Consider the following 104444-nt stretch of genomic DNA (forward strand, 5'->3'; position numbering starts at 1 on the left):
AAGTGCCAGGAGCTAGGACTATGGAGAGCATCAAAAGATTGAGGCATGAAAGCTGGAGCAAGGAAACCAATAGGTACCTCCAACTCTGATCTCTCCTCCGGGATCTGCACCCTTGTATCTGCCTATTTGGAATCTGCATCTGGATATTTCATATTTCTCAAAATCAATGTGTGTAAAACCAATCTTGGCTCATAAAACTTAGTGCTTTCCCTATATTCCCCATTTCAGTGCATGGTACCACCTTCTGTCCAATTGGAAGTGAGAACCCGGAGTCATTCTTTTTTTTTTTTTTTTAAAGAGAGAGAGAGAGAGAGAGAGAGAGAATTTTATAATATTTATTTTTTAGGTTTTTTTTTGGGGGGACACAACATTTGTTTGTATGAGGTGCTGAGGGCTGAGGATCGAACCCGGGCCGCACGCATGCCAGGTGAGTGAGCCACATCCCCAGACCCCCAGAGTCATTCTTTTTTTTTTTTTGATTGTTCAAAACATTACAAAGCTCTTGACATATCATATTTCATACATTTGATTCAAGTGGGTTATGAACTCCCATTTTTACCCCATATACAGATTGCAGAATCACATCGGAGTCATTCTTAACAGTGCTCTCTTATTCAGTCCCTCACCAAATCTTATGAACTTTACCATTACTTACACACCAATGTTCACCATAATGCAGACGTGCCATGTTTTTTTTATTACATTTAATTTTTTTTTAATTTCATGTCTAGCAATACACATTCACAAATTAGACAGTTAAACATTTCTTAAAAAAAATGGAAGTCCCTATATCATTCTTCCAGCCCAAACTTGTCCATAGACAATTTCTGTTCATTATTCATGCTGCTGTTCCTTATATTTACATCCTATGGCTAAATAACATGCTTATATAACTATGTATAATTTTCAGCTTTAGTTATTGTGCTTTCACTCCGATGAAAGATGGGAACTCAGGTTTCTTACACACAGGCACATCATCTACCCTCATTCCCTGAAAAAAAAATGACAACACAGTATTTCCATATGTATGCTATTCCCTATGTATATATTATTCACAGCTGAGCCATGTAATATACTTTGGTTACTTTCCTTCTCTTGTACAAGTTTTTCTCTAGCATTCAATAACTGCATTTTTTACCTACTGTTTTTCTATATATTTATCACTAATTCATTCCAAGCGCTCCAAAAGAAGTATAAACCCCTCTCAGGCTGGGGTTGTGGCTCAGTTGCAGAGCACTTGCCTACCATGTGTGAGGCACTGGGTTTGATTCTCAGCACCAGTATCAATAAGTAAAATAAAGGTCCATTGACAACTAAAACAAACAAACAAACAAAAAGAAGAATAAATCCCTCTCAATGTGTGTGAGTCAATTGGTTTCTTGTTTTTCTAGGAGACAGCCTTCCTAGAATCCTTGGATTCCTGCTTCTACCTGTCTGAGTTGCTTTCTAACCCTGTTAATACATCCACATTTGGGAATTCTCTTCCCCTTTCTTTTATGTTGGATTCCTTCTCTCTTAGCAGCCTTCCTCTTGATTTAATCTCTTACTTCAGAGAAGCCCATCCTCTAGTAGCTTTCTAATTAAAGTGCAATGGTGATAAAAATGTTGAGACTTCTCATTCTAAAAAGCCCTCTATCTGCCCTCCCAATGGTGTCTTTAGGGACTTTTTCTCAAATGTGTAGTGGATATTCATGGTAGTTTATGATCAGGAATGATGCGCTTGTGTGTGGAAGGGATTCCCTACATTGTGGTCTTCACCGTCAAGAACAAAATAGAGCAGATGCCCAGTTTGGGGGGTGGAGGATTCCCAAACATCTGTCAGTCTCTTTCCTAGGATAGGGCAGTTTCCCCATAGGCAAAAGCTCCAGAGTCCTGTATAGAGGGGCATCTGTCATCCTTCTGGTAGCCAAATAGGGGAAGGGCACTGGGGTCCTCACTTAGTATGAAGGTCCTTAGTCCCTCCTTAGCTTCAGAACATCACCTCCCTCCAGCCCTCCACTGTGCCAGGGGTCAACTCCAAAGAGAAAAGCCTTCATTTTCTAGTGAGAATGGGAGGGGCATATTTCTGGTGGGAGAGGGGAGCTTTTACTCAGACTCAACCAGTGTTCCTGGAGGTTTGCAAGAGTAACTATGGAGTAACACCTAGTCAACGGTCCTACAAGGAGGTTTTTAAAATTCTTACTGTTTAAACTTGGACTTAATTTCTTTGAACTTCCATTTCTTCATCTGTAAAAGGAAAACTCCCCCAGAGCCTTGGTGTGAGGATTCTGTGGGATTAATGAATGTGAATATTGAATAATGAATAATTAATATTTATTTTTTAGTTGTAGGTGGTAGACACACTATCTATTTCATTTTTATGTGGTGCAGAGGATCGAACCCAGTGCCTCACACGTGTTAGGCAAGCACTCTACTACTCAGCTATAACTCCAGCCCAACTTGCACATTCTTAGAAGATCTAGTCCTGATTAACAGTCAAAATGTGGTTTCAGAGATCTTAGTCCATAGACAGCCAACTCCATTGCTCTGGGCCTGAGGTGACAGAAGATAATGGCGGAAGAGTGTAGTGGTGGAAAGCAGTTGGGGATACGGCCACCAAGAAGCAGAGCATGAGAATATACCATGTTCTATCATATCCCCAGTCCTCCACTTTGCTGGCCCTCATGCCTACAAATTCCTCTCCATCCTCATGAGTCTCTCTTCTTAGCAATATCCTAACTTATTCTTTAAAACTTAACCTAAAAACATACTACACCTAGTGTTCCACTATATCTATGCAGAAATAATCTGTTTCCTTAATGATATCAAATACTTTGTAGATACCTCATCTTCATCCCTATTACAGGTTGGTCATCTGGGAAGCTGACTTTGAGACAATCAGCCTGAAGACATGTATTGGGAAGTGGTCTTAGAACCAGAGGAAAGAGAAGGTCACAGGATTGGGCAGGTGGCAAACTGAGTCGAGATGCAGTACCAACCTTCCGCAGCCAAACCCATAAATTGTTCTGGGGTGGGGAACATCTTTGGAACTATTCCAAGCTGGGGCAAGGCTAGAACTTATACCCCATCCCCCAGGCTGAAGAGTCAGTGAATGCCAGGTCTCCCAGAAGGAAACATGACCTTGGATGAGGAATGTCCCCAAATGAATGACAGCTAAGAGATATCTTCTGGAAATACACCTGATGTTGGGGAATAAGGTCTTCATTCCTGAAGGGGAATGGAGGGGTGGATTACAACAATCACTACAACCTCCAAGCTCAAATCAATTGACTTAGCCATATTCCCTTGTATTAAGCAAGGGCTATATCTTCACTAAGTTTTCAGGGTTTTTTTTTTCTCCTTTTAGAAAGTGTTTATTTTGATTTTGAGACTTTTGAGGACAGAAACTGTATTTAAAGTAAAGCATTGAGATTTAATAAAATCTAGTGAAGTGCTAAGAGCCATAGCCAAGTAGTAATGATGCATGGCATTTTTGGTTGAAAGGTGACACCAGCAAGCCATTGAAATGATATGATTATGTTAAGATCTGCATTCAAATGGATATTAGACCCCTGAAGTCCACCTGGCCTGCTACGGGACTCCTGGAGAGTTCCCATTGGTTGGGGAAGTGCGGTAGGAGGGAATTCAGGAGGAGGGATTTCCTGTGTGTGTGTGTCCGGGAGAACTCCACGTGTGTTGGTCAGCATATTTCCCGGGAGCATACCGGGCATTGGCGGGAGTTTCAAAATAAAGTTTGTTCCTGTTTGAGTGGCTCGTGATTTTGTGCCCAGCCAGACTGTGGCATTATGATTTTAAGAGGTTAATTATGGAGTTAAGATTACCCAATACACTTTTTCTCACTATAAGATTATAGTAAATCAGTAACTGTACAGTCAAGGGAGATAGCATTACTTTGCCTAGATTCCACACAACTTACTGCATTTGTCTTTCTCTCTCTCTCTCTCTCTCTCTCTCTCTCTCTCTCTCTCTCTATATATATATATATATATATATATAAAATTTTTTTTGTTAGAGTCATATAAACACCTTTGTACCCATAACCTAGCTGGAGGGATAAAACACTGCAGAAACATCTGTAGCCCCCTGAATACTCCACACCAATCCCCCAATCCCATTTTTCTCCCTTCATCACTAGAAATTATTTGGTGTTATTTCTGCGTACGATTTTACATTTTCAATACATATATATAAACCTGTTTTATAAATTTTCAAAGCACGGTATCAAAATGTAAGCATTCTTTGGTATTGTTATTGCTGTATGGCATTCGCTGAATGAATATATCACACTTTTCCTTTCATCACTTGGATAGACTTTTTGCTTCCCATGGCCCCCACCGTGATGTTCCAGTGAGGTAGGATTGATAAATTCCAGTTTTTAGTTCCACACAAGTTCTAACCATATTGTCTGATCTCTTAGAAAACTCAGAAACATACATAAACTATCTGTTAGGATAATTTCCTTGTTTACTAATTATTATTTATTCTGAGGATGACCCTTTTCTCACATTACTTCCAAATTTTTGGTTCACTAAACTACAGATCCCTGCTTTGCTGTAAAATTATCCTCCTAGGTATTTAACTCTGTGACCCAGCAGTTTTTAATGGCAAGAATCTACATTTTGAAGATGCAAATCAACAATTTTCGTTCATCTGTCTTCAAACAAAGGCTGCTTGTGTGGAAGCTGGCTTCCCACACTGCTATGGTCTGAATGTTTCTATTTCCCACAAAATCTGTATGCTGAATCCCTAACCCCAATGTGATTCTATTTGGACAGAGAACTTTTATAGAAGTAATTAGGATTAAATGGGATTCTGATTTTATAAAATTGATATCCTTATGAGAAGAAATAAAGAAAGTTTACTTGCTGCCAGCCATGTTTGATATTGGACTTTCAGAACTGAGAGAAAATAAACTTTAGCTGTTTAAGCAACCTGGTCCATTTTGTTGTTGTTGTTGTTTTCCTTTGCAATACTGGGGACTGAACCCAGAGGACTCTGCCACTGAGCAACATCCCTGGCCCCTTCTTAAAATTTATTTTATTTTATTCAGTACTGAGAACTGAACCCAGAGGCCTTCTACCACTGAGCTATATCACCAGCCCTTTCTTTTGATACAGTCTTCGTAAATTGCCCAGGATGGCCTCAAACTTGGGATCCTCCTGCCTCAGCTGCCTGAAGTAGCTAGGATCACAGATATGTACCATAAAGCCTGGCTTATTCTGTGGTATTTTGTTATGATCGTTGTAGCAAACTAATACATGCACTAACTCCAAGACCTGACTGCATACTGAAAAAGAGGAGGAAAGCAATGGGAGGTCGGGACTCCAGTCTAAGCTCAGTCATTCTGATTCTAGGGTATGACACTAAAACTCCTTGTCAATAAAATGAGTGGCATTAAGTAGTACTTTTTTCAGGTCCCTTAAAACTGAACGTATTTAACACACATGTTGTAGGCTATGACTTAGGCATTGCAGTGCCAGGATTCTATCTTGAAGAAATAATGAACAATAGTCAAAGATTTAGTTACAGAATATCCATGACAGAATTACATTTGATGGCAAAACAAAATCTGTTAAAAAATACAAATAAACAAACAAAAACTTCCAACAGTAAAGTATGTTAAATTAGAGACAAACAATGAAGTATCTTCGCATTAAAATGATACTCTATTTATTGAGAAAACTGTTAAAAAAAAAACCTGCTTTGGCTATAATTAACATCAAGGTTATAGTGTTGAGAAATCATGTTTTTAAAATCATGTATCAGCAAAAATAATTTGTTTGAAATTCCATCAGCACCAAGTCATATGAATCACTTTAAAAAATTTTTTAACTGCTTTATAGAAATATAGTTAATATAAACTATAATACTTAAAAGTACACAACTGGGTAAGTTTTAAAATACATATACACCTGTAAAATTGATACCACCTGTTACTGGTGATGAGTCCTCCTTCCTCACATATTGAAGTATAACATTAGAGAAGCACTGAGAAGCAAGCATATAAAGCAGGGTTTATTTAAAAAGGGTTTATTTTAAAAAGGGCCACTTCTCCTGGGAGGGAAAAGGGGACCACAGCTGGTATCCCCAGAAGTGAGGGTGTTCTGCCTTTTTATCTGTCCTAGGTTTCCTTTGTTCTCCGGCTTTCTTCCCCCCTTCTCTGTCTCCTTCCTGCATATCTATATGACTAGGCCCAAAAGAGATACTTCAAGGGATGGCCAAAAGGTGGAGGGGTCAGGGAGGAGTGGTCTGGGCAGAAAGGGGGCCTAGGAAGAATTAATCAGCAGTTCCAACTCCAGTCAGCTCAGGAGTTGCTTCATTAACAATTCTTTAGGATGGGCAGTGTAGGCCAATCTCCCAAGGGCACAATTTCCAACCTTTGGACCCAAACCGGTTAGGTCTGTTTTCTACAATCTGGCCAGATTTATCAATCTAGGCTAACCACCTGTTTTTTAATTCTGGCTTCAAAATCACCACCACAATCAAGATAATGAACATATTAATCACCCCAAGTTTCCTGATACTCCTAGTACCTCCCCCTCCCATCTTTTTGTTCTCACCTAGCATCCCCAAGTAACTACTTATTGGCTTTCTGTCACCAAGGATTATTTTGCATGTTCTAATTTTACATAAATGGAAACAAACAATGTTCTTTGGAGGGGGAGGGGCAGTGAGGGAGAGAGCCTAGATTCTTTCATTCAGCATATTGGAGATTCATTCATGTTGTTCCATGGATTTATAGTTCATTCCTTTTTATAGCTGAGTGGTATTCCCTTTTATGGGCCACTTCCAGAAAAAGCAGTCCTTATTTCCAACCCAGGTTTGGTTTCAGACACATTTTACATTTATCTCAACTTTACCATTCAGAAGGGATTCCCAGTCTACTTAGACCAGAATTGGTATTAATTTAATATTACATACAACTCTGCTTTGCTTTCAGTCTTTCAAAACATGGTTTCTTTTAAAATTTTTACCTAAATTTTATCCCTCTGCAAATCAATAAACATAACTTTGTGTGACTGCAGCAGCAGAGTTCTTGGTAGGCTTTATCAGATGATTCTTATTAATTGACATGAATGCTCATGTCTATATTAAGTGGAAAAAGGTAAACAGCAGATGACCCCATTTTTCTTTTCAAAATATAAATACATGGAAAGATGAGGAGAAACTTAAAAATGAGTATATTTGTATTATCAAATATAGGAAACATTTGTTTCCTATTTTTAAGATTACAGTTACAAAAAAAAATATATGATTTAGGAGTGGTATACTTCACTACTATTATTGTAATAGTTTAATCTATAAATTCACAGGAGTTAAATCTAGACTGGCCAGCGCAACTTCTTAGGAAATCATGACCCTTCGTGTCTGGAACCATAACAAATATGTAAGATTGTAAATCTTATTTCAAAATATGAATGGAATTTGTTAACTTTTAGAGCTTAAGCAGATTCCAATGACACCTTCTAAGTTTCTGACTTCATAATTTACAGCATTTAATTATAAGTCTACATAAAGTTTAGCAGAAGTTTATTTTTATTATTACAAAACTCCCTTCCACCCACTAATCACAACATGCTACAACTGCTAAAAAGTAGGTCAAAATACTTGACATATTTTTGGCATTGGGTTCTTGTACTTAGTTCACTTGTTTACATACTAATGATCACTTAAGGCTAAAACATTAAGTTTTCTTACATAAAAAAATGAAATTTAAACACCCTAAGGCAGTCCCCAAACATCTTTGTAATTAAAATCTGAAAAGGCAATTCATTCCCTTCTAATGCTACATCTCACAGTTGGTCAATAGAGCAAACAAAAATAGAATTTTTAAAACTCCTTTTAACGCGTTGTAAAAAACCTTAAAATAAAACGCAACGAGGAAGCTACCTCTACATGTAAACACAATCTAATGAGCTTCCTCTCATTATTTCTTATAGAAAGTTACAAATTAGCAGCAAAATAATAGTACCGCCCACAGGCTTTCAGAATTTTGAATTCTGGATACTAAAAACAGCAGGACTGAATGAGCTCAACAACGCAAACACGCCCTAGAATGGCTGGCAAAGGGCAGACACTCAATATTAACAGTTGGCCCGAAGATAAATATCCACTTGGTGAATTAAACCCAGCTTCACTCTAGGAGGAGGGGTGGGTGCCTGGCTTCAGACTCCACTGAATGCACTCTGGAAGCATCTAGCTGACTGGTGACCTAAGGAAGAAAAAGGCGCTTTCATTTCAACATCACTCAAAAAAAAAAAAAAAAAAGAAAAGAAAAGAAAAGAAAAGAAAGAAAGAAAAATAAGAATGAAAAGCCCTACACCTCTACCCAGAGAGAATTTGACCCAGACGCCGTGCTCGGGTTCCTCGCTCTTCACCATTCTCCCCGAGCCCGCCCTCCACGAGCACCCTTCCATTGCACTCATTCAGAGCATCCCGTCTATCTCTGTGTTACCGACCCACCTGCGGGGCTTCCCCCAGTTAATCTTCCAGCCCCCAATCCCGGGTCACCAGTCCCTACGTTCCACTTCTCCGCCGGGCCGGTACCCGCCACCGCCACGCCTTCGCGCCACGGTTCTCTTCCCGCCCAGCCCCTCCCGCGCCCACGTGACACCCACGCCCCGCCCACCGCGCCCACGTGACCCGCGGCCATCCCCGCGCGCGGCGTGGATCGCGGCCGGAGCCGCCATTGTTCCGCCGAGGGAGGACAGCGGGGCCTGGCGCTAGCGCCGAGACGCCGCTTAGCGGTCGCCACTGGAGACACTCCCTCCCTTCGCCCCGCTCTCCTCCTGGCGGCGGCGGCGGAGTGAGGCTGAAAGGGGGAACCTGGGAGCCCCTCTGTCCTCCCCGCGGCGGCAGCGGCCGTTCGCCGGCTCCGGCGCGAGGAGCGGCCGCGATGCGCTCGGCCTGAGGTGGCCCGGCAATCGTCGCATCCTTTGACTCTTCCACGGCGTCTTTGCGCCCAGCGTCATCCTTCAAGTCCCCCTGACGGGAGGGAAGATGGCTGCACGAAGCTGGCAGGACGAGCTGGCCCAGCAGGCCGAGGAGGGCTCGGCCCGGCTGCGGGAAATGCTGTCGGTCGGCCTAGGCTTCCTGCGCACGGAGCTGGGCCTAGACCTGGGGCTGGAGCCGAAGCGGTACCCGGGCTGGGTGATCCTGGTAGGCACCGGCGCACTCGGGCTGCTGCTGCTCTTCCTACTGGGCTACGGCTGGGCCGCAGCTTGCGCCGGCGCCCGCAAGAAGCGGAGGAGCCCGCCCCGCAAGCGGGAGGAGGCGGCAGCCGCGCCAGCTTCAGCCCCTGACGACCTAACCTTGCTAAAGAATCTCCGAAGCGAGGAGCAAAAGAAGAAGAACCGGAAGAAGCTACCCGAGAAGCCCAAAGTGAGTAGGGGTGAGGGACAGGTACAGCGTGCCGGCGCCGCGACCTTCGAGCGAGGGGAGGGCCGAGCTCCAGCCGGGGAGCGAATAGAGTGTGGTTAGGCGACAGCCGAGCGCAGATCTGCCAAAGTGGAGGAATAAGTGATAGGTGGGCATGTTACTTTGGGGAGTAGGGGAAACTCAGGAGGTATAAGGGCGGGTAGAGAAGCCCAGTTTCCAGGAAGGAAGTTAGATGCTCTGAGTTAAGTATAAACAAGAGTACCCAGAGGTCAAACCACCTTCAGGAACCTTGACACTAGAATAACATACCTTACCTTAAGGCCTACCTTAAGGGTAGGCTGCACGTGGAGGGTAACGGGACCTTAAAGGCGGTGTTGGGAAGTTGTGCAAAGAGTACACCTGGAAGATCGCTCTCAAGTCATGCTAAGACCGTAGCCAGAAATTCGGTGACCTAGAAACTCGGGCTTACAGAGGATTAAGGGTGTCCAGGTCTAGACCCGCTTCCATTTTAGTTGGGACTTTAAAGGGAAATGGTTGCCCACTCTTGGTCTGGTGAGTTGGGCCAAGGGAGGCCAGAACAGAAACAAGGCAAGTGAGAGTCAGCTACCCAATATTCTTCAGGGGTATATGGCCACAAAGAGAAAGAACTCGGGCAAGTTAAGCGAAGTGGACTGTTGTGCACTCCATGACGTGGGAGGTTTTTGAAATAGGGTAAAAGGGGATGACGGGGCAGAATGGTGAAGGTTGAGGGTTTCAGGCACCAATTTACTGGACCACGTGTGGAAATGCAGAGGGCATCACATCCCTTTTGTCATGCCTTCATGTTTTACTTGTACATTCTTTATTGCCATTTTTCTGGTGGTTTTCCCCTTTATATCTTTCTTAGTTTCATATATTTTTAAAATGCTTTACAAGTTGAGCACATTGAGAATATGGAGGTCGTGCAGAGTTAGAAATATCTCTTAACCTATTTTTTTATCCACGTAATTAATTTTTGCCTTTCAGTATAATTCAGTAATCCTTACTATGAAAAGTGCACCCTTTTGTGTTTGGTTGGCAGTATGAGGTATGCACATAGGAGTTAAGAGTCAATCACAGGATACCAATTCATAAATAACTATAATATTGCATACTGTCAGGTGCTAACAGAGATGTGAACAGAGTATTAATGAGGTTTGGAGGGTGGGAGACTCATTCCATTGGATGATTTAGAGAAGTTATTGAGGGAAGTGGAGTGTAAATTCAAACTTATGAGAATATTGTTGGTAACAATACAAAAATAAGGCTGTATTAGAGATGTGACAGGTCACAATCAATTAGGCCTGGTTAAACATTGATGTTTTGCTTGCTGATTAGGAAGTGCAAGATATATGAAAGCTAGAAAGGGCACAACTTAGGAGAAGAAAGAAATAGAACTGACTTGGAACATAATAAAAATGCAGAGAGCACCAAGGATTGCCAGAAAGTGATGTTCTGATGGAATTAAAGAACCTGGCTCTAGGGTAAAGAAGATGATCTTTGGGGGGGGGGGCACACGTATTAATCCTAAACCCTGTGCAGATGTGGCAGGTTGTGAAAATTTCAAGACCCTATTTGGGACATCTAGAATTTCAGATGGACTTGAGGCGAGAGACAGGTGCTCCAAAGGGCCTATCTGAAGTGCATCATAACATTCAGATGACTCATCTGAAGAAGGAACAGATTGGTGAACACTTGACACTATGAAAAATGCACATTCGATTTAGGGCTTACTGCCTCTTTTGAGTTAAGAAAGGGGGAAATGAATAAGTAAATAAACTTAGAATTGGCTTTGAGAAGTGGAGAACAGGGACACTGACTGGATGGTGAAATGTTAATTAGGTGAGAAAGTAAATGTTCACTTATCAAAATGTTGAAGATGTTATCAAGGTACTACCTACAAATAAAAGGCAGTAAAAAGAGATACAGTATTCTAAATTGGATCACATTTGTTGGTTTCACATTTGATTGTGAGGCATGATCCACAGAAAAATACTGCTTTATGTGGCTAAGTATAATCCACCCTTTGTTTAGTACTCATTATGTACGTTGCAGTGTACTAAGGATTTACTTGAAGAAAAAGCAAGGTACTACCTACAAATAAAAGGCAGTAAAAAGAGATACAGTATTCTATGTCACTCTGAAGGGGATACAAAAGTAAAAGCTCTCTTTCTTCCCAGGGAGTTCTTTATTTCAGTTATAGAAGATACACAGTGGGTTCTGCATCCATGAATTCAACCAACTGGGGAGCAAAATATATATTTTTAAATTTATAAAATTATACGTGCGCTAAATACCTATATACTCTTCTTATAATTATTCACTAACCAATATAGTACAACACTACTTACTTAGCATTTACATTGTATTAAGCCTTACATGTAATCTAAGGGTGATTTAAAGAATGTGAGGATGTGTGTAGGTAATATGCAATACTACATTTTATGTAAGGAACTGCATCTGCAGATTTTGATATTGTTAGGGATCCCAACCAGTCCCTTGTGGATGCCAAGGGACTACTGTACTCAAAAAACTTAACAGTACAACCCTGTTATTCTAGGTAGGCACCAAATACCTAATCACAAAGTTGGCTTTTAAAGTGGGTAAGAGGTAGGGAGAGGCAGGCCTGAGATACCACAAAGGCCCAGGGTTGGAGGAAGACAATTTACCAGCCTGGCAGGAACGGGGAACTCTAAACTTGTAACGTGTTTAACCTTATCTTTTTAGCTTATCTTGTTTATAAATTGAAGATCTTAGTTGAGTTAAAACACTGCAGGAGTCCTCAAAGTGTCCTGGCTATTTGTAATAGAATAACTTAGAGTACTCATTTTATAGATAGGTAGATAGATATAGATATATAGATATATATCTCTGAGTCTTGCCACAGATTTTAAACATTCAAAATCACTGAGCCTGGGTCTAGGGAAATATGCTTTTGTTGTTGTTGTTGTTGCAATTTTGTGTTTTGTTCTTGTTTGTGTTTTGTGACTGGGTCTGGTTGTGTTGGCCAAACTGGTGTGATAGCACCCTGCAAATAGTTACTCATCCTAACTACTTTAGAGGATGCAGCAGGAGGATTGCAAGTTTAAGGCCAGCTGGGCTACTTAGTTAGGCTGGGGGGTGGGGCCGCTCTTGAAAAAAGGGACTGCAAGTATAGCTGAGTGGTAAGCACCCCTGGGTTCCTTGATCCCAGTACTATTTCCTCTATCCCAAAATTTACAAACTGGAATAGGGCTTTGGGATCCATAGTATAACATAAGATCTACTGTGATTTCTTTGAAAGGACATTTCATATTGCTTTAGGACATTTTGCTTAAATGTAGTTTAACTTTCATTTTTTTTTTTAAATTTCATTGTTTATTTATTTATTTGTGTGTGTGTGTGTGTGTGTGTGTGTGTGTTGCTGAGGACCAAACCCATTGCCTCATGCATGTGAAGCAAGGGCTCAACCACTGAGCCACAACCTCAGCCCTAATTTCATTATTTTTAGTTTCTTTTAAATCATTCCAAATTTTTGGATCCTCCTTTTCAAAATTTGTCTGTAATAGTTTGTCTTCATTTGTACAGTAGGTGGTATTTAGTTTCTTAAATCTATATTAATTTCAACCTATTCTTGAACATTTTTAAAAATTCTTTTATCAATTTGGTTTTTATCCCCTAATAATGTCTTGCCATAAGCCCTTTAGGGTATGAATTGCAGATGTTCCACTTTTTTTTTTTTTTTTTTTAATATTTACTTTTTAGTTATTGGCGAACACAACATCTTTGTTTGTATGTGGTGCTGAGGGTCGAACCCGGGCCGCACGCATGCCAGGCGAGCGCGCTACCACTTGAGCCACATCCCCAGCCCAAGATGTTCCACTTTTAAAGTGAGAAAGGGAAACACTTTTCACTGGTTTAGTTCTTGGTATATTTAGGAATAAGTTTTTCCATGTATTTTTTATAATACATAGTTTAATGTGTATTTTAAATAGACAGTAAATAAAGTAAAACGTGAATTTTTCACAAAATCAACTTAAGAAAATTTATTTTAGTGAACAAGTTGTTTACATATTAATGTAGGAAGATTTGCTGTAGTGTAATTGTCAGTATCTTGAAACTTAATAAACAGTAGTATTTTGTCTTGTTTGCTACTATATAACTGTGCATAGTACTTGGCACTAGTAAAATTATTATTATTTTTTTTTTTTAAAGAGAGAGAGAGAGAGAGAGAGAGAGAGAGCTGTTTTTTAAATATTTATTTTAGTTTTCGGCAGACACAATATCTTTGTTTGTATGTGGTGCTGAGGATTGAACCCAGGCCGCACGCATGCCAGGCGAGCGCGCTACCGCTTGAGCCACATCCCCAGCCCACTAGTAAAATTATTATTAAATGCATGATATAGTAAGATATCCAACCAGAGTATTTATACAACTTTTTTTTTAATAGTTGTTAATGGATCTTGTATTTTATTTATTTATTTGTATGCAGTGCAGAGGTTGAACACAGGACCTCACACGTGCCAGGCAAGCTCTCTACCACTGTGCTACAACCCCAGCCCTATACAACTTTTAATCATGCCAGATAAATAGTCATATGAGCCGCCTTTTTATTTTTACATTTGAGATGGTTGTTTGCCTAATCTGGCTATGATTTTGAAAGGTCCATCCTTCTACATCCAATAAATTATTCTAGTGGTATGCCATGTCTTTTAGTCATTAATTCTGTTTCAGTTTTAATGACAGTGCCCTACTTTAGGAATTTTATTGCTTTTTGCGTAGACCTGACTGGTTTTCCTGCTTCCTGTCTTTATTGCCAAACTTTTTCTACCTACTCATGCTAGTTGAATCTTTTAAAGTCCAGCCCTAATCATTTGACTTTCATGTTCACCTCTTTTCGGTAAGTTCCTCTGTCATATGTTGAATAAAATCCATAATATAAGATATGGCAGCAAGTCTCTTCATTATCTAACCCTATCTTAGGAGTAATTCCGCTTAGTTACACTTCAGTGTCTCCCTCTGTTCTTGTCTATGAAAAAGCCCTTCCTTTCTTTCTACCAATTTTTACTTTTCCTTCAAGACCCAGCTGCAGTGCCACCTCAACTTTAAAGTCTTCCTAGCTCTTCAGCTACAGTTATATGTTTCTGGAACATATAGCAAAATATCCTGTATTTAGCAGAAGCTGTTGCCATGTTGTTAAATCAAAATGGCCTGATACTCCCCTTTCACATGTATCTGTAATCATTCAGCAAGTATCTAAATATCTCCTCATTGTGCATTTTGGCAGCATAGAGCACATTGATAGTGGTTACACACATAGGAGGTACTTTATAAACAGCAATGGAACAGATCAATGTAGTTGAATCTTATTATTTACATAGTTATGTTCAATGAAGTCTCTGCAAACATTCAATTATGAGTACTGACTAGAACTCATAGAGAAAATGCAAGGTTAGGTTCCTGAAGCCTGTATAACAATATTTTCAACAACTAATTAACACAAAGTCTTGCTTTATGTATGCTTCTGTTTAAAGACACCTTATTTAATAAACTTGATTCATTAACATTGAACCCATGACCAGCAGTACCAGAACTCATGCATATTTTCTGTAAGGTACATTGCATCCTTCTTGTAAATCACTTCGGAACATTACACAGCACTATAATCGGGCCATTTTAAACAGAATTGCCAAAAAAAAAAAAAAAAAAAGCTTAAAAATGCAAAATATATGACTTTAGATAGACTTCAAAAAGGACATTGTTTGTGAGAACTGCTGGGGCTGGGCATATAGCTCAGTTGGTAGAGTGCTTGCCTAGCAAGGCCCTGGGTTCAGTCCCCAGCACCACTAAAAAATAAATATAAATATGAGAACTGAAATTTGAAGGTGGAATATTACCTTGACCTTAGCTAGGAATTGTCTGTAGGGCAATGCAAATTATTTGCAGCTCTGCATGTTCTCAAATGACAGCAAGTATTGGTTTTTATGGTTACAAATTTTAGTGAGTAGGCAAAAATCACCAATGCAGAATGTATGAATAGTGAGATCGACCTTTATTAGTCTCTATCTGTATTTGAACTATTCTTCTCATCTCCAGAACCTCATGTCTAATGTATACTTTTCTGTAGTTTGAATTTTGACATTTATATCAAACTTCAGCATCCTCATAAGAAATGTTTCCTGTCCCCCCCCAAGTCTTCCCCATTTCTGTAAGTGGTAAATTATACCCATATTCAAGCGTTTTGAATCATCCTTGATTTTTAACCTTTTTTTAACTTCGTGTCTAATCCATAAACAAAGTACCATCAGTTTTATCTTCATAATATATTCGATCTGACTTCTCTGTCTTGCTACTGTCACCTTAGTTCATCAGTTTCTGCAGTAACCATCCCTTGACTGCCTCCAGTTCGTAACATCTTACCAAAAATTCTTTTTTTTTTAATGCTGAGGATCTAATCTAGGATCTAACCAGATGTGAGGCAAGCTCTGTACTGCTGAGCCACACCTCCAAGCTCACTGAGTATTCTTTTTAAAAACAAATCACCTTCTTGCCTAAAACCATCACTTGAGTAGCCTTTGTACTCAAAATCAAAACCTCTTTTCTTGTCCAACATAGCTCAGCACCTGTTTCCCACCTCTCCATCAAGCTGATTGGGTTAGTTTCCTCTCATTTATGACCATGGTGATATTTTTTCAGTTCTTTGGACTCTTTGACAGTCGATTGCTTTTACATGAACTGATGTTTCTGGAACAGTCTTTTCCCCACTACTCTAACCAGCCTTTAGATCTCACCTTTAAATATAACCTTCCCAGCTGGCTTATTAATAAACTTGATTCATTAACATTGAACCCAAGACCAGCAATACCGGAACTCATGGTACTAATTATAATCCTAGTGACTCAAGAGGCTAAGGCAGGAGGATTGCAAATCCGAGGCCAGCCTTAGCTATTTAGAGAGACCCTGTCTCAAAATAAAAAATTGGAAAAAGTATTTAGGTATTTAGCTATGTGGTAGAGCATCCCTGGCTTCATTCTTTGGGAATGTCAAAAAATAAAAACTTACCAGAAAATCCTTTCCTGATAACCCTGTTTGAAATAGGTGTCCTCTTCTATTTTCTGTCCTAAGACTGTTATCTTTCCTTCATAATTATCAGTTTGTAACTTATTTACTTACTTATCCATTTCTTTTTTTGAGATCTTTTCCTAGACTATTCTTAGACAAGATTGTAAGCCAATGACAAATATTGCCTGACATATGAAGCCTTCGTTAATTATTTGTTGAACTAAATGCTGAATGAAGTGGCTGAAATGACAGCTCATGGTTTAATTGGGTGATCTGTTATTAACCTAAATAAATTTGCCTTTTATTATATTCCCAGTAGCATTCTTGGTTTTCTTTATTTTTAGACAGTGGTTTTTGCTGGCAATATTAAAGTAAGTTATATCACTTGCATAGTTTTTTTTTTTTTTTTAATTTTTAAATCACTATCCCTCTTTGTTTTAATTCTTAAAGAATAATCATTTGGTTAAGAATCTCCAAGTGATGAGTAAAGCAAATATTCCTTATTTCACAAAGAGAAATCTTGAGATTTAGAGAGATTTAGTGACTTACTCAAAGTATGTAGAGTAAAGGAGTTTCAAAGGCAAAACAGTATCCTAATTTCTACTCTAAGAACTTTGTGTTATTTCCACTATACCTCTATGGTTTTAATGCCATGTTCCAGGATATTAAATTGTACTCAGAGAACAAATCCAGTTTACCCAGTGAGTTATAACTTTATTGCTTTTAAATTTTACTTTTAGAGTAATCAGAAGTTTCCACTGACAATTATAATGACCTTTACAAAAGCTCCAGAATTTTAGCTCTATTGGCTTATATGACAGAACTTTTTCATCTTTTGTATTCCATCAGAGTCCTAACATAAAAGACCTTTTTAATAGTTTTATTCACCTTCAGCTACCAAAACCAGCAATAAACTCTCTGAACACTTGTTTTTATAATGCTTTGGCTTTGTTAATTAGTATACTACTACTCAAGGTAGAGCAGCCTTTAAAGTATTTTTAAATTATTTTATTTTTAAAGCAAAATCAAGGATCTGAGTGAGCAGTTAGTGTTTATTTGACCAGTTTAAAAACTTACTATTTTCTTTCCAACTCTCCTTGTAGTTTTCAAATTATTGCACTGAATGCTGGCCATCTAGAATATATCTGTCAGGATTTAAGAAAGAAGTGTCTCATTAATGTGTCTGCTCTGTCACCTGTAGACCTCATCTCAGTACCCATCAGAGTAAAACTGAAAAATCAGTGACTGGATTTCATTATTTAAAGATCATCCTTAACATAATTCAGTCACATGACAGATATTTTCATCTCCCCATCCCATAAAAGTAGCCCTGAACATTCCTGATACTGTTAATAAAAAGAATAGTGGGGAATCTCCAAAAAGATATGAACTTTTGGCCAGTTGTTTGGGAACACATTGATCTTTACTGCTACATGAAATATCTCAGGATATATAACACGATTTAGAAAAATTTTAGTTGTAGATACTATTTGTAAGATTGTTCTTTGAGTTCTAAGAAGTTTAAAATTGGGGTTGAATTTTAAAGTAGTAGGTAAATTACCGTGTGTGAAACTGTAGTTTATGTAGTTTATAATGTGCAAAACATTTGGCAGGAAGAAAAATACATAATTTGTATTTTCAAACAAAATGACAAATTACTTTATCTGGAATTTGTATCAAAACTCATTAGGCTGTATTATGGTCTAACTTGTCAGCCTTGTACTGATGCCTATTCTGAATTTTCATAATGACTTGCCTTTTCTTTTTTATGATGAACATTACATATGTATGCATTATATTATATATGTGTGTGTGTGTATTGAATATGTATATATTCAAAGCTTTACACACACAAACATACACACACTTTTGCCTCCTATATGCATAACTTTCAGTTAAGCAAATTGAGAATCTAATAAATTAGTAACTTATCCAGAGTGATACACATTTGGGATTTCAATCCTGATCTTGCAACTTGCCTATAAAACCCATACTCTTTAAAAAAAAAAAAAAAGTATGGGGCTTGGGATGTGGCTCAAGTGGTAGCGCGTTCGCCTGGCATTCGTGTGGCCCAGGTTCGATCCTCAGCACCACATATAAAACAAAGATGTTGTGTCCGCCGATAACTAAAAAATAAATATTAAAATTCTCTGTCTCTCTCTCTCTTAAAAAAAGTGTGTGTGTGTATATATATATATATATATATATGTATATACTTTTTTTAAAAATTAATTATTGATACACCTTTATTTTACTTATTTATATGTGGTGCTGAGAATAGAACCCAGTGCTCACACATACCAGGCAAATGTGCTACTGCAGAGCCGTAGCCACAGCCCCCAAACTCATACTCTTGAAGAGGGGGGGGGAGAGAATGTGCTTTTTGTCTTGTATTTTAGTATGTTTTATTGTATACTTGTCTTCCTTTGCTGGGTTCTAAGATTCTTGAGAGCAGAGATTATGGCTTTTCTTTTTTAAGGGTTCTACATGTTACTCTACTGCGTTGTTTGCTTATTGAATATTTGGTGAATATACACATGAGTGAATAGTCTGTGATTTTTTTGTTTTAAAAGACAATAGAACTATAAGCAGTGGTTTGTTGTTGTTGCTATTATTGTTGTTTTGGAGTACTGGGGGATTGAACCCTGTACTGGGTGATTTTACCACTGAAATACATCTATAACCCTATTTGTTTGTTTGTTTGTTTGTTTGTTTGTTTGAGGTGGGGTCTTACTAAGTTGTTTAAGGCCTTGCTAAGTTGCTGAGGCTGCCCTCAGACTTGTGACTCTCCTACTTCAGCGACCCAAGCCACTGGGATTATAGGTACGTGCCACTGCAACAGACTCTAAGCACTGTTTAAAAAGATTTAAAAGATAACAGTGCTGTCTATAGAACAAGCCTAAACTATTTTCAGCCTCTGAGAAGATACAGTTTCTTATCATTTGTAGTCTATTAACTTACCAAAAGAATTTGTTTCTGCAGCATTGGGCCTGACAGTTGCATATCTACGCCCTTTTGACCACCAGGACTTAACATTTATTTTGAACTTACTAGTATAAAAGTGACCTTAGTACTTGAACATGAGGTTAGAGGATGTGAACCATTATAGCTTTGCAGAATAAAATATATTAGAAGGAAAGAAACTATTTCTTGAGCAAGTATGCTTTCACATGGGCTCTTATTTGGTGAGAAATCTGTAAGTCAAGTATATCTCATATTTACTAAATGTTGAAATCAAGGATTAAGTCAAGGGAAATGCTTAAAATCACAGTGATTAACCATAGATGTTGGGCCTTGATCCCAGGTTTGTCCAATTCTAAAACCCCTGGTCTTTTCATATTTCTTTTTTTTTTTTTTTTTTTGGTGTTGGAGATAGTTGGTAGGCCACCCTTCTAATTTTTAAACCTAAGAAGTAATTTATAATCTTTACATTTTGTGACTAGAAATAAAATTTACTTAACTAAGTGACAATAGGGTCCCACATGATTTCATTTTAGAAGTCTAATATTAAACCTTTTAAATTCTTGCCTCCAATATAGATTTCTTTTGCAATTTAAAATCAGTTTTACAAGTAAAGTCTCAAATGAAGTAAAAGTCTATTATTAAACATACCTTGTCATCCTGAACCTTAAAACTCCTTCAGGGTAAATTCTTTTTATATGTTCCTGTTCCCACAGTCCCTAGCCCTTACTTAACTAAATATTTATGAAATTGTATGGAACTAATAAACTATCGATTGATTAACATGAACAATTTTATTTCCTTGAAAATGGGAACAATAAAATAAACAGTTCTCCTGCTTTGTGGCCCCCTTGTCCATTCCATTCTGGTTTTCAGCTAGGTATTCTTGTTTGATTTACTACCACCCCTGCTAGCACACACACACAATATGTTCTTCTGCGGATGCATTTGAAAAAAGAATCCAAGGAGGGAGTTGAGGGGTTATAACAATAAGTTATATTGTGATGCCTCTGAGGAGTTTATCCATATAAATGAAATGGTTTTATCATTTTACTGTTACGGTTGATTCTCACAATTTAAAAGACCTCTTTGATTTAAATATGCAGATTGTTTACTACGTATGAAATTAATTTTGACTCTGGAGGGGAACACCTTAAAGCTCCCCAGAGAATTTAAAACTAGGTCATAAAGATAGAGGCCCATTTGTAGAAATCCAGTAAATAAATATAAAGCTCCAGGATAAGAGAAAACAATATTTTCTTATAAAATGCATATTGACAGTCACAGGGGCAGACACATTAGGTAAGTGTTGGTTTGCAGTTATTTCCTTTTCCTGTGAGTAACTCTGATTTAGAGATCTGCTAATTTAAATTTGGTTAATTTCTCTGGAACAGCTAGTGGCAGAATAAAAGAACATATATTGGTGCTGCTATTTGGTAGGACAACCACTGTAATGTTTATTTGTTCCTGCTATCCAAGAATTCTATGGGCTTTCGTCTTAGGGTAGGAAGCTTATTGTTTAATGTATTTAATTTTAAAAATTAAAAAAATCAGATGTGTGGGAAGGTTGTTGATGGCTTTGGGAATCCCAGTAGTGGTGAGAACTATACAAATCCCCAGGGTTAGTGGAAAATAGAGGTCTGTAATAGACCAGTTTTTCTCTCTATTACAGACCAGTGTTAGACCCAAACTGGTCTAGCTGCAGACATAGGCATTACATAGGTTGATGTTACAAAGACCAGACAAAATTGAACTTAGCATACTGTAGGAGCATGTGAGCACCTCTGGTTTGGTGATCATTTCAGAGTCTATGAAATGGAAGCTGAATGTTCCCGATTGTAAGAGCACTGTTGATCACTGATTGAGGACTTCAGACTTGAATTTGTTTGAAAGGAAAGATTGCTTCATCTTGTATTTAGGATACTCCATCAACAATGTTTACAGCTGGTCTCAAATATATAAGTTTAAAAGACATCTTTGACCACTTGATTTTTTTTTATCTCTTAGCCTTTAATAAATAAATTTAAATGACTTACTAGTCATTTACATGAGTTAAATAGAGATGGTATATAACTGTCCATGACAGTTTCCTGAAGGGATTAATTAAACGAAATTTTGCAGATGTAACCATTGTGAGTTGTTAGTTGAAGAGATAAGAAGCTGTGGAATTGTAGCTGCAAGATCATTCAATTAGTTTAAGACTTACTTAGATGAGGCTAACCACAGGACATCAGAAAAGTTTGGCTAGAGAGGATAGTATAAACTAAGAATAGCCTGATAGCTGGGTGTGACAATGTACACATATAGTCCCAGCTGCTTAGGAGACTGAGGCATGAGGATTGTTTGAGGTCAGCCTAGGCAACACTGTAAGACCCTACCTCTACTGAATAGAAAAGAAAAGGAAAAAAAAAAAAAAAACAGCACATGAGACTAGACAAGTAATATGGTGATATTGGAAAGTAGAATTAAACAGCTTTAAATTCCTGATATAGATCCATCCATAAGTTCACCTTCCTTACTGAGGTTTCTTATCCCTTTTCTTCATGCACATTCTCTTTCTCTCCACTCTGTGGATAAACACAGATACAGAAAGATTAGAGGAGGCAACATTGAAGTGGCAAAGCAAAACAAAAGAAAGAAAACCAAATCAAGAGTGAGGAAATCTGATTGTGGTATTACCAGTCTGACTTAACAAGTTGCTTAAGACCCGGCAGATTAAATTTTGATTCATTAGGAATTTAATCACCTAAAAGACAGCTTTTGTTTTGGTTTTTATGCCACTAATCTTTGGAAAGCCTACAAATTGAGTTTCAAAATATAAATGGTCTCTTTTCTACAACCACATCCATGATTTTTTTTTTAACAAATCCAGATAAAAATCACATTATAGATACTTAGAACATTCATACTGTTTTCTTCAGTGTAGCTGTGTTATAATGATAGGCATTCTAGCAAATTCTATTCTGTGGGCTGGGTTTATGGCTCAGTGGTAGAGCTCTTGCCTAGCATGTATGAAACATTGGGTTCAATTCTCAGCACCACATTAAAAAAAAAATAAATGAAGATACTGTGTCCATCTACAATTAATTTTTTTTTTAAATTCAAGAACTGGAAGTAAAGCTTTTTAAAAAATATTTATTTTTTAATATAAACATTAGTTTATATAATAAACTTATTGTAGTTGGACACAATACCTTTATTTGTTTATTTTTATGTAGTGCTGAGGATTGAATCCAGGGTCTCACACATGCTTGGAGAGCCCTCTATTGCTGAGCCACAACCTCAGCCTGGAAGTAAAGCCTTTAAAACTAGTTTGTTGATTTACTATATTGTTGAATATGACGGGAATGTACAAGTGACAAGAAGTGACAGGATTCAGAAAGAAGGTTAAGAATACCTTGGCTCCATTCTTCAGACTTATCAATCTATATGCATTTCTGTTGATGGGGCTCAGAAATATTTATTTGAAAAGAAAAAAAAAGCTGGATTTGGGCATCACAGATATTATTCTACTCATGAATACCTCTAAGTGCTATTTATGATTTTAGGAATGTTAGGAAAGCTGAGGTAACCTTTGGCGATGAATTGGTAAATCTGCTTAATTCCAAAACAGTAGAGCCATTAAATTATATAATTAGAGGTAATATTAGAGGCTGTTTTTGTGCTACAGTGGAAGAGTTTTTGAACTCTGTTGAAGTGGAATCTGTATGGCCTACAAAGCCTAAAATATTTTCTCTGGTCTTTTAAAAAGCTTTGTGAGCTGAGCATGGTGACACATACCTGTAATCTCAGTGACTCAAGAGGCTGAGGCAGGAGGATTGCAAAGTTTGATGCCAGACTCAGCAACTTAGGCTCTAATAAACTTAGACCCTGTCGGGGGTGGAGGAGATACTTAGTTCAGTGGTAAAGTACCCTGGGGTTCAGTCCGCAGTACCAAGTGGGGGGGTTGGTGACTTTTTAGTAGCTTAAACGTGTCATTTTATAGAAATAGAAATAAGGCTCAGATGTTTTGATTACATGGCTTACTGGTGGTTATGGTACAAATGTAGTTTAGATTTTTTCAGTGCCTCTATTTTGTTGTTTGGAGGGGCTGATACCTGAGTGAGATCAAAACATTTTTGGTATATAATTTTGTTAATAAATTCATTATAGTTATATAAGACTGTTATTAGGGACAGTGGTCCATCAAGTCTTGGATATGTTGCTATATAAAGCAACCTTGTTAATTTAGGTAGGGGACCATATTTTGATTGTAGTATTCATTGATAACATTGTTTCCTAAGTCTTTGGTTTGATCTGCCAACCAGTTTGATACATGATGTTTTCTTGTTGCCTATGCAGCCAAATGGTCGAACTGTGGAAGTGGCTGAGGATGAAATTGTACGTACTCCTAGAAATGTAACAACAAAGCAGCAACCAGAGACAGACAAGAAAAATGAAAAGGTAAGTTTGGGAGCGTATGAAATTAGATGTAAGGTTTTAATAAAGACAGTTACATGAAAATGATGCTTTCCTGTTTCACAAGATTTTATGTGTATCTTCAATTTAAGGAAACTCTGTAAATCTGAATTAATCATAGTGGATGGATGGTGAAAGTTTGTTGGGTTATTTTATCGTTATTATTATTTTTTGTTTGTTTTTTTAAAGAGAAGATGTGTTACTAAATATTTTAAATATTGCCGGTATTAGTAAATATTCATTACATCAAACATAATTTATATAATTCGTGACTTGAACACCTTTTGTATGAGTAAGATCCATATTTATATATTATCCCTTATTCAAAAATAGAGTTGTATTTCCTTTGTTGATAGTGTACTTGTAAATACTTAGGAGACTTGTCCAGAGGTATTAAGTGTTAAAATAGATTTCTGTCATGGTGGAAACCTAATCATCTCCTTTATTAGACAGTTTGGTTTTATTTAACCAAGTGTTCATTGCTTAGGAAAATAAGTTATTAAAAGGTTTGGATGAACACATTGTTTTGGATGTGAAGTTTTCCAAAATAGAAATGTAATACCCCATAAATATTACCTGCCTGAAATCTTATTTTTCAGTTGCTGGTTTTAGAACTGGCCCAAATTTACTTGACTTATCTGGTTTGGAATTCGGCAGAATAAACAAGAAGCTCTTAACATTGTTTCTTCTGCTGTGAGGGAGACTTGTTGAATTTCTTTTTGTACATTGAATTGCCACTACTCCACCCACCCATCTTTTTTAACCATGCATTACCCATTTGGGGGAGTGGTGACAACTGCAGAGAGGTAAGTGGTTTTAAGAAGCTAGCATGCAGCAAGCAGCTCCAGCCCCATGGAATGGTAGTTCAAAATTGTTCCTATAGTTCCTTAATGCTTGCAGTTTCAGAATGTCTTTGAAGAATTGGTGAGATCAGTTCTCCCACTGTAACCCAGTGAAATTGGTATAGAGCCAAGATAGCTGTGAGTGGAATGGCTTGAAATAAATGGATGGTTATGGGAAATAATTAAATTTATGTCTGACTTTGCTTTGGGCAGAAAAATGAATAATAAATTACTTGCTTTAACAAATAAAAGTATAACAACAGATTGTGTGTTTACAGAGTAAATAGTTCATGTGCCTAGTATAGATGTACATCCCCCCCATTGTTTTCTTGTTCTTAGGCTTTCTATTAGTAAGTATTTCTATTTAATTCTGTTTCTCCTCCCTGATTTGTCCTGAAAATTTTATAATTGGAATAATTAATGAGCTATCATTAATCTCTGATTAATTATATACCAATTAGATGTAACAGGATGTAAAATTCGGTTCAAAGTTTATAACTATCATTCTGAAATTTATGTTAGGAAGTAATTATAATAGTGGACATTTATAAAGTGTAATAACAGCCAGAATTATGCAAGGTGAGATGTGTATATATGTATGAATATATTTACCTGTATATCTCGTGAGGACAATTTATTGAGCACTTAGTAGATGCACTTTATAGACATTTTTTAATGAATAAATTATATTCGTTATTTATTCTCACAACAACACAGAAGAGATGGATTCAAACCTATTTTACAAATGAGAAACCTGAGACTTAATTACCTAAACTATGAAAGGTGATCAGTTCTAACCTAGGCCCATCTAAGTTCAGTGTCTGTATTTCTACTGTCCTATCTAATCCTCACAAAAACTTCCAGACAGATAGTAACAGTGCTATTTACAGATAAGGACTTCAAAGCCTGATCACCTTTGTACTTTCATTTGTTTCATATAATTTTTGTACTAGGATTTGAACTCAGCTTGTTCTAATACCAAAACCCATGTTCTTTGTATCACCTAAAAGTACTGCCTTTTAGTTGCTGTTATTTAGGTTTATTACCATTCCTTATAAAGAAACATTTTAGGTTTACTTACACACTTTAATATATATATTACCGTGTCTTCATTTTCCTCTCAGAGCCACATCTTGGGTACTTTGAAAAGTAACGATATTTGCCCAGAGAGTAAAAGTGGCTTTTTTTTTTTTTTTTTTTTTTTTGGTACTGGGGATTGAACTCATGGTCACTCAACCACTGAGACACGTCCACAGCCCTGTTTTGTATTTTATGTAGAGACAGGTTTTCACTGAGTTGCTTAGCACCTCACTTTTGCTGAGGCTGGCTTTGAACACATGATCCTCCTGCCCCAGCCTCCTGAGCCGCTGGGATTACAGGCATGCGCCACCATGCCTGGCAAAATTTTCATGTTAAACTATGTTGTTTATTACAATCCTCTTGTCATTTTAGTAAGTCTAGATAAACTTTGTTCAGAAACTATAAATGACAAGAGGCAGAGAGCTTAAGTCTATAAAGCAGATTAAGCTATCATTGTTTTCAAAGTCTTTATTTGAATATGAAGGTAAGTGCCTCATTGATGCTAGTTTCTGATAAAGGTCACACAAATTCATTAGCCAGGCAGAATGCATTGTGCTGGTAGATGCTTAGAGGAATAAGGAGAAATATAAGATGCTCTTACCCTCAGGGACATTTCAGTTTGGTAAGGAAGGCAAACAAAAGGAAGATATCTGGTAACATACCACATTAAGTGCTAGATATTCAGAGAAGAAAGGTTATTCTCCTTGGATAGCCAGAAAAGATGGACTTATTTGGATTTTTATTAAGGATGGGATAGGATTTCAGTAAGTAGATGTGAGGAGGCCAATTTTAGAAGGAAAGAAACAAGGGGAGCTCAATTAGATTTTATTCAGATAAATCAATTGAGCATATTCAGACACACAGGAAAAGCTTGACAGGTCAGGGTGGGGTGAGGTTATAATAAAAACTTAGATATGTTTAGCTGGCAGCAATATTTATGATTAATGAGTTAGTGTTGCATGTGTGATTGATTATAAGAGTCTGAATTAAGGTAGAAGTATAAATATGGCTAGTAAGAAAAACAGCAGAAGCAAAATGTATAAAATTAGCTTTGTGCAGTGGCAGTATTGAAGCCAACGAAGTCCATCTGAGGCACAATTATTGCTAATTGAAAACTTTTCCAGTACCCCACCATGACAACTTTCAATATAGTTGGCATTGGCATAATTTAAAAAAAAAAAGGAAGAAAGAAAAATATATAAAATTTGGTTACTACAAGATTGTTTAACATGAGATCAGTATCCTCTGAAATCCTAATATCTTGCATTATTAATTGGATGCTACATTTTTATGATGCTATACAATGTACAAAATAGTTTTAACATCCCTTAATTCTGATGAACAACTCTGAAGGAAAATGACACATTTTTCCCCCATACAGCTCAATAAAAAGAGTTTAGCAAATTGCCCAAAATCAGCCAGGCATGGTGGTACATATCTGTAATCCCAGCTACTTGGAAGGCTGAGGCAGGAGGATAGAAGTTTGAAACCACCCGGGCACGGTGGTGCGTGCCTGTAATCCCAACAGCTTGAGAGTCTTGAGACTGGAGGATTGCAAATTCAAAGCCAGCCTCAGCAAAGGTGAGGCTCTAAGCAACTCAAGGAGACCCTGTCTCTAAGTAAAATACAAAAAATAGGGCTGGGGATGTGGCTCAGTGGTTAAGTGCCTCTAAGTTCAATCCCTGGTACCAAAAAAAAAAAAAAAAAAAAAGGAGAAGAAGAAGAACAAGTTTGAGACCAGCTTTGGCAACTTAGCAAAATCCTATCTCAAATTTTAAAAATACAAAGGCCTTAGTGGTAGAGTGCTCGTACCCCTCCATTCAAACTACAGTATGGATAGGGAGTTGCCCAAGATCTAGTAAGTAATGCTTTTTCAATTTCTCTAATGCAGTACTAGTTCTCAGTGAATCCCTGGAAAGGGGTCCCAGTAACCCTTTCGTTGGATCCTTGAAGACAGAATTATTTTCATAGTAATTAAGATAGTATTTACTGTGTTGATGACTTACACTAATGGTACAAAAGGAATAACAGATAAAACCAACTCTTTACTCTGAATCAAGGAAGTGGTACTAAACTACCAATAGTTAAATGTCATTATATCATTTTATTCTTTACTGCCATTTATTCACAATTTAAACAGAGAGAAGAAAATTGCTAGTTACACTTATTTAAAATATTTTTTAGCCATAGATGCACACCCTATCTTTATTTTTTTTATGTGGTGCTGAAGATTGAACTCAGTGCCTCACGCATGCAAGGCAAGCCTTCAACTACAACTCCAGCCCCTGCTAGTTGCATTTTTTTTTTTAAAGAATATTATTTTCATGTGAAGCTTTTTACATATATAACTTTCTTTCTTTCTTTCTTTCTTTATTTTTATGTGGTGCTGAGGATCAAATCCAGGGCCTTGAATGTGCAAAAGCACTCTACCATTGAGCCATAACCCCAGCCCAAAGCTAGTTGGATTTTCAGAGACCTTAAGTAAAAGCCACCATCTGGGCATGGTTGCCCATGCCTGGAATCCCAGTGGCTCAGGAGAATGAGACAGGAGGATTGTGAATTCAAAGCCAGCCTCACCAAAAAATGATGCACCTCAGTGAGGCCCTCTCTTTAAATAAAAAACAAAATAGGGCTGGGGATGTGACTCGGTGATGAGTGCCCCAGAGTTCAATCCCCATTACCCAAAAAGAAGAAATCAAAATAGGTCCTGGGATGTGGCTCAGTGGTCAAGTAACCCTGAGTTCAATCCCCTATAACCCCCACCCCAGCCAAAAAAAGATAGTGCTTTACCAAGAAAACAATACAACTGATTAATTTTATTAAATCTTGATCATTAAGTATATGGTTTTTAACTATTCTGTATGATAAAGTAGAATATATGTATGGAATATGATACATACTGAAGGACAGTGATTATCTTAAGCAAAAACACTGTACAGTGAGTTGTAAATTGAATTAACACTTATTTCATGTTACTCCATTTATACTTGAAAGAATGATTAGTAGCCCTGGGTATACAGACTTGGGTATTTGCATACATTTTCTTCAAAATAAACAACAGTTATCATGTCACTTCAAGGAAAAGAACAGATAAATATTTGTTGCAAATTATAAAATTATCTGTTTCTGAGTGAAAAGTAGAAATTTGGAAAACTTATATCTGCTGCTATGATCTTGACAACTTCTCAGTACTTAAAGAATTTCTGATGACATCAGAAAGAACAAATGTGACTTAAAAATGAAGAGTATAGTACTCTTTTCAGCAGTGCATATACTGAAATTGGTACATATACTAAAATTGGTACAGAGAAGATTAGCATGGCTCCTGCACAAGGATGACACACAAATTCGTGAAACATTCCATATTTTAAAAATATACATGCATATATATATATACACACACATATATAATGGAGTGTCTTTAACATTTTGGAAGATCTGCATAATTCAGTGAATCAATATTTTCCAATTGATCAATGCTTGCCTGTTACAAAATCATGCATAAAATATTCAAAGTGCAAGATGGACCAATGGATATTAATATGGTACAGCGTGAAAAGTGCATTGATGCAGTTTCAGATTCCTGGTTGGAATAACTTTTAATAACTACTTTTGATGTGATATTTTTTCCTTCCCTTATTTTAAAACTCTTTATGCCTTCCCAGTGCTCTTAGAAAACACTCCAGTCTTAAACTTGACTTAAATGCTCTACCTGTGACACCAGTCTAATCTCCTGCTTCTTACCCTTTCTCAACTCCAGCTACCTTGGTTTTCTTTCTTTTTTGTTTAACAGCTTTATTTTGAGATATATCATAAAATTCACTTAAGTGTACAATTTAAAAATATTTACAGAGTTATATAACCATTACAATATAATTTTTAGAACATTTTCCTTACTTGAAAAAAGAAATCTATGCCCATTAGCATTCAGTCACCATTTTCCCCTCTACTCCACTCATTCCCAGTCCTGGCTACCACTAATCTTGGTGTGATATCAAGTAAGAATACTCACTATTATCTGAAAATACTAACATACTCCTCCGTTTTACAGTTGTATACTATGTGTTGTCTGTAGATATAGCTCTGTGGTATGGTGGTTGCCTAGCATGCCCGAGGTCCTGGGTTCAAACCCAGCACTACAGAAAAAAGTGTGTGTGTGCGCATATATGTGAGTGCGCTTAGCCAGATTTTGTTTTAGAAAATATCACTTACATTTTTATGGTTATATTTGCATAATACATAACTGATTATTTTGAAATACATTAATATGTCTAAGTAATTTCTTAGCTTAAATTTATGATATGATAAACACAGTCCACATAATCAAAGGCTCTCTACATTCTCAGTACATATTAAGAGTCTAAAAAACTGGACTGTGACCAATAATTTGAAGAATTGTTGCTCCAGAGTCTAGAAAGCTAAAACCAAAATAATTGTGAGGCAGCATACTTTGAAACAAGTGTCAGCTAGAGCTACTCTTCACAAAACTGAGTATCTGTATGCTCAGAGGGCTTATATACATTAGTGTTTTACCTTCCATAATACATCTTAGAAATGATAATTTAAAACCAGGACTTCATAGGCTGGGGCTGGGGCTCAGTGGTAGAGTGCTCGCTTAGCACAAGTGAGCCACTGGGTTTGATCTTCAGCATCACATAAAAATAAATAAAATAAAGATATAAAAAAATTAAAAACAAACAAAAAAACAGGACTTCACAAATTATGTCCAAATCTGGTTCTCTGGCTGTTTTTGTAAATAATTTTATTGGAAGACAGCCACATATTATCATCTGTGCCTTCTTTTTGCTCCATAAAAACAGAGGTAGTTGCTACTTTCCTTAAGGCATAATTATACCGTGCCTTGAAATATTAGCTAATGATATTCTGAAACTATCCCATTTAGCAAAAGGTCTAAGCATTCAGAATGTGAAGATAATGTTTATAGCTCTTTTAGAAATGTTTACTTATATGGTATTCTATCTGACCTCTCTTAAGGTTTCTTGTTTAAATAGGAAGGGACATACTAGGGAAACATTTGTTCTTTCTGCTTGGTAAAATTAGCAGAACAGTGTGTCAAAAAAGCAAACATAATCCTTCATCAGCACATACAGTTGGATGCAACATAAAAAAACAATGCTGATGATGTAAACAAATTAGTAGCAGAGCAAATACATTGTCTGGGAGGGGAAACATACAAATGTTTCTAGGAGTAGATTCTATTTCAGTAGTGAAATACATAATTATTTTGATAAGAGCTGTTCACAAAGATCTATTTTTAATTTTTTTAAATGTGAGGAAAAAGAACACAAAAAACTCAACACCAGAAAAAAGAAAAAAACCTGTTTACTTATGGGTGAATGAACTACCCCTCAAAAGAAGAATACAGATGGCCAAGAATTGTATGAAAAGATGTTCAACTTCTCAAGCCATCAGGGAATTAAAATCAAAACTGCACTGAAATTCCACTTCATTCTAGTCAGAATGGCAATCATCAAGAATACAATAACGGGCTGGGGATGTGACTCAAGCGGTAGCGCGCTCGCCTGGCATGCTTGGGGCGCTGGGTTCAATCCTCAGCACCACATACAAATAAAATAAAGATGTTGTGTCCACCGAAAACTGAAAAATAAGTTTTTAAAAATTAAAAAAAGAATACAACAACATTGTGTACCTGTATGAATATATAACAATGATTCCCACTACTATATATAATTATGATGTACCAATAAAATTTTTAAAATAATGCAAATTGACCAACATGCAGGGAAAATGAACCTTTTCTGTTGGTGGAAGTATAAATTAGTACAATCAAATCAGTATGCATTTTCCTCAAAAACTAAAAATTGTATCTATCCAAAAGAATTAGAGAGGATACTTCAGAGATGCATACATCCCCATGTTTATAGCAGTACAATACACAGTAGCCAAATTATTGAAACAACATACATACACACACTTATACATACATAAGGTATTTTATTCAGTCATAAGAAACAGAATTATGACATTTGCAGGAAAATGAATGAAACTGAAATGCATTATGTTAAGCAAAATAAGCCAGGCTCAGAAAGACAAATAATATGTTTTCTCTTAATATGTAGAAGCTAGAAAGAAAGAAAGGGAGAAAGTGGGGGAATCCTATGAAAATAGAAGAGAGACCAATAGAGAAGAAAAAAGAGGTTGGGGGGTTGGGCAGTGGTAAGGGCAGTACCAGGGGTTGAAATTAGTCAAATTATATGCATGTACAAATATACTATAGTAAATTAGCCCAGTATTCTGAATATGCATGAACAGAAAGAAATGTTTATGGAGGAGCTGCTTTGACCAGGAAAACAAAAAAATAAAATGAATAAAATTGGGGGGTTAGGAAGATAAGGTTGTAGATAGTTTGAAAAACCATACCTTTACATTTCTGTAAGGACAAGGTGGTAATCACTTTTTATTCTATGAAGAAGAATATTGGTTACATTGTAGCAACTAAAGTTAGTTGTAGTTACATTGACAACTAAAAAAAATATTAAAAAAAAAATAATAAAGGACTGGGGATGTGACTCATTGGTTAAAAACCCCTGAATTCAGTCTCCAGTATTACCCGCCCCCACCCCACCAAAAAAACCCAGCAAGCAGCTAGCTTATCTAACCCATTGCTATAGCAGACCTTTGTATATGGCAGACCCCCTCAAGTATTTAAGTGAGTTAAGTATGTCCCAGACATGTATTCTCAGCTGAGTATCAGTGCTGCCTGTTTGCATATTTTGGATAACTCCTTCTAATGATTTTTTAAATTTTTCTAGTTTTACTTCAAATTTATTCTAATTTCTAAGGAATTATCAATCCATTTTATTTTGTGTATATTCTTTACAAGTTTTAGAAAGTAGCAATAGTGGATCATTTATCAAAGTTTTTCGTAGTAAGTCCCCAGCCACCAAATACGTATTATGTACATTCATTGTCTGTTTAACTCATTGTTATTTTAGGAGTTTGGTGTGTTTGTGGGTACATACATATACGTGATCATGCATGTATATACATATTTAACATATTAAAAACCATCTTTTTTATTATTATTATTCTTTTTTTATTAATACCAGGGATTGAACTCAGGGACACTTGACCACTGGGCCACACCCCGAGCCCTATTTTGTATTTATTTAGAGACAGGGTCTCACTGAATTGCTTAACGCCTCACCATTGCTGAGACTGGCTTTGAACACACAATCCTCCTGCCTCAGCCTCCTGAACTGCTGGGATTACAGGTGTACACCACCATACCTGGCCACATTTCTTTTTAATGGATTAGTATGGTATAAATTTTTATAATACTTGAACCATATATATGAAATGAGAGGAAAAAAATGTGTTATTCTACTGGAAGTCAGTAAAAAAGATTTGTTGTATACACAGATTTTTAGAGTCATTTATGATTTATTAAATGATATATGTTTCAAATAATGTTGGGAGTTTTTGATTAAAGGTAGTTTGCTTCATGTAACATGTGAGTCCGTGATGATTTCTAATGGTAGATAGACTTCCTTAAGAACAAATTTCTTCATCTTGTATATCAGTGCTGATCATGAAGCATTCAAACAAAGTAGAGATTCTGTTGTGAATGTAATGAAGTATACCTCTTACTCTCTTTCTTTCAAGAAGATCATGTTTATTTAGAAAATTTTATTTAAAAAATTGAATGCTTTCGCATACAGAAATTTAAAGCAGTACTGGAAATATCACATGGAAGTTTGTGACAAATGACTGAATTTGTGGCAATTTTAAATGTTTATAAATACCAGACTTTTTGTATTTAGGGAAAAGGAATGAGAAAACTTGACAGAGATAAAGTAAATGGAGTACAAGTTGAACTGGGACAAAAGATATAATGAAGATCATTTCATGCACTGAGTATCAGCAGGGTAGCAGATGATTGAAGGTACATACAAAGATAAATCACCCTAGCACTCTGGCTAGCATTTCATTCCAAGAAAAAATCAGTCCAAAGTCATGCAACCTAGGCAAAGCAGGAAATGGTATAAGAGATGGTCAGTCATATAGAAAACAAATAGTTGCATATATGAGTAAAGGTTGAAATTAATTTGTAGGAGACCTTACATGTCACATAAGTAATTTATAAGTTAAGACTTTATAGGTGATAGGACATACCTGTAGTTGTTTTCAAAATTAGGAAAGAAAATTAATTGGATTGGTGTAGATATCTTGGAGGTAACCATTAGGAAGGAAACCCTTGATGAGAATTTCTCCTAATAGCAATTACATGTCTTTGCTATTAGATAATTAGCACAGTTGCCATAAGTTGACATTTATTCAGTTCTAAATACTTAGCTCCTAAAACAATGTCTGGCACATAGTAAACATTTCATAAATGTTAATAACATGAAGACCATGAAGAAAGGCTTACTTTTTAAATTTTAATTGACATAATATTTGTACTTATGGGATACCATATTATAATATAGAATATCTACAATTTGTAATGATCAAATCCAGATAATTAGCATTTTCATGTCTTCAGATATTATCATTTTTGTGCATTGGGAACCTTCATACCCTTTTCCTATAGTTATTTGAAATGTGTATTTAATTGCTGTGAACTACTGTGCTATAGGAACATCTGAACTCTATCCCCTGACTCTGTGTTTTGGTACCTATTATCCACTCTCTGTCTCCCCACTCCCCCCTATCCTTCCTAGCTTTAGCAACCTCTATTCTACTTTCTACTTGTGTAACCAGTTTTTTAAGCTTTCACACATGAGAGTATACAGTATTTGCCTAGCCTATTTAACATAATGTCTTCCACTTCCATCAATGTTGCCATGAATTGAAGGATTTCATCTTTTTTGAATAATATTCCACTATAGATACTACCAGATTTTTTTTATCCATCTATTTGTTGATTACATTTCTTGAGTATTATGAATGGTGCTTCAATAAAGAGGGGATTGCAAATATCTCTTTTGATGCAATGATTTCATTTCCTTTGGACACACACACACACAGTGGTGGGATTATTGTTTTCAGTTTTTTTGAGGAACATCTGTACAGTTTTCCATAATGGCTATACTAATTTACATTTCTGCCAACAGTACATAAGATTTCCCCTTTCTCTGCAGCCTCACCAGCATTTGTTATTTTTTGTCTTTTGATAATAGCCATTTAACTGAAGTGAGGTACAATTTCATTGTGGTTTTCATCTGTATTTCCCTGATGATTAGTGATACTGAGCATTTCTTCATATACTTCTTGGCCATTTCTTCTTCTGAGAAATGTCTATTTTAATCATTTATCCATTTTTAAATCAGATCTTTGTGCTGTCAAGCTTTTTGGTGAAGGATAGTATTTTTTTTTTTTTTTTTTTAAAGAAAGAGGTAGAGAGAGAGAGAATTTTAATATTTATTTTTTAGTTATCGGCAGGCACAACATCTTTGTTTGTATGTGGTGCTGAGGATCGAACCCGGGCCGCACACATGCCAGGCGAGCGCGCTACCGCTTGAGCCACATCCCCAGCCCGAAGGATAGTTTTTTAATAATCTACCCAGCTCCTTGTCAGAGCCTGAAAACAAATAGGGGGAAAGAAAGTAAAGTAACAAGGAAGCCAAAACTTAGTGCTGCAGATTTTCTTCAGAAGATTTAACTGAAGTGGAACTGCTTAGAAACAAGACATTCACTTTAGTAAAATGGCCGGGGCAAGTAGGTATATGTATTATATATTTATCTTAAAACTTTTCATAATGTAATATTAAGTCTGATCTGAATGTGCCTTATTTTTTTGGTAGTTACTTTTCAAAGTAATAGTAAATTTCAACAATATTTATGTCTCATCCAAGATGATAATCTTTTTCTACAAATGTTTAGTCACAGATCTGGAAATATTTATGACTGTAATTTCTATCATTTTTTCATAGTTTCCCTCTTTTTAAAATTTTTATTTATGTATGCTTTTAGTTAGTAATCTTTTTTCATTTTTTTTTAAATTCTTAAAACAAAATTATATCTGAGGTTAGAAGTGTTTGTCCTGTGTGACAGTTGGAGGAAAGGATTTATTATGACTTAACCCAAAGCCATGTAGTTAATGCATGTTTAAATTTGCATTTATAGTTACATTTAGGGAGAATAGCAGAGTGTTTGCAAGAGTAAGGTCTGTAGTCAGAACTGAACCTTTCCTGGTATTCCCATTTAATTACTTAGATATTTTGTGTAATTTCTTAATGGTCTCAATCCCCTTATCTTTATCTTTAGATTTAGTTTATCTTATTTTTATATTGTCTTATTTTGGGAGGTTAACCAGGGATTGAACTCAGAGGCACTTGACCACCGAGCCACCCCCAACACTGTTTTGTATTTTATTTAGAAACAGGGTCTCACTGAGTTGCTTAGCACCTTGCTTTTGCTGAGGTTGGTTTTCAACTCTCAATCCTCTGGAGTAGGCCTCCCTGAATGGCTGGGATTACAGACGTGCACCACCATGCCCAGCCTATATTATCATTTTTTATTGATTTTTTTTTATATTGATTATGTGGTCAAATAGTATTTATATATTATTAAAATTAATGTCACCTATTTTAAGTTTTTCAAAATGTGTCTACTATAAACATTAAACTATATATGTGGCTTGCATTATGTTTCTATTGGATGGCTCTGCTCTAGACTACAAATAGAAAACTCTGGCTCCCCAATTCCAACCAGAGGACTGTTTTTGTAAATAGTTGTATTGGAACTTAGTACTATTCACTTCATTTATATATGCTACAAAAGTTAGTTGTGTGGTTACTACAAAACCAGATGGTACCATTAAGCCTAAAATACTATTTGATGCTTTAGAAAACGAATTTGCTGCTCCACTCTAGACTGTAGTTGACAAATGTTCACTATGTTATCTTTTGAGTGGTTATAATAGAGACAGAGATAAAAAGCAGATTAGAGGGTGCCAGGGAAAAGTAGGGAGTGTTAATAATGGTCTAAGAAAATAATGGTAATAGTTATGCTATTTTGAATATAATAAAACAGCTGAATTGGTATTTTTAAAGGGTCAGTATTATTGTGTGTGGATAATATCTCAACTTTTAAAAATCCTGGTTTGGTTTATATAATAAAGCAGTATATTAAACATGGTACATGTTGATGATAATGAGAACATGCAAAGAAACATGAAAATCAGTTATGAGAACAAAAAAAAACTTTCAGAAATAGTTTTTTTTATATACTCCCTTATTACAAATAGTTTTTTATCACTTTTAAAAGCTTGTGTCACAGTTGTCCGTTGGTGTCTGTGGGGTATTTCCAGGAGACCATGCAGATACCAAAATTTGCAGATGCCCAAATCTCTTATACTGTAAAATGGCATTATACTTGCTATGTACCTTACACACATTCTCTAATATACTTTAAATGATGTCTAGATTAATTGTAATATTTAATGTAACCACTGTGTAAATAGATTTTTTTTTCTTTTTTGTATTAGGGGTTGAACCTAGGGGTATTTTATCACTGAGCTCTATCCCCAGTTTTTATTTTTTATTTTGAGACAGAGTCTCATTAAGTTGCTAAGCCTAGCCTCAAACTTGTGATCCTCCTGCCTCAGCTTCCTAAGACTCTGGGATTATAGGTGTGAGACACCATACCTGGCTTAATTTTTTTTTTGGTGGGGGGGGAATGGTGCCAGGGGTCAAAACCAGGGTTTGTGCATGCTAGGCAAGTGCTGTACCACTGATCCGCATCTCCAGCCTATGAATAGTTTTTCTACTCTAATATTCCGGGAATAGTGACAAGAAAAAAAGGTATACATGTTCAGTACAGGTGCATTTTTCCCACAGATATGGAGGACTAACTGTATTTTCAAGTTGTTTATTGATACAAAAAGTGCTTAGCTGAAATTGCTTACTCATACAAAAGGCTTATCATTTAGATACAATCTCTTATTTAGTTTGAGACTTTAGATAGTCCACAATAATATATATGGCCAATATTAATACATAGCTAAATAAGTGAGTACAAAGTATATATAAAAACTTCAATGCATGTTAATTCTTTTCTGTAAGTACTTATCTAAGTGTAGAAATCATGGCTTTATGGAATTTTTGGCCAGCTTTTGAGAGGAGAATATAATTTAACAGAAAGGCCATTCCCAAATGTCCATATCTTGTATCATGTAGGTATTTTATCTTCATTGAATTGTTAAACATCTATATATAAGTCTTCAGTGTTTTCACATTGCTTTGAAGGTAACAAATTATTACTTGCGGCTGGGTATGGTGTAATCCCAGTAGCTCAGGAGTCTGAAACATGAGAATTGGGAGTTCAAAGCCAGTCTCAGCAATGGTGAGGTGCTAAGCAACTCAGTGAGAGCCTGTCTCTAAGAAGATACAAAATAGGGCTGAGGGTGTGGCTCAGTGGTTGAGTGACCCTGAGTTCAATCCCTGGTACCCACTCACCCCCCAAAAAAGAAAGAAACAATGTTACTTGCATTATACAATTGATTAATTTATTTGTTGTACATAGGGTTTATCAGCAATGTGCTTTATGCAATCCAAAAACCAATAGTTGTCTCATCATTTTCCTTGTGAACACAGGCAATGGGTTTTAATTTTATTGCCCTGAAAGCGGCATATTACAGCACCTTATTTGTACCATGAGGTAGAATAACATGTCTATGAGCACAGCCTTGGAGCCAGACAGAACTAGTTTCTTATTACAACTTAACTTACTAATTTAATGTGACCCAGTACTGCCTATTAAATATTTAACAAATATTTCTCTAAGTCTCCATTTTCTTATCTTTAAAATGAGATAATGCCTTTTCCAGTGATTTTTTTTTAAAGCAATAAATAAGAAAATAAGTGCAAAGTACTTAGCACTTAGAAACCACTCCATAAATGGTAACTTCATATTATTGCCAGTTAATATGTTATGTTTTTTAAATCAAACTCATTAAAATTTTTAGTGTCAGCATCATACATTTCATTATGTATTTTACTGACTACTACCTTTTCAAAAACATAACAAAATAATAAGTTACGTTCTATTTTACTTTCAGTCAAAGAAAAATAAGAAGAAATCAAAGTCAGATGCTAAAGCAGTGCAAAACAGTTCACGCCATGATGGAAAGGAAGTTGATGAAGGTATTTGAGCAAGGGAAAGCACTGTAGAAATTTTTTTAAATCTTTTTTTTTTTTTTTTAAACCAAAGTGTATCATGTAAAAGCTTCATTTGTTTTAGTTAGTCTTGTATCTAGCTCTTCTTTTTAATTACTCTAGTTTTTCGAATTCAGATCTATGACACGGGTAGGAAACAATTTGTTTTCTAAATTATTTGAGAATTCGATAGTGCTTTTCCTAAATGACTATCTTGAAATTTAGGTCTACCTCAGTATTTTGAACAAACTGAAAAGCCATTCATCTTGTCTTTTCCTAAAAGTATGGTTTGGGGGATTTCCCCCATTGTTTTTAAATATACCATCCCTGACAGGGAATGTAATTTTGTTTTAAAACATGCATTCTCACCTTTTGCCTTATTTCCTAAGTTCTAGTCCCAAATGCTGGTAAAGTTCTTCTTAAGAACTTGATGTGTTTGTTTCTAGGATTGTTGAAAAGGCAACTGGTATGTGAGAGGTGGCAAAGTTGAATCCAATTTTGGAGGCCAATTCTGCAGTTCCTACTTAAAATAATCTGGATTATTATTGCAAAATAGCAAACCCTATTTATGCTTGGATAATTTCCTTTATTGGTAAAATTCTTGAATAAGCCATTTATCATCATTACCTAATAACCCCGTTTATTAGTGATTTTATTTATATATGTGTGTGTGTATCACGTTTTCTATAGATGACATATTTGATTAAGAAAAATGCTAGAATACATAATAATGGTTTGTTGCCTAAAACAATAAGCTTAGAATAAATTCTTAGGATAAATTAATAAAATCAACACTCTGGGTTTTTAGTTTAATATATACATTTATCATGATACCTTGTGTGCCCCACCCCTTTTTTTCCTCAAAACTACACCTTTTTTTGTTTTCCCCTTACTGAATAACATTTTTTTTCTGGGGCTATGTCAGGAGCCTGGGAAACTAAAATTAGTCACAGAGAGAAACGACAACAGCGTAAACGTGATAAGGTGCTGCCTGATTCTGGTTCATTGGATTCAACTATCCCTGGGATAGAAAATACCATCACAGTTACCACCGATCAACTTACAACTGCATCATTTCCTGTTGGTTCCAAGAAGAATAAAGGTATATTAGTGGAACATAAGAGTGGTACATCAAATCAAACTCCTTTAAATCAGATTTACAAAATATTATGTCGAAATCTATTTTGAATTGCTAATGTCATTGTGCTGATATACCCTTCTTCATGAGAATATTATGAACCATGTATTGGTTTACCTAATACCATCAGTATTATTTTTTACATATTGCCCAGTGAATGGCTTGTTAAAATTTGCCTTTCTGCCTTGAGTCACATGAGAAAATGATGTTGCTCCTTTTCTTCATATGTATTGCTTTGCCCCAACTCTTGCACCTCATTTCTTATAGTGGATAAAACATTTATTAAATGGAATTATTTATCACCATTATGCATGTTGGGTGCTTTCATTCCAAGATAAAACAGGCATGTTCTGGTTAGTGCAGGTTCTATCTGGATTTCTTATCACCCTAGCTTTTTGAGAGTACCAGAGGTGTTTGGTAAAGCAGAACTTGAAAGGTTATTAAACTTATGATCTTCCAAGTATTTCAGATGTTCAAACTATCAATATTGATGGCTTCTTGGTAGCACTTTACATTGCCATCATTTTACACCAGACACGCCAGTCTGCAAAGTGATACTGTTCAATTTGCATCAAAACATTGACTTAACTCACTCTTGTCTTTTTGTTAATGACCTCTCATCACTCAGTTGTTTGCAGATCACTTTCTTAGCCTTATTACTCTTTTTTACTTTTTTGCTTGGTAACTTGTTGAAATTTATTGCCACAGTATAGCAGTGACTTAATTCTACTTACTCATTTTCACTATCACATGTTAGCTGTGCTTTAGTAATTCAGTTGGTATCCCTTTTCACTGTCTTGTACTTGTGCCTTCCTTTCTCACACAATTCCGTTTCATGCTGGATTGTATTTTTGTTTTGATACGTTATGATCATTATGCTTTTTAGTGACAGAGAAATTGTAATTTTGTTTTAAAACTTGCATTCTCACCTTTTGCCTTATTTTCTAAGTTCTAGTCCCAAATACTGGTAAAGTTCTTCTTAAGAACTTGATGTGTTTGTTTCTAGGATTGTTGAAAAGGCAACTGGTATTTGAGAGGTGGCAAAGTTGAATCCAATTTTGGGGGCCAATTCTGCAGTTCCTACTTAAAATAATCTAGATTACTATTGCAAAATAGCAAACCCTATTTATGCTTGGAAAATTTTCTTTATTGGTATTTTAGTTGACTAAGGATATGGTAATTAGAGAATCAGTTACTTATGAACATGTGAAATGTGTTGTAAAATTTACTTTTTTCCTGTGTAAGAATCTGGCACTTGAAGAAACAATTTATTATAGATAATAAGTAAAAATTAATTTGTATATTACTCCTAACTTAACATGCACAGTGGCCTTTAGTGTTAAATAAATTTTATTTCTATTTCAACCAGGTGATTCTCATCTAAATGTTCAAGTTAGCAACTTTAAGTCTGGAAAAGGAGATTCTACACTTCAGGGTGAGAGAAATTACATGTAAATTAAATTGAAGGCCCGTCAAAATAGAAACTTATATACATGTCTTTTTTCTTCACACAAGTGATGCAGAAGGAAAATAAAAGGATTTAAAATGATTTTTTAATTAATAAAGTAACATAATCCAGAGATTTTGGAAAATAGATAAAAAGAAAAATTACTCCCACTTCTAACAGCATTTGGTATGTTTTAGCTTTCTGCCGTCCCCATACATAGAAACATTCTTTTAGTAATCATTTATATGCAATTTTGTTTCTTGCTTGCATTGCTTAAACCAGTAGAGAAGGATTTTTGTTGAATGTGAATATAATATAGTCATATGTGAAATAAAAACTTTACCTCATATATTAAGTAAAAAAGCCTTAGTTATTATATTTAACTACGATAGTATCTAATATATCACAGTAAATGGACTGTAAGGTAAACATAAAATACATTTATTTACTCATTTATGGTGATGATTGGATTAAGTAGAGTGATGCATGATGCAAATCAAAAGTTATAATAAAACATAAATTCGTAAGTGAAAAAAGCACCTTTTTCATTTCAGGCTTGTTTTTAATCACTGTCACCTTCCTTCATGCCCATGAGTCTCAATCTTGGCTACATATTACAGTCATCTAGGAAGCTTAAAAAAAAAAACAAAACAAACATGTACACATACTTACATTATGTACATTATGTAAAAAGAAACATGTCCTTATATATTCACAATCTCCTGTGTGTGTTTCCATGCATACTTAAAATACCTGGGCCTCTCCCTAAGACATTCTGATTTTTAATTTGTCTGGGCTGAAGCTCCAAAGCCTATTTTTAAGAAAAATATTAGTTGATTTTAATGTGAAGCCAGGGTTTTTAGAATTCCTGCCTATACATAATGTATAGAATAGTTTAAGGAAATAATATCTAACTAGGGAGAAGTCTTCATATGAGTTGGGTGAGTATTTGGAGTCTACTAGAATACATGTCATTTTCCTGTTCACTTTGTTGTACTTCCTTTGAGGCAGTAATTCTGCCATTGAAAGAGGTGTGTGGTGACTATGTCACTTTATAATTGATTTTTATCTTTAAAGCTCAAGCTATTTAAAGGAAAAAACAAAGGAATGGTCATTATAAGCCAAACAATTGTAGAAATTTGAAAATACTTATTTTTAAACAAGAAGTTGCATACTTATTTTTAATCTTTATTTCTTTTCTTTAAGTTTCTTCAGGATTGAATGAAAACCTTACTGTCAATGGAGGAGGCTGGAATGAAAAGTCTGTAAAACACTCCTCACAGATCAGTGCAGGTGAGGAGAAGTGGAACTCTGTTCCACCTGCTTCTGCAGGCAAGAGGAAAACAGAGCCATCTGCTTGGACTCAAGACACTGGTGATGCTAATGCAAATGGAAAAGACTGGGGAAGGAGCTGGAGTGACCGTTCAATATTTTCTGGCATTGGTAAGAACCATTAGAAAAATGTATGTTCATTTAAAATTGCTAACCTGGTATATTTTGAATTTTTCAGAAGAGAGGAAAAAGTCTATCTATAGATATGTTAGTCCTTCTAAACAGAAATAATAGAAATAATTAATTCATCTCAGATCATCTGCATGAAGCAAAGTGGGAACTAAAGTGAATACAGCATTTATTATTTACTCATTACATAGTGCTTTCAGAAATATTCTTATTTGGTTATCACTGTAGATAACTGGTATGTTTGTGGTTTGGTAAATATAATGTGTAAGCAGACTTAATTAATTTCAGTAGTTCTATTGAGTCTTAGTGAAAATAGTAAGTGGAAGTACAGCATACAGCATCCATTTTTGAGTATTTTATAATCAGAAGAATGCCTATTTATAAATTTTTCCCTAGATTTTTTTGATAAAGACTAGTAGTTTGAGAAATTTATTTCTGTAAGAGCCATTAAATTAAAAACAACTTAATTTTTAGGTGTGTATTTGTAGTATAGAAAAGAAATCCATGTTAAATATGGAAAACTGTATAAAGATAAAGGGAAAAGTTCACTATTGTCTTACCACCCAGTGACAACCACTGTTACTTTTTTGCTTTTTTTGTTTGTTTGTTTTTGTTTTAATTTTTTAAGGATTATTCCTACCAGTGTATAATTTTTCTTTTTTTGATATGACTCGATTCAAACGAGCATTGTTATGTTCCTTTTGCCCTCATCTCACCATTGTAACAAACATTTCCCTTACTCTTTGTATTTTTATTTAATGACCCTATGGTGTATTATGTTGTAAGCATACCATACTATGGTCATTAATATTATTAGGTCATTAATAACTATTCTCATATTATTGGAGAAATAATTTTTCTTTTTTTTTTTTTTTAACTATTTTATATGATTTTACATTGAATATGTTTGATTTAGGGTCATTTCTTTAGTATAGATTTCTGGGAATGATTAGGGCTCAAGGGAATATGAATGTTTATAATGCCACATTATATGTTAGCAAAGTATTTTCTCAAGAGTTTTTCTCCTTATACTTTCAGAATCAGTATATGTGCTCATTTATTATATACTTACCAAGGTTGAGTTTTTTTGTTAATTTTTAAATTTTATTTGATAAGCAAAAATACATAAATAGTTTTTGTAACATTTTTAAAATCACCAGTGAGGTTGACTTTTTTCTCATACTTTCTTGATCATTTCTAATTTTATTTTCTGTGTGTATGTGAATTATGTTTGTGTTCTCTGCCATTTGTCTAATGGCCTCTTAGTGTTTTATTTTTTTGAATTAAATTATTTCTTGTGCATTAAATATACTTTTTTTTCCCTATTGTTCTTATGGCAGGCATCTTAATACTTTGTTTCTTTTAATCTGGGGAACAATAGACACTAAAAAGTTTTTAGTTTGTAAGTGGAGAAAAATTTCTTCTTTTTCTATTAGTTTTCCCACCACTTTTTTCAAAACAAACTCATAGATCATTTACTAATATTGTTCTTATGCTTGCTTTCTTCTCCTTCCCTGCCATGTCATAAAACTGTAGAAATATCAAAATTAGTTTGAAAAGACATTCTGTAAATTCCTGCCCGTTAGCACAAATCTCTGTGCTAAAAGCATCCTTTCATATTTAATAAAAAGAAATGGTCAGGTTTTATGATGTAATGTTGGGAACTGTGACCTTTTCTGATATGCAATTTAGTTTTAATTATAATTAGGACAGAGATTAAATGTTAGTCCTTCCTTAGAGATGCTACAGATAAAATAAAGCAGTAAATTAGAGTTTTTCCCTTGTTGGATTCAGACTTGTTGAAATTGAAAAGGAACTGTATTAAATTAGGTTTGCAGTAGGTCACTAAAAGGAGACAGATGTGACTAATCACATGGAGATATATGCTCCTTAAAATATGGTCAGATATCACATAACAATGGGGACACATTCAAAAGATGCATTCTTAGATTATTTCATAATCATGTGAACATCATAACATGTACTTAAATTAAAATGGCTATGATGTCACTAGGTGATACTGTCTTATGGGAACACATGGTCTGCAGTAGATGAAAGTATCATTTTTGTGGTACATGACTATACCCATGTATGAGAAAGAAATGTCTTTAAAACATTGATTAGTTAGCATGGTATAGTAACATGGGATTGTCTGGTCACATGTATTAGGTGTGAAATAACCACTCTAGCTTTTATGTGCATTAGATTAGTTATTTCACCTATATGGGACCTCATGTTATACTTTTGAGGATTGATTATAATGAATATTATATACCAAGTTCTGTATGTGACCCAGGTAGTTGCTTAATTATGATAGATAATAAAATAGTTCGATATAATGGAAAGAGCATAAGCTTTGGAAATTAAGTTCCAGTCGTAGCTCAGTTGTTTTCTAACTGTCAGCAAATTATTTAACTGCCTAGAGAGTTTACCAGAAGGATTAGAAATGGCTGGTGGAATGGGGCTCAGCCATAGACAGATGTAAATAGTAGCTATTGCTGTATTATTGGTTGTGATTTCTACAGTTATCTTTAAATATTGTTATCATAGTTTTAAATCTGTACATATCTTTCAAGTTTCTTTGCAAATTGAAGGTTCCAAGTGACGTTCTTTATTTTAACAGCTGCTTGGTCTAGTGTGGATAGGGGAATGAATACCTCTGAACAGAATTCTGCTTCTTTTGCATCTCTCACACTTAACTCTGCTGTTTCTGGTATGTGAAAACAGTCTTTCATTTAGTTAACAACAACAACAACAAATTCTGTTTAATTAAATTTTAGCACTTGTTATTTAAAAAAATAATCAGCATCAACATAATGCTATCAACATTAAAAAATAGATAAATAGAATGTCAGAGATCTTTAAAAGGGTGTGGGATTGGGGAGAGAAAAACCTAAATCCTTTTATGTGCTAGTGGCTTAGCTCCTTTCTGCAGGGGAATAAGGAAGATTCTGTGGCCAGACAGCACTGACAATGTGTTAGTGCACAGACAAATACTCGTGGAAGGCCTTCCTTTAGGTTAGGGTCATGATTTTCAGTTTCTAGTCTATTTCTACTATACTTGTGGTTGCATATTGGCTTTTTGTTTTGTTTGTTTTGTTTCTGTTCCCTTTTCTTTATCTTGAAAACCTTTCAGATTATGCAGACCCCCTCGTAATAATTTTACTTTGAGTATCTATTGTTTTAGAATGTATACTATTTAAAAAACTATTGATTGATCATAACTTAAGTGGATATGCCTTTTAGTAATCACCTAGAAGCTACACACATTTAACAGATATTACATATTGACTAAATTATGTGAATGTACAAATATGTAACAAAGCCCATTATTATGTATAAGTATAATGTATCAATAAAAACTTTTAAAAAACAGGAGCTGGGGTTGTGGCTCAGTGGCAGAGCACTTGCCTGGCATGTGTGAAGCACTGAGTTCCATCCTCAGCTCTATATATTAATATATATGTATATATATAAGATACATCAACAACTAAGATATAATTTTAAAAAATTTTTTAAGCAAATATAATATAAATGTGGGAGACACTCTTTGCAGTGCTTGATACACATCAGAATTCATGGACCCAGTTTACTAATTGTGTAGTTCCACAATGTCTAGAATCAGTAGCCTAGAATAAGGGTCAGCAAACTTTTTATATAATGGAATAAATAGTAAATATTTTAGGCTTTATGAGCTATAGGGTTTTTTTTGTTTGTTTGTTTTTTGTTGTAGCTACTTAAGTCTGCCATGGTAACAGTAAAGCAGCCAGAAACAATACATAAACACATAATTGTGTCTGGTTCCAAAATAATATTCTTTATGTATGATTTTTTCAACCATGTAAAAATATAAAAAGTATTTTGACTCATGAACCTTGTGAAAATAAGATGGATGAATTGGCCCATGGGTCTCAGACTGCCAAACCTTGATCTCATAGACCACCTTGTAGATCTCTAAGTGCAAGTTAATTGTTTCCCTCATTTGATGACTTTATACAACACGGTTGGAGAAAGAAGCATGAGCTCTTAAAGTAAAAGCACCAGGATTACAGTAGTGCTTCTTAGTATCCAGTGTGCTAAATATATACTATGGTTACTTAGTTAAATTTATAAAAATATAACTATTTTGAGTATGTATCAAGCAGTTGTCATGTTAGTGGAATGCTAGTAAGATTATATGTAACCAAGTGAAAAGTTATAAATTAGGACTCTGAGGGGAGGAAATGATTGTATAGTCTTTTACACTATTAGAAATCTCTCCTTTTTAACCATTTTTTTGTGATACTGGCTCTGAATCTAAAGTGAATCTGTTTGTATATACATACATGCTTATATACATGGTGGAGAACCACTGTTAACATTACAAAATGAATTTGTAGCTGTAAAATAAGGAATTTGACCTGGCATTTGTAAACTTATATGCCCCCAAAATTAGATGTACAATTTTGTGTTAAGTTCTAAATGTTAGACTACCACAGCACTCTCATTGAGTTCCAAAAGTACTCTGTGAAATGGTACTGTCATCCCACCTATTCCTTCCCCACTCCCCATAAAACAAAAACAGAAGAACGAGACAAAATTTAAAATATTCTGTTCTTTTAAAGGCACCTAAACTTAACTCTCCAACCTTCAACAATCCTCTTGTCTCTTTGGCTTTTCTCTGTCTCACCTTTCTAGATCATCTATTTGTTTTAACTTTCTTTTGGCCAGAAAGTTGTAGCTAACTCAAGACGTTTTCTAGTTCTGCTTTTCAGGGTTCTAAGGATATAGGTAAACCCTGAAACATCTAAGGCCAAAATCATCAATAACCAGAGATTTTCTTTGAGTTTTATTACTTTTCATTAAGAAGAAAAATAAAACAACTTTCTTTTGAATTCTTTAAATTTGTAGGTAACTAGTTGGAAGGATCTATTACAAAAAAATGAAATGTAATGGATTGGAATTATAGGGAAAGTGTGTCTGATTAATTAAATTAGATTTAATGATTATCATATTTAATTTAAAATACCCTCAATACTACTTTTTCTTTTAATTTAACTCTTTTTCTAATGTCTGAATTTTTCCTTTTAGGAGAAACAAAAAAGTAAAGTCTCCATGTGCAAAATAGAACTATTGTTGTGAAACATCATTAGGAAATTCCATTTTTAATTTTATTGCATTCGTTTTTCATTTAAGGGTCTACTGCTGAGCCAATTTCTCAGTCTACCACTTCTGATTATCAGTGGGATGTTAGCCGTAATCAACCCTATATCGATGATGAATGGTCTGGGTTAAGTATGTCCTTTTAAAAATTATCAGTTTTTGTTTTGTTTTATTTTGTTTTGTTAGAATTTTCTTTATAGCACCCTGAATTCATGCTTTTATTTAATTTAAATCTTCTCATCTTTAAAGGTCATATTAATATTAATATAGTTCAATATCAAATGTATTACTTGAAAGCTGCTTATTGAATGCATGTAGTTAAAAAACTGAGTTTTCATAATGATTGAGGCAGTATTTAAAGTTTTTTTGTAGTTGCTTAATAGTATTTCTAGTTTAGAATTTTTGTTTTAAATAAATTTTCTGTTTCTTCTAGTTATAAGAGGGAATAGAATATACAGGAATGGCTTTGAATTTGTGAAGTGTACACATTTTTGTGCTGGTAGAAAACCACTTTCTTAGCATAATTTCCAGTAGGAACATGGGGAAAGCTAAAGGTAAAAATCATTTTAAAAGATGGGGAGAAACCAGGAGCAGTGCCATATACCTTTAATTCTACCTATTCCAGGAGGCTAAAGCAGGATGAGACCAGTTTAGGGCCAGCCTGGGTAACTTAGTGAAATCCTTTCTCAAAAAAAACAACAAAGAGGATAAAAATTAGAAGGAAAGAGGATACAGTCTTCATGCTCAGAAAGCCCATACCATTTTCATTTAAAAATAAAAGTATCTGATATTATTTTTGCTTCATAACCCCAAATTGCAGAACTTGACTCCTTTTTCTGAATTTTTATATCACTTTCCTTTTTACTTTTTTTTTTTTTTTTTGGTAAGCAATTATATTCTACCCTGTGGGATTTCCTACCATTTTTGTCTTTTTTTTTTAAAGTACAATATTTACATTTTTGTTTATCAGTTAAAAAATTAATTTGAAAATTGGACAAAGTTGCTGAGCACTGTGGTGCAATTTAGGAGACTTAGGCAAGAGCACTGCAAGTTCGAGGCCAGCCTCAACAATTAGCAGGGCCCTGGATGTGTCTCAGTTTCTGAGTGCCCCTGAATTTAATTCTCAGTACTAAAAAATAAGAGTTAAGTCTCTCATGAAGTAATATAAGTAAAATATATTTTCTTTGGCATGTTAAAAAATATATATTTTATGTTTTGTTTGTTTTGTTTTTTCCAAGTAGGGTTGAAACCCTCTGAAAGAGGGTTTTATATACTTTTGTATACTCAGTACGTATTATAGTATGGTATACATAGGTATTTTAGTAGTGTTGATAATGATGATAAAAGAAAACACTGAACTATGTACCAAGCACTAGTCTAAGTCTTATTAACTTATTTAATACTTTTAACAATTCTATAAAGAAAGATTCTGTCCCCCTCCACTTTCTGGTTGAAGAAACTGAGGCAAAGAAAAGTTATCTAACTTTTACCAGGACAGCTAGCTAGTTAAATGGCAGAGGGTAGTATGCAAACTTGCTAGTCTTGGAGATGACAGTAATCAGAGAAGTAAGTTTGCAACACAGTAGTTGAAGCACAACAATTACAGATTAGGGCAGAAGAAGTTGAAAAAGTAGACAAGGGAGGGCCATATTTTGAAACGACTTGATTTACCTATGAAAATTAGGGAACTTGGGGTTGGAGTACTAGTTTAAATGGTAGAGCTGAATTTTAGTCCTGATTTTAAAATATAGTATCTCATAGTAATCACTTTTTCTGGTATTGAAGCAATTATATTTTTTTTTTTTTAAAAGTTGATTGCCTAGCCACTTTTGTTTAATTTCTAAGATAAATGTAATATAGTACAGTTAGTTTCTCATATGGCTTGCTTGGGCTTTGTAACTTATCTTAGAATCTAGGTTAATTAAGCTATAAAATGGAGCAAATAAAGTCTCATCTGATTTTAAGATATTATAAGAATGTGAAAGCACTTGTTTTGGAGGAAAATAATCTTATCTGTGCTTTAGGAAGAATTTTCAGCTATTTGCAGAACAGAATTAAGGAGTGACTATAGGAAAATGGCAATAAGCCATCTTGAGGTGCTGAGGTTGACACTGAGGAAAATTGAGCAAACAGGGTTCCAGGCTTCCTTGCTGCAGACTAGCTTCACTTTTATCTTATCTATTAGGAGTCTTCAAATATGAAAAAAACGTAATTGGCTGCTAAAATGAAAGATTTTTAAAAACATGTATCACAGCAATTTTGTACTTGAGGAAGATGGTGTTCTTCAAGTTTGTAGTAGTCTTTTAAATCCAAAATTTTTCTTTAATCTCATTTTCTCTGAATTTTATTTTTTTGTGTCAGTATCTTTAGTGTGGTGTTTTGGGTTGTTTTTTGGGATACCCAATGGATTTGTTATTTCAGAATTTGTACAATGTGATTTAGTAATTTGAGATTAATCCACAAAGCAAATGTTTTCTAGGATTTTGTTTTTGGTGACACAAAGCACAGGAGTAAATGAATTAGCTATATCATATTGAGGTGGTTAAGGTTTGGAAACATATTACCTAGGTTCAAATCTTAGGTTTCTTGCCTTTGCTCTTAGACAGGTTGCATGATCATTCTAAAATGCCCTGGTTTCCTCATCTGTCAAGACAGTCATTCCTCCCCTGCAATGTTGTTGGGGGTTAAATAGATTAGTACGTATAAAGCACTTAGAATACTACTTCATACATAGTCAGTATTCAATTAGTGCTGCTGTTCCTGTTGATATTCTGGTGATAAAATTAGTAGTTCACTTATGGGGATTAATCAATATTTCTGTTAAAACACTGGAGAATGTCTTTCAAATTGTTTTCATAATTGTTTTACTAAAGTTGTTAAAAGTTAATGTTGAATTAAGTTCTGGCAAAAATAGCTGGCAACCAAATAGAAACTGGCAAAGAGATAACTGATGTATTAGTCTGCAAACAAATTAAATGCAGAAACAAACGTGTCTCTTTTAAAAGATATTGGAAGACTCCTGGAAGAATTTTGAGATGAGAAATAGAATAATTTCTATCAATCATTTGCAAGGAAACTGTGTCCAAAAAGTTTATTAGCTCATTAGGCCCAGGAATAATAAAAATTATTACTAAGTTTCCTGGTAATAATTTTTAGGTTTAGGTGATTGAGCTATTGTTTTAAAGTAGTTTTATTTGATCCCAGTAAAGAAAAAACAATCGGATTATGTTATGTTTCTGCTAATAATCTTAAATGGAAGTAATTCCATGGGCTACAGTTGTTACCCAGACTTCATGTCTACCTAAGCATTTTTTAAAAATACGTTTCATGCGGGGCATAGTGGCGCACATCTGTATTCCCAGCAGCTTGGGATGCTGAGACAGGAGAATGGAGAGTTCAAAGTCACCCTCAGCAATTGTGAAGCACTAAGCAACTCAGTGAGCCTCTGTCTCTAAATAAAATACAAAATAGGGCTGTGGATGTGGCTCAGTGGTTGAGTGACCCCGAGTTCAATCCCTAGTACAAAAAAAAAACAAAAACTTTTCCCTAAGTACTATAATAGATGTTTATCCCTCATCCCCATTCCCCTACAATATTTATCAAGAAAGTAGGTCATATATTAGTATATGATTCATTCAACTTTTTAAACATTTTTATACTTGATTATTTCTTTTCTGGCAATCAGTCTTAGAGGTAAGGCTAATAGACAACAATTTTCTGAATCTGGGTTTCTTATCTATGAAGTTTAATTGTTTGGTTCAAGTAAATCATTGGCAGCTCTGAATCTCCGAACATTATGGTTAATGAATGCTTGGGTAAGATGGGCAATTAGTTCTTGACATCTACTAGATCCCGTTATGCTTATAAAAATTGTTCTACATTTAAGATATTGCCAGGTGTGGTGGTGCATACTTGTAATTCCAGCAACTTGGGAGGCTGAGGCAGGAGGATTGTCAAGTTTGAGGATAGCCTCAACAACTCAGGAAGACCCTGTCTCAAAATTTAAAAAAAATAAAAAGGGCTGGGAGTATAGCTCAGTGGTAAAACACCCTGAGTTCAATTCCCAGTACCCCTTTCCCCCCAAAAAAGACACATCAAGTATATTTTACTAAGATATTAGGATTGTGAGACATCAAATCTTAATTATATATACTGATAGCTTAGAAATGGCTTTAATGTCATCGGTGATAATAAAAACAATAGCTACCATTTATTGAACACTTACTGCATTGTTGTGAACTGCCTTACATGTATCTTATATAATCCTATCAGTACTCCTTGAAATTGATTTATAGCCCATTATGATTAAAAAACTTGAACAAAATCATATTGTTATTAAGTGGTAAAAAAGTATTCAAATGTAGATCTGCTTGACTATAAGACCCATGTTCTTGAGCTGGGGTTGTGGCTCAGTGACAGAGAGCGCTCGCCTGGCATGTGCGAGGCCCTGGGTTTGATCCTCAGCACCACATAAAAATAAATAAATAAATAAAGTAAAGGTATTGTGTCCAACTACAACTAAAAAAGGGGAAAAGAAAAAAGAAAACTCAGGTTCTTAACCTCTATGTTAATACTATGTAATACTGACTCTAGAATACCCCCTTATGTTAATGAATTTAGAAATATAAGAAGAAACTTCCTTTTTAGTTTACATTTCACACTTTTTTATGTTTTTCCTCCACTAGACTATAAATTTTGCTTGAACCTCTGTCTCTTCCTATCCTATACGGGATTTGCTTCCCTTCTCTGTTTCTATAGCCCTCTAATGGATCTATTGCTCTGTTCTTAATTGTCTGTTATGCTTACATTTGTCTGTTATGCTCCATCCCTGAAGAGACAGACTGTGCCCTACATGTGGACAGGGATTTCTCTCTTAGTCATTTTTGTGTCTCTCAAACTTCCAATTGTGGTACATAGTAAGTGCTTAATGAGAGTTGAATTCGATGTAATTCCGCTATTAATAAATATTTATTATTGTGTTCTTATTCCACCTCTTCCTCACACAAATTTTGGGATCATATTGAGCAAACAGTTTTGTCTATCTTTTTTTGTTTTTCTCTGAGCACTTTCTCAGATTATTATATGGTCTTTCAAAGCATATCTGTTTTTCAACAAAAATATTTAATAGAATTCATCTAGAAAAATAAGAAAAAGCAAAATAATAATAAAAGTAACATAAGCACATTTGTCCTTCCTGATGCTAAAATATATTACAAAGTTATGTATGGCCATATCCTAGGCATAGGTCAGTGAAATAGAAATTTCAGGAACAGACCCAAGTGCATATGAAAGAAATTAGTACTTGATAAAAAGAAGTGGGAAAGGCTTGAATTTTTTAAATTTAAGCAATGTTAGGACAACTTATTGACCATTTGTAATCTTAAAACCTGACTGTAAGTACATATTACAGGAATGTATATGAGAATATAATGATGTGCAGAGAAAGGAGGAAAAATTTATCTTTGAGAACTGCTTAGTTTCAGGGAAAAATCAAAGAATGGTTTCCCCTTTTACAATAAGCCAGTGAACTTCCTAAAGAAAGTAAAATTCAGCCCTGGGCTGTAATTCAGTGGTAGAGCCCTTGTCTAGAATGCAGGAAGTCCTGGGTTCAATCACCAACACTGCAAAATAAATATAGTAAAAATCCAGCTGTGTGCAGTAGCACATACCTGTAGTCCCAACTACTCAGGAGTATGAGACAAGAAGGATCTTGAGTTCAATGTAGGTCTGGGCAACTTAGCAAAACCATCTCTCAAAATGAGTTATGGGTGTAGCTCTGTTGTAGACCCTGGGTTTAGTTCCCAGTTGTTCCCAACACACACACACACACACACAGCAAAAATTTGGTCCCGCCTAGAGTGAAAGAAAAGAATTTAGAAATCTAGAATAATTTAGATTAGGATGATTAAAGCCCTGAAAGTGGCTCAAACATCTATGTGAATCATCAGGTTAGGAAGCATTGAATAATCTGTAAGATGGTACCAAGTATTAAAAGAGAAGAAGACTGGGGCATGGTGGCGCATGCCTGTAATTCCAGCGGCTTGGGAGATGAGGCAAGAGAATCACAAGTTCAAAGCCAGCCTCATCAATGGTGAGGCACTAAGTAACTCAGTGAGACTCTGTCTCTAAATAAAATACAAAATAGGACTGGAGATGTGGCTCAGTGGTCGAGTGCCCCTGAGTTCAATCCCCAGTACCAAAAAAAAGAGAGAAGTACATAACTTGGTGATTTGGAGAACGTCGTCTTGAAAGGTACACAAGAATGGGGGGGTATAGTTTTGATACTGGTGTTAAAAGTTAATTCTGTACCATAGAAAATAAATCAGTTAAAAAATATATGATTATCAGAGCAAAAAATCCAACCAAATCCTAGACTGAGGTAAAGATAGGAGGGAGTACAAATTCAGGAGACTGATAAAGGAAGTAAGGAGGATAAAATTAAATGGTTAATAAGTTTTCTGTACTATCTTAGAAATATCACTTAATCATATACCTAGCAAAATTTGGATAAAGTTTGTTGCCATTATGCTACTATTTTTTCTAGCTCTTAAAATGTGCTTGAGGAAAAAGAAGAACAATAATTTAAAATTACAGTTTAGTTCAACATAAAGAATTTTTAGTTTTTTCATTTTAGTTTATGGCAGAAATGATAGCTAATTTACACTGTTAATTTTAGATGGTCTGTCTTCTGCTGATCCCAGTTCTGATTGGAATGCACCAGCAGAAGAGTGGGGGAACTGGGTAGATGAAAGAGCTTCACTTCTGAAGTCCCAGGAACCAATTCCTGATGATCAAAAGGTGAGTATAAGGGATAAGTGGGTGTTTGTTAAAGGTAGAGAGTTCTGGGTTACAGAGGCTCAGGCAGTTGAAAGTATCAAGGAGGCAGTGCTGGGTATGGTAGTATATGCCTATAATCCCATGAATCAAGAGGCTGAGACAGGAGGATCACAGGTCCAAAGCCAGCCTTAGCAAATTAGTGAAGCCCGGTCTCTCAATAAAAAGATTTGGGCCAGGCACAGTGGTGCACACCTATATATAATTCCAGAGCCTCGCAGGCTGAGGCAGGAGGATCGCGAGTTCAAAGCCAGTCTCGGTGAAAAATAAAATGCCAAGCAACTCAGTGAGACCCTGTCTTTAAATAAAATACAAAATAGAGCTAGGGATGTGGCTTAGTGGTTGAGTGCCCCTGAATTTAATCCCTGGTACCAAAAAAATAAAAAAGGGATTGGGAGATGTGGCTCAGTGATTAAACACCCTAATCTCCAGTACCAAAAAAAAAAGAGAGAGAGAGACAGTGATAACATAAGAAATAGCAAGTAGCAGGTAACATTAGGACTTAAAAATGACTGGATTTCCTTCCTGGTAATTTAGAGCAACATCATTACAAATCTTGGAATAGTAGATTAGAGTGTAATGCAGTGGTATTTAACATGCATGAGACCCTGGATTCAGTCCCATGACCCCCCGCCCCCCCCAAAAAAAAAAAAGAGAGAGAAAATAAATCTTGAAATAGAAGCCATATTTTAGAATATGAAGTGATTAAAGGATAGAAAGTAGTACTAACAATTTTTTTAAAATAGGTGTGGAGCCCAGCACAGTTGTGCGCACCTGTAATCCCAGTGGCTCCAGAGCCTGAGGCAGGAGGATCACGAGTTCAGAACCAGATTCAGCAATTTATTGAGGCCCTGAGCAACTCAGTGAGACCCTGTCTCTAATAAAATAAAAAAAGGGAGCTAGGGATGTGGTTCAGTGGTTAAGCATCCCTAGGTTTCATTCCTAGTACCCCAAAAATTAAAAAATAAATTTGGAACGGAATGGAGGAGAGAGGTAATAGATGACAGTAATAGTGGTATCAGGATTTTGTAGTGGGGGAGAGGGTTGTTTGCATTTTAATGGTAAGAAAAAGCTTTAGTGCAAGTTGGGCAGACTTTTTATAAAAGAAACCATATGGTCTTTTGCAGCCATTCAACTATGCTGTAAGCATCCATACAGTATGGAAGTGAACTTTGTCAAGCTGGTGTTGGGATTAATTTGTAGTTTGCCAACTCTTCCTGCTTTGTAGACAAAAGAGAAAGAATCTGGGATAAAGTAAAAACTTAAACATAAATAAAAGTTCATATTTGGCTAATAGAATAGTATCTAGAAGAGGCAGTAGAGGATAGGGAAGCCATGGGCACAAGTGAATGGATTGGCTTTTAATAAGGTGTACTACCACTCAGCTTCAGTGACCAGAGAAAGGGAGAGGTACTAATGGTAGGTAGGAGTTGGAAAGTTATAATACATGTAAAATTAGTAAGCAATATGAAATATGAGGTGGAAAAAAATGAGATTTAGACTAGGTCGGCAAAGGCTTCCTTGTACACTACCTTTCCACACAGAAATCATTCCAGTATTTGTTGAATGTTTAGTGAGTATATAACCAAAAGTCTGTATTTCTCCAACTGGACTTCCCTTTACTTAATCACTAGAATTTGGCAAAATCAATGAGTAGTGACTTTATCACACATCATAACAGTTCTTTTCCTGAATCTATTTACAGATTGTCTTTATATTTCTAAGCAAACAGGATGCCATCTAAAAGCCCCTCATTGGAGACTGGGTAAATAAAATTAGTATGTTCATCCAATGGCATATTAAAGAGAAATTAAAAATAAATAGATTAAAGCAACACTAGGGGCTGAGGTTGTGGTTCAGTGGTACAGCACTCGCCTAGCACATGCAGGGCACTGGGTTCTATCCTCAGCACCACATAAAAATAAAAAATAAAGGTATTGTGTCCAACTAAAACAATTAAAACAAAAAAAAATTTTTTTAAAGTTACATTAATAGCAGTATGAACACAATCTCAAAGACATACTGAAGCCAGGCACAGTGGCGCATGCCTGTAATCCCAATGGTTTGGGACACTGAGGCAGGAGGATCACGAGTTCAAAGCCAGCCTCAGCAAAAGCAAGGCATTAAGCAACTCAGTAAGATCCTTTCTCTAAATAAAATTCAAAAGTAGGGCTAGGGATGCAGCTCAGTGGTTGAGTGCCCTGAGTTCAATCCCTAGTACCCCCCATCAAAAAAAAACATACTGAACAATATGTAAATTACTGAAAGATACAGTAATACCACTTATGTAAAATTTTTATGTGTGGATACACATAATTTATAGAAAAATTGTTTGGAAGGGGCTGGGGTTGTAGCTCAGTGGTAGAGTGCTTGCCTAGCATGTGTGAAGTACTGGATTCAATCCTCAGCATCACATAAAAATAAATAAATGAAATAACTTTATTATGTCCATCTACAACTTAAAAAACCAAATTAATTGGATGGACACACAAGAAGTTGCAATCATTGTTACCAAAGTGAGAACAGGATCAGCAAGAGTTGTAAAAGATTTTAAGATTTATCATAATATTATGCTATCAGAGATTGAACCCAGGCCATTGTGCAAACTGGGAAAGTTCTACCACTGAGCTACATCCCTACCCCTTTTAGATATAGATTTAAATAAAATTCATATAAATTTTTAAAGATATTTTTAAATTTTGAGATAGGGTCTTGCTAAGTTGCCTAGGCCAGCCTCAAACTTGTGATCCTCCTGCCTCAGCCTCCCAAATAGCTGGGATTACAGATCTATACCACCATGTCCAGCATCCTCTTTTTTTTTTTTTTTTTTTTTCTGGTACCAGATAGAATTCAGGGACACTCAAATCACTTAACCACATCCCCATCCCTATTTTGTATTTTATTCAGAGACAGGGTCTCACTAAGTTGCTCAGCACCTCACTGTTGCTCAGGCTGGCTTTGAACTCACGATCTTCTCGTCTCAGCCTCCCAAATCTCTGGGTTTATAGGCATGTGCTACCGCAGCTGGCCCGGCATCTTTTTTCTTTTCTTTTCTTTTCTTTTCTTTTCTTTTCTTTTCTTCTTTTTCAACATTTATTTTTTAGTTGTGTGTGGTTGGACACAATACCTTAATTTATTTTTATGTGGTGCTAAGGATCAAACCCAACCCCTCACATGTGCTAGGCAAGCACTCTACCACTGATTTACAACCCCAGCCTCTCTTTTTACAGGCAAAAATTTGTAAAGTGGGGACTGGGGTTGTGACTTAGTGGTAGAGCGCTTGCCTAGCACATACGAGGCACTGGGTTTGATCCTCAGCACCACATAAAAATAAATAAAATAAAGGTATTGTGTCTAACTATAACTAAAAAAAGAAAAAAAAATGTTTCGTTTTTTTTTTTTTTTTTTAATTTGTAAAGTCAACTCTGTTATATGGGTTAAAAGATGATATAGAGTTGATTTTGGCCTTCTCATTAACAAAACAAGCCTTTTGTCTTAGGGAACTTACATTTCATATTTGTAAGAAATGGATCATAGATTGGGCTGGGACTGTAGCTCTATTGTAGAGCACTTGTCTTGCACTTGTGAGGCACTGGGTTTGATCCTCAGCACCACATAAAAATAAATAAATATATTGTGTCCATCTACAACTAAAAAATATTTTTAAAAGAAAGAAAGAAATTGATTATAATGGTCTGAGAAACAAACTGAAGACAGTTCTTGTGACCTGAATATCCTTCATAGTATACATAGATTCATGTGAGGGTTTTTTTTTTTTTTTTTTTTTTTTTTTTTTGTTAGGTTTTGTTTTTGCAGTACTGGGGATGAACCTAGGAAAGCATTGCCACTGAACTATATATACCTCCAGCCCTTAGGAAGAGTTATCCAGGCTGGCCTCAAACTTCTCAAACTTGATATCCTCTTGCCTTAGGCTCCTGAGTTGCTGAGATCATAGGCGTGTGCAGTGGCATTTTAATCCTTTCAAGCTTATGAAATGCTTTCTGTGTAATAACCTCTATAAGTTTCCTCACAACTGGCAATTAACTTGAACTAAAAATTGGTTAGTCCAAAACTTTGTTTTTCCATCTGTTAGTAATTTCTAAAAGCTATTTGGTGGTTTATGACATCACCAAAATCATCCTAGTGACTATGATGCTGAGCAGAAAAATTGCAGTTACCCAGATCATCTCTTGCTATAAGGATAATATAGAAACCTAGGTTGTCATCTGTGAGAATAAGCAAGAAACATTTTCCATGGAAAGTTCACCTCTGTGGTACATGTGAATACTAATTTAGCAATTCTGATTCGATAGATATTTTGGCATGCAGAATGTTCTTTTCAATGACATTTTTTCCCAAATTTAATTTTTCTAATTAAGCCTTTTATTTTTGAGACATAGAGTCACATGCATTCGTATAGAGTCATAACAGTTTTTAAAAATGTTTTTAAAGGAAAACACAAAAGTCTGGGGTTGGGGCTCAGCAAGTATCACACTTGCCTGGCATGTGTGAGGCACTGGGTTTGATTCTCAGCACCATGTATAAATTAATAAATAAAGGTCTGTAAACAAGTTTAAAAAAAAAGTTTAAAAAATTAAAAAAAAAAAAAGAACAAATAATGATGCTGAGCAATCTTCTGTACCCTTTACCCAGTTTTCATCAGCAGTAACATCTTTATAAACACTCTAGTACAGCATTGTAACCAGGATGTTGACATTAATACAATCAAGATACAGAACATTTTCTTCCACCACCATGTTAGGGTTCCTCATATTAACCTTATATATAGCCCCCCTCAATTCTCTTCTGATCCTTTTCCCCCATAGTCCTTTCTCCATCTCTATAATTTTGTCATTTCAAGAATGTTAAATTACCCTGGTGTGGTGCAGCATGCCTGTATCCCAGCCATTCTGACTGATGCAGGACGACTGCTTGAGTCCAGAAGTTCAAGGCCAGCCTGATCAACATAATGAAAACCCATTTTAAGAAAAACAAACAAGGCAGGAGCAGCAGCACATGCAAGAGGCTGAGGCAAGAGGATCAGAAGTTCAAAGCCAGCCTCAGCAAAACTGAGGGGCTAAGCAATTCAGTGAGACTCCGTCTCTAAATAAAATACAAAATAGGGTTGGGGTTGTGGCTCAATGGCCAAGTGCCCCTGAGTTCAGTCCCTAATACCCAAAAAATGTTATATTAATGGAATTATATAGTATGTGGCCTTTTGTTATTGAACTTTGGATTTCTTGTTTGTCTGTTCATATTTTCCACCCAGCAGAATTCTCTGGAGATTCGTCCAGTTTGTTATATGTATCAGCAATTTGTACCATTTTACTGCTGAGTGATAAGCCGTGATCTGAACATACCTCAGTTAATTTAGCCATCCTCCTATTGAAAAGCATTTTCAGGGTGTTATGACTAAAGCTGCTAAACACACAGTTCAAGGGTTTTTGTGTGAATATAGGTTTTCATTTCTCTGGGATGAATAACCAGGAGTGTAATCACTGGTGTTTTGTAGATATATATTTACTATTATGTTAAGAAACTTTCCAACTGTTTTCTGTGATGACTGTATCACTTTACATTCCCATGGAGACTGTGTTTGTGTGATCTTGTTTTTCTGCCTCCTCACCAGTATTTGCAGTTGCCACTATTTTTTATTTTGGCCATTCTGATGGCTGACTATCAAAATATGGTTTTAATTTGCATCTCCTTTTAACTATTGGTGTTGAACATTTTTTCATGTGCTTTATTATTCTTTGATGAATTATCTATTCATAATTTTGCATATTTTCTCTTTGAATTGGTTTTTCTGTACTACTGTTTTACTTTGTTGTTTTTTCTTTCTACCGATTTACTTTGTTCTTCATATAGTCTAGATCCTAGTTTGTTGGAACTATTGTGTGGTTTTGCAAATAATGTGTGTGACTCTGCATTTTTACTCCAAAATTCTATTTGATTTACCTATCAAATAAGTTGTTAAAACATAAAGTTGGGCTGGGATTGTGGCTCAGCGGTAGAGCGCTCACCTAGCATGGGCGGGACCCGAGTTCAATCCTCAGCACCACATAAAAATAAAGGCATTGTGTTGTGTCCATCTACACCAAATAAATAAAGAAAGCATGAAGGTTTATACAGCTCTCTAATTTTTTTGTAACAAGGAATGAAAGACATGGCAAAAAGGAGTCTATCCTAGAAAACAGGAGAATGAAATTCTGTGTACTTCATTACTTTTTTAAATATGTAATTTCTTAGTCAGTTTTATCACTCATTACTAATTCTTATTTAGATTTGGGGGGATAAAGGCTGAACCTAATGAATGAAATTATTTTGTAATAATTTACTGTATAATGGAAATTTAACCTATTGGTTTACTTAATATTTTTGCTTTTAATATCAGGTTTCAGATGATGATAAAGAAAAGGGAGAGGGAGCTCTTCCAACTGGAAAATCTAAAAAGAAAAAAAAGAAAAAGAAGAAGCAAGGTGAAGATAACTCTCTTGCACAGGTAAATTACCAAAATTATATATATTCTTTACATACCTATTGTTGAAAATGTGAAAAGATGGTGTTAAGATACTAAAAAATAGGGCTGGGGATATGGCTCAAGTAGTAGTGCGGTCGCCTGGCATGCGAGTGGCGCTGGGTTCGATCCTCAGCACCACATAAAAATAAAATAAATATGTTATATCCGCCGAAAACTAAAAAAATAAATATTAAAAAATTCTCTCTCAAAAAAAAAAGATGCTAAAAATAGGTAGAAATAAATGACAAAATATCAGATAGTTATTTGAAAAAGTATTTGAAAAATCACAGACTTTAAAGAATGTATACCTTATATTGTAATAAAAATTTTATTGCCCTAAAAATTCATTACGGGGGTCACCAAACCTAAAAATTCTTTGAGCTGGGCTTTTGAACCCCTGTAATCCCAGCAGCTTGGGAGGTTGAGACAGGAAGATTGCAAGTTCAAAGCCAGCCTCAGCAACTTAATGAGGCCATAAACATCTTAACAAGAAGACCATGTCTCATAATAAAAAGGACTGGGGACTAGCTCAGTGGTTAACGTCCTGGCTGGTTAAATCCCCAGTATCAAAAAAAAAAAAAAAATTGCCTCTGACTAACTGGAAGGTTAATATTTACCACAATTAGAAAATCCATGTGCATAACAAATGAAATCATCTACTTCACTGAGTTTCCTGGTTATTTCACTTAGTGTTCCTTCAGTTTTTTTGGTTTCTGATCATTAGAAAGTTGTTTTTTGGGGGCTGGGGTTGTGGCTCAGCAGTAGAGCACTCGCCTAGCATGTGCGAGGCCCTGGGTTCGATCCTCAACACCACATAAAAATAAATAAAATTGAAGGCACTGCATCCATCTACAACTAAAAAATAAATATTAAAAAAAAGAAAATTGTTCTTTGTTTTTTTGTTGTTGTTGTTTTGCATCAGTCCTACATTTCTTTTCTCCTATCTGGGAAAAGAATTAGATTAAAATAAAGATGAAATCAAAGATGTTATTTCAGCTGATCATGATAGCCCACACTTGAAATCCCAGCCTACTTGGAAAGCTAAGGCAAGAGGATCTCAAGTTCAAGGCCAGACTAGGCAATTTATGGTTACCCTTTCTCAAAATAAAGTAAAAAATAAAAAGGGCTAATGATGTAGCTCAGTGGTAGGGCACTCCTGGGTTTAATCCCCAGTACCCAAAAAAATTGTTATTTTAATTTCAAACATATCAGATTGTTAGAAGTACACATGGATTTATTTAACAGGGATAAGACCAATGGCTATGAAAAATTAAAACTACATAATAGGTGTGGTTTCTTCTTAGCCAGAATTATGTGATAAATATTTATTAACATATTCTTTGTTAGTAACACTATGTGAAATCTATTTTTAGCTAGTTTTTTTCCCTAAGTTTTCTTTTTCTTTCTTTTTTTTTTAATTTTTTTTTTTTAGTTGTAGTCAGACACAATACCTTTATTTATTTATTTTTATGTGGTGCTGAGGATTGAACCCAGGGTCTTGCACATGCTAAGTGAGTGCTCTACCGTTGAGTATTCTGAGCAACAGGCCCATTCTGTTTCTATTTATGGCTTTTACTAATAAATTTTGCGGGGGGGATTGTGGATTTATTGAGTTCCTTTTGGAAGAAATTTTGTAGAATAGATACATGTCTTTCAAAAGCTCAATGTATGGCAAACATCATTAATGTGTTAAAGTTTTCTTTGGTACTTTTTACCACTGTTGTCTATATAAATTCCAAAATCCAAAAATTCTGAAATCAGAAACACTTCTGGTTCCAAGCAGTTTGGATAAGGAATATTTTTAGAATTATTTGATCTGTTTTTTTAAAATATAGCAAGTAGGGGCTGGGGCTATAGTTCAGTGGATAGAGTGCTTGCCTCATATGCACCAGTCTCTGCCTTCAATCCCCAACACCACAAAAAAAGAATTTAAGTAAGAAATAAAAATAAATAAGAATTTAAAATATAGTGAGTAAAGTATTCTGGGTTTAGAATCAGATCTGTGTCCGGGTACCCATTCTGCCATTTACTTTGTTTTTGTTTGGTTTTTCGCTTTGCAAAAGTTACTTACTTGCCTAGGATATTTTAAGAATTAAATGAAATATCAAGGATAGGTTGTGGCTCAGAGGTAGAGCGCTCACCTAGCACGCGTGAGGCACTGGGTTCAATCCTCAGCACCCCTGAAAGTAAAATAAAGATATTGTGTCCACCTGTAACTAAAAAAAATAAGTAAATATTTTTAAAATATGAAATATCAACTGGGCACAGTGGCATACTCCTGTAATCAGCCTCAGGGGGGCTGAGGCAAGATGATCAGATGATTGCAAAAAAAGAGTTCTAAGCCAGTCTCAGCAATTTAGCGAGGATCTATGCAACTTAGCAAGAACCTATCTGAAAATAAAATATAAAAATGTGCTTGGTATGTGGCTCAGTGGTTTAGTGTCCTGGGTTTGATTCCCGGTACCAAAAAATAAAAAATGATATATCCATAAAGTCCTACACAGAGTACATACCACATAGTATCCTATTCATAAAAAATTACTACATTTTGGAATTTTTCTTTTTTGGTTAATTATTTTCAATTGTTGGTATGTGGTTGGTGGAGTCTTTCACTATTGAAGTTCAATTTAGGATAGAAATAAATCATTGTCTTCTGATGCATGCTTATATAGTTACCTGCTAAGCTTAAATTCACATCACAGTGTTGGATTACTATTTAAACCTACTCCTGTCCTAAACAAATTTGCATGTTTAAAAAAAGATAAAAACTGGGGCTGGGATTGTGGCTCAGTGGTAGAGCACTCGCCTAGCACGGGCGGGACTCGGGTTCGATCCTCAGCACCACATAAAAATAAAGGCATTGTGTTGTGTCCATCTACACCTAAAAAATAAATAAACATTTTTTTAAAATAAAATAAAGATAAAAGAACCACCACCATTTACATGTATGTGTTAGCTAAAGAATAATATATTAATTCAGGGGTGGGAAAGATGGTGGAATGATGAGGACATTACCAGTATACATGTATGATTACATGAATGGTGTGACTCTACATTGTATATGACCAGAGAAATGAAAATTTGTGCTCCATTTGTGTACAATAAGTCGAAATGCATTCTGCTGTCATGTATAACTAATGCAAACAAATAAAATATTAAAAATAGTACAATTCACAGTGATGGTCCTATTTAATATATTTATAGTTATTGCATATACCTAAGCATAGAATTATTTTTTGTTGAAATCTTTTGAAAACTTAAAGGACAAGACTAGAAATGTTAAAACTTAGATAGGGCTTAGAAATTTTATAGGCAGACTTTATTTAATACAGTTGAGGAAACTGAGACCCCAGGAAAACAACTGATTTGTCCCTGAAATTAAATAGCTAGATTGTGGTATGGCCAAAATTTGAATTCCCTATATATGTCCTTTCTACTTTCTATGTATAAATATTTTGTTCCTTGAAAAAGTCACTCAATGAAAAACTTTGTGGGTTTTTGTTTGTTTGTTTGTTTTTTCTTGTACTACAGATTAACCCTAGGAGTATTTTACGTTTAAGCTACATCCCCAACCCTTTATTTTTAATTTTGAAACAAGGTCTTGCTATGTTGCTGAGGCTATCCTCAAACTTGTAATCCTTCTCCATCAGCCTCCCAGGGAGCTGGGATTTCAGGCATGCATGACCATGTACAGCATTATGTCTTTTTTTTTTTCCATTCACAATTGATATAACTCCCTGGAAAAATCAAAAGTGATCAATATATGTTCTAAAAGTCATTTGGACAACTTCTGAAATGAAATTATTTTCTTGTGGCATCTTAAGGACAACAAGTAAAATAAATTTTAATTAGTAACAAATGAATGATTTTTATTATCTAATATACAAACTACTTTTCTCTGAAGGACACAGAAGAATTAGAAAAAGAGATTAGAGAAGAGCTTCCAGTGAATACCTCTAAAGCCCGTCCAAAACAAGAAAAAGCATTTTCCTTGAAGACCACAAGCACTAGTGATCCAGTTGAAGTACTCATCAAAAATAGCCAGGTAATTTTTAAGGAGTAGTAGTAGTTTTACTGACTCAAGAATTGTATCATTAAAATTTTGCTGAAGCACTGCGGTAAGTACTTTAAACACAGACTAGTCCAAAAAACAAAGAGAAGGTGGACCTATCATATAAATGATGCTAGAGAAGTTGAATAATTTGCCCATAGCTACATATCTATCAGTAATAAAATTGGAGCCACTACACAGCAGTTCCCCTTCACCCAGTTTTGGTTTCTATGATCACATGTAGTCTGAAAATATTAAGTGGAATTTTTCAGAAATAAATAACTCATATATTTTAAAGTACTTGTCATTCTGAGTGGTATGTTGAAATTGCATTATTTCTTGCCCTTCCCAGACATGAGTCATCCCTTTGTTCAGCTAATTAATGCCATATATGTTACCTGCTCATTAATCACATAATAGCCCTCTCAGTTATCAGTTTAACTGTCTTAATATCACAGTGCAGTTTAAATAACCTTTACTTTTATTTTACTTAATAATGGCTCCATGGGGCTGCGGTTGTAGCTCATTGGTAGAGCACTTGCCTAGCTCTTGCCTGGGTTCAATCCTCAGCACCACATAAAAAATAAATTATTAAAATAAAGGTATTGTGTCTATATACAACTAAAAAAAATTTTTTTTAAATAATAATAATGGCCCCAAAGCACAAGAGAAGTGATGCTGGCGAATTGAATGTGCCAAAGATAAGACTGCATGTGACTGCATGACCAATGTAATCCTGCAACCTGTGCACTCAGAAAAATGAGAAATTATATCCCATCTGATTCAAATGTAAAAAATAAATTAAGATATTTATTTTTTTATAGTTGTAGTTGGACCCAATACCTTTTTTTCACTCATTTATATTTTCTATGTGGTGCTGAGGATCAAACCCAAGGTCCCACATGTGCGAGACGAGCACTCTACCGCTGAGCCACAACTCCAGCCCATATAAAGTGCTTCTTTACAAGAAAAGAGAAAGTTCTTGACTTAATAAGGGAAGAAAAAATTGGATGCCAAGATTGCTAAGATCTACAGGAAGAGTGAATAGGAAAAGCATAGTATATTAGGTTTGGTATTACCTCAGTTTTCAAGCATCCACTGAGGGTCTTAGAACATATCTCCCACAGATAAAGATGGGGGTGGGTACTATATACTTTTCTTTTATGGATATCTAGGCACATAAGGGATAGATAGTTTAGAGAAAAATGTGCCTGGTTGTATTATCCCCAGAGTATACACATAAAATCATTGGTTCAATCTTCCAAAATTTGGTAACAAATTTTTTAATTTTTTTAGTTGTAGATGAACACAATACCTTTATTTTTATGTGGTGCGGAGAATCGAACCCAGTGCCTCACATATGCTAGGCAAGTGCTCTACCATTGACCTACAACCCCAGTCCCATGGTAAAAAGTTTTTGAATGCTGTCTTATGTGGTGCTGAGGATGGAACCCAGGGCCTCACATGTGCTAGACAAGTGCTCTACCGCTGAGCCACAACCCTAGCCCCTGCCTGGTTCTTTTATTTGCCCATTCAGAAATTTTACTGAGGACCAACTATATGTTTTTGTTGTTGTTGTTTTTAAGAGAGAGATTGAGTGAAGGGGGGGGTGAGAGAGAATTTTTTTAATATTTATTTTTCAATTCTCAGCGGACACAATATCTTTGTTTGTATGTGGTGCTAAGGATCGAGCCCGGGCCGCATGCATGCCAGGCAAGCGCGCTACCGCTTGAGCCACATCCCCAGCCCCCAACTATATGTTTGAAATGTTGAGATACCTCAGAGAACAAAGCAGTCAAAACATCCTTGTCTTTGTGAGAACTTTCATATTTAGTAAAACAGCTTTTGACAAATTGAGTTACTGCTAAGAGAAAGAATTTTAAAAAAGACTTGTACTAAAACAAAGCTTTAATAATATTTGCTATTTGGGTATGAAGTTCTTAATTCCCTATAAGTGTTTTCAGGTAAACAGATGCAATCTGAGTATATGTAGAAATTTAATGGTAAATGGAAAAGGGTCAGCTGACATTTTGGTGTTGGATTTAAATCCTTTTCAAAAGCCATCTTGTAAAGAATATTTGAACCCTCCTATGATTTACTGTAAATAAGTGGTAAGATAGAGGGGAAAATTATTAAATATGCAATAAAACTTTTGCATATGGAATAAATACTGGTAACATTATGAAAGATAAACCAAGCAATCCAGTGTAACTTCAGACACCTGAAATAGAAGGAAGGAATACTAGTAGTTGTCTTTACTCATACCACTTCTCTAAAGAAGTTCTTTTCCTGTTGGACCTTCTTGAACTCGTGGAGACTGGAGGAAGATGGGCAATAGAAACATTACTTACCATGTTTCTGTAGGAAATTCAGAATAGTGATTGCAGGTAGAGCTAGCCAGTGAAATAATCTGATCTCTCACAGCCTCAAGACACTTCAAATACTAGCCTTTTTAGTATTAACTGGTCCTGACCATTAATGGTTATGCCTCAGTAAGGAGAATTTAGGCCCTGCTGCGGGTGCTGACACATACCTCTAGTCCCAGCTACTCAAGAGACTGAGGCAGGATTGAGAGTTTGAAAGCACTGGGATGTACTTGAGTGGTAGAATGCTTGCCTAGTATAATCAAGTGCTTGAGTTTAATCCCCAGAAGAAACACACACACACAAAATCAAGGCCCTCCTTTAGTATTCTAATTTCACTTCCAGACTCGATATTTTGAAAAATTCAAAGTTGGTAGAATGTCAGCAGAACCATTGAATGTCTAAAAAATATTTAAAAGTGCTATTTATAATGAAATAGAAATCATAAAAGTTAATGAGCTGGGTGCAGTGACACTCACCTATGATCCCAGGCTAAGGCAGGAAGATCTTGAGCCAGCCTCAGCAAAAGTGAGTTGCTGGGAAACTCAGTGAGACCCTGTCTCTAAATAAAACATAAAATAGGGCTGGGGATATGGCTCAGTGGTGGAGTACCCCTGAGTTCAATCCCCGGTACCAAAAAAAAAATTTAATGAAAATGGGATTATTCACTCCTATTTGAGATTCATTAGGTATTTTATAATTTTATACCTTCCATTTTTATCTCAACCTGTATTCATAAGTAATGTGAAGTCATGGTTTATTTGGCCGTGTCACTAGAGGGCAGACATGAGTTGCAGTGCTTCTGCTGATAACTTACAACATCTTAGTATTTACTTCCTGCCAAATAACCTCTTGATAATTTTATTTCAAAATAGCCTATCAAGACTCTTCCACCTGCTGTTCCTACCGAGCCATCTGTTATCTTATCAAAGAGTGATTCTGACAAAAGCTCTTCCCAAGTGCCACCGATGCTACAAGATACAGAAAAATCCAAGTCAAATACCAAGCAAAATAGTGTGCCTCCTTCACAGAGTAAGAAATTCTCTTTTTTTGGTTATTTTGTTTACGTCTGTACTGTTCACTTTTTTTTTTTTTTTTTTTTTTTTTTTTTTTTTTTTTTTTTGTATACAAGTGTGAAGATTGGAGTAATTGAGTAGCCCTTACTTCCTCTGCAAGTGCTAGATTTCTTGGAATATTGTGAACTCCAGTTGTGAGGGCCAAGTTGCTAAAATAACTGAAGGAGAAAGCAAATGGCCAAGAACAGAGGAAGACTAGATTCCTGCCTACCTATCTGTCTGGTCCTTCTCCCTTTTTCTTTGTATATGTGTTGTGATGTCAAATTGTTCTGTACTTTTTCTCCTCCTTGTCTCCCTACAGCTACCTCTAGTGTCCATATTACCCATTTTTCTCTTGTATTGGTTAAGCTGAGCCATATTAAATGGTGACTGGGTACCATGGCACAAACCTGTAGTTCCACCTACTAGAGAAGTTGAGGCAGGAAGATCACTCAAGTCCAGATGTTTAAGAGTAATTTAGGCAATACAATCAGGCCCCCATCTCAAAAAAAAAAAAAAAAAAAAAATGTTTTCTCTAGGTCAAAACTGGTTGAATATTTTAGCTTCCATGTGATCACATCTGATAATACATTGGGATTAAAAAGAAAAAAAAGGCAGATATAGACTAACTTTATTTTTTTTTTTTATTCAAAACATTACAAAGATTTCAGAATCACATCGGTTACACATCCACATTTTTACATAATACCATAATAGTAACTGTTGTATTCTGCTACCTTTCCTATCCTCTACTATCCCCCCTCCCCTCCCCTCCCATCTTCTCTCTCTACCCCATCTACTGTAATTCATTTCTCTTCTTATTTTTTTCCCATTCCCCTCACAAACTCTTATATGTAATTTTGTATAACAATGAGGGTCTCCTTCCATTTCCAAGCAATTTCCCTTTTCTCTCCCTTTCCCTCCCACTTCATGACTCTGCTTAATGTTAATCTTTTCCTCCTGCTCTTCCTCCCTGCTCTGTTCTTGGTTGCTCTCATTATATCAAAGAAGACATTTGGCATTTGTTTTTTAGGGATTGGCTAGCTTCACTTAGCATAATCTGCTCTAGTGCCATCCATTTCCCTGCAAATTCCATGATTTTGTCATTTCTTAGTGCTGCGTAGTACTCCATTGTGTATAAATGCCACATTTTTTTTATCCATTCATCTATTGAGGGGCATCGGGGTTGGTTCCACAGTCTAGCTATTGTGAATTGTGCTGCTATGAACATCGATGTGGCAGTATCCCTGTAGTACGCTCTTTTGAGGTCTTCAGGGAATAGTCCGAGAAGGGCAATAGCTGGGTCAAATGGTGGTTCCATTCCCAGCTTTCCCAGGAATCTCCATACTGCTTTCCATATTGGCCTCACCATTTTGCAGTCCCACCAGCAATGTATAAGAGTACCCTTTTCCCCACATCCTCGCCAGCACTTGTTATTGTTCGACTTCATAATGGCTGCCAATCTTACTGGAGTGAGATGGTATCTTAGGGTGGTTTTGATTTGCATTTCTCTGACTGCTAGAGATGGTGAGCATTTTTTCATGTACTTGTTGATTGATTGTATGTCCTCCTCAGAGAAGTGTCTGTTCAGGTCTTTGGCCCATTTGTTGATTGGGTTATTTGTTTTCTTATTGTTTAATTTTTTGAGTTCTTTGTATACTCTGGATATTAGGGCTCTATCTGAAGTGTGAGGAGTAAAAATTTGTTCCCATGATGTAGGCTCCCTATTTACCTCTCTTATTGTTTCTCTTGCTGAGAAAAAACTTTTTAGTTTAAGTAAGTCCCATTTGTTGATTCTTGTTTTTAACTCTTGTGCTATGGGTGTCCTATTAAGGAATTTGGAGCCCGACCCCACAATATGTAGATCGGAGCCAACCTTTTCATCTATCAGACGCATAGTCTCTGATTTGATATCAAGGTCCTTGATCCATTTTGAGTTAACTTTTGTGCATGGCGAGAGGAGGGGATTCAGTTTCATTTTATTGCATATGGATTTCCAGTTTTCCCAGCACCATTTGTTGAAGATGCTATCCTTCCTCCATTGCATGCTTTTAGCCCCTTTATCGAATATAAGATAGTTGTAATTTTGTGGATTGGTTTCTGTGTCCTCTATTCTATACCATTGGTCCACCCGCCTGTTTTGGTACCAGTACCATGCTGTTTTTGTTACTATTGCTTTGTAGTACAGTTTGAAATCTGGTATCGCTACACCTCCTGATTCACACTTCCTGCTTAGAATTGCTTTTGCTATTCTGGGTCTTTTATTTTTCCATATGAATTTCATGATTGCTTTATCTATTTCTACAAGAAATGCCGTTGGGATTTTGATTGGCATTGCATTGAACCTATAGAGAACTTTTGGTAATATTGCCATTTTGATGATGTTAGTTCTGCCTATCCATAGACTAACTTTAAAATATTCAATTAGGACTTGAAAATCTAAACATAAAACTTGAATTTTTTTTAAACTTGAGAATTTTAAAGCATTTTTTTTCAGCTACTATTTTTGTATTATTGAAACATAACAATGTTTATTATTTTTTTCTCTCTCCATCCCCCACCCCACCCCACCCCCTTTTAGCCAAGTCTGAAACTAACTGGGAATCTCCCAAACAAATAAAAAAGAAGAAAAAAGCCAGACGGGAAACGTGAATTTTTTTTTTTTTCCTGAATTGGACATGTGTTTGCAAACACTGTCTTGAAGATTATGCTGTTTATGCAATAATTTGTGAACATGTACAGAGTTTTATATAAATTTAAACCAATTTTTAAAACAAAACTGTGAACACAACCACCGTAAAAATGGAATCAAAGGAGAGTTAATTTATGAAATTAAAAGAGGTCAGCAGAATATACTACAGTGCTGGAAGACACTTGGGAAAGTCTTTTCAATTGAACAAGAATGATCTTAATTTAAGAATATTGTCCTGGTTTTACAACAGTTCCCTGTTTACAACAGATTGTGCCCTGTCTCATCTGCAGCTGAGGAATAATGGTTCTGATTAGAGAGAGGGCTGCCTCTAAGTTAGTAGGCAACTCCTTGGATCTTATGCACGAACTTGTACCATTTGAATCTGTTTTATGCTTATATGAAAGTGCTTTGATCAAATGCATAATCTGCCATATCTTTACATATTTGTTGGTAGCAGTTTGTATTAAAGGAATCACAAGTGCAAATAAAAAGTCATTTACCATTTGTTTAACTAAACTGTCATGGTTTAGTTGCAATTTTTAAAAAGTTCTTAATTAAAACATTGCAGATGCAATTGACACTTGTATGGCTTATGAAGTTATTTTTGATAGTCTTACATTACTTGAATTGTTCAAAGTACAGTATATTTTAAATTAAAAAAGTAAACTATATGTATTCATTTTATACACTTAAGGTTCAAACTAACAAATAATGCTCTTGTTTATGATTTGAAAACTTTCAAGCAAATCCAACCTAGAATTTTTCCTTTCCCTAGCAATTACTTTTTTTCCAGTGTCAACTCTTACTTGCTAATAATTTTTTGACTTTAAAAATGAAATCATTCACAAACTTTGAGTATGTGATGGAGAATGAAAAACTAGAGTCAGACAGCTTTAATTGACATTGTCAAGACCTCCAGTTATCAGGAATACATTTTTTTACTGCCTTAACCTGTAGTGCGTAGAATATGCATCAATTTCTTGAAGGGGATTCATGTTTTTATAAGAATTTTCATGTAATTATTGCAATTGTGGTCAAATAAGGAACATTTTCTGCTTGAAACTGTATTGATTTAAATGATGTGTGAGATGTTTCACCATTTTCAGGCACTGTGTAATTCTATTGTAATAAACTGGCAGGTATCTTTGTAACTATAAATAGTGCATGCTCAGCCATGTACACTGTAAATAGCCTTTACCAGACGTGTTTGACAAGGACCATAATTAACATCACTTAGTAAATTGTGATAAAGAAAAAAGCCATGATTTATTTGATGTGATTGGCTTGTTTTTATGTGGCACCAAGAATGAATCTGTTTAACAGCTGTAACCAATGGTACTGATCTATCCATCCAATGTTGTCTCTATTATATTTGATTGTGGCTTGATAGTATTGCATTGTCAGTCTAGGAAAGCTAAAGAAACAGAATGGTTTTAGTTTTGCTGAAGACTGGCCTTATTAATGGACAGCTTTCCTAACGGGCAATTATTAACTTTCATCAGGTGTTAACATCTGTTTCAGGAACATGGCAGTATGTTTACATGTCAGAGTTTTGTTTAATTCTATGATATTTCTAAATTGATTTGTTTAAATAAATTCAGCAAATGGATAGCATTGTTTTTACTTGCTTCAATATGGGGGTAAATATTAGGTAAAATGCCAGGAATGGATTTCTTCAAATAACTTTATTTTGTTAGCTTTACTTACATATTTCCTAAATAGAGCTGAAAATTCCTAAGTTGTCAGCACTTTGTAAAGGTATCAAAAGGAGAATTTGATAGGGAGTCTGTAATTTTAGAATGTGCCAAAATGTCTATGCTTAAAATTTTAATTGAACTCTCTCAACTCTACCTCACTATTTCTTTATCTTAGAATTCTTTTGACTGTCAAACAATAGTTCAGTATCTCCCCATTCAGCCACCTTTGCCAGGTGTTAAAGATTGAGGAGAGTGCTGGGAAGGTAGCTCAGTGATAGAGTTGCTTGCCTAGTATGCACAAGTCCCTGAGTTCGAGACTCAGCACTACAAAAAAAAAAAAAAAAAAAAATTGAGGAGTGATGATTGTTGAGATGGAGAAACACATTACTCAATTGGAATGGATCCAGTATGGAGATAATCTCTGTCCCTTCTCTCAGTAGTTAAGCCATTATTTTATGTATTAAGAGGTGGCAGCTATATGAATGACAAAAATTAATCCTGTTCTCTTACATGCATGTGATGCCAAGCAGTTTCTGGTATCTGAACAGAGGAGCTGGCTTCTATCAACTCAGAAGACACCAAACTATAAGTAATGATTCAGGGAGGAGGGGAGAAAGAGGAGCCTATTGTTCTATGGAAGCATGGATTAGATGCTCCCCAGACTCCTAGTAGGAAAATAACTGACCTCTTCAGGTTTTTCCAGTTCTCGAGGGAATTGCTATTTGCAAGCAAGCCCTCCTACCCCTCCAATAAACCCTCCCAAGACTCACTAATCCTGGCTGGTCTCCAGGTCCTAACTGAAGTCTTTCTTCACTATTCTGGAACAGGGACTACTGGCTGGTTTCAGATTTCTCCAGACTGGAATCCTATCTATCCATACCCTGAATTGAGCAAATAATAGTTGAGAGAGTCCAAAAAGAAAGTATTGAAATAAAATGTGATTAATGTAATTTACTATGTTTACTTTGTGCATGCATTTTGTTGGGATGGGGAGGTCAGAATAATTTATCCAAATCTAATGGTATTATTATTTCATAGGCTAATCCAGTTTGTATTTGGGCTAAAGATGCCTGAGGGCAATATTTAACTACAGAGTTTAGTTTTTCTTAATTAAAAAATAGTCCTTTATTAATATAGTGTGAATTATCTTTCAAAATTAAGGATTTAGGTTTAAGATGTCAAACAGATATCTTATGATTTTCCTGTAAACTCATTGCACAAAATGGAATTACTTTCCAAAAGGCTTAGGGAATGAAAATATCATTTGTAAGATGCATTGAGTATTGTAAATAAAACAAACCATTTTGTTTTGTTTAAATTGCTTGTTACAGTTCTCTTTTGGGAAGGGACTTCATTTTTAACATCCTAAGCTAGTCAAAGGCAGGTACTTTTTGTTCTTGATTCCCACCTCTACCCCTACCCCCCCAAAACCATAAGTTCAGACTTTGCCATATATTTGGAATTAAGTTTTTCTGAAAAATGGCCATTTGTTGACACAGTGTTATCCATGGAAAACATCTGTTATGTTAGGGCATCTTAGCAATAGATGTAGGACAGCAAGATATAGTGTGTAACCTGTATAAACCCTTTTAAGTTAAGGAAATTAAGCCAAAACTGACATTCATTGTTTTTTTTTTTTTTTTTTAATGTGATAGTTTCACTCTGTTTCCAAGCAGTAGTGATTTATACAAAGTAGAAGTTTGTTTCTCTTGCTTATAGAAGTCTGGGAAACAGTTAAGGGTAAGATGATGCTCTGCAGTGCTATCCAGTCCCTTACATATTGCTCCTCCCCATTTCAGCATGTGGCTTTCATAGTCAGGACAGCTGCTCCCTTTAGAAACTTCCTTTAGGCATCTGAACCCCACCCCCCAAGTTGGCAACTACCATCCTCACTCCAGAGGCTAACAATCATAGTTGCTTTGTCCCACTGGCTACAAAGGAGGAAGAGAAATTAGTCTTTATTCTGAGTTGCCCTGCACCAAATTAACTTTTACGGATTTTATTGCTGAGGAGAAAGAGAATTGGATGTTGAATAGTGCTAGCAATCTATCACACAGTAAAATGATCTACTGCACCCAAGCCTTTTTGAGGTCAAGTTTTAGCTTTTGCAGCTGAAAAGAATTTTGAAGGCTCTTTTTTTTTTTTTTTTTTTTTCCTCCTGTTCAAATGCAGCTAATAATGTCCCAATTTCTATATGTTAGATTCTGGAATAAATTTCTGCCACTCAGTGACTGCTTTAACTCTGGAGTCAGGCTGAGAGGAATGTTTGCCTCTTATCACACACTGCAACTACTGATTATAACAAGTTTTTGTTTATTTCTGGTTTTGATTTTTGGATACCTAGGGGTGCTTTGCTACAGAGCTACATCTGTATCAGCCTCCTAAATTGCTGGGATTACAGGCATGCACCCAGGTCTATAACAAGTTTTTTTTGTTGTTGTTTTAGGAGGTACCAGGGATTGAAATGAGGGGTACTCTACCACTGAGCCACATCCCTAGCCTTGTTACGAAGTAGGGTTTCATTGAGTTGCTTATCACCTCACTGTTGCTGAGGCTGGCTTTGAACTTGAGATCCTCGTATCTACGCCTCCCAAGCTGCTGGGATTACAGGCGTACACCATCATGCCCAGCTATAACAAGTTTTAATAGAATAATTATGCTGCCATGTAATCTTTGAAAACTATGAAAACATTACTATTTTTTCCTAAATACTTTCAACAGTACAATGATTTCTAACTAGCATCAAGACATGTATATGAGTTATTACATTTGCTAATTAATAATAGTTAAAGTACTGAGGTTTGTTAATAAGTTAATTGAAGAAAATTTTAAGTAGATTCGAGGTCATTCCATGGTAACAGCATTCTTATTTGTATAAATGTGCTTTTCTTTATTTGTATCAAGGCATTCAAAATGAATATATGTAACATGTACATAAAGCATAATAAAATGAACACCTCTGAAACCACCGTTCTGCTTAAGAAATAGAATATTGCCTATAGGAGAACACTGGGAATGAACATGACTTTTGCTATTTGATAATAGGAGGAAAGGCGTGAATGAAAATGGCTATTCTCAAAAACCTAACTAAGCCCAGGTCCTTTTTAGTTTCAGAAGTGACTAAGGGTCCCTGGTAACATCTATTTGGCCTTATTGCCACCCCTTCTGCTGATACCTTCTGGGGAATTGTAAGTATACATAGACACAATGGCTGAATGTGAGTGGCATTGACATCCAGTTTAATGCACAACTGTAAGTGGCAGCTTTTCCTTAAGAGAAGAGGCAGCAGAGCTTTCTCAACAGTAGTCCCCCAGAATCCAGAAAAGCATCAAGTACTCCACTTAGATTTAGGATACCTGAGGTTTTTGTGAGACTGGAAACTTAACAAGTATTAGATTACTGGAAAAGTTGCAGTTGTTTCCTTGCATAGTCAAAATTGAAATAACCAGAATGATGAAACATGGAAGAAAATCTACCTGAAACGAGGAAAGGAGGCATCCAGATGCCAGGAAGTTGGCATTTCTGTTAATAGCAACTGACCCGGGATGCAAGTGTGGGTTTTGATAGTAGGAAATCTAGAATCAATGGTTTCATTACAAAGTTAAAGCAGGAAAGGTACACAGTCATGACATTTATGCTGAAGGTGTCTAATAAAATTCAATAGGCATCCCAATTCAGAGTTTTGTTGGTTTTGCAGTCCTGGGGATTGAACCTACCACTAGCTATTCCTATCCCCACCCAACTTTTTTTTTTTTTCCTTGATTTTTTTTTTTTTTTTTTTCTTTTTTTTGGTGCTGGGCATTGGAACCCAGGGCCTTGTGCATGCAAGGCAAGCACTCTGCCAATTGAGCTAGTTTCCCAGCCCTTTTCTTGATTTTTGTAACAAGAAAAATCAAGAAATCCTAATAAAAATCTACTAGCACTAGGGGAAAAAAACCACTAAAATAATAAATATACAAAAATAAACAGAATTTCCTATACTAGGATAAACACCTAAAAGAAAAAAAAAAAAAAGAAATGAAGGAGGAAATAATTAAAAGGGCTGGAGATGTAGCTCAGTGGAAGAGCATTTCTCCTAGATGCATAAGACCATGGGTTCAATGCCCTGTACTGCAAATAAATATTTATTTAAATAAATAAAATCCCAGCTATATCAGAGCTAAAACTGTAATATCTAGAAATAAAATTCAAAAAGACACAAGACCAAATGAAAACAATCTAAAAATAAAACTATTTTGTACTGGGGATTGAACCCAGGGTTGCTTTAACACTGAGCTACACCCCTAGCCCTTTTTTTTGTTGTTGTTTTGAGACAGTATCACAAAGTTGCTTAGGGCCTCACTAAGGTTGGCCTTACAATTACAGTCCTCCTATCTCAGCCTCCCTAGTCTCTGAGATTACAGGCATGAACTATCATGCCTGGCTGTATTATTATTTATTTGAAAAAAAAAGTTGAAATTAATATAAATTGAAGTTTCAATTAGAATACACCAGGAAAACTTCAAAAGTACTTCAAAGATATGAAAACCAATAATTTGAGAAAGCTCAAGTAAGGAAATTTGAGTAATGGTGGAGGAGCAATAGGAAACTAGATTTAATGAACAAAATCCAAGAATAAAATATGAAAACAGTTTGAATCTGTAAGTACTGTAACTTATAAAACCCCGAAGCCACTCTGGCTAGTTGAGACTGAAAAGGAATCTAGGATGCAGGCCCTTACGCCATCAGTAATAACATCTAACAATTTCAAAGTATGCTCCTACAAAGGCAGTCCACTAATCTGCAACTTCTGAAGGTGCATGGTTTTCCCCACTTTGTGTGCTGGGGCTTGAGGCAGGGCCTCTTGTGTGCTAAGCTGTTCTCCCAGTTCCCTACCACCACTTCTGAATAGCTGAATGTCACTCCACCAGGCTTCCCATACTAGATTCTGCAGAGAAAAAAAAAAGATTGGGGATAAGCAACTCTGGGGTCAACCCCCAGTACCCACCGTACTCACCGTGACCTTGCTCTTAATGGCTACATCACACCCATGGTTGTGCCAAGCAGCAGATACTGAGAGAAGTTATATCTATTGAGCCACTAAAACCTGATTCATGTCCACTACATCAATTTTAAAAATTATCAACAAAAGGGGTAGTCAAATAGGTTAGAAGAATAAGGTAGGAAACCAAAAATAGATGGAAATTTTGTATACAATTTCAGAGGTGTAGTAAAAAGATTATTTACTTAATAGAAAGCACTGGCACAATTTATCTGGAAGAAAATAAAGTTGGACTCCTGTTTTAGCATATGGGAAAATAAAGGGATGGATTAAAGTAAGGTTGGGGGCTGGGGATATAGCTCAGTTGGTAGAGTGCTTGCCTTGCATGCACAAGGCCTTGGGTTCAACCCCCAGCACCAAAAAAAAAAAAAGATTGGGGATTCAACCCCCAGTACCCATCCTACTCACAGAAAAAAGACTGAAAAGTGTTTTGGGGGGTTTTTTGTTGTTTGTTTAGTTTTGTTTGGGGGGGTACAAGGAATTGAACTAAGGGGCACTCAACCACTGAGCCACATTCCCAGTCCTAATTTTTGTATTTTATTTAGAGACAGGGTCGCACTGAGTTGTTTATCACCAAGCTTTTTTTTTTTTTTTTTTTTGCTGAGGCTGGCTTTGAACTTGCAATCCTCCAGTCTCAGACTTCCAAGTCACTGAGATAATTACAGGCGTGTGCAGTAGCAGCCAGCCTTCAGCAATGGCGATGCACTAAGCAATTCAGTGAGACCCTGTCTCTAAATAAAATACAAAATAAGGTTGGGGATGTGACTCTGTGGTCAAGTGCCCCTGAGTTCAATCCCTGGTACCAAAAACAAAACAAGGGTTGGGGATATGGCTCAGTTGTCAGAGTGCTTGTCTCACATGCCCAAAGCCCTGGCTTCAATCCCCAGTAACACACACGCCAAAAAAAACTGCCATGAACATGTACAGGGGTTTGAAAATTTGTAAATTTTTCATTTTCTTGAGATAAATGCCCAGGAGTGTGATTTGAGATCTTATGGTGAGTACATGTTTCATTTTATAGGAAAGTGCCAAATTATTTTCCAGAGTGTCTCTACCACTTTGTTTCCACTAGCAATAGAAGAGAGATCCAGAATTTGGTATTGCTTTTTTTTTTTCCCCCTTTAGACTCTAATAGATATACAGTGATATTTCATGTGGCTTTCATTTGCATTTCCCTAACAGCTAGTGATATTATTGAACATCTTTGCCATCCCTGTATCATCTTGGATGAAATGTCTGCTGATGTATTTTGGTCATTTTCTTAGTGGTTGTTGGTTTTCCACAATTAGATTTTGAGATTTCTTTACATATTCTAGATAAAGCCCATTTGTCACATATATACTTTACATTTTTCCCCATTCTATAGCTTGTGTTTTCATTTCTTAAACAGGGATTTTTGCAGAACAAGAGTTTTAAATTTTGAAAAAGTTCAAATTATTGATTTTCTTCTATAAATCATGTCTTTAGTATCATGTCTAAGAACTCTTTATCCAGCCATAGATCTCAAAGACTTTCTGCTCTGTTTTCATAGTTAGAGAAACTTTCCTCATTCAGGTTATTAAATAGTTTTCCTACATTTTTCTAGTGTTTTTCTGGTTTCATTATAAGGCATGAAAAAAATTTTTATCCTTCTATGAAGTAAAGACCCAACTTCATTTTTTCCCCATATGCTCCCTATTTGATTAAAATTATTTTGAGAGGCTGGGGTTATGCCTCACCAGTAGAGCGCTCACTTAGCACATGCAAGGCCCTGGGTTTGACCCTCAGCCCCACATAAAAATAAATAAATAAAAACAAAGGAAAAAGAAAAATAAAATTATTTTGAGCCAGGTGTGGTGATACACACGCATATCCCCAGTGACCCAACAGACTGAGGCAGGATTACAAATTCAAAGCCAGCTTAGGCAATTTAGCAAAACCCTGTTCCAAAATTTAAAAAAAAAAAAAAAGGACTGGGATGTAACTCAATGGTATAATATCCCAGAGTTCAATCTCCACCCTTCCCCCAAAAAAATAAAATAAAATGATTCTGAGCTGCAGACTGTCAATAAGGCACTTGTTCGGTTTCAGGGAATATGAGAACTCCATCTGGAAGCTTATCCCTTTCATTTGAGTGAATGATATGCTGCAGTGATAAGTGTGGTCTCTGAGGTGGCACCAGAGCAGGCAGTTGTATGCCCCCTTATGCATCTGCTTGCATTCCTCTGGATAAGGCTGACTCTTGAATCCACGGAAGGAAGCAGGGATTTCCTTCCATTACTTGCAAAGTTGCTTGAAGGGCCAGAAGTTAATTCTAGGCAGGAGCACCAGCACCGGAAGGCCACCCCTGGATCCACTGGGTCCAAGATAACATTGTATAAAATATAAATTGTCTTCTACATAAGGCATTGTGTTTACTAAGACTGGAAACAACCCAAATATCCATCAAGAGGTGCTGCTTGAATATGTTACAATATATTCACTGATGATGTCTTTGTAGCTGGAGAAAGGAATAAAGAAAATATCTACTGATATGTCTTAGTCCCCAGGAATGGATGAAAAAAGAAAGGGGTTACTTATGACACTTCTGTATCTTCCATTCAAGTCCCATAAATCTGATTCCAATTGACCTTTTACCTCCATTTTCCACTGATCTCCTTTGCACACTCCTTCCTGCCTGTTCTTATAATCCACGCCACATAGAATACTTTTCCCATCCCTGCATAGTCCAGTTCTGAGACAGCCCAGCCCTGGAAGACCTCCTGCAATGATGGAAATGTCATACATCCATATTGCCAAATACTGTAGCCATTTGTGGCTGATTGTGCCTAGTTAAATGTGTCTAGTTAATTTAGGAACTATATTTTTTTTTTTTAATTTTTTATTTTTTCCCCCCAGTACTGAGGATTGAACTCAGGAGTACTCTACCACTGAGCCAAATTCTCCAGCCCGTTTTATTTTTTATTTTGAGATAGGGTCTTGCTAAGTTGCCTAGGCTGGTCTCAAACTTGCAATCCTCTTGCATCAGCCTTCCAAGCAGCTGGGATTATAGACATGCTCCATCACATCCAAAGTCATATAAAACTATAGTACAATATTGTTGTAAGGACAGATGAGGCAAGGCACTGAAGATAGCAGGGAACAGTTTCATTTGGCTGCAACCAGGTTCAGAGGGCACAGCTTTTGCTGTAATCCATCAATCCCCTGAACCCCGAGTTCAGGTAGTTTCAGAATTTTACACCCAGCATGTAAGGGAAGGGGCTCAGAAGTTCACATAAAAGCAGTGTTTTTCCTCTCACTGTTCTGGGCAAGTTAACTCTTCAAGGACAACACCTGAGAAGGGGAGAGCTTCTCCCCTTTCTTTCCTACCCCTGCCAGCTGTTACTGGCAATTGGTAACTTATCTTAGAAATGGAGACATCTTGGTGAAGCCCAGCTCAAGGCCAGAGGCCTTGTTTACACATTTCTACAAATTACTATACTGGATACATGTTTGTGAAAAACTAGTAAGGGGGTGTCCAGCACCTGGAGTGCTGGTATCTTCCCGGCCAGTGGCCAAGTAAGACAGGGCAAAACAAAAATTGGAAGTTTATCTACATTGAACTCTTTTGTAGAGACTATTTTCTGACAGTCCTAAAATCAGCCATGGTGAAGATTTCTGGAGAAGCCCAGTTAAGACTTTTCTGTGGAGAAAGGGGGTGCCACTATAATATCACAACCAGGAAAATGACATTGATGGGATCCACCAAGCTCTTCAGTGTTAGATGCACTTCTGTGTGTGTGTTTAATATGGCAAGACTTATCTTGTAGATTTATGCAAGGAGCCTGGTTAGGACACAGGCTCCTATCAGGACTGAGCCCTGGTGCTGCCCTTTTATAACCACACCCACCTCCCTCCACCCACCCCTGTCCCTAACTAGTGGCAACCTGTAATCTATTCTCCACAATTTTGCCATCTCAAGAATATTGTATAGCGCTGGGGTTTGGCTCAGTGGTAGAGCGTTTGCCTTGTACATGTGAGGCACTGGGCTGATCCTCAACACCACATAAAAAAATGAATAAATAAAGATTGTGTCCATCTACAACTAAAAAAATTCTTTAAAAAAAAGAATGTTGTATAAAGGGAGAGGAAGAAGAAGAAGAGGAGAGGTAGAAGAAGGGGAAGAGAAGGTGGAAGAAGAGAAGGAGGAAGAGGAAAAATAGGATGAGGAGGAGGGAAAAGAAAAAAAGGGGGAGGAAAAAGAAGAAAAGGGGAAGAGGAGGAAGATCTGGAAAACTATTTCAAAACTGAAAGAATCCCTCTAAAATCTGGAACAAGACAGGGATGCCCTCTCTCACCACTTCTATTCAATATAGTTCTCGAAACACTGGCCAGAGCAATTAGACAGACGAAAGAAATTAAAGGCATAAAAATAGGAAAAGAAGAACTTAAATTATCACTATTTGCGGATGATATGATCCTATACCTAGAAGACACAAAAGGGTCTACAAAGAAACTACTAGAGCTAATAAATGAATTCAGCAAAGTGGCTGGATATAAAATCAACACGCATAAATCAAAGGCATTCCTGTATATCAGCGACAAATCTTCTGAACTGGAAATGAGGACATCTACCCCATTCACAATATCCTCAAAAAAAATAAAATACTTGGGAATCAACCTAACAAAAGAGGTGAAAGATTTATACAATGAAAACTACAGAACCCTAAAGAGAGAAATAGAAGAAGATCTCAGAAGATGGAAAAATATACCCTGTTCATGGATAGGCAGAACTAACATCATCAAAATGGCAATATTACCAAAAGTTCTCTATAGGTTCAATGCAATGCCAATCAAAATCCCAACGGCATTTCTTGTAGAAATAGATAAAGCAATCATGAAATTCATATGAAAAAATAAAAGACCCAGAATAGCAAAAGCAATTCTAAGCAGGAAGTGTGAATCAGGAGGTGTAGCGATACCAGATTTCAAACTGTACTACAAAGCAATAGTAACAAAAACAGCATGGTACTGGTACCAAAACAGGCGGGTGGACCAATGGTATAGAATAGAGGACACAGAAACCAATCCACAAAATTACAACTATCTTATATTCGATAAAGGAGCTAAAAGCATGCAATGGAGGAAGGATAGCATCTTCAACAAATGGTGCTGGGAAAACTGGAAATCCATATGCAATAAAATGAAACTGAATCCCCTCCTCTCGCCATGCACAAAAGTTAACTCAAAATGGATCAAGGACCTTGATATCAAATCAGAGACTATGCGTCTGATAGATGAAAAGGTTGGCTCCGATCTACATATTGTGGGGTCGGGCTCCAAATTCCTTAATAGGACACCCATAGCACAAGAGTTAAAAACAAGAATCAACAAATGGGACTTACTTAAACTAAAAAGTTTTTTCTCAGCAAGAGAAACAATAAGAGAGGTAAATAGGGAGCCTACATCATGGGAACAAATTTTTACTCCTCACACTTCAGATAGAGCCCTAATATCCAGAGTATACAAAGAACTCAAAAAATTAAACAATAAGAAAACAAATAACCCAATCAACAAATGGGCCAAAGACCTGAACAGACACTTCTCAGAGGAGGACATACAATCAATCAACAAGTACATGAAAAAATGCTCACCATCTCTAGCAGTCAGAGAAATGCAAATCAAAACCACCCTAAGATACCATCTCACTCCAGTAAGATTGGCAGCCATTATGAAGTCGAACAATAACAAGTGCTGGCGAGGATGTGGGGAAAAGGGTACTCTTATACATTGCTGGTGGGACTGCAAAATGGTGAGGCCAATATGGAAAGCAGTATGGAGATTCCTGGGAAAGCTGGGAATGGAACCACCATTTGACCCAGCTATTGCCCTTCTCGGACTATTCCCTGAAGACCTCAAAAGAGCGTACTACAGGGATACTGCCACATCGATGTTCATAGCAGCACAATTCACAATAGCTAGACTGTGGAACCAACCCCGATGCCCCTCAATAGATGAATGGATAAAAAAAATGTGGCATTTATACACAATGGAGTACTACGCAGCACTAAGAAATGACAAAATCATGGAATTTGCAGGGAAATGGATGGCACTAGAGCAGATTATGCTAAGTGAAGCTAGCCAATCCCTAAAAAACAAATGCCAAATGTCTTCTTTGATATAATGAGAGCAACCAAGAACAGAGCAGGGAGGAAGAGCAGGAGGAAAAGATTAACATTAAGCAGAGTCATGAAGTGGGAGGGAAAGGGAGAGAAAAAGGAAATTGCTTGGAAATGGAAGGAGACCCTCATTGTTATACAAAATTACATATAAGAGTTTGTGAGGGGAATGGGAAAAAAATAAGGAGAGAAATGAATTACAGTAGATGGGGTAGAGAGAGAAGATGGGAGGGGAGGGGAGGGGGGATAGTAGAGGATAGGAAAGGTAGCAGAATACAACAGTTACTATTATGGTATTATGTAAAAATGTGGATGTGTAACCGATGTGATTCTGCAATCTTTGTAATGTTTTGAATAACCAATAAAAAAATTAAAAAAAAAAAAACTGAAAGAAAAGAAGAAAGAATAATTCGACACTCGGAACTACACAAAGAAGAAACTTTAGGTCAGTGTTTTTGCCTGTCTGCCATCCTTTACCCCATTGTTATGATTAATCAAATAGGTTAAAAATTATAGATCATTTTGGATAGCATCCAGGGAGTGGATGGCCTCTGGGATGTAAGTTATCTTGTCCTGAAGCACAATCTAGAGATGAAAAACTTGTGACTAATATATTCAAGATTTTTTTTAAGAATGTTTGTACAAACAGAATCATACAGTAGATTCCTGTGGAGATTGACTTTTTTCACTCAGCATAATTCCCTTGAGAAAGATTCAAATTATGTATCAATAGCTCACTTTTTTGCTGATATAATTATATGTACCACAGTTGGTTTAAATATTCATCTATGAAAGGACATTAGATTTTTTTTCCAGCTTTGAGCTTTTATGACTAAAACTTCTATACATGTTTTTGTGTGAACAGAAGTTTCCAATAATCTGTAGTGAATGCCCAGGCGTGCAATTATTGTATGGCTATTGCTTATATAGTTTTATAAAAATGTAAACTATTTTGCCATTTCACACTCTTCAAAATTAATGGCCAAGCCGGGTTTGGTGGCGCATGCCTGGAGAATCGCAAGTTCAAAGCCAGCCTCAGCAATGTCAAGGCACTAAGCAACTCAGTGAGACTCTTGTCTCTAAATAAAATCCAAAATAGGGTTGGGGATGTGGCTCAGTGCCCCTAAATTCAATTCCTGGTACCAAAAAAACTGTCTACCTCTGGCCCAGGCAAACTCTGGAATCTCTCCATGTTAGATTCTGCTACTGTGTGACAGACCATAGGCACCAATTGGGGATGGTTTGTTGTCACCTGGAGCTTGAAATAACTTTATGTTCACATCAGAAATAACTGAAGTGAACGTAAAGGTCTGAACAGTCATTGCCTCTGGCACCCTGTGGGTAACCAATAAAAATGTGGTGAGGCCCATGAATTCTGAACTGGTCAGAATCAATAAAACAGTCTGACTCCATGCATATATGATTATGTCAAAATGAACCCTGAGATTATGTGTAATTGTAATGCACTAATAAAAAGGTTTTTGAAAAATTAGATAAAATTGATGTACAAACAGGAGACTGACTATAAGGCTATAACAGCAACATCCTGGAGATAGCTGAGCATCGTTGAGCTGATACTGGACTTTGGGAAAAGAATGCTCTGACCCAGCCATTGCTTTTGGAGTACAGATAAGAGGAAAGGGCTGGAGAAACTACAAGTCAGTTACCTTGAAGACACAACAACATAGACTGTAGTCAGTTCCAAGTAAAACTCCTTCCTGGAAAATGTGTGCTTGGAATATTATCACCATAAATTTAAATAATTTGTTCACAAGAAGCTCTCAATCTGAGACCTTTTAATGGGTAAGTGTTATGTCCTTAACTTCAAGGATGTGATATACAGCATACATCCTTCTATAATGTGTGTATACAATCCAAAATTTTTATTCATGTAAGTCACATAAAATATGAGATGGTGTTTTTTGCACAATAACAAAAGCCACTGTTTCTCAGCCAGTCTATACTGTGTCATAAAGCACAAAACTAGGGGCTGGGGACATTCTCAGTTGATAGAGTGCTTACCTTGCATGCACAAGGCCCTGGATTCAATCCCCAAAACCACCAAAAAAAAAAAAAAAAAAAAAAATTAAGTACAAAACTAAAGATAACAGAACTTATCAAATCTACCCAAACCCTGATCCAAGAAGGTTCAGAATGATCATCACAAGGAAGTTATTTAACCTGCCCCACAGGAAAGAAAGGCTCCCCTCCACACTTTCTCTCTCTGCCCTTGAACAAGGGCAGGAAGAGCTGAGAAAGCAGTCTTATTATACCCTGATTTCTCAGAAATGTCATGCCTTCAATTTACTTGTTTGTTGGAAGAAATTGTATTTATTCATTTATGTTTGTAATAGGAAATTGAGTTTTCTAATATTCATTCCATGTTCTGAGACCCCACCCATTTCTTTAAAGTTAAGTTTACCAGTCTAAACAAATGTTCAGATCTTCTTGAAGTTAGGAAAAATGCACCAGTTTTCCTCTATATGTCAAATTTGAACATGGAATGATTAAGATGATTAGAGTAGAAATGTGTTTATTTATTTATTTTTTTTAAAGAGAGAAGAGAGAGAGAGAGAATTTTAATATTTATTTTTTAGTTCTCGGCAGACACAACATCTGTTTTGCATGTGGTGCTGAGGATTGAACCCGGGCCGCACGCATGCCAGGCAAGCGCGCTACCGCTTGAGCCACATCCCCAGCCCTAGAAATGTGTTTAAAACAAAATTTGAACCGGCATGGTGGCACACTCCTGTAATCCCAGTTGCTCAAGAGGCTGAGGCAGGAGGATGGCAAGTTCAAGGACAGCCTCAGCAACTTAACAAGGCCCTGTCTTAAAATAAAAAGGGCTGAGGATGTGGCTTAGTGGTTAAGCATCCCTAGATTCAATACCCTGTACCAAAAAGAAAACACATCTTGGAATTTGGATTTTTTTCCTTAATAACACATCACAAACACATTTGTTCAATATGATTGGTGAAATATACTTATTAAGGGTGGAATGACTAATGGGTTTAGTCTAGCTCCATGAACCTTGGATAGTTTTAATTAATAGCCATCCTCTATGGGACCTTGATTCCATAGCAGGTACTGTGTGCACATTAACTCTGATGCTCATAAAACCTCAAAGTTAATCCCAAAGTCCCAAATTCCACTCCAAGGTGGGACAGGGAGAGAAATGGATGCACAGAGCAAACCCCCACCCATCTGTAAGTCCCTAAGTCATATCCTAGCCAGGGCTGGCAGAGGACAAGGAATGAGGATTAAACTGGAGTTAGAAACCAGGCTGGATTCTTAATTACTAAAATGGGGGACGGGGCAGGCTGGGTTGTGGCTCAGCAGTAGACAACTCATCTAGCATGTGCCAGGCCCTGGGTTCAATCCTCAGCACCATGTAAATAAAATAAAGATATTGTGTCCAACTACAACTAAAAAATAAATATTAAATAAGTAAATAAATAAATAAATAAAATGGGGAATAATGGTATCTTCCAGGATGTCTTGAATCGTCAGAAAATGAATGAAGGTGCTGATGAGAAGAGTAAAAGCCATCTGTGTTTGGACCCCACCGACCTTATGTCAATTAATATAAATAGCAATATGTTTGGGAGACCCCAATTTTATATTGTTTCATTAACACTAACAAACTGGTAATATACTGTTGGAGAGACACCTGATCTGCACTACCTGCTTAAATTTATTCTATCAACCTGACCATAAGAAAGATGAAAAATAAAAAAATAAAAGAAAGAAAGATGGATGAGGGCTGGGGATGTGACTCAAGCAGTAGCATGCTCGCCTGGCATGCGGGCGGCCCGGGTTCGATCCTCAGCACCACATACAAACAAAGATGTTGTGTCCGCCGAAAACTAAATAATAAATATTAAAAATTCTCTCTCTCTTTAAAAAAAAAAGAAAGAAAGAAAGATGGATGAGCTGATAAATGTTTTTTTTTTTTTAATATTTATTTATTTTTTAGGTGTAGATGGACAGAACACAGTACCTTTATATTTTTATGTGGTGCTGAGGATCGAACCCGGGTCCTGCCCATGCTAGGTGAGCACTCTACCACTAAGCCACAATCCCAGCCCCTGAGAAATGTTTTTTAAGACTGTCTGTCTTTCTGGAGACGGTCTCATTCTCCATTGAATAAATATCTACTTTCCTAAATAAACCTCTGTCTATGCCTTTGGGGAGAAAAAAGAAATTTTTAAAAAAATTATACATGATTTAAAATATAGGAACTGGGGCTGTAGCTCAGCGGCAAACTGCTCACCTAGCACATGTGAGGCCCTGGGTTCAATCCTCAGCACCATATAAAATAAATAAATAAATAAAATGTAAAAATGTCAGCCAGGCATGCTGGCATATGCCTGTAAGCCCTGTGGCTTGGAAGGCTGAGACAGGAGGATCAAGAGCTCAAAGGCAGGGGCTGGGGTCATGGCTCAGTGGTAGAGTGTTTGCCTAGCATGTGTGAGGCACTGGGTTCAATTCTCAGCACCACATATAATAAATAAAATGAAGGTCCATTAACAACTAAAAATTAAAAAAAAAAAAAAAAAGAGAGAGAAAGAGTTCAAAGACAGAGTGCTTGCCTTACACGCATAAGGCCCTGAGTTTGATTCCCAGCACCAAAAAAAAAGTGAATACTAGCCTCAGCAATGGCGAGGTGCTAAGCAACTCAGTGAGACCCTGTCTCTAAGTAAAATACAAAGTAGAGCTGGGGATGTAGCTCAGTGCCCCTGAGTTCAATCCCTAGTACCGATAGATAAAATGTCATTTTTACTCTAACAACTAATTGAAAGTGAACTTATCTTCTCAGGAATTAGACTTTAGGAAATATCTCCACATAGTCTGCGTAGAAGACATGATGGTAGTTGGGGGCCTTCACATCCACCATAACTTTATATTAAGGAATAGAGCTGGGGCATTAGGTGATGCTATGTGGCTCAGCTGTCTCTAAAAACCTTCTGCATACATTTCTACTCTATCCAAAGTTCAAAGGAAAATAGTACAGAGTGTCACCAAGATACATTCCCAGAAAGGGAATTAGAATTTATATCCAACATGTATTATCCAATTGTTCATTTCTTTGGGGCTATAAAACTTAAAAGGGAAGAATGACCAAGTGACATTTTTAAAGAGGAAATTGGGAGGATAATGAGGACATTTAAAATCTCCCACTCTGTCCTTCTTGTTTCAACCCACAGCTCAATCGAGATTTATTGAATACTTACTATGAAAATGCACAAAATTAAAAGTCCTCTGAAGGAAAAAGGAAGGTGAACCCAGCAAGGATCAGATGTGCTGCCAGGAATTTATTCTTTTCTTTTCTTTTTTTTTTTTTTTTTTTTTTTTACCAGAGATTGAACCAGGGGGGCTTTGACCACTGAGCTACATCCCCAGCCCTTTTTATTTTTATACTTTGAGGCAGGCTCTCACTAAGTTGCTTAGGGTCTCACTAAATTGTGGAGGCTGGCTTTGATCCTCCTGCCTCAGTCTCAGTCACTGGGATCACAGGCATGAACCACTATACCTGGCATGCCAGGAATTTATTCTGTACACAGCTCTGTGTAAAAGATTGTGTCTGTTGATCTTGCCTCTTGATCTCCCAAAACCTGTGACTAGCCAGATGTAGGCACTAACACATGAGCAGATGGATCTATGTCTATATGTTGCCCATCTTACAAAGATGATGCATTTGACCTAACAGAAACAGAAAGATACACTTTCTTTTGTGTGTGTGTGTTGGAGATCAAACCCAGGGCCTTGTGCATGCAAGGCAAGCACTCTACCAACTGAGCCATATCCCCAACCCCAGAAAGATACACTTTCTGTTTTTTGAACTGAGTACCTGCAATGTTCAAGACTCTGGGCTTGCTCCCATGTTTATTGCAGTGCTATTCACAATAGCCAAGATATGGAATCCACCTATGTGTCCATCAATGAATGAATGAGTAAAGAAAAGGACACATACACACATACTGGAAAACTATTCAGCCGTAACAATAATAAAGTCCTGTTACTTGAGGCAATGTGGATGAATCTGGGTATATTAGGTTTTTCATTACTGGGACCAAAATATCCAACAAAAACAATTTAGGGGTTGGGGATGTGGCTCAAGTGGTAGCGCGCTGGCCTGGCATGCGTGCGGCCCGGGTTCGATCCTCAGCACCACATACAAACAAAGATGTTGTGTCCGCCGATAACTAAAAAATAAATATTAAAATTCTATTTTTTTTTTAAGAGAGAGAGTGGGGGAGAGAGAATTTTTTTTAATATTTATTTTTTAGTTCTCGGTGGACACAACATCTTTGTTTGTACATGGTGCTGAGGATCGAACCCAGGCCGCACGCATGCCAGGCGAGCACGCTACTGCTTGAGCCACATCCCCAGCCCAATATTAAAATTCTAAAAAAAAAAAAAACAACTTAGAAGAGGAAGAGTTTATTTGGACTCAGAGTTTTGGTTTATGGTCGGCCAAGTCCATTGCTCTGGGCCCAAAATGAAGCTGTAAATCATGGTATTAGGGTAAGGCAGAGGAAAGCTTCTCATCTCAGGGTGGCTAAGAAGCAGAGAAACAGGTGAAATGGCTGCAGGGAGAAGAACCCTTCTAGAGAATGCCTCCTGTGACTCACCTCCTCTGATACCCCACCTGCCTAAGGTTACCACCCAGTCAGATCATTCAAACTAAGATGGACTGATTAGATTTCAGCTCTCACAATCATTTCTCCTCCAAACATTCCTGCATCAACACAGAACCTTTTGGGGGGCACTTCATATCCAAATCATAATATTGGGCAACATTATGTTAAGTGAGATAAATCAGGCACAGAGCAAGACAAAAACTTCATGATCTGACTCATATATGGAATTAAAGACAGTGATACTATGGAGGTAGAGAGTTGTTACCAGAGGCTGGAGAGGGTAGTGGGGTGGGGGGTTTAAAGAGATTGGTCAATGGGGTCACAGTTACGGTCAGATGGAAAGCATAGTGTCTGGCCTTGTATTGCACAGTAGGTCAACTATGGTTAATATGGTATTGAGTACTTCAAAATAACCAAAGAGAAGATTTGGAATGTTTTTACAACCAAGAAATGATAAATATATGAGGTGATAGATATGATAAATACCTGATTTGATTATTACACAATGCATACATGTATCAAAATATCATTGGTCTCTTGCCAGGCGCAGTGGCACATGCCTTTAATCTCAGTGACTCAGGAGAGTGGGGCAGGAGGATCTAATTTTCAAAGACAGCTTCAGCAACTCAGCAAGGCCCTACGCACCTTAGCAAGCCCCTCTCTCTAGATAAAATATAAAAAAGGGCTGGGTCAGGGCTTAGTGGTTAAGTGCCCCTGGGTTCAATCTCTTTGTACAAAATTTTTTAAAAAGCCAATTATCCTTGTTTGATGGTTGATACTATTTGAACTGCTCTGGGCAGAACACTGAGAACTAAATGAAGCACAGTTGGATTTGAACCCCCTATTCTAATCCACAGCGATGGGCCACCTTTTAATTAAGATAGATGTGAATCCACAGGCTTCCAAGCACTGAGGAATTCTGTCTGCTGACCGCTGCTCTTATCTGGTTCTCATCTCAAACTTGATAACCCTCCCCTGGAGTTGCCTGGACATCTTGAGGAAAGCTGTGTCAAGGTGCCAAGTATTCAATTATCCTTTTTATTACAAGTTTTATACATTCCCTGGAATCCAGGAAAACTTACTGCAATAATGACCTGGAAATTATAGCTTAGGAAAAAACTAAGGCCTCAGAATCTAGGCAGTTTTGCTATTCAGCCAAATATTTTATGAGAACAACAATGGTTGACTGTCAAGTGACCAAATAAATACATTCACCACAACTCAGAAGAAATGTTTAAAATAAGATTAGACTATGAGGGCTGGGGATGTGGCTCAAGTGGTAGCACACTCGCTTGGCATGCGTGCGGCCCGGGTTCGATTCTCAGCACCATGTACAAACAAAGATGTTGTGCCCGCTGATAACTAAAAAATAAATATTAAAAAAATTCTCTCTCTCCCTCTCTCTCTCCTCTCTCATTCTCTCTTAAAAAAAAAAAAAAAAGATTAGACTATGAGGTTGGGGTTGTGGCTCAGTGGTTGAGTGCTTGCCTAGCACATATGAGGCACTGGGTTCGATCCTCAGCACCACACACAAAAAATTAATAAAATAAAAGTATTGTGTCCATCTACAACTAAAAATATTTTTTTAAAAAATTGGAGGATTGGGGCTGGGGATGTGGCTCAAGCAGTAGCGCGCTCGCCTGGCATGCGTGTGGCCCGGGTTCGATCCTCAGCACCACATACAAACAAAGATGTTGTGTCTGCCGAAAACTAAAAAATAAATATTAAAAATTCTCTCTCTCTCTCTCTCTCTCTCTCTCTCTCTCTCTCTCTCCCTCCCTCCCTCCCTCCCTCCCTCCACTCTCTCTAAAAAAAAAAAAAAAAAAAAATTGGAGGATTGATGGGCTGGGGGTGTGGCTCAAGTGGTAGCAGGCTCGCCTGGCATGTGTGCGGCCTGGGTTCGATCCTCAGCACTACATACAAACAAAGATGTTGTATCTGCTGAGAACTAAAAAAAAATAAATAAATATTAAAAAATTCTCTCTCTCTCTCTCTCTCTCTCTCTCTTTAAAAAATAAATAAATAAAATTCTCTCCCTCTCTCCTCTCGCTAAAAAAAAAAAAAATTGGACTATGATTTCAAGATAAACCTCTGTGGAATTATGTTGCTAGAAATGGAACACGTAACAAAACATGTAGTTGATTTAATAAGGGATGGATGATATTTACAAATTTTTAATTCAGTCATCACCTAGTGGGTCAAACAAACTCAAACAGTGTGTTTGGGAAGGAACTCAGTCTACAATGTGCAACTTCGTTTAATCGTTTCAGCCACTGTTAGCCAATATATCCCTTCCAGGTATTAGCATTTTGAAATCACAGAGGCAAATGAACCAGTTACCAAGTATTTGTCTAATACTTCCTATGTTCCAAAACCAGAATTTCTAAATGTTAAGATGGTTTTTGGTCAAGAAAGAGGGAAATGGATGCTTGTTAGGGAGTGTTTATAGGAAGGGCCTGGAAGAGGCCTTCATCACTTTTTACCATATTCTACTGCCCAAACTCAGCCTCATGGCCTTGCAGGTTTTTCTTGGCAAGAAAATCTGGGAAACATGGTTTACTGTTATGCTCGAATTTGGGACTCCCAAAGACCACCAGAGACCCAAGATTGATGTAAGCAGCAAAGAGGTGTTTATTTCGAACTAGCTCGGTCCTCCGAACGCACACACAGCAACTGATGACGCTGAGAGGCCTTGAGCCCAGGGTTTGCAGCAGTTTTATACATTCTTTGGAGAAGGCAGGGACTTCACATACATCATAGCAAATCAACACACACCTCGGGAAAATCAAATAACAACTCTAAAACATGATTAGCACATTCACTGGCGGGAACAAGTTGGGTAGGGGTGATTGGTCAGTACAAAAGGGGTATTCATTTGAACTGATTGGTTTAAGCCAAGAGGGGTGTTCATGCTGAACTATATGGTTTCCCAACTTGTTATCAACCACCGTAAACTGCTGGGAGGGTTATCTGGCATCCCAGGTATTTCCCTGTCTCATGCTGATTGGTGGCTGCTAGGGGGCTGCTATGGGTCCCCACCTAGCCTGACTGAGTCAGGGACACCTGGCGCAGCAGATCTCTCCTGTAGATAAACCACTTAGCAGGGTGGGAATGTGCCTAGGAGTGTTCTGTGGGTTTTTCCAAGGACAAAGGCATGTCCCTTCCTTGAACAGGCTTTGCTCTGAGATAGAGGCTGGTTTTTCATTATGTGAGTGTGCAGAGGGAAGGAGATGTGCTTTGGTGAGTTCCTTTTCAATCCACATCCAGCAGAGCACCTGGCCCATGCTAAATAGTCCATGAATGTTTACCCAGATCCCAGAGCCAGGTGCTGGAGCTGGAAATCCAATGTCTTTCCATTTGCCATGCCAGCTGCTCCTCCACAAATCAGCATGTCTAGATAACACTCACCTATTTAAGCAATGAGAGGAAGAAGGAACTTAGTAAGACACTGGTAAACCTTGCAAAATCAATTAGAGAATACAACATGTTATGCTTGGTGCTAATCCTTTATATAAGGAAGGCAGAAGTTAGGTGGGGAGTAATCTGAGCCCTAGGAAGAGTTGTGTAAGGAGAAAAGGTGGAGAGCAGCCAAAGGGCAACGTGCAAAACCAGAGGGCGAGAGGCACGGTGTTCATGGTGATCCTTCATTGTTTTAAATAAAGTTTAAGCCAGTCACTGTGGCAGCTGCCTGAACTCCCAGTGATGCAGGAGGCTGAGGTAGGAGGATCACAAGTTTGAGGCCAGGTTGGGCAACTTAGTGAGATACTGTTACCGCTATTGACCGGTGACGAGTCCTTGTTTCCCCAATGTTGAAGAATAACACCAGAAAGCACACGCCGAGGCAAGGTCAGAGTAGAAATTAGAAGTTTATTAAAGGACAGCAGAAAAGACTTCTCCCGGAGGAAGAAGGGGACCCAAGAGGTGGAATCCATGGAAGTGCGGTTGTCTCCCCTTTTTTATTGTTCTTTCAGTGATGGAAAGTAGGTGGGAAGGCCCTAGGGGTGGGACACAGGTGGGCCAAAGAAGTAATCTGGGCAGGAAGGACATCCTTAACACTTTTTTGGGATGGGCTATCTTCAAATCTGCTGGGGCTGTTCATTAACATTTCTTTGGGATGGACTTTGGGCCTAGCATGCTTGAAGCCCCAGGTGAAATCATTAGTACTACAAGGAAAATAAATCAGTGAAAAGAAAAAGGAAAAGCTAGTTTAGCTTTGGATTCCCATATGAATTTTCAAATTGAAATTGATTTAAATTGGGATCCACAATGTGGACCTGGGGAATATAAAACTTTTGTGTGGGGCTGGAGGTGGAGCTCCATGATAGACCCTTTGCCAAGTATGATTGATGCCTTGGGTTTGATCCCAGCAATGCAAAAAAAAGAAAAAAAAAAAAAAAAAACTTTTGAGAACTACAATCACTATGTCGATTAACACATGTGCTGTTGCTGACAAAAGTGCTTACTAGGTGATTTTATCATGTGACCATCACAGAATTCTTATGTAAACCTTGATTATCTAGGTCAAGCACCATAGAATGATGACATAGGTCCATCATTATGTGGCAAACAAGGATCTACAAGGCCATTGCCAACATAACAGCAGACTGTTCTTTTTTTTTTTTTAAGAAGTATTTATTTATAGCATAGTAAGTACCTAGGGTGTTATTGTATTGTAGTGTTGTGTTACTTTACCATGACTGTGATGTAACTAGGCAATAGGAATTTTTCAATTGTATTATAATTTGTGGGACTGCCCTCATATGTATGATATGTCATTGACCAAAATATTGTTAGACAGCATGTGACCTTTTTACCTTTATTTATTTATTTATTTATTTATTTATTTATTTATTTATTTTATAGTGCTGTGATCAAACTCAGGGCCTTGCACATGCTAAGCAAGTGCTCTACCACTGAGCTACACCCCATCCCCAGCATGTGACTATTTTTGAAAGGAAGCAGGTGCTGTAGTTTGGATCTAGGATGTTCTTCAAAAACCCATGTGTTACAGGTTTGTTCCCAGAGAGGTGCTACTGGAAAGTGGTGAAACCATTGAGAAGTTGAGACTTGTTGGAGGTCCTTAGGTCATGGGGGGTGGATTCCTCAAAGGGAATTGTGGGTCCCCAGTTCCTCTTTCTTCCTCTCTTTCACTTCTTGACCAATAGGTGATTTTGCTCTATACCATGTACTCTATACCATTATGTGCTGCCTTGCCACAGGCCCAAAGCAATGACTAATTTATCATGGACTGAAACTTCCCAAACTGGGGGGCCAAAATAGACCTTTTCCCTTTATAAATTGGTTATCTCAGGTATTTCATTACAGTGAGGGAAAAGTGATGTATAGAGCAAATTTCTCCACTACAAAGTCACTCTTGTTTTGTTGTTGTTTCTTGGAAGTGCTGGGATTGAACCCAGGGCTTCATACATGCTAAGCAAGCACTCTACCACTGAGCTACACCTCCACCCCTAAAGTCACTTTTCTTTTTTTTTCTTTTTTTAAGAGAGAGAGAGAGAATTTTAACATTTATTTTTTAGTTTTCGGTGGACCCAACATCTTTGTTTGTATGTGGTGCTGAGGATTCGGGCCGCAGCATGCCAGGCGAGCGTGCTACCGCTTGAGCCACATCCCCAGCCCCCAAAGTCACTTTTCTTATCCTCTCTTGCCATACCAAGTTCTTGAGGGGCAGTCACTATGCACAGCCCACACCTAAGGAGTAGGAAATCGTTCTTCACTTCCTCGAGGGCAAAGTATCTACATAAATTATTTGGAATTTTTCTACATGGAGAATATGCCTCTTCTCCCATATTTATTTATTCACTCATTTATTTATATCAGTATGGACTTACGGATGTTAGAGCAGTTCATTTTTAAAAGAGCAATTTTTTTTTTTCCCTGTAGGGAAAACAGGAAAGGCTGCCAAACATTTCCATGAACAAAGTGCCCTCGGCCTTGTTTCAAGCTGGTCTCAGGAGAGTGTTAAATCCTTTGTGCTGCAGGGACTTGGCACAGAAACCAGAGGCTGCTTCATGCAATCTAAAATAGTGGACTACCACAAGGAAAGACCCTTGCAGAAACTTCCTGGGGTCGGCTTCATCTAATCTAATCCCTCATTTGAAGAAGGAAAGAAAAATGTAAATGTCCTCTTTGTTTCCAGTTATTTAAATTGCAGCCAAAAGAATGGTATTTGAGCCAATGCACACACACACAAAAAAAGATAACTTGCCTTAGACTATAAGAACCAAAACAAAACTCTTGAACCATACCCCTGGGTGATTTGTTCTGAGAAAACGGGCAAAGAGGAAGCAACATCCTTGGGACCTCACAGGCCTCAGAAGTCCAAAGCTCTGAACCCTGTTTAGCTGCACCCTAACCAGGTCCTAAGGCAGCTTCTCCTGGTACGGAAGCTCTTGGTTCTTAAGATGGCTCTTGCAGGCATCAACCACATGGACCATGGTCTTCTAGTTCAACCAATAGGCATTTTTCTGACTTCCTAAGGTCTTCAGCCTCCACAGAAAGGAGACAAGAACTCATCATGGTGCCACCCGGCTCCCTTTTCCACCACCACTACCAACACCTCAGGATTGCTCTTCTCCCACCACTTAAAGCTGCCATGTACCAGGCTGGCATTTTTAATGATTATCTGATGTTTACATCTTAATAAAGAAATCCTGGGCTAGGGCTGGGGCTCAGCAGTAACACACTTGCCTGTCATGTATGAGGCACTGAGTTTGATTCTCATTACCACATGAAAGTAAATAAAATAAAGGTCTATCAACAACTAAAACAAATATTTCTTAAAAAAAGAAAGAAAAGAAAGGGGCTGGCTCAGTGGTAGAGTGCTCACCTAGCATGCATGAGGCACTGGGTTTGATCCTCAGCACCACATAAATATAAAATAAAGATATTGTGTCCACCTAAAAAATAAATAAATTGTGTTTCATTTTTAAAAATCTTTCTCGATTTGCATAAAAAGAGGTGTATTTTTTCAAAGTGGGTTTTTTATTTTGATGGTTTCTAGCTTTTCAATGATTTTTGTTTTTGGTTTTGGTTTCTTTCTTTGTTCTGGTACCAGGGATTGAACCTGGGGTGTTTAAGCAATGAGCCACAACCTCAGCTCTTTTTTTCTTGGGTGGGTACCACTGACAGAACTCAAGGACACGAAACCACTGGGTCAGCCCTGTTTTGTTTTATTAAGAGGCAGGGTCTCACTGAGTTGCTTAGCGCCTTGTCATTGCTGAGGCTGGCTTTGAACTCCTGATCCTCCTGCCTCAGCGTTAGTGCCGCTGGGATTACAGGTGTGCGCACTGCACCTGGCTCCCAAACCCTTTTTTAAATTTTTTATCTCACTAAGTTGCTTAGGTCAATGGATTTTTGAAGGAGAGGAATATGATAGGGAGGGCTATGCAGGAAGCTTGAACTAAGTGTGTCTGTAATGTTTTATTTCTTTAAAATAATACGAGGCAAAAATGGCAAAATTTGGCCAGGCAAGGTGGCATATGCCTGTAATCCCAGCAACTTGGAAGGCTAAGGCAGAAGGATCAGGAGTTCAAAATCAGCTTCAGCAATGGCAAGGCACTAAGCAACTCAGTGAGACCCTGTCCCTAAATAAAATAAAAAATAGAGTTGGGGATGTGGCCCAATGGTCAAGTGCTCCTGAGTTCAATCCCCAGTACCGAAAAAAAAAAGAAAAAAAAAAAAAAGGCAAAATTTTAGAATGTGATGAGATCTGAGTGATGGAACAAGAAATTGTTCATATTATTATTCCAAATGTTTTTGAGGGGCATCATGGAGTGGGAACCAGATCATTTGGTGAACAGGACGGTAATGCTATCTACCACACAAACGTAGAGCAAGTTACTTCTGCTGAGTTTGAATTTCCATCTCTCAGCTAACAAGCAACAGTTCCATTATGTCATTTGCTAGTATTGTCAGTTTGAGTGAAGCACTAGGGCCTCAGGTATGCCAGGCAAGCACTGCTAAGCTACATCCCCAGTCCTTTATTTTATTTTGAAATATGCTCTCATATTTCTCAGGCTGACCTTGAACCTGTGATTCTCCTGCCTCAGCCTCCTGAGTAGCTGGAATTACAGGCATCTGTCAGCAGCCCAGTGGAGTTCCATAAATATCTATATATCTATATTTATGTATCTATCTTTATATAGATATAGGTATATATTTGCTTTGCATGCGTGTGTGTGTGTGTGTGTGTGTGTGTGTGTGTGGTAGATGGACATGATACCATTATTTATTTTTATGTGGTGCTGAGGATCAAATTCAGTGCCTCACACATGCTAGGCAAGCACTCTACCACTGAGCTACAACTCCAGCCCCTGTGTTCCCCTCTTAATGAACTATTTGTGCAAACATTTAAATATTTTATTGCAATTTAGTCCTCCTTAATTTACAGCCATGGATGGAAAGTGAAAAATTAAAGTGCTGATGTGAGTCATAAGAAACACAGGTCTCATAAACTTAAAGCCTTGGAGACAAAACCCTGGTTACATGGAAGATGTGACTATCTCAATTAGAGAATCCCCAGACATTCTGAGCTGACTCTGATCAGCTGTGAAGGAAACAAATTTAAAAAATGTAGAAAGCTAAATCAATGTGACTAAAGCTTCTTCTTTTCTTCTTCTTTTACAAAATGGAAAACTGAATTTACAGGAAGTACATTACATGATTAGACAGCACAAAAACACCTGCTACTATATTACATGCATTGGTTCAGGAAAAAAACACTACTAAAACTTGTTCTTAAAAGTTGAGATGTAGGGGTTGGGGCTGGGGCTCAGTGGTAGTGCATTTGCCTGGCATGTGTGAGGCACTGGGTTTGATTCTCAGCACCACATATAAGTAAATAAAATAAAGATCTATCAACAACTAAAAATATATTTAAGGGGAAAAAAAAAAGTTGAGATGTAAGTTTCGGGTTAGCTCAGTTAGTAAAATACTTGCCTTGCATGCCCAAGGCCCTGGGTTCAATCCCCCACACCACAACACAAAAATGTTGAGATGTAATTAGATGTTTTTAAGTCTCTGGGAATAGAAACTCTATTGTGTTAATATGTAGCAATTCTAGCTCTGTGTATATTTTATACACAAGATAACCTATCCGTGGCTGACATTTTAAATTAGTGCTTTATACAAGTGCATCAAGAGCAGAATGTAGTGAGACCCTCCTGAAGCCAATCCCAGTCTGATACTTCCCAGCAGGAGACACTAGGCAAGTGACTTAAAGTCTTTGAACCTCTGCTTTCTCATCTGAAAAATGGGGATTTCTTAATGCCTACTTCACAAGTTTATTGTGATCCTTATTAAATACAGTTCTCTCTTGATCTCTGTAGGAAGTTTGTTCTAGGATCCCTTTGATAATCAAGTACCTTGTCTGTGGTACAGTAGTTGCACATCATCTACATACATCCTTCTCTATACTTTAAATCACCTCTGTTTTACTTATAACACCTAATTCAATGTTGTCGGAGACTAGAAGGAAATTCTCCTTCAAAGGTTAGCCTGACATCCCCCTGGGAGACATCCTGCCCGGGAGGCATCCTGCAGCTACCTATCTCCCTGGAACTTCCCATGGTTATCAGGATCATCAGACATCTTTATCAGGATCATCAGACATCTTGCACCTGGCAGTTTTACCACCCACATCCAGCAATTGATGATTAGAGAGCTTCCCCTCCCCAGCATATAAATACCCCTGTGTGAACAATAAAAATTTGTAGCTTGATCAGACCCCTGTCTTGCTGTCACCTTTCGTGTCTCCTGTCCCTTCATTCCTCCCCATCTAGGTTCGCTGCCCACATTGATGTGTCCTGCCGGACGGGACACAATGTAAATTCTAAGTAAATTTGTCATGGGAAAGCAGGGAGCTGAAACTCCCAACCTCCGTTGTTCTTATGTTCCAGAGAAAGAAAATTTAAAGTCAGACACCAAAAGTCATGCAAAAGATCTTACTATAGGTGAATGTAAAGTAGATTCAAAGTGGAGCTCAAGCAGAGAGCACTCTCAAGAGAGAGAGTCAGCTGTCCTCCAAACAGAGGACAAAGGAGACAATGCTGTCCTCAAATTTATTACTGTTTTATGGTTGGAGTCCTCCTTCAGCAACCCTCCCCAATCAGGTGTTCAACTCCTCCTTCACATTGGGCAGTGGAGTTTTTTACCTTAGCTGGTCCTCTCTGGAACTGTCATGGTGGCCATCCTACTTAGGGGGTCTTCATCTACAAGTCAATCCCATGTTAATATGGGCACTGGGGTCAGTAGCTGGTCAGAAGTTCCCCTAGTTCCCCTGCACTACTAAAGGAATCTTCCTTCCCTAGACAATTGGAGACACTATAGCCGTAATTCCTATCTTCACATTGACCTCAGTGGGTCCTATCAAGAGTCAGTCCCATTAATCCTTTTCTCCTCATGTGTTTTACAAATAGCTCCCTTGCTTCTGTTTGTTATCTACAGATTAACTGCCACCATTTGATTTCTTAAGATAGTTTGAAGAAGGACCCTAAAGTAATTTAAAGAACACTTTATGACTTTACCATGTATTTCACTGATCACTGATAGCTACTATCTAACAAATTATTGTACCATATTACTTAGGGAATAATGATTAGAAAATAGTTTCATACTCAGTACAGACGTTTTTTTTTTTTTTTTTTTTTTTTTCTGAATATTTTCTATCACCAGTTGGTTGAATCCAAGGACTTGGAACCCTCTGATTCAGAGGGCCAATTGTACATATAAAACACTAGCAGCGCTCCGTAAGTGTCGATTTTTGTTAAAATGTATGATTCTCTACATTTAGTATGTGCCAAGCACTTAACATGGTTTATACTGTAATCCTCTCAGCAATCACAACTGCAGGATTATCATTCCCATTTTGTAAAATTCAGAGAGAACAAGTGATTTTCTCAAGGACACAGTCATTTGCAAATTATGTAATTGAGCTCCTGGCCTTTTATTAAAAATGCTACAGGGGCTGGGGTTGTCGGTCAGTGGTAGGGCACTTGCCTTGCATGTGTGAGGCACTGGGTTTGATCCTCAGCACTACATAAATATAAATCAGCAAAATAAAGGTATTGTGCCATCTACAACTAAAAATATATTTTTTAAAAATTCTATGGGCTGGGGATGTGGCTCAAGCATAGCGCATTCGCCTGGCATGCGCGGGGCACTGGGTTGGATCCTCAACACCACATAAAAATAAAGTAAAAATATTGTGTCCATCTAAAAGTAAAAAAAATAAATATTTTTTTAAAAAATTCTGTAAACCAAGAAAGAGGAGGTTAGCTGGTCTTCTGGCTTCATGGCCTAAGGCGTTACTAGAGTCTGTCTTTCGACATCATCAGAGCAGGTAAAGATACTTGCTATCACTTCAGGGTTAGATAATGCATTGCCTAGATCGTGGGTCTGCTTGCTCTCAAATCTGTCACCCCCTTTCCCTGCTGTTTTTTTTTTTTTTTAATTGAGTAAAATATATATAGCATAAAGTTTATTACTTTTGCACTTAACCATTTTTACTTCTACAATTCAGTGACATTAAGTACATTCATAAGGTTGTGCAAACATCACCACTACCCATTTGCAGATGTTTTTCATCACCCCAAACAGAAACTGTATCCATTAAGCAATCATTTCCCACCCTCTCCACAGTCTCTGGTAACTTCTATTCTACTTCCGGCCTCTATGAACTTGCCTATTTTATGCGCTTCAGGCAAGTGAAATTATTCAATATTTGTTCCTTTATATCTGGTTTGTTCCACTTCACAGTGTTTTTTCAGGTTTATCTATGTTGTAATATGTATTTCAATTTCATCCCATATTTTATTATTTAATGTGGTAAAAAATCTTCAACCATTTCAAGTGTACAGTTCAGCAGTGTTTAGTTTATTCCCACTGCTGTGAAACCCATCTCTAGAACTTTTTCATCTTGCAAATCTGAAACTTGGCCTCCTCATGGCCCAAGGCAATAATCCTTCTACTTTCTGTCTCTGTGATTTTGACCACTCTCAGTACCTCAGATAAATAGAATTCTACAGTGACTGGCTCTTTCACTTAGCATGAGGTCCTCAAAGTTCCATGTCATAGCAGATGTGACTGAATGATATTCCCTTCTGTGTGTATATCACATTTTGTTTGTCCATTCATCTGTCACTGAACACTTGTGTTGCTTCCCCCTTTTGACTCCTGTCCAGAGTACTGCTATGAACAGGGGTATATCCCCTGCTCCTGTGTGGTGGAAAGTTATGTCTTCCAGGTCCCCTTGGCAGCTGGTTTCTGGGAATTTGACCAGTGGAAAGCTCTGGGAGAAGACAGGAAGGGGAGAGATGGGGAGAGTGGAGGGTCTTTCTGCTCTTCTCTCTCTGTTTCTGGAGGGGTCTGGACAGCCCTTCCCCTCAAGGTTTCAGCTCCAGCCAGCTGCTTCCTTTCTACCTTCGCCAACCTCTGTATCACCCAGCTGTCTCTTTCCTGCCTTCCCATGTCTGTGTAACTAAAATTTAAGATTCTTTTGATGCTGAGACACAACACAGTAACACTTCAATAGATAAAAGGCAGAACTCTTTGATACATACAGATCCCCATGAGAGAAAGCTGCCCCACCAGGTCATGCAGGGGGACAAGGTAAAAGCAAGTTGGAACTAGAGGAGGTGCTTCTGTAGGGCAAGCTGGGTGGAGTGAGCTAGGTTTTATGTGCTTCCCAGGGATCGGGTATTTTGAAAAATTCCCTGGATCCAAGAAAGAAAGGGCCATCCCTGGTGTTTAATATCAGGAGCCTCTAGCCTTGGATATGTGTGTATTGTAATCAGTGTGGGAAAGAGGCTGATAAGAAAAGGAGTTAGACACATTGGAGATATAGCTCAGTTGGTAGTGTGCTAGCCTCCTATGCACAAGGCCCTGGGTTCAATCCCTGGGACCACACACACAAAAGGAGCAGTTGGAGTCAGGGCTTAGTGAACTGCCTATGACAGGGAATTGAGAGTTGTCAGCTTATGACTTACTTCATGGTCAAGATCACAGTTGTGAAATGTTTTATTACAACAACCAATTCCCTATGTTACATTCCTTCCATCTGAAATATCTAGAATGGTTTCTATTCTCCTGACTGGACTCTGACCTACACAGATGTATTTGGTTGCATTCTAAATCTTTAAACATTGAACATTACGTAGAGTGCCATTTTAATATCACTATTAATCAGAATATGTTGTTTTATTGTTAGCCATTCTACCTACCTGCTAATGACTCCATCTGTTCACCGGTGGTTTCTCTCATTATGAAGAAGGGCCCACTCAATGA

At 36.8% G+C, this 104444-nt stretch overlaps 1 protein-coding gene, 1 non-coding gene and 1 pseudogene across 7 annotated transcripts; all 3 read left to right on the forward strand.

Moving 5' to 3' along the window:
• Positions 1-8662: 8662 nt before the first annotated feature.
• Mtdh (metadherin) lies at positions 8663-74638 on the forward strand. Of its 6 annotated transcripts, XM_076835619.2 has the most exons (13): positions 8663-9381; positions 23740-23841; positions 38824-38908; positions 39846-40022; positions 41428-41493; positions 42712-42948; positions 45590-45679; positions 48142-48240; positions 54785-54906; positions 61337-61444; positions 65367-65507; positions 68752-68908; positions 71513-74638. In XM_076835619.2, the coding sequence occupies exons 1-13, from the start codon at positions 9001-9003 to the stop codon at positions 71581-71583; spliced, it is 1836 nt and encodes a 611-aa protein (XP_076691734.1). In that variant the 5' UTR covers positions 8663-9000; the 3' UTR covers positions 71584-74638. The 6 variants fall into 6 exon arrangements, with proteins under 6 accessions (XP_076691734.1, XP_076691736.1, XP_076691735.1 ...); XM_076835621.2 differs by lacking the exon at positions 45590-45679; XM_076835620.2 differs by lacking the exon at positions 41428-41493.
• LOC143382416 (U4 spliceosomal RNA) lies at positions 26826-26960 on the forward strand. The gene has a single exon (XR_013154541.1). It is a non-coding gene; the product is annotated as a U4 spliceosomal RNA (small nuclear RNA).
• Positions 29029-29148, forward strand: LOC143382437 (U6 spliceosomal RNA; annotated as a pseudogene).
• Positions 74639-104444: the final 29806 nt, after the last annotated feature.

Source organism: Callospermophilus lateralis, chromosome 16, assembly GCF_048772815.1.
Source record: "Callospermophilus lateralis isolate mCalLat2 chromosome 16, mCalLat2.hap1, whole genome shotgun sequence".
NCBI lineage: Eukaryota > Metazoa > Chordata > Mammalia > Rodentia > Sciuridae > Callospermophilus > Callospermophilus lateralis.

Coding starts and splice junctions, on each gene's coding strand:
- Mtdh (XM_076835619.2), top strand. CDS start 9,001: ATGGCTGCACGAAGCTGGCAGGACGAGCTGGCCCAGCAGGCCGAGGAG. Junction 45,680..48,141: donor ACTTAACTCTGCTGTTTCTG/GTATGTGAAAAC, acceptor TTTTCATTTAAG/GGTCTACTGCTGAGCCAATT. Junction 48,241..54,784: donor TGATGAATGGTCTGGGTTAA/GTATGTCCTTTT, acceptor TGTTAATTTTAG/ATGGTCTGTCTTCTGCTGAT.